General features: G+C 43.4%; 6 protein-coding genes and 3 long non-coding RNA genes across 12 annotated transcripts; 6 read left to right on the top strand and 3 right to left on the bottom strand.

The window, feature by feature from the left end:
- Positions 1 to 2,488: 2,488 nt before the first annotated feature.
- Positions 2,489 to 5,029, top strand: LOC112429909 (uncharacterized). The gene is made up of 8 exons (XM_024801154.2): positions 2,489 to 2,550; positions 3,264 to 3,289; positions 3,599 to 3,684; positions 3,833 to 3,865; positions 3,958 to 4,047; positions 4,459 to 4,530; positions 4,639 to 4,727; positions 4,840 to 5,029. Exons 2-8 carry the CDS (start codon positions 3,283 to 3,285, stop codon positions 5,027 to 5,029), a joined length of 567 nt encoding a protein of 188 aa, XP_024656922.2. The 5' UTR covers positions 2,489 to 2,550; positions 3,264 to 3,282.
- Positions 5,030 to 5,227: 198 nt separating this feature from the next.
- On the top strand, positions 5,228 to 7,492 carry LOC112432658 (uncharacterized). Its single transcript, XR_013098228.1, has 5 exons — positions 5,228 to 5,317; positions 5,397 to 5,449; positions 5,561 to 5,639; positions 6,605 to 6,798; positions 6,907 to 7,492. It is a non-coding gene; the product is annotated as an uncharacterized LOC112432658 (long non-coding RNA).
- A 1,167-nt stretch (positions 7,493 to 8,659) lies between these two features.
- LOC143418299 (uncharacterized) lies at positions 8,660 to 11,688 on the bottom strand. The gene is made up of 4 exons (XR_013098227.1): positions 11,378 to 11,688; positions 10,894 to 11,004; positions 10,279 to 10,445; positions 8,660 to 9,946 (listed from the first exon to the last, which is right to left on the bottom strand). It is a non-coding gene; the product is annotated as an uncharacterized LOC143418299 (long non-coding RNA).
- Positions 11,689 to 24,801: 13,113 nt separating this feature from the next.
- LOC143418464 (uncharacterized) lies at positions 24,802 to 26,808 on the bottom strand. The gene is made up of 3 exons (XR_013098457.1): positions 26,754 to 26,808; positions 24,995 to 25,384; positions 24,802 to 24,837 (listed from the first exon to the last, which is right to left on the bottom strand). It is a non-coding gene; the product is annotated as an uncharacterized LOC143418464 (long non-coding RNA).
- A 16,495-nt stretch (positions 26,809 to 43,303) lies between these two features.
- tac4 (tachykinin precursor 4) lies at positions 43,304 to 45,893 on the top strand. 2 transcript variants are annotated; one of them, XM_076883570.1, is made up of 5 exons: positions 43,304 to 43,562; positions 44,956 to 45,052; positions 45,169 to 45,201; positions 45,309 to 45,362; positions 45,551 to 45,893. In XM_076883570.1, exons 1-5 carry the CDS (start codon positions 43,437 to 43,439, stop codon positions 45,583 to 45,585), a joined length of 345 nt encoding a protein of 114 aa, XP_076739685.1. In that variant the 5' UTR covers positions 43,304 to 43,436; the 3' UTR covers positions 45,586 to 45,893. The 2 variants fall into 2 exon arrangements, with proteins under 2 accessions (XP_076739685.1, XP_076739684.1); XM_076883569.1 differs by having other exon boundaries at positions 44,953 to 45,052.
- Positions 45,894 to 48,266: 2,373 nt separating this feature from the next.
- LOC101470419 (histone acetyltransferase KAT7) lies at positions 48,267 to 66,891 on the bottom strand. Of its 3 annotated transcripts, none has more exons than XM_004576108.2 (15): positions 66,467 to 66,891; positions 64,766 to 64,910; positions 63,505 to 63,705; positions 60,648 to 60,932; positions 60,458 to 60,540; positions 60,214 to 60,300; positions 58,194 to 58,292; positions 58,017 to 58,106; positions 57,021 to 57,212; positions 55,463 to 55,552; positions 54,723 to 54,863; positions 54,338 to 54,431; positions 54,047 to 54,193; positions 52,398 to 52,504; positions 48,267 to 52,267 (listed from the first exon to the last, which is right to left on the bottom strand). In XM_004576108.2, exons 1-15 carry the CDS (start codon positions 66,479 to 66,481, stop codon positions 52,169 to 52,171), a joined length of 1,875 nt encoding a protein of 624 aa, XP_004576165.1. In that variant the 5' UTR covers positions 66,482 to 66,891; the 3' UTR covers positions 48,267 to 52,168. The 3 variants fall into 3 exon arrangements, with proteins under 3 accessions (XP_004576165.1, XP_004576164.1, XP_012771775.1); XM_004576107.2 differs by having other exon boundaries at positions 57,996 to 58,106; positions 66,467 to 66,888; XM_012916321.2 differs by having other exon boundaries at positions 57,996 to 58,106; positions 60,648 to 60,929; positions 66,467 to 66,883.
- Positions 66,892 to 67,899: 1,008 nt separating this feature from the next.
- Positions 67,900 to 80,312, top strand: aldh16a1 (aldehyde dehydrogenase 16 family, member A1). The gene is made up of 17 exons (XM_004576105.6): positions 67,900 to 68,195; positions 69,473 to 69,572; positions 69,701 to 69,827; positions 69,914 to 70,071; positions 70,157 to 70,234; positions 70,759 to 70,946; positions 71,509 to 71,667; positions 71,751 to 71,909; positions 72,081 to 72,237; positions 72,386 to 72,461; positions 72,712 to 72,817; positions 73,108 to 73,241; positions 73,336 to 73,509; positions 74,404 to 74,608; positions 74,711 to 74,896; positions 77,251 to 77,376; positions 77,515 to 80,312. The coding sequence occupies exons 1-17, from the start codon at positions 68,106 to 68,108 to the stop codon at positions 77,686 to 77,688; spliced, it is 2,397 nt and encodes a 798-aa protein (XP_004576162.1). The 5' UTR covers positions 67,900 to 68,105; the 3' UTR covers positions 77,689 to 80,312.
- A 4,427-nt stretch (positions 80,313 to 84,739) lies between these two features.
- Positions 84,740 to 86,424, top strand: LOC101473623 (ferritin, middle subunit). The gene is made up of 4 exons (XM_004576627.5): positions 84,740 to 85,047; positions 85,460 to 85,606; positions 85,784 to 85,909; positions 86,014 to 86,424. Exons 1-4 carry the CDS (start codon positions 84,946 to 84,948, stop codon positions 86,167 to 86,169), a joined length of 531 nt encoding a protein of 176 aa, XP_004576684.1. The 5' UTR covers positions 84,740 to 84,945; the 3' UTR covers positions 86,170 to 86,424.
- A 5,924-nt stretch (positions 86,425 to 92,348) lies between these two features.
- On the top strand, positions 92,349 to 94,033 carry LOC106674524 (ferritin, middle subunit). Its single transcript, XM_024800133.2, has 4 exons — positions 92,349 to 92,655; positions 93,068 to 93,214; positions 93,392 to 93,517; positions 93,622 to 94,033. Exons 1-4 carry the CDS (start codon positions 92,554 to 92,556, stop codon positions 93,775 to 93,777), a joined length of 531 nt encoding a protein of 176 aa, XP_024655901.1. The 5' UTR covers positions 92,349 to 92,553; the 3' UTR covers positions 93,778 to 94,033.
- The last annotated feature ends 36,490 nt before the right edge of the window (positions 94,034 to 130,523 follow it).

Here is a 130,523-nt window from a genome sequence, read left to right as displayed (position 1 = left end):
TAGCCAGCGGTCTAGAAAATGGCCGTTTAGCTCCAGACCCAAACGAGGCTGGGCCAGGCGAGGCTGAAGGCACGGAAGCCGGGGCCGCAGCGGGCGAAGATGCTGAAGACGCTGCTGCAGGCGATGATGCGGATGCTGAAGACGCTGCTGCAGGCGATGATGCGGATGCTGAAGACGCTGCTGCAGGCGATGGTGCGGATGCTGAAGACGCTGCTGCAGGCGATGATGCAGATGCTGAAGACGCTGCTGCAGGCGATGGTGCGGATGCTGAAGACGCTGCTGCAGGCGATGGTGCGGATGCTGAAGATGCTGCTGCAGGCGATGGTGCGGATGCTGAAGACGCTGCTGCAGGCGAAGATGCAGACACGAAGGCTGGACCAGACGAAGATGCAGACACGAGGGCTGGACCAGACGAAGATGCAGACACGAGGGCTGGACCAGACGAAGATGCAGACACGAAGGCTGGACCAGACGAAGATGCAGACACGAAGGCTGGACCAGACGAAGACGCAGACACGAAGGCTGGACCAGACGAGGACGCAGACACGAAGGCTGGACCAGACGAAGACGCAGACACGAAGGCTGGACCAGACGAAGACGCAGACACGAAGGCTGGACCAGACGAGGACGCAGACACGAAGGCTGGGCCAGGCGAGGCTGAAGGCACGGAAGCCGGGGCCGCAGCGGGTGAAGATGCTGAAGACGCTGCTGCAGGCGATGATTTAGTATTTAGTATTTATTTATTTATTGTCATTGTCAAGAACAATGAAATTGCGTTTGGGGCTTCCATACAACCCAAAAAAAAGAAGAAAATAATAAATACCCCTTAAAACCCAAGTGTACATATTTAACCCAGTGTGACTCCAATGCAATAAGACAATCCTTAGCAATAATGTTCGTAGAAATTCAGACAAAGACCTGAGAAACATGACAAAATACAACAATGCAACCCATTCAATATTATTGTACTGTGAGATACGATATCAGATATGATAGTTATCTATTTAAGAAAGGGGGGGGGGGCAGGAGGGGGAAGAGAATAAAGATATGATGCACCAATGCAGACCAGTTCATTGCTATTAAGAAGTTGGATATGGTTATTGTCCGTGAGAGGGGGGCAGAGAGTTCAGGAGCCTCACAGCCTGTGGATACAGGCTGTTGGCCAGTCTGGATGTTCTGGCCTGTATAGACCTGTACCTTCTCCCTGAGGGCAGCAGATGGAAAAGGTGGCGCGCAGGGTGATGTTGGTCCCGCAGGATACTGTGCACCCTCCTCAGACAGCGAGTGGGGAAGATATTACTGATCTCTGGCAGACTTGTTCCAATAATTCTGCCAGCTTCTTTCACCACCCGCTGGAGTGCTTGCTGATCGGCCTTGGTGCAGCTGGGGAACCACACTAGAAATCCATACGTCAGAACGCTGCTGATGGCACAGTTGTAGAAGTTCAACATCAGAGATCTGGGAATGTGTGCGCTCCGCAGTCTCCTCAGGTAGTAGAGGCGCTGTTGGGCCTTCCGTACAACTGAGGTGATATGGTTGCCCCAGGACAGGTCCTCGGTCACAGTTACCCCCAAGAATTTAAAACTGCTCACCCTCTCCACCGCCTCACTGCCAATGAAGAGAGGCAGATGGTTGTTATGACCCCTCTTCCGGAAATCTACAATGATCTCCTTGGTCTTTTTGGTGTTTAAGACCAAGTTATTGTCGTGGCACCATGACTCTAGTTGTTGCACCTCTGTCCTATAGTTTGTCTCATCATTGTTGGATATAAGTCCGAGCACTGTAGTGTCATCTGCAAACTTAACAATGAGATTGGACGCGCATGCTGATGCTGATGCTGAAGACGCTGAAGACGCTGCTGCAGGCGATGGTGCGGATGCTGAAGACGCTGCTGCAGGCGATGGTGCGGATGCTGAAGACGCTGCTGCAGGCGAAGATGCAGACACGAGGGCTGGACCAGACGAAGATGCAGACACGAAGGCTGGACCAGACGAAGATGCAGACATGAAGGCTGGACCAGACGAAGACGCAGACACGAAGGCTGGACCAGACGAGGACGCAGACACGAAGGCTGGACCAGACGAAGACGCAGACACGAAGGCTGGACCAGACGAAGACGCAGACACGAAGGCTGGACCAGACGAGGACGCAGACACGAAGGCTGGGCCAGGCGAGGCTGAAGCTGGGCCGGGCGAGGACGAAGCTGTAGCTGAAGCCGGGCCAGGCGAGGATGAAGCTGAAGCTGGACCAGGCGAGGATGAAGCTGGGCCAGGCGAGGATGAAGCTGGGCCAGGCGTGGATGAAACCGGGCCAGGCGTGGATGAAACCGGGCCAGGCGAGGATGAAGCCGGGCCAGGCGAGGCTGCATCCTCAGGGTGAGGCGTGGCAGTAGCAGGTGGTAGCGCTGCAGGTGGTGGTACTGCAGGAGGCGGCGCTGCAGCCACGGGTGGTGAAGCAGCCACAGGTGGAGAAGCAGCCACAGGTCACAGAAGTCAATTCGCCTGTCCGCCGAATTTGAAGTCAATTTAGGATACTTTCCTTTAATAAACGGTAAGCATTATACATATGTTCCTCACTTGGCTTGCTGTTTGTTTGCTAGCGATAGGCTACTTGACGACAGCATTAGCTAACCAGTGTTCTCTAGACCAGCGTTCCCCAACTTTTTGGGTGTTTCGTGGCCCGGGGGTTGGGTCAGGCAAAATTGCAGTAGCTTCCCTGATCATTTTACAAACATAAGTGAAGAGAATCTGGACTAAAAGGCCTAGACTTATGGTTGTGTGCTGAATCTATGAATCAAACTATCACCTGGAAACATAATTAACTGGTCCATAGCTGTGAAACTGGACATGAGTTCTTGATTCTATGGAGATTAACAGTAATCCAGAAATTTACAAATTTGTCCCAGGGGCATCGCGTAAATGTTGTCCCTGGGACATCGCGTAAATGTTGTCCCTGGGACATTGTGTAAATGTTGTCCCTGGGACATCGCGTAAATGTTGTCCCTGGGACATCATGTAGAAGTTGCCCTGGGACATCGTGTAGATGTTGTCCCTGGGACATCGTGTAAATGTTGTCCCAGGGACATCGTGTAGATGTTGTCCCAGGGACATCGTGTAAATGTTGTCCCTGGGACATCGTGTAGATGTTGTCCCTGGGACATCGTGTGATAGCTTGTAAATAATGGAATGAAAATTATTGATTGTTATTAACTTGTGAAAAAGAAGTGTAACAAATCCACATGTTATGTTCTTACACCCTTACAGAAACTGTGACTCCTTCACAATGTCAGGTAAATGTCAACTCATGTTGAATAATCAACTAATCAAGCCTTTTATTATCACATGCAATGTTACACGTACAACTGCAATGAAAATTTCACCCCCTTCTGACCATACATATATTGCTTAAACATCACATTGGGAAGACAGGTCGGAAACAGTTAGGAAGGTCAGAAAACAATTTAATTAATAGATGAGGGGAGAGGAGGAGAAAAAAGAACTACAACCAGACAAAGCTCCTAGAAGACTGAAATGGATGATGGTTGCAGCATGCAAAAAGAAAATGATATCTGTTGACTACAGCATATGCTTTCTCACAGATTACCTTGTGGGAGTAGCTGGACCAAACTCTATTGGTATTTCAAGTTTGAAATCCCTGTTTGACCAGACTAACATTTCAGATGAGGTACCTCTTGACATAAAAATCCTTTTATGTTGTCATAAAACTAATGTTAAATTCTGCTTTAAATACACTTTATTGTACAATTTACTTAATGAATCGTATTCCTTAGTTCTGTTTTTATTTATATGTATTTATTTATTTGTTTTATAAGGTAATAGATGGCCTAATCTATTTGCAGTGTGAGGTATGTTGAAAAGCTTGTTTGATCATAATGACATAGCATGTTTACGTTTTTTGTAATGTATTTGAAAACATGTATTTATGTTATTTTTATAGAATTTCCCTCACATTTATCCAATACCAAGCCAAATCACTGGAAAAATTTTGGATGGGTCCACAAGAGCACAAAGTGCATACTTTTTGAAGGTATGACTTGGACTGTGGTAACTATGTTCTTATCACAAAGGGTTTATAAGTTGCCACTATAAACAAACAGCATTTTCCAAAATTGAAGCCTTGTCAGAAGAACCTGAAAAATACCTTTCTGAAACCTTTTCTGTGTAAAGACTTGTTCAAAAGCAATGCACACAGATTAAAACATTTCTGTCTTGGCCAACTGATAAAGAACACCAAAAATTGAGTGGTGCGTGTTGAGTCTGTGGTCTTGATTTGTTTTGTACACACTATAGAAATTAATTAATGTAAACAAAAAATGACACTTTCTATATGTTTGTGTATCTGCAGAATTAATCACAAGTCTCACCTGACAAGCTTTCGCAGTTTTGCAGTGTCATTCTTGACAGAAAAACATACTTGTCACATTCTTTTTATTTCCAGAAAAACATCTTTCAGATGTATGAGAAATTGATTGGAGCCTGTCTGGAAAACGGCAGCCACTGGACCTTGTTTGTAAGTTGCACAGATTTTGCACTCTCTCTAGTGCATGATACTTTTCAATGTCCCTCATTAGGAAAGCTCAAGGCCCAAGCCTACCATATCCATCTTTTTACAAAACAGTTTTGTGACATACCCAAGAGGACCATAGTCTATATGAATTCATTTGGCGAGTCGGAGGTCAGAAAAAGTGCGGTGTTGAAAAACTGGAGGTAATTAATTAACATATTTAACATAACATATTTAATTTAATTGAAATCATTACCGAACGTGGTTATTGATTTCTCTATATGCTTTTTATTTGTAATAACTGCGATCTCTCAGCTCATTTGCTTCAGCAAGAGGCTGCGCTGGAGAGTGGACCTTGTCACATGTGAGCCACCCACATCAACAGGATGGGAACTCATGTGGAGTGCATGTCATAATGGTACTGAAAACTATAGCTTTTACCTATATAAGTAATGTTTACATTTTTGCCTATTCAGTTTTTAAAGCCTTAGAGGCAGGATGGTAAAATCTCAAATTTTTTTGTAGATTGAACCATTTCAGCAGTAATGCTTTGCTTTGGTTGCTGTTTTTTTTTTTTTTTTCCTCGGGGGGGGGGGGGGGGGGGGGGGGGGGTTAAAAACAAACAAACATTTCTTTGTTAATCTAATTCTTTTTGTTCTTTTTTTTTTTTTCTTCTTCGTCAATTATTAGTTTGCCCACTCTCTCATTGACGGTAAAACACAAGTGGAGGAGTACAACACTGAAATCACAAAGCTCAGGTCCCGACTTTGCCACTACTTATTTTCCTCAATAGGTACAGATAAAATTAGCTGCCTTCTTTTTCTCTAACATTGGAAAATGTAACTTGTACTTAAACAAATTATATTTTGCAGATCGAACTAGGAAGTGCAGTCAGTGCTGGTGTGTGATTGCAGCCAAAGACCGGGTACACTATGACATGTCCTTAGCCATATATATTGTTTATTTAATGGACTTTGTTCATTTGTTTTTTGTTTGTTTATTTCTTCTTCTTCTTTTTTTTTTTTTTAATTCACAGGTGCAGTGCCAGAAATGTGGTGCCTACAAGCACATGCGTTGTTCAAAGTCTGTTTGTGGCATCTGTATCTTCTGTGAGAGTAAGTCACAATATAACTAAACAATGTCCAAAAATGTTTAAAGTGAAATTTTTTTTCGTAATTTTGCCTTTGCACACCAGGACTGTGTAATTAAAGTGGACGTTTCAAGATCCAGTTTTTACACAAAACTATTTTAGACATAACTGTGTTGTATTGTGGGGATTTCTCTTCACAATTAAATTGATATAGTGCTGTTTATATCATTCTTCTTTATGTAACAGCACAGTGCAGCACAGCAGAGGGAAAGGAGTTGTGCAGCATAGTGAGTGGCTATACAGGAGGAGCAATAGAAGTAGCCAGTGAAGAATGTCATCAGGGAAAGCATCAGGCAGCGAATGACAAAGGAAAAGTTCCTAAGGGAGAGAACATCTGCAGCAAATCGACAAGTAACAGTGAGATAGGAAGACTGACAGTCAGAGATGAAGGTACACAGACTGAAAGAGATGAAGGTACACAGACTGAAAGAGATGAAGGTACACAGACTGAAAGAGATGAAGGTACACAGACTGAAGACAAAGAAAAAGAAGCAGAAGTATACGGCACAAGTCTCAGTACAGATAATGCTGCTGCTGATGATGTTGACAGGATCGATGCAGATGCAGAATTTCAAACTGATTCAGAAGGAACTAGTACAGTTTACAGAGTGCATGGTCGCTTATCTGTACCAAGCTCAAAAAAGAAAACCTACACAATAACAGAAGACGAGATCAAGCGCAGAATCAACGCAGAGAACATGTCAGTTCATGTTTTCAGAGGTTTGATTGGGGTAGGTATACATTTCGTGATTTTGATGTCACCTGAAATAAATCCGGGTTACTCGTATCAATGAAGTGACAATGTGGCTGGAAATTGTGCATTTGCTGCAACATATACACAATTACACCATGTAAACAAAAGCATTTAACTTTGTGCGCGTGTGTGTGTCTCTCTCTGCTCTTTTGGTGTTTGCACTTTTTCTTTTTTAGGGCCGTAAAGCCAAACTGCCCGCAATGATTCTTGACAGGCCTAAGAAGGCCAAAACTAAAGTAACGGTGTTTAGTGTTCTGAGTGAAGAGGAGGCTGGGGAGCTAGCCCTCGGGTTTGCCGGAAGATTGGCCTGCGATGTCACAACAGACATGGTCTGTAAAGGCATCGACCATTCAAGTGCTGATATGACAAAGTAAGTTAGTAAAACAATATGAAAGTTGTATCTTTTTTGGTATTATTTGTCACTTCCCCGTATTTGGGTTATTGGTGTAACATTGTTAATCTTACTTTCTAATAACAGACAGACTCTTCTCAAAATCCAACACAATCTTAAACATGAGCTGACTGATTCCTCAACCTTCAGTTTGCTGACACACACCTTTGGCCCCGCTGCACTGGATTCTGTCATTTCATTCCTGTGTGAAAAACTTGATCTTGTCTCTTAAATAATGAAACCTTTTGTGACTTTTGTTTGTTCTGTAAATCAGAATCTTGAAAATTGTTCATTGTTGTTCTAAGTTTGTGTTAACTATTTGGCAAAAATGATTGGTTCCTAATCCAAACAGCATAATGACTGTTCTAACACATATCTTAAAAATGCTACAAAGAAAGAAAATTATCACATATGTTTCAATATGAATGTAATTGTGTCACACTCGGTTTGTAGTAGCTTTCCTGTTTTATTTTGAGTTTTGGTATGTTTACACTGTTATTTTTATTTCCCGTGTGTTTGTCTTCCCTTATTAGTTTTACTGTATTTAATTAGTCTGATTTAATAACTTATAATTATTTACTTTCCAGTGTGTATATATGCTCCTCGTTTGGATTATTGTTTGTTTGAGTTCTGCCTGTCTTTTCTATTAAAGATTTGGACTTTTGGACTATTAGTGGACCTCGTAGGTTTTTATTCTGTTCAATTGGTAATTGACTGGGTTTAATTTAGTGGCCTGGAAAACAGGCCGGAGGGGTCTGGTCATTTTAACCCCCTAAGACCCGAAATCTTCCATGGCATGCATTTTTAATTTCTCTTTGATATTTGGGCCGATTGGAACCCGATGAATGTAAAAAGAAAGAATTACCAGGTTTTGTTTTTTTTACCTAATTTTTGTTTCTGAGAAAAATGAGAGCCACATATGAGGACATTAATTTGAAATTTCGATAGAACAGTTGCAGTATAATGTCCTCGTAACTGTATATCAGGCACTTGTTGATCAAGATTTAGTATTTTGGTCTAAATAACCCAAAATGTGATGTCCACATGTGTGGACGCCAGGCTGGAGTAAAGTGTTAGAGCTATTTATACCTATGTAAACTTTTATACACTGGTTTTTACCTGTCTTGTTTCAGAAAGGTTTAAAAGGGTAATGTCCACAGTTTATTTGTTTATTTATTTGTTTGAATTCAACATATTTTATTAAAGTAATTGAGCTTGAACACAGAAAAAACTGAATCAAATAATCATAAAATCAAATCACTTGCACTATACTGAAGTCTAATCTACTCTGAGCTAATGCCGGTTTCCAACACTAATGATCGGGTGAAGGAGAGAGATGAGGGTGTGCACGGCCACTGGTGCTCTTATCCCTGTTCTTTGTGATACAATCCAACAGGAAAGCAGTCAAACCCTTGGACATTAGCCAAGTTAACGTTCACAAATATATACACACAGAGGAACTCTGAGCCCCAATGTCAGCATTAGCACAAACATGCCACTTCATACCAAATCTCAGTGTAAGGTCAGGTGTTAGTCTCATTCCATTATTCTGGCTATATTTTCTTACTCATTACTATTAAACTTATACTTAAGACTAACTATTAACAAAATCACACCCCAATAACTCTGTTATTACACTTTGTATTTAATCATAAAAAGGCTGGATGTTGAAACCTTTTACTTCTATTTTGTATGAGCCAGGATTCTCAACAGCTGATACTCTATGTCCAAAAAGTGACAGGTATCGTTTTATGGAGCAAAAAACTTAAGAGCGCATATTTTATAAATAATACCAACAATTACAAATGCAGACCTTTAATAGTAATAAGTAATCCTTTATCTATAATGCATAGCAATATAAAAATAGTAACATATGAAAATATTACAATGGGCACAGATGAATTTGTATCAAAAACAGCAACCAAGCCAAAGTAATGAATAACACACATAAATAACAACTGCTTGAGAGAGCAAACAATTTCTTTTCATCTGTTCCTTGGCAGAAAGTTAAGACAGCTATTCAGCTTTAGGTTTCAATAAACAGAAGTAATGGATGCAGTCCCTTTGAAATGTCTACACAAAAGTCTACTTGTGCATATACTTAGCTTTAACTCTTCTCTTTTTTGTTTTGTATTCCAAAAGGTTTTCATTTTCTCCAGAGGATGTCTCTCTTTCAGTGGTTATCGACTGTTCACATTCATTTTCAGACTGTTGGAATGTCGATGCTGGCCGAACGTTTCTTGCTAGAATACAATGGCCTAATTTTGCGTGCATTATCTGTCGTCTTTATTTCGTACTGGAATATACTTTTGCCTACTTGTTTTGTTTTTAAGACATTTGTATGCAGTTCATCTATCATTGCAGTAATACCCTCTGGAATGAATGCCCACTGTTTAACTGTGTCTAAAACAGCATTTAGTTTTCCAACCGCATCTTCTGTGCATTTTTTGTCTGTGCTTTCAACTACAGGAGTGTCATTCAAAGTTGATAGAGGACTTTTCAGAGAGTTTTTCATTTGTTTAAAATGGCTACAAGCCACCTTCAGGCAAGCACATGTGTTATAGTGAGAGAACGTACAACAAGTGCACTGAAGTGTTTCAGCCGATGCAAAAAAAACACAGATTTCCAAACAAACTTGGCATTTTTATCACTTTCAAGTCCTCACAGTGTACAAAGTAATGCCTTTCTTTCACTGCAATTCTTGCCAAGGTAGAAATGTCTGTTTCCATGTTTGGATAGATGTCATTGTCAGCCTCTGCTAATTTTGCAAGTAACACTAGATGCTTGCAAAGAAGTCCTCGTAAGCCATATGTACAGTTGCAGTAGGACTCAACAGGGCAGACATCATACACCATGTCTTCTCTTGACTCAGATGGGACTTGATATGCATTAACTCCATGGCTGTTCTGGACTGTAATTTTAAGAGCCCAACCACTTTCCATCAGTCTTGAAGCAGAGTCTGAAACTTGAGACAAGGTGTCAGCAAACCTGTTTTTCATGCGGCCCACATCTTGCAGGGTTTTTATGACTGAGAAGTAGTCGTCGGCCTAGGAGCACTTCAATCAGATCATCCAGACGCCTATTCTTGTAGCCAGATAAAAACTGGTATTTCAGGCGGTGGAAAAATCTGAAAAACAGTTATTTGAAATGATTAGTAACTGTAATTGAAGGAATTTAAAGTTTTAATCAAGACTGTATTATTTTTTTAAAAATTGGAATACCTATTGCACACGTCTTTTATAAAGGAATGCTCTGTGCCGGTTTAGCTGATTTAGGCAAATCCACCTACTCTGTTTTTTGTTGTGATAACATAAAAAACGCTGCTAGAATTTAAAGGATTTGCCTAAAACCTGTTCTGGCAATGACATGACGAACCTACTCAGTTTAGCCTCTTGGATTAAAGCATAATATCTTTTTTTCAGCAATACAATTGAATGAGGTCAAAATAATAAATCATACCTTTCAATCACATTGTTTGTTTCAGAACGAGCGTGACTGAAGCGACGGCCGTAGTCACACCACATGTGGCCAATGCCTTCCCAGTGCTTCTGAAAATACTGGCACACCAAAGGGTATTGCTTAAATGTCTGGCAGAACTCTGCTGATGTGGCTTTAAAGTCGTCCTCCTAAGAGAATTGGATGCAACAGAATATATTTCAATCCATTTAACAGACCTATTGAAATCTTTAATATTATGTATTGAAGCCCTTTTCCTTTTATTGAATAACATTAAGAATTTTAAGTTATTAATAATATGTCGTGTTTTTGTATTAAGAAGCAATTATTTCTTCCCTTACAATGGCTAAGAAGGAACACTAAACCTATAAGCATATTTGGTTTCAGCATCTGTCTGTGAAAGAATCCCACTCACAAGTTCTACTGCACAGTGGGTGACACAATGATGTTCTGCACAGCTTAAGTACTTGTTTTGATAAGCAAGATAAGAAGCCAGTTTTAGAAATTGTTTCAAAAATCTATTTTGTATCTCTCTGTAACTTTTTTTAGCAACTGAAAGTTAATATGCTCTTAGTGTAATCAAGAAATCAAAATGTGAAATAGACAAATTACACTTACAGATGTGCAAGCTTTCAGCTTACAAAAGAAAGAAATGATTTCATTTCTCTTTTGGGTGTTAGAAAGCCCATGGACCCCGGACTCTGATTTTGAAAGCCATCGATTAACAGCCTGTGAATGTAAGAGAAAAAAAGTTAATCTGGAGAGAGAGACAGAGGAGCAGCTGTACAAAAAGCATAAAAGAAAGCTGACGTCCAAAAATAACTTTGTCACTCACTGGACAAGAGGACCTGTGCATTACAGAAATCAACCAGGCAAACATATTTTTAAATGTCAAAAAGAGCTTTGGGAAGCAGCCACCAGAAGATGAGTGCACTGTGGTCTTAAATGGATGGACATAGTCACTCAACATTTTATCCCTTTATATTCATTAACCTGAGTAGGTGAATATCACAATGAGGCAAATCATAACAACAGGACCCTGTTGTAAAAATGTGTTTCAGGTGCATCTTAGACAACGTGAAAAGAAAACAACGTGGTTTACCTGCAAGACATGGTACCAGCATAGAAGGATAGCTGACTCTGGAAAAACCTTCTGCAAAGCATTTATTTCCGCAAAGTCTTTGTCAACCATAAATGCTCTACAGAAAAAAACAAAACACTAAATGAGATTAAACAGTATGAAAATGTTTTTGCTATCTCAAAGCACCACTTCAATGCCAAATTAAACATTTCAACTCACAAGTAGATATATAAAATACTGCATACAGCCTATAGGAATAACTTTAACAACTGGAAAGGAAAGTTTTTTGCAGCCCATGCTGCAGCTATAGCATTAGATTCTGGCATGTTATAACTTTTTTGAACCGCTTGCCTTGGGGAGGCTAGCGGTTGAGCTACAGACTGGGAGGTTTGTGGCTGGACACAGAACTGAGCTGGAGAATGGCGATAAAGTCCTGGCTCAGAAGGGGCGGCAGAGAAACAGTCTCTTGGTTTTACAGAGGGTTTGTACACGCCCACTTGCGAAGGATCTGTTACCACGAAGGTGGGTAAGCGACCCGTACAGTCTCCCATCCCGCTCTGAATAGCCCCAGAAAACAAAGTCCTGTAGCCGCCTCTCTATAGCGCGCTGGGACTCCCCGCCCGGGTTTTCCAGCCACAGGTCGATGAGCTCCTGTGTGGCATCGATGAGATTCTCCCGTAGCTCCTTAGTCGGATTAAGCGCTGCTGGGTCCATTTCGTGGTCGCGTCGTACTGTCACGGTTCGGGGCAGCGGCCGTGTGAAGAGTGGAAGGAGGACTCAAATGCAGCACTTATTCAGACGTGAAGGGTGATTTATTAACAATACCAGACATAAAGTGGAGATGGCAAACAGAACTAAGGACGAACTAAACTGGGATAAACTACACAAAGGAGTGGCAAACCTGAACATGAAGGGAGAACAGCAGGGAGAGCACGCAGGGGATTTCACAAGGTATGAATACAGACGACGCGACGAGGAGCAGAGGAAAACACACACTATAAGTTCACAGAGACACTGGGAAATCACACACAGGTGGGAGACACAGCTGGACCTGGTTAACCTGACGAGACAGGGGAACACTGACACCAGGGACCAATAGAGGGAGCACAAACTCAGAACCCAGTACCTAAAATCCCAAAACACAAACCATCCCAAAACAGCCCATGAATAATAAAGAGAATAATAATAATAATAAAGAACACAAACACAAAGTCACCGAGTCATGGTCGCAGGACCATGACAGTTATGGTTTTTGGTCTTAGTACCTTTAGTGTTTTGTTTCTTAGTGTTTTGCCAGTTTGTTTTGGTTTCCTGGTCTTCCCTTGCCGTTATCATTAAAGGATCACTTTTCTGTTGAAACTTACTACTCCTCGTCCTCATCTGCTTTTGGGTCCCTTTTTCCATTACACAGCGGCGCACCCCGCCGTGACAGAACGACCCGACCAGTATGGACCCAGCGGATGTCTGCGAGGATTTTTTTGAGTTCAGCGCACGTGTGACCATCCTCCAGGGACAATGGAACATCTATTCTGTATGCAGACAGGAGAGTGAGGCGGAGTCAGTTAAAGTTCGGCTTCTCCAGATCCTGTCTGCTTACCCTGTCTACACGGCAGAATTGTCGGAGGATGTGCAGGATTTCGTTCGCACTGTTTTTTCACTTCAACAACATCAGGACTGTGAACAGGAATCGCTGCCGCTGCCTTGCGTGCCTGAGACAGTTCGTGTCGGCTCGCTGAGACTCGCTGCAGCGTCCCCACCTCACAGCTCACCAGTTTCCACGCCCTCGTCACAGTCTCGCCATGCTCTTGCCACGGTCCAGTGCGGGGAAGCACTGGACACCATAGACTTGGACCACGACGAGCGCCAGTTAATATTCTGCGCTCTATTGGAGGAGGAGCTCCGGTGGAAGCCATGGCTCATTCCGGAGCACAAGCCCTCTTTCCGGGGAACTCGACTGGCTCTCGGGGGACCTCGGAGTTACCAGGGACTTCCACCTATCGCTCCGCCGTCTTCCACTCCCAAGAAGAAACGGCGTGCGCGCCACCGACGCTCCGCACCACGAACGCAAGTGAGTGACTATGTTTTGTCTCCTCATGTTTTTTCTTCGGAGGTTATGGAAACTGACACTGCTTTTCCGGTTCATGAGCCCGGCTGTAAAGAGACTGTTTGCACAGGAAATGCTAGCCATCAGGCTCAGCTAAGCTGTTGTGGGACTGCTATCCAGGCCGTTTTGGAGCCGGGGACGGAGGTGCAGCTTGTGCAGCCTTTTTTAGTGTTAGCTGGAGGGCCCGAGGAGCCCGTCCGGCCTCACGTTTCGTCTGCTGGAGGTTCGGGAGAACCCAGCCAGCTTCATGTTTCGTCTGCTGCAGGTTCGGGAGAACCCTGCCAGCTTCATGCTTCGTCTGCTGGAGGTTCTTTATTCTCTTCCCCCTCCTGCCCCCCCCCCCCCCCCTCTTTCTTAAATAGATAACTATCATATCTGATATCATATCTCACAGTACAATAATATTGAATGGGTTGCATTGTTGTATTTTGTCATGTTTCTCAGGTCTTTGTCTGAATTTCTACGAACATTATTGCTAAGGATTGTCTTATTGCATTGGAGTCACACTGGGTTAAATATGTACACTTGGGTTTTAAGGGGTATTTATTATTTTCTTCTTTTTTTGGGTTGTATGGAAGCCCCAAACGCAATTTCATTGTTCTTGACAATGACAATAAATAAATAAATACTAATACTAAAATACTAAATACTAACCCAGCCAGCTTCATGTTTCATCAGCTGGAGGGCCCGAGGAGCCCGTCCAGCCTCATGCCTCGTCAGCTGGAGGGCCCGAGGAGCCCGTCCAGCTTCACGCCACGTCAGCTGGAGGGCCCGAGGAGTCCGTCCAGCTTCACGCCTCGTCTGCTGAAGGGCCCGAGGAGCCCGTTCAGTCTCACGCCACGTCAGCTGGAGGGCCTGAGGAGCCTGTCCAGTTTCACACCTCGTTAGCTGGTGGGCCCAAGGAACCCGTCCGGCCACCTTCTGCTTCACCACCTGCGGCTCCCGCGCCGCCGCCTGCAGGACCACCACCTGCTGCGCTACCGCTTGCTGCTTCTGCGCCTCAGCCTGAGGACGACACCTCGCCTGGTTCTGCCACACCTCAGTCTGAGAACTCATACAAACTCATTTCACCCACTATAGACTGTGTGTTGCTGCAACTTACACAGCCTCTTGCCACGTCAGCTGGGGGGCCCGAGGAGCCCGTCCAGCCACCACCTGTGGCTGCCTCACTGTCACCTGGTTCTGCCTCTGCTACGCCTGGTCCAGCCTCTGCCTCTGCTATGCCTGGTCCAGTTTCTGCTACGCCTGGTCCAGCCTCTGCTTCTGCTACGCCTGGTCCAGTTTCTGCTACGCCTGGTCCAGCTTCTGCTTCTGCTACGCCTGGTCCAGCTTCTGCTTCTGCTACGCCTGGTCCAGCCTCTGCCTCTGCTTCTGCTTCGCCTGGTCCAGCTTCTGCCTCTGCTTCGCCTGGTCCAGCTTCGGTTTCTGCTTCTGCTTCGCCTGGTCCAGCTTCAGCCTGTGCTTCGCCTGGTCCAGCTTCGGCTTCTGCTTCTGCTTTGCCTGGTCCAGCTTCGGCTTCTGCTTCGCCTGGTCCAGCCTCAGCATCAGCTCCTGCTTCGCCATCGTCAGGTCCAGCATCGGCCTCTGTTCCTGCTTCGCCTCTGCCTGGTCCAGCTTCGGCCTCAGCTTCTGCTTCGCCTGGTCCGGCTTCGGCCTCTGCTTCTGCCTCGTCTGGTCCAGCTTCTGCCTGTGCTTCGCCTGGTCCAGCTTCGGCCTGAGCTTCTGCTTCGCCTGGTCCGGCTTCGGCCTCAGCTCCTGCTTCGCCGTCGTCGGGTCCGGCTTCGGCCTCAGCTTCTGCTTCGCCTGGTCCGGGTTCGGCCTGAGCTTCTGCTTCGCCTGGTCCGGCCTCGGCCTCAGCTCCTGCTTCGCCGTCGTCGGGTCTGGCTTCGGCCTCTGTTCCTGCTTCGCCTCCGCCTGGTCCAGCTTCGGCCTCGGCTTCTGCTTCGCCATCGCCTGGCTCTATTAATAAAAATAGTGTACATGTACATACGTGTACATACCTTAATAAAAACAAGCAGGTGAGATGTTAGAATGCTTTTATTTTTATTTTAGTGGACACTCAATACAATAGACAGCTGCTGGGGTTTGGGGTTTGTTTAACCTGAGTAGCGAAAAGACCGCGGGGGGGTTGAAAACGATGTGCCGGGAGTCCGCTGTTCTCGCCGGCTCTAATAATCCTCGACCTCGCTGTCTGCTATGGAGCTGGCGGGTCACAGATGTCTCCGAGTCGGAGCGCGTTTGGAAATATATGATGTCTTGATAAATCGAGCAGATATTTGAAGTTTACACAGCTACATTCTCGCTTGAAAATAACTTAAAAGTTTCTTTTGTGACCCAGAAAGAGTAATATTTAAAAGTTTTCAGCCCCGCTCGTCCGCCATTGTGAAAGAAGTGTGAATTTGAGAAACTGAACCAGTTAAAAAGAGTATATTTCACTGAGGTTGTGAAATAAGTAAATGTAATTGATGTGAATGAGGAACCAGCTGAACAGTATATTGAAAGCTCATGTTTAGTGTTTATATAGCATTTATTTGTGTGAAATAAATCAGACAGACACGTTCTGGAGGAAAGCAGAGACGCATCGTGTCTTCCTTATTCTGCTCTTCACCTGCTTTTACAGGTAACATATTTGTCATCGTGGTCTTCATCCTTGGGACCCGTAACATTTTCACCCGTACCTACTCCTCAGGTGGGAGCAACTAGTGTCCAGCAGGTGCCTGTACCCATTCCTGTTTCCGGTGGAGGCTCAGGTGAGCCCATCCAGCAGTTTTCCTCGTGTTCTGGAGGCTCAGGGGTCCTAGTTCAGCTAACTGCTTATCCACTGCCACTACAACCTTCATTATAACAACCACCTCTACAAACTCTACTCCAGTCTCTAGCCCTGTTGTCAACTCTGTTACCTGTTCAGTCTTTAGCTCTGGCATCAGCTCTGTTTCCAGCTCAGTCAGTAGCTCAGCCACCTGTTCAGCCACTTCCATCCTCTGCTGGAAGCTCCAAGGAGCTCATTCAGCCAGCAGGGGACCGCATCTCGCTAATAAATCCTTGACAGACTGTTTGCCGTTGCAACCTGAGCCAGCTGTGTGCCTTGTGCAGCTACAGTTAGCTCCACCCATGCCAGAGGTCTCTGCACCCGCTGGCCCTGCCTTTGTTCCTGCTGGGGGTTCAGGAGAACCGCTCCAGCCTCATGCCATGTCGCCCAGCACCTCTCCGTTTCCTCTCCGTGCTGGAATCTACTGGGGTAGACAGTGACACTGCAGAGCCTGTGACGATTTTTGAGGTTAACAAACTAACTGGACTATTGAGACATTCTCAGGACATTTACAGACTCCCATGTTATAATGTGCCCAAAGGGGCCACAATATGGAGCTCCTTACATTAAGGAACAGTAATATTTGGGAATCTTTATGGGAGCATTAAGAGGCGACCTTGGAATTGAGTCTTTCCAGTACTTTCTAACAATATTTGCAGAACCCTGTGCCATGTCTAGTGAAACGTGCCTACCCAAAATGCAGACTTTGATATGAGTAAATGAACAAAAGCAAACTTTTGGTGAAGCAAAAGTCCAAAAGGCAGCAAACGACAAAATCCATACATTCTATCAGGCGGAGAACAATGGAAACTCACATGCAGACAAATGATACAAAACAGTACGACAAGACTGTGGAGCAGTTCTGAGTCACTGGCTGTGGATCATTGCAGGAATGCCCACGTGGGGGCGCGTAGAGAAAGCAAATCTGTTAAGGGGGACGGCTGGGTGGGCAGCAGTGGAGCAACTCAGCAGGGAGGCTGGGAGACCAGTGATGGAAATGGAGCTTAACTACTGCTGTTGGTGATGACAGGGGAACTGTTGCACTCCCAGTCTCCTCAGACTTGTGCCTTTTTCAACTGTGTAGCACCTAAATGTGCATCACGTTAGCAACACAGCATTTGTATGTGACACAAACACAACACAACAATGGAGGATGTGATGGTATACCTGCTGCTTATATGTGTATATAATATATATCTATAGCTTTTTGTCAGGTTTTTGTGCAGCTTTTTAAGCAGGTGCTTAAAAAGTACCAGAGAAAACCCTAAAAACTGAGTCGAATCAGGTCAAGCCGAGTAGGTTTTAGTGGAAAAGGCCTGATACGGTCAAAGTTTCAGCTGGCTCTAGAAGCTTTGCAGGTTCAGGGTCCTCTTGCTTGTTATGAGCTGGCTTCACCACATGAGGTACAGGAATAATAAAAGTGTCTGGGCTGGCACAGAGGCTGTATTATCTTGCTTCACCATCTCGTGGTACAAATCAGTATTACAAGAAAGAACAACCTGGCCCTCATTCAGCCTCTTCAAGAGATATTCAGATATAAAGTTACATCTGCTGTTTCTTCACATTTTGTTCATAGCTTTAGTTAATTATGGAAAACTATTTTCTAATTCACCAATAATGAATTAATTCAGCCCTTTAACAGGAAATCATTTAATTAATTCACAAATTCAAGTGATAAACATATTATAGACCAGTGTGAGCATCCTGAGAAGGCCACACTCACAACAAGATGTTAAACATGTTTCAGGTTGTGCCTCATAATAATTAGCACTAGCATCATACTCATATCCTGTCTGATATATAATCTGAATGTGAAGTTCTTCACAGTCACATATTTAACGGTGGATGTAAGAGCTGTGCTCCACCACTAGATGATGTTGTGGATCAAGGTTTGTAATGGAGCAGCTGGTCCACTGTGAATCACTGCACCTTTGTGTTTGTTTGTTTTATGAAGATTTGTGACTGAACAGAGATTTAAACACTGAAATAGTCACGACTCAGTCACGTTAATGTGCAAACATATTGATGCCTGTTAATTAGGGCAACTCTCTTAGGTGCTCAACTCACGTGAAACCCGGGGACACGATGCTTTAACACTGCATTGCAACATTATCACATTTTATTATAACAATACTTTTCTTAAGAGAGTATAGATAATTCTACTAATCCACTTAATATTAATGTAATTACTAATAACCTAATCCTCCATATATATTATTTCTAATAGCTGCATCGATATATTTTTATTGTCCTTATTTTGACTTTTTTAGCGCTGAATGCAAATAGTAATAACAGTCAAGTTACAATTATGTCCTGATAGATTTGTTGTAATTTTCTTTGCACAATATTGGCTCACTGCACTGGTACATAAAATGTTTGTCCTATCTACGGTAAACAAAATACTGTACAGTGCTGATGTAATTAGCAGATAATAAGTCATGCGTTATTCTAAATTTTGTTGTGTATACCAGCTCGTGCAAGTCCCTCCTCTTGAAAACATGTGCCCTCTCCACACTAAGAGGCTTTAAACAAAGACAGCAGTGAGACCAGTGTCAGCACTGGTCTTGTTTCCTGAACTGGAGCAGCTGTTAAAAGAGCTTCAGTGTTTGGCTCCCGTTTGTTGATGCTTGTGCTGATCTGATGATTCTGAAGGTCAGAACGTCCTTCAAAGGCCGCCGTGTTTAACACAAGAGACATGAGAAATATTGTCATTCATTCCCCGCCTTCCTCTCTTTTTGTTGACACAGCTGTGTCATTTTGAATTTACCCAAATTAAATATCACTTCCGTCCTTCTCCAGCATCTTTGTGATTGTGACCCAGTTAACGAAATAAAAGCAATGTCAAGCTCATTTTCAAATTCTTTATTAGCAATTTTAATGACATTATGCGGAGCAGATGTTTACCAAACCACCAGAGAGGAGTCTTATTAAGCTATTAGTTAGCAGAGGTTAACCCGGCAGTGGCAGGGCATGAATTCAAGAACCTTATCTGCATGTGTTGACCTTCACTCGAGGAAACATGGTTGTTTGTTTTGGACACCAGTGTAGAGCATTTCCTTATATATCATCCGCAGGCCTAGATGTCAAGAAAAGACATTCAGCTGACAGTCAGCGCCAAAATGTTTGTTATCACTTCTCTCCTAGTAAATAATGTGTATATTTCTCATTGTTCGCATAATTAAACTCCTGAGTACATACATTTCATTACAGTACACAAGCACATGCTAAAAACACACAAACAAGCAGATGTTAAAATACTATCCTACACTCAAACACTGCACGCAGGCGTGCTGTAACTCTCCCTCCCCCAAAGCAGGGCCAGCATCTCTGCAGCAAATGATTTAGCAATCTAATTATAAAGTGTGGGGAAACATCCTTTCATGTTTACTACCAGTATTCATTACCTGTAGAGGTGCAGCTCAGGGAGAAGCATTTCAGTGGAGACCCGTAAGATTTAGAGCAAGTTAATGTAATAGGAATTCAGCACTTCAGGGTGGAAAAAACACTGGAAGCTGTTTAGCTTTATAACTTTCAAGCTTTGCAGTAAATGTCTTCAAGTAAACGGCCATATTTTTGACTCTACTAAAATTATTGAAACATTTAGATACATTAAAAATATATGTAAAAATGTACAACTTAATGGTTGGTGGACATAACATATATTAATCTATTAGGGTAGCTTTGCTTGATTCACAGTTGAAATAATGTTTATTTGCTTTAAACCAGGCCGTGGTGTGCCTGAGGTGACCATATTCAGGATATCCCCTCTGTTCAACAACATTTGGATGTTCACAATAAGGACAAATGTATTACAAATCAACAGGGTTTGCCAAGTGCTGAGCCAAATAATGCTCAATAGCTCCAAACCTCCTCTGGAATTAACTTTAGCACCACAACTTTGCACAGAGAGCTTAGTGGCATGAGTTTCCACACCCAAGCAGCTCCTGTAGGTGTAAGATGGCCCAGCACTTTTGTCCATGTAAGGATGAAATGATCACATTATGTGTAACTTTGCCCAATTTTACTATGTGTATGCACCAATGGAAAAAACATTTCCCAGTTTCTTTTCAACAAAAAAGATCACATTGATTGTTTTTTTTTAAGTTAACTGCAATCGTTGAGTGTAATAATTCGATTACAGTAAATAACATTAAACAACCCCTAAGCACCTCCACAGAGGTCCAGGTGAGTCACAGCTATTTTGGCTGCAGTGGAGCCTGCGAGCAGGTATACAATGTATACCCTGTTGTACTCACAGAGATTTATAGTTTGCCTATAAATATTAAATAATAAATAATAAAAGGCTGCGGGATCTAAAGGAGCAGTTGCTCCTTTTTGACAGCACAGCTCCCTAAAATGTAATAAACCTGCAGACAGGAGCAAGGAGACAAGGGGCATCAAATCCATTTAGAATGATTTAGACTGAACCCTGCAGACATGTTTGAATGAATGAAATGGATTACAATGGATATGATCCTGGTCCTGTCCTTTCTCTCGTTGTTCTATAACCTGTGAGCATCATGGCAGGTATAAAATGAATTCACATTTAAAACGCCAGCTGATCAGGAGCACACATGTACAAATATAAAAATATGAATCAACATGATCATCAAATCTGGGGCTCAAAGTGGGTGTGCGAAGTTCCTCCAGTGGCTGCTTGAGTCTGACTCCTGTGGTAAAATGTCCTGCTTAACAACATTATAAAGCATGTTTACAGCCTGGTGCAAAGAATGGCTTGGACTAGTTAAATTTACCCTTTTTAATTTTTCATATTTATTTCCTATCTTATTCATAGCCTTTTCCTTTTTTGTTTTCTTTAGGTCACGAGCAGTTGTCCAAGCATTTCACTACATATCGTACTGTGTATGACTGTGTACGTGACAAATAAAATTTGAATTTGAATTTGAAATTTGACTTGTGTGGTTTCCTCCTCTGACACCAGACAATGGTTGATGTCATGGTGCTTTTATGCACCCGCAGATTTTAATTGAAGTAGTTGTCATGCTGACATCAGTATTTGCTCAAAGCACTTTTTCTTAAACATTAATTTAACTCAGCAGGGAGCAATAAGCTGCGTAAATGAATGAGTCCGTTCCATGAACAGCAGGTTTCCCATATCTGACAATCTTGTAGCAGGTGGGACTTGTTTGCTCTTCTCTGCTAAACTTAGATTTTCATGCTTGTTAATAAAACGCGCAGCTTTAAGTCCTGCCATATGTAAAAAACAAAAGACGGGCAGAAGGAAGAGCTTTCAGGCAAAAACCTGCTTCCCTGATATGTTCTGTATGTAATACGACGCTATCCAGTGTCGTGCTTTGATGCGATCTACACTGTGCCAATACTGCGCCTGTTAACGTGCTTGTGGCTGTGCTCCGGTCTCTGCAGCTTGCTCACTTGGGTTTGCATTTGCAATTTTTTTGCTTTTTAGCCTGACGAAGCGAAAGAGAGCATATGAGAGACATGAGAGATGAGAGCAGTCCGATCCAACAAATAAAAGCTGATTGGATCTGCAGCTGGCAGCATGACAGGAGGCTGCCTCTTTTCACCTCCAATTCTGGACCTCAGCATTCCTTCCAATTTTGACCAGCGATGGCTTATTTACAAGTTGGCCACACACAAATTTGTTTTTCTTTCTGCTATACACTTTGTGTTGTTTGAAATAAGTGGGAACATCTATAAAGTCACACAGTAATAGAAGCCGCGCAGCTGAAGTCACGACGCAGCCTAAATGAAGTGTGTCATAGTCCCAATAACTCTTATGTGCATAAATATAGTGGTGGACAACTTGTAATGTAAACCCAGACTGATTGTTACTAAAGGTATAAGTGAAGTTAGTGAGCATAACTGGGCCTGAATGTCAGCAATATCTTAGTTTTAAAGCCTGTTGTAATGTTAGTCTGTCTGCCTGGTCTTAAGACCATTTAACTGTTGAAGACAGCAGAGCTGATACCAGCATCAAACCATTCAGTTCATTTACATATTAATGTTAGTTAAATTAAACATTTGAACAATGTATTTCATCAGTTATTAACTTATGTTGCCAGCCTTTTGCTTTGACAATGTGTATGATTTAAATTTCATTTACTTAGTATTGGTAACCAAATTGTGCATTTTTAAAACGGTCCCTTAGATTTCATTTTTAAATGAAATTAGCTGGAATCACAGCAGTCGTTAGCTGTCACCATGTTTCAATCAAGCAACAATGTCCTCGGCTGAAAAATTAAGCCTGGTTGGAAATGACCAACACTGCAGTTCCAGGAATGACCACTAGAGGCTGGCTTCCAAAGATATTCAGTTCTTATACCATGTTTATACCCAGGTACAAAAAAATGCTTTAGTTTCTTCTGGATAGAGATCTAAGATGTAATTCCCTGACAGCGACATCAATCACCAAAGCCTTCTTCCTCTGGCATTTTTGCACAGCCTGAACCTGGTTTAAAGTTAGCCATTTAAACTGAGTGTGACAGACAGGGAGTTTTTCCTTCCCACTGTCGCTAAAGAGCTTGCTCATAGAGGTCATGTGGTTGTTGGGTTTTTCTCTGCATGTATTATTGTAGGGTCTATCCTACACTGAAAAAAAAAAGTTCTTTCAATTTACTTGATTTTATTGTGTACATCGGTCCCACATAATATGAATAAGTATGACTGACTTAATTTTCCACTTTCCCTCAAGTAATTAATGCTTGTCAGATCAAAGTATTTTATTTATATCAGATTACTTTAAAAAATCATGTTTGATGTACTAATATTAATCTATTATCATAATATCAATGTATTGCATAATGTCAATATATTTTAATGTTTAACACCAACTTATTTTTATTTGCCAGTGGTACGCAATGATATTATGTAATGTAAACACATTGCAATTATGTTCCTGCAACACAAATTATGGCTTTAAATCCTACTTAATTTTTTCAATTGAAATATTAACTGATTATTATTGACAAAAAAGGCAAAGACTGTGAGTGCTACTGAACAATTCACCTTTATTAAACTGTAACAGCAGTGAAAGCAGCAATTCTGCCATGAACAAGTCCAAAATCACATCCATGTAAACTTGTTAACACATTTTTAAAGATAGCCTGCAGAAATAACTAAAAGAAAAAGTTAGTTTGAGAATATATTTGCAAATATTTCACAAAAAACTGACCTTAGCAGCAAATAAAAGAAAGTGCTTATAGATGATCCTGTCATCTCTTACATATAAAACATTTGTATTAATTACACAATTGAAAATGTAAACTAAATTAAGACTACCTGAAAAAAAAGCAACAGGCTTTTATGAATAAACAGATTTACCCAAATATAACTTGTGTGTTATTTGACAACAGTTTCAGCTTCTGTACAAGTATTTACCTGTATAAGATTTCAACTAAGTTGAGCCTTAAATGACATTGTTACATAACTAATACCAAACACCTACATGAATTTTAATCTTCATTTTAAACATGTAAGCAGGACATTAAGGTTGACTTAGAACATACTGCTAAAAATCGTCAGTAAAAATTTCTTACAACATGATACCAAAAGGAAAAATTATCCTGCATTGCAGTCACATGAGGGGAAAGCAATAAAAACATAAGCAGTATAACGTTACTGAACACAAAATGAAAAACTGCAAAGAATTGCAGAAGTGCAGTCTTTGACTTCTCAATGAAACAGATGGTTTTTGAAAGCAAGAACTTTAGAGAGTTTAGCTCCATCCAGTTCCATGAAAACCTTCTGGAAAACGTCAAAGTTGTAGCAAAGGTCAGCAGGGTAGGCAAGGTTTAATGCATACATGAGTCCAAATAGCATTATCACAGCAAATGCTACATTATCCAAAGTCTTCGCCACCCTGATGCCTGCAAGGACAACTCTTGTTCATCTGCTGAAGCTTGCTCTTTAAGAAGATAAATTCAAACAGTGGTGTCTTCAACAGTCTCACTGATGGCACGTTGTTCCATGCCCTGTAAAAAAGAAGCCATGTTAGTCATTTCATGCCAAGTAAGTAATATGACACACTGTGGAAAGTCCAAAAAAAAAAAAAGACAAGTACATACCACATACTCATGGATAAGCATGCCAGGGTCTTCACCCATGTAGATACACACTCCCTTAACACACTCAGCATCAACATCTTCACACTGAAATGAAATGTATGTAATTAGCATCTTCATTCAGCTCTTGTCCTTCATTTAAGTTTTAATAGTGTACTTTACATGAATGTTTTTAAAGTAAAGGCACACAAATTAATAATAGGTTTACTGGCAATTAATAATAAGTTGACAAAGTGAAGGTTAAAAAAAACAAGCAGATGTAAAAATACAAAATGAGAGAATTTATCATGGGAAACATTTGAAATCTTCCACAATTATAAAATTTCATCCAAAGAGGATCATGTTAAGTGAATGTTGAGGCTTTATCACTTACATTATCCATTTATGCCACAATTCTTTTCAGTATTAGTCCAAGCTCTCCTCTTCTGTTGACCAACTTCACCAGGTTGTCCAAGTGGAGAGCCAGCCGAGCCAGGAACTTTGTTTGAGGGGGGATGGTGGCAATTCTCTTAAACTCAGCGTTGATCTGAAAACATGAGCACAGAGAAATGAGCTTCAAAGGTTTAATACCTGGAAGAAGGCCGCAATCACTCATGCTGAAGAAATGGGCTGTCAAATAACAACTGTGCCTTAACCATTTTAGGCTAATACCACAAGAACACCGTGTATGAGGCAAACCTTACCTCATGGAAATCAAATAGAGCAGGCCATCTTGCCATGAAAGCCTCCACCATTGGTGCATCACGAACAACTTCATGTCTTCTGTATGAAAAAGTCTTTTCCATCTTGAGTTTCACCAACTCTGTTACTCTTTTTTATGTCCATGTGGTGGGCTTTGACATGTCAATAGCTTTAAGAGTCCCCTTGTCTGCTACTTCTGAAACTGAGGTAAGGTTAAGAAACTCATTCCCAAACAAGGAATCCATAAACTGAAGCTGCCCTGAAGACAACACTGTCTCTTGACTTCAACGATGAGATCCTCAGTTGATTCAGGCGCTTCATTAGAGAGTGAGCCTTCGACAGGTTCCGTCAGCCAAAACAGTCTTTAGGACCATAGGACTCCCCATAGGACTCTGTAGGAAAAAAAGAATTAAATATCAGACATTCAGAAAGAATCCTTTCAGTTTAGTTTTCATAAAGCTATCCATACCCAATACTCAAAGTTATAAAGATCAGACATAAAAAAGTAGAATTTATCTAATGAAATACATGCGACTGAACCTATTACACTTATATGAACACCTTTTATTTCTATATGCCTTTTTAAAGTCACAATGTGGACTGATCCAATCTCATAGTCAACCAATGGATAAGTATCAAGGAGTTCACAGAGTGAAGCGAGAGTGAATATTCTTGTGGATACTGGGCGGAGCTCAAAAGCTCTGTCGTGCTCTCTGTACCAGCCACCAAGCTCTCTGACAATGTAGAATATGCTGTGGTACAATGCAGATATGGTTTTTCAGTATTCTGGCAATCCACCTGCTGCCCTTTGGGCCAGTACCATTCCATTTCTATAAGTTATACTCTTTATGTCACACACTGTGCAAGGTTGACCTCTAGAATGTCAGGGAATATGTACCTAATGACTTAAGCTATCTCCTCTTTAAGCAAATCCACTAGAAAGGCCGATACAGCTGAGCCCTCTAATTCAGACTTGCCAAGAGATGGGGAGTTTAGATGGTAAGCTATAATCATCTGATGTTTTGACTTCTGTAATCATAAAGGTAAAAATTCCACCATCACAAAAAACATTAATTTTAATTGAAAAAAGGTATTCCAGTCCAGAAGAGCATCAATGGTTTCTTTAAAGTACCAATCTTTCCCTCATTTATACATAATGTTTTGAGAAGCAGCTCACATACGTTCTACACAAACTAGAAAAAAAGAGGGGGGGAAAGGGTCCTAATTTGTTTTGGGCCGATTTTGGAAAATTCACTATACATCACTTAATAAGACATAGTCTGTTGAACAAACTTATCTCCTTGTAGATATCTGCTGTATTATTTGGGCATGGTGGCAGGATCCTTCTTATAACTTGAGTGCATGTCATCAGCAAGAATTAAGGTATGGCACTGTGGCCCTCCCAGCTTCTGAAACTCTGACGGTTACAGCCGGACTAATTAGCCAATGTAGCCATAGCTAGCACGAGTAACACAAACACTATTGCGCTCTCAGTGACGTTTTAACTTGCTAAGCCATCAAAAACGTCAGTGCTCTCTGTAACATGCATAAATTCCATATCTGACCCACAACAGCTGCTTTCTCCCAACTATGTGCAATTTGTTAATATTTTTCAGCTTTAGCCACAAAGCTAATACCAACTTTAGCTAGCACTGTAAAAACAACATGTAGATGCATTACAGATTACGTTTCATATAGCATGCACTACAACAATTCTGTGAAAACGTACCCAACTAAAACAAATGTATTTAAATTACTTACCTTCTCACTATGCCTGACTCAGTGCCAAAGGTTGCATGTGGCTGAACAGTCTTCCAGAATCTGGCGGTCAATTGCGCTCTCCTTAAATTATGTTGTTGTCTTATTGGATAAGACTCTAGGGGCCTGTTCTTCGTACCGCGCTAAGTGAGTTAGCTGGATTAGATTGTTGACGATTTCGCGTGATCCTGGATCGTTCGGTTCCCCGAAGCCCATCCGGGACTTGCTGTCATAGCAACAGAGCCGTAAGCGTAAACCTGCTGGGGAGCAGGTTTACTTTATGTAAACAGGATTAGATCGCGGCCACGCAGGTATGTCCGCGTCATTCATACGAAAGCAACAGCAATATTCCACCACTGTTTCACCATAAATAAATAACATCAATGTAACTAAAGATAATGCAGCACTTGATCCTTTTATTGATTTCACACAGATACATACAGGTCATTTCCTAAAAAAGGGAAATGTACTATTAACATTCTATTACATGTATGTGATTATTACAGATGTAATTCATATTTCAGAGTAGTAATTGTAAATTACTTCGTGTAATCAAGATGAGAGACCACGGCTATAAAAGCGAAGGTGGATTTGGGAAGTCTGTCGCAGCCATGTCCTGTCCGTATACGCGAGCCACCCATTGTGGAAGGTGCAAGATTGATAAGGAGCGTCCTCAGAATTCAGCGTATATTGCGGGACAGACAGGATCCTTTAGCTCAGCGCGACAGTGTGCTCATTGAGAGATATCGATATTTCCGTGAGGATATTATTTACTTAACCAACTTGTTGACGAGGGGGTGCAGGACCACCACCTGTCTTTTTTTTTGCTCTGCCCTTTTCTTGGTTGCTGTTATGAACAAACAAACAGATTATTTCAGGGTCTCTTTCCAAGAGACTAAAAGCAATATAAGTGATAAATATTACCATTCTGTAGAATATTCGTATATTTCACTTTTACTTGTTCCCATGTTCTAGTGGGTCCTGTTGTGGCTCTAATGTGAAAGGGGATATAATATAACATATTATAATATAATATAATGTAATATAATATTGGATAATATGGTGTGATATGATAAATCTACCCTACCGCCTACTGGTGTTGGCCAGAGGGGCCGATGGCGCGATATGGCAGCCTGGCTTCTGTCAGTCTGCCCCAGGGCAGCTGTGGCTACAACCGTAGCTGCCTCCACCAGTGTGTGAATGTGAGAGTGAATGAATAGTGGCATTGTAAAGCGCTTTGGGTGCCTTGAAAAGCGCTATATAAATCCACTCCATTATTATTGTTATTATTGAATTACTTACGAGTTTGATTTGTCAGCAACTTCCTGCCAGCCCTCTCTCCTTGCTTTTGCAGCCTTTGCAGTGTTCCCTTGCGTTTTAATTAAACTCTGAAACTCCTGAAATCCCTCACTCAAGAGTTCTTGCTCTGCTGCCGAAAAATACCGAGCGCGCTCCTTCGACATTTTCGCCGACCAATCAAAGGGTTGCCGATCAATGTTTCTACTATCGATGCGTAGCCCCTGTTGGGCCACCCAGTGATCTCACATTACTTCATCCAGCTATACTAATCGTCAACAACAGGTGTGTTCAGGGAACCGGAATAGCGAGCTCAGAGTTAGCGCGATGATTTGGTCTTGGATGTTTCATTTGATCTTGGATGTAGTAAGCGACGTACGAAGCACAGGGCCTAGGTCTTATTATCCAATCGCATTTAGTTGTTGTCTTTGAATATATTGCATCATTTCCGGTTGTGGTCAAACATGATTACAATGGTTTTAGTATTCTAATTTAGTCACTTTAAATCAATGCAAGAAAAATGAGTAGTCTCAGTATTGTTTATAATCAAGTAAATGGTACTTTATTTAATCATGTAAATAAGAGAAACATGAGAGGCTTGTGTAGCATTAACTAAATTCATTTGTGCAAATTCAAAAGCCTGCCAATTCCCATTTTTTCAGTGTACAATATAAAGCACCTGAGGCGACTGTTGTTGTAATTTGGCGCTCTATAAATAAAATTATATTGAATTGAAGGATGTGGTTATGGATTTAATAAGGAAATGGGCACTTTGTGGGACAGGTGGTATTCATTTAAGCTCTAGCTGTCTGCTAGGTATCCCTTACCTGCACCAGCCAGCCAGAATGAAATGTCAGCATTTTATTGATATGTCACAATAATTAGCAGGTACTGGTATCTGTGTGATATGCTTGCTAGCCGATGTTAGCTCTCTGTCCTCTTGTTTAAATATGGACACTTACTGAAAAACAAAAACAAGTAAAAATAGATGATGATGATGATGATGGCCTAATGGGAGTTTACAAACGACTGGGTGACAACACTGTGCTTTTTCCATCTTTTATCTATACTCTATACTTTATGTATATTCTAGATGTGCTTAATATAGCAAAGGGCTTTTTTAAAACAAGCACCAAAATGAAAATTGAGGAAAACAAAAGTAAACATCATCATTAATCATTCATTTCTATCATTTCTTACGTCGCTTTTGACATTTCGAGCTTCCAGCCACACTGGAAAACATTTCATATGACTAGTACACCCAATAATAGCAGCAATAATTTGAATTGATCCTTTCCTTTTCTCAGTATCTCACACCATTTTGGAGGAATTTTACTCTGGAATATTTTGGTATACAGAGGAGTTCACGGTCGACTCAATGCCAAAGCACTGAGGTCCTGTAGCTGCAAAACGAACCCTAATCATCACCTCTCTGCCACCATGTTTATCAGTTTTATATAAGCTACAGCTGTGCTGTGTTTGTTAGAGACAGCATCCCTTCCACACAGGCAACACTTGTTCAAGTTTTTGAACACTGCACAGTTTGACCTTGGGGTGAATTTGTTGGGATGTCCACTCTTGGGAAGACTGTGTGTTAACACCTGAATGTTTCAAAAACATCTGCTTTTCTAGAAGTGCTCACGCCTGCAGATGATTAATTAGTCATGTGAATTTGATGAGCAGCTGCTACCCTTAAATTCCTGTGGAAGTAGTTTTTCACAGGATTGTAGAACAAAACAGCTAAATAAATAATTTAAGGTTTGGACTGTCACAGTCTGGCAGAGGCAGACTGTAGGAATTTGACGTGGAGGACCCAAAATGCTCCACGTCAAACGAAGGAACTTGGACCAAAACTTGAATATTAACAAAAAGTGAGCCGTTTAATAAGGCTTTTAAAAAGGGTACAAACAAAGGGCAAGACAAACTGAAGTAAAACTAACATCAACCTAAACTGGGAGAACTAAATAAACAACAAGAAAAACCTGGACATGAAACTTGGAAACACGGCATGGAAAACGTGGCGTGAACAACAGGCGACCTGACAAAGAACGAACAGAAACACACAGACTAAATACACACAAGGGGGGTTAGGGGAAGTGGAAACACATGAGGAAACAGCTGACACTAGTCTGACATAACGAGACAAAGGAAGCAAAGCTGACTGCACTGACATAGGACACAGACCTTCAAAATAAAAGAGGAAACAAAAAATGCAGACATGACAATATGAACTTGACAACATAAGACACGCAGGATGAAACACAAAGGGTGAGGGAAACTTAAACACAGGGGAAGAAAACACAAGGAGTCTAATAACCAAACGAACTTCGCTAATCTAATGAACTCAAACATAAACAACATCCAAATAAACTAAAACTTAAAACGCTGCGTCAACACACCCAGGAACCTGACACTTGGCAACTCAAGGAGTGTTAGATTACATTTCCAGATAAATGGTAGAAAACGTCAGGTGGAAATTGTGCAGCAGTTTTATGTAAACTGCTTTACAACTATCTGGCAAAGGCATAAAAACGGGATTTTGTGGCATGTTTCAGTTGTTACTTTGAATTACTTTCCTGGGTCTTGTGCACCTTCCAAACTTCAGTGTTGTTAACACACAAGGAAGAAAAAGTAATTAGCAGTTAACCCTAAATAGGTTACAGAAAAAGTAGTGTGCTGTCTCTGCTTACCCCTGGAGAAAGTGGTGACAGACTGCGTCTCCCAGGAACTGCTCCTGTGGTTGTTTACAGGATTCAGGTTGAGCTTCATCTCTGTCCACAGACTGTACAAAGAAAAAGCTGTGAGACACTAAAGGAACGACTGAGAGAGAAAGGGGGGGGAAAGTATTTTTTTATTTTGAAAGAATTTTCTTTGCCTACAAGTCGATTATTGTGAGAGGAGCATAAGAAAAACGGTTTTGTCTTGTTGAAAACAGTTTGTCACAGCTGAGAGCTTTTTCGTTGGACTCTTCTGAGGTCCTGACTGTTAGCAGCTGCTAAACATCACCAACTTTCCTTCTCCTCTCTCACTCCTCACAATGTGCCGGTGAGTCGTCCAAAATCATATAATAAATATAATAGTAGAGCAGCGGGCCTCTTTAGTCCTTCATATTGTGTCACTGATGAAAATTAAACCTTATCCCACCAACATATTTACATATATACTTGATCAAAAAAAGAAAGTTCAATTCTAAGAGTAGGCTGTCATGATCTTCGGTAGCCGATTGAATGGACGGAGAGTGAGGACCTAAATGCAGACACTGCAGGCAGAAGTTAAACGAGAAGTTTCTTTTTTTCAAGCTGACTGTTGAAAGTAAACTAATCAGGAAAACTAAACTGGGAGAAACCTCAGAAACCTGGGACACAGGGATAAGTGTACAGGTGTTCTGACAAAGGACTGAGGGAAACAGCCACTGTATACAATGAGGGGCGATCAGGGAAGTGGAAACACAGCAGGAACAAATTAGACATAACAAGACAGGGGAAGCAAAACCGAACACAATGCTCATAAGACTATCAAAATAAGACAGGAAGCAGCACGAACACTGAGACCCAGACACACAAGCTTGACTCTAAGGCGGGAACACAGAAGAACATGGGAAAAGGTGAGGGAGACAAAGAGACAGACAGAGGAGACACGGGGATAAGTGAACATGGAGACATCGTCTTCCACAGGAAGACACTGAGGACAAAACACTGAGAAAGGGAAACGATAAGGGAATTTAACCTGAATCACAACAGACAAACATAATAATTAGGAAAGTTATAAGCACAAGAAAAGTAAACTAGGAAAGATAAGTCTAAGAACACAACAATAACGACTAAACACGATTCAAAAGTCCACAGACACAAAACACTGGGTCAAAGACCCAGAACCATGACATAGGATGTCTGTCCAAACTGGGAGCTGGACTGGTTTCTGATACCTGACAGCTCTGTCTACACAAGTAGAGCCTAGAGTAAGTATTTCATTAGGATACAATGTTACGGTATGGACCTATGCAGATGTAAGAAAGTGAAGTATTTGAGCCTGAAGTTAAAGTGAAGACACAAGATAAATGCACTGCCAAAACAGGAAATGATTAACAACCAATGCTAAAAACAAAAATAAGGATGAGACACCAGAAAATGCTGAGGGGACCAATGAACTTCACAAACACAGACAGTGATTTACCAAATACAGCCAGGACGAAAGAGAGAGGATCAAGCAATGAAGAACGATATTAAACTGAAAAAAGACTGAGAACCCTGAGAAAAGACCAGCGATCACGAGGAGCCCTGGTCTGCTGATCAGCTGAAGGCGTTTAGAGCAGCCTGACAACAGAGACGCGACAAATGGATGAACACGTTTTTCAGCATCTGTGTCAGATACGACGTTCCTAATTGGGACAATATGTGCAGATGAGATAAGACAGTCTTTACAGTTGTTTAATGTGAGGCAACAGCTTGATTAAAAGTGACTTTGATTTCTCACAATATTTTAGCCAAAGTAATGGCGTTCAGGGCCTGGTCAGAGATTTACTTTATGTAGCCAAATATCAAAATGTCCATTTTGTGCCCTTCTGTGATATGATTCTACTATGAGGTCTGTATGATGTGATAGTGCCTGCTCCGTATGTGAGGAGAAAGAATTTAAAGCACGCTAAACAGCATCAGCATCTTAGCACTGTCCCTGTGATCACGCTAGCATGTTAACAGCAGCTGTAAAATGCACAGACGCACAAAGCTGCCAGGTTAGCTGTCAGTTCATAAAGGTCGTCTTTTTCTTCTGGATCAGGCATGATGCTCACTTCCATTTATAATGGACACTGATTGAAAAGAGACTGATTGCACGATTGTACTTTTTTTAAAGAACACAAAACAATGAGAGATGCAGAAGCTTGTGCCACTGTCATTAGAGCAAAGACACCCCTCTATAAATGACTGATCAACTGGTCCAAGTGTAACACAGTTTGAAGGCAGCTGATTAAGGGTCAGCTCCGGCCTGGACTGGAGCGTGGATGAAGAAAACACAGTGATGGGGGCCATCGTGGTTTTTGCTCCCGTTGGGGAGAAGGTGCAATTTCTCCCAAATGAGCATCTGCACACACTGGCTTTATGATGTTTCTGGGAACAGGATGCATTTCTTTTTACAATTTGCTTTGACGGTGTTTGATGAGTATTCTTAGAACAGATGTATTTTTAGATGATGTGTTTCCATAAGCTGAAACACACATTACAACATTACAAAGAACATTTAAGACAGAAGAACCAGAGGCTCACTGAACACTTTAAATATCTGTTTATCTATTTATCGTACATGATGAACTAATAACCAGAAGATATGGTTTCAAAGAAAGGGAAAAAAGAAAAGAGTTTTTAGACACTCGTCTGACATGTGCGTACAGTTGTGTGCCTGTGTTTCAATCACCTGTTTGAGGATTACTTCTTCTTCTTCTTGTGTGTACTTCTTTGGAACCCCAGACTAATTTCCCAGCACTCCCAGCACAGCAGAAGGATGGGAGTCTTTTAATGAAGCTCAAAAAACCCTCCCTTGTGATCATGAAGGTTAAGAGTTAGTGAGGCTGATCCCTGCTCAGGCAACAGACGGAGTGTCAGCAAAAATGTCAAATACGGCAGTGAAACATAACCGAGTCCGTCCTCTGGGAGGAATGAGTGAAATAACAGGGAAATAATTTCTATGCAGTAACTGTTAATGGATGACATGGATCAATCAAAGCACACAAGGCTGAATAGAAATGTGACGTAAAGAGTGAATCCATCCATCTTCTTCACCACTTGTCCAGTCCAGGATCAGCAGTGATCAGGCCGTCACAGTAACAATGTCCCGTTCCTGAGTCTGGTTTTTGATGATCAGTATTCTTGGTTTCTGTTCGTTTCTGGTTCGACTTTATTGATTTTTAGATCTTGGGTTTTGCACCTCCCGTGTGTTCCACGTGTCACGTCGAGTCAGTTGTGCTTTCTTGTCTGTTCGTGTGCTCAATGTTCGCCTCCACTGTCAGCCGTGTCGCCTTTTCAAGTCTGCGTCTCCTGATTTCTGTTTCCTGTTTTACTTTGATAGTCTCGTATCCTGTTTTCAGTGTGCTGAGTTTTGCTTCCCCGTTGTCTCATTATGTCAGATTAGTCTTGCTGTGTTTCCCTCCTGTTTCCCATTCCCTCGTTACTCCCTCGTGTATTTAAGTCCTTTGTCTTCCTCTTTTTGTTGCTGGATCTTCTGCATTTTCTGTCCCTCATCTCTGATTTTCACGTTTTATGTTCTTACTTTCTTTATACTTGTTCGTAGTTTTCCCCAGTTTAGGTTTTTGTTAGTTTTTCGCAGTCTCCCGTCGCCTTTTGTTTTTGGTGTTTTTTTGCCGCCCAATATAAAGGCTCACTCTTTGTTAAACATCCACCTGCATCTCTGTGTCTGCGTTTCGGTCCACATTCGATTAGGCCTCCCAAAATGCATTGGACTCAAATGCAGCAGTCTGGAGAAAAGTTTCAGTTTATTTCCCAAACACAGCTCACATGGTGAAGGTAAAGGTGTCCAGTCAGTGAAGTCCAAGGCCCAGAAAGAACAAGAAAATCCACACCTTAGCTCCACAGAATCGAGACCTCTTTCTGTCTCTCTAAGATCTCAAAGGCCTTCTGCACAGAGACACACAAAGCAAGCAGCAAACACTGAGCGAGAAAGCCTGCTTCACTAACTGTGGTCAGTTCAATGATCCAGCAAAGCCTGAAGACGATCTTAAGTAGCTGCTGATTGCAAATGGGTGAGCTCATTACCTGCAGGTGAGAGGAACCGAAGGGTGTTAACCCAGGACACGTCCCGCTCCTGAAACACAACGCTGAGGTCAGCTCACTCACACAAAACAACAGAAGGATAGAAAATGGTGAGCCAGCACAGGAGGACTGAGGGACCATGGCAATTTTCTTTGATTCTGGAAGGTGCTACTTAATGGTTCCCTTGTATCCCCACATTCAATACCCTGCAGGTTATCATATGAGAAATGTGAGGAAGGGTTCAAATTAAGTGGACACACATCTCCAGGAAGAAAGCTGTTTCGCTTCTTTCTGTAGTTTTTCTCCTTTAGGATTATTTCCTTTTTACCCTCAGGGTGTTTAAAAAAAACCCTGTCAGACCTGCAGTTCTCTATAAAACAGAAAGTAATGCGGCTCTAGTCGCTACTTCGTGTCTAACCATCCCCATTTTATTCAGTTAATACAACATTACATAGATTTAAGTTCACGTGTGGCAGAAGACTAATGTAAGCGTTCTTCTGGCCTGTGATTTAAAAACAATGGTTCAGGTTGAGTAAATGTATTTATTTGAACACAAATGCACAAACGAACACAATCGCAGTAACATTAGACTCCATTAAGCTCCTGTTGGTCCTCTGACATCTCTGAAAGGCTTGACTGCCATCCAGAAGTCCACCAAACGCTCACTAAGGTTGACAAGTCAGGTAGATTCAAGGCCTGCACTCCGTCCTACTGTGGAGTCCCTGGAGAGGAGAATTTCTTTCTTTCTTTCTTTCTGCAAGTTTATTCATGCAGGGAATCCTATTTTTGCAATTCCAAGCAGGAAAACACTCTCCCAAAATATCATCCCAGGCCTACATGACAGAGAATGTGCATCTTCTCTTTTGTTTTCATATTTTAATTTATATTTGATTGTGTTGTGGTTTGCAGTGTTTTGTGTTGTTTCACTTAAATTTGTTTAAAAGGAAAAAGCTGAAAATTTAAATAGTTAAAAGTTGAAATGTAAATTGTTGGTTTTTGTATTTTAACATTTATTTATTACGTTTTATGTGGAGTGAATAAATAAAAGTATATTTACGGTGGCCCCTACAAAGCACGTAGTGCGTCGTTCACTTCAAAGAGCCATTTCGTTTGCGACCGACACATCACTATTACCAAGCCCAGCATGTCAGCTATGATTTGGAAGGGGATCCTTACAACACCTACTGAATAGCTGCCTTGACCAGATGCTGAAGGCGGTTCCAGAAAGTAGTAGGCAACGCCATGGCAAACTCCATCTTGGCCCAAAGACAAGACTCGCCCTTGTCAAAGCTGGAGAAGAGCCCTGTCGGTAGCAAAGAATAAGGTCAGGTCTCCTCTATACAGCCTCGGACTGGCAGCTGCAGGATGACCTAAGGATGCAGTTGATGTTCTCTCAGCACATCACTGAAACATCACTTCAACCAGACATGTTTATGTCTCAAAGGCAACAAAACAGCTTATTGTCCTCGATCTCGCCACGTCCTGGGAAGAGGAAGAGGGAAATGAAAGAAGTAAAGAAGTGCCGGGAAGGCGGCTTGAAGATGTACTATGAGCCAATAGAGGTGGGCTCTAAAGGCTTCGCATGATGCTCACTCCGCAAAGTCCTGAACCAACTGGGCCTAACAGGAGTGGCTAGGAAGAGGGTGAAACCGCAGAGAAGGCCCCAAGGTGGCTGTGGATGAAGAGGGCTGATCCGTGGGTGGCTGTCGCTGGGACGCAGGCTGGGGTCTGCTCAACCTTAGCTGGGTGCCTGGATGATAGTGTCTGATGTTGAAAGACCCGAAACACCAGATGACCCCATGTTACATCACTGAAAATGCGTCCCAGCGCATCCAAAGATGCATCGTGCACACTCCATTAATAATAATAATAATAAAATGAAACTGAATGTTTCCCAACTGAGGACACTTCATTTAAACAGATCCCATTCAATTTAAGATTTTAAGTACTTATGTAACAAAATTACATTATAAGATTTACATGTAATCAAACTACTTAAAGTCAGGAGTTTAGGGCATGAATTATACAAACCTCTCTTTCACTCTCTCTTTTGCTGCAGGCGTCTCTGAACTGCATTTCCTTATGCTTCCTTTCCTCTGTCTTTGTCTTTGTTTTAAAACTGCAAACTCTTTCATCAGTTCCATCAGAGGGTCCTTTCTGATTTCTGGATGCTCTCAGATTATTTATGCTTGATTTGGTGCTATGTAAAAATAAATAAATAAATTTAATTGAACACGCATGACTGGCTGGAAAGGAGACGTGAGAAGAAACAGGTATTAAAAACATTAAAATGTTTGGAGCTTTGGTATTTTCATTTGTTATTATAGAGAGCCATGGGCTTAGACTGAAACATTAAGACAACATGATTGTGCAACAGAACTATGAGAAGCAGAGACAAAAATTAAAAAAGTGAACATGCACAACAACTTTGAACATGAGCAATAACAGTAACCCTGCTGAAACACACAAGCTATTAAAGTTAAGTGGTTTATAAATTAAAACAAGTGAATTTATCACTCAGCTGAATAGTTGCTGCTTTCACACTTAAGCAGGTTATTTCCCAACACCCCCCCCCCCCCCCCCCCACACACACACACACACACAGAGGTGGAGCCCAAAGGAGTCGAGTGGAGTTTATAGCACTGCTCTGAATCCCTGTTGTAGTTTGCATTTATACTGGTGTGCTGTGCTGTTCAGTGCCGTATAAGGTTTGAGGAAGATAAATCCTACAGAATAACAGGGCTACATGTGAGGATTATGGGACTGTGGAAGGCTGGTGAGGTCAGGTGAAAACAGTTAACATCTGTAAAGACCATTAGAGCGATGCTGACAATGACAAAGACGGGCAAAAACTAAAATGGGAAGCAATCAAAAGACTAATACGAAAGACAGACAGTAAACAATTACAGACCAATATCTCTACTCCCACAGTTCTCAAAAATTTTAGAAAAGTTATTTGTTAATAGACTTGATAAATATATTGAGAAGCATTATCTCCTAAGTGATAACCAACATGGTAAAAAGGCCCACTTCAGTGGCAGTGATGGAACTTGTAGAAGGGATATCTACTGCAATAGATAATAAAGAATATACTGCTGGTGTTTTTATAGACTTAAAACAGGTGTTTGATACAAATGATCTATATTAATGAATAAACTAGAGAGATATGGTCTTAGAGGGATAGCAGACAAGTGGATGAAAAGTTACCTGGATGACAGAAACCAATAATGTAAAATCTAATCAGTTGAAGGTAGCTTGTGGTGTTCCTCAGGGCTCTGTGCTGGGCCCTAAATTATTCATGTTATATATAAATGACATATGTAGTGTTCCCAAACTGTTAAAATGTGTATTGTTCGCTGATGACACCACTCTGTGTTGCTCAGGTAAAAACCAGGAACAGCTTCTGACTACAGCGGAAAAGGAGTTAAATATATTTAAAACACTGGTTTGATGTAAATAAGTTATCATTAAATACAAACAGAATGTGGCAGGATGAATGTTATCCCTCGGTCCAACCCACTTTCAGCCTGGCCCATTAGGGGGCGCTGGTATAAATAGTGGCCATTTGAGTGTCTCTGGGTCGCTTGCCTGTGATCTCCTTTTTTGGTCACCTGACTTCCTCTCGGTGTGGTGGAGATCATTTGTGGGTTACTCCTCTGAAGTCTCCATCGCGGCTGGTCGTAGCTATAGAAGCCTCCTGAGCTATTCTACTTACGTTCTATGACACGGCTTATTTGGAAGTGTGGACCTTAGTTTTGCGCCAAGCTACGCGAACTGAAGTGCTGCTGTTTTGCCTTGCTGTGCTTTTATCGTCTGTTCCCGTTGTGAGAATTCTTTCCCTGCTGCTGTCAGCTTTTACAGTGGACGTCGGCGTGGACAACGGCCATATGCATGCCGGTTATCGGAGTCAGCTGGCGTGCATATTGATTGACTGTTAACTTATCGTCGTGTGGACGGCAAGTTGGAGCAGTACGGCGATTCCGTTTGCTCCAGATTTTAGAGTTTTATTCAGATTGTATGTTGTTTTATTGCTTTTTGATTTGTAGTTTGGATTTTCTGTTACACCACTGGTGGGAGGCCCTTTTTCTAGCTGTAGATCACCAGTGTGGTCCTGCAGTTGGGTTATCCCCCGGTGCTACACATTAGTTTGTTGTAATATATTAACATTTTCTTTGTTTCTTTTATTCAGATGCGGAGTGCCGACGTGGAGGAGACTAGGGTGCCTTGGTGGTGGGATCCCTTGAGTGTACACACCTGCCTTGTCTAGTTTATTAGTGTGAGTGTGTGATAGTGTGTTGCACTTGTGTTTTGGTGTGTTTTCTTTCTTTAGTTGTGTGTGGCATCCCTGCCCCTCCACTGGTAAGCCTCAGCTCTGAATACCTTTTTAAGCATATTTGTATTTGAATATTTATGATTGTGTTTTAAATAATTATTAATAAATTGTCAATTTGTTTATTATTGAACCTCGTCTCTGGATTGAGTATAGCGAACCTAAGTGCCTTTTTGGTGATTTAGTGTCATTTCCAGTATTCTCTGGGTGAAATTCCCAGGGTGGCGTTGTCGTTCTTTAAAACTGAAGAGTATTTACTTTATATCCCAACCTCGTCTCGCCACAAAAACAAAATGTATTAATTTTGGTACCAGACAAATGAAAGATTTATCTAAAATCAGGGTTGATGGAATTGAAATTGAAAGAATAAACCATGTGAAAACAAAAATGTCAAAAACCATTGATTTTCTCTACAAAACAAACATGTCCTGAACAAGAAATCATTACACACACACTATTGTTCTCTGTGCTTCCATATATGACTTACTGTCTATAGATACGGGCTAATGCATATAAAACAAATACTCTTCCCATTTTGGAGTTGCAAAAAAGAGCTATAAGAATTATAAACCAAACTATATAGAACCAACTAACATTTTGTTTATTAATCTGAATACCCTGAAATTTTATGATTTAGCTGAATATAAAATGGCACAGATAATTATAAAGCACAAAACAACTGGCTTTGCTGCAGTCAGAGAGAGTCAATATGACATAAGGGCAACAGATTTCTTTAAAAAGAACAAGATGAGGACGAACATAAAGCAGAGACGTGCTTCTGTTAGAGGAGGAAACCTGTGCAATAGTTATGACAGGGATTTAAAAAGGTGGAGTTCATTTCACTTGTTTACAAACATGTTTAAAAATAGATTATTAGAAAAATATATAAATCAAGAATGAAAAGAGCAAAAATAATAATACTGAAACTCTTGGTTGTTTTGCTTTGATTATTTTAATGAAATTTAATTTAATCGATTTACTTATCTAAGGTGGAAAGGTTTTTTATTTTGTTTTGTTTGTTTGCTTTGTTTTACTCTTTGCTTCGAGCCCTGTGTATATGAGCTGCATGCTAGAAGATCTTTTGTTAAAGCGTAATAAGCACATGATTCAGCCAATACCTTTTGATCAGCTTTGTCTCGTGCTTTCTCGCTTTGTGGTAGATCTTTATTCTGTATTCACTGAGATGCTAATCAATAAATCAATATTCAACTCAACATGGTGACGGAGACAAGGGATCACAGGAAGGCAAAAGAAATATCACTGAAACAAGACAGAGAGGGAGATGGTGAGGGTGGAAGAAATGATGAAACACGTGAAATCAAAGCAGGAACTAAAACTAACATAATGAATAAAGCAAAAAAACCAGGAATCCCAAAACATAACAAACTTCAAGAACAATAAAAGACAAACTCAAACACCAAGAACCCAAATCCTCGTTGGAAGTTGTTAAATCTGAAAGAATTCTTTTGAAGCACAGATTGAACAGGTTGAGTCCATGCACGAATGTCAGCTACAACAATGGGAAAAATGTTGACACTGGTAGAAAACAAGCTACTGCATTAAGACTAACAGCCAAGCTAGATATAGTTCAAGCCTGTTACAGATGGTGCACTAATCAACAGACAGACAGAAAAAACTCACAGCTGCTGAGCTCTGCATCACTTTGAACACATGCTGCAACATGCAGCTACATCTTGAGGAAGATGAAGGTCAAGTTACATCAATGCACACAGCATATTGAGCATCAGACAGACAAAGTATGTGGGTTTGTTAGTTGGTTGAGACCAGAATCGGAGCTCAAAGAGTGAATAAAACTGCACTAACGCTCCTCCAAAATGGCCAGAAAGGCTTTGGCTACTATGCTAATTGCTAATTCGTTGCAATCTTCACCTTTTCACAGCTTTTACCTGAAAGCTGCTCATAAGAACAGCAATCGCTACATCAGAAATCATCAAAGCTACACACAGCTTCCTGAGGCTGTAGAGCTGTATAGAGCAGCACCTGCTATTAGACGAACTGTTCATAAAAACTTATAGACTAATGCAGTGTTGAATGGTGGCCATAGCATCGGCTATGTGGTGTAGGATAAGCTGCAGATTTAAAGCAGTAGTGTTTCTTTGTGAATTTAGTTGCATAGGCATGTTGCTAATTTCCAAATTGAGCATCAGAATGGTAAAAAAATGCTTTAAGTAAGATAAGTAAGAGCTACACCAGCAGAAGACCACATCAGGGCTACACCTGTCAGCTAAAAACAGGAAGCAATTCACACTGGCTTACCAAAACGTGACCATGGAAGATTGGAAAACCATTACCTGCTCGGATGAGTCTCAATTTCTGCTGCAGCATTTTGGTGTCAGCATCAGAATTTGGTGTAAACAGCATGAAAACATGGCGCCATCCTGCCTTGTGCCAGTGGCTCTGCTGCAGGTGGTGTACTGGTGTGGGGAATGTTTTCTTGCTGCAATTTTTTGCCCTTTAGTACCAACTAAGCATCATTTAAACACTACAGTCTACCTCAGGATCGCTCCTGACCTTGTCCACCCTGTATGACCATACTGTACTCATCCTCTGATGGCTGTTTCAAGCAGGATATGTCAGGAGCATGTCACAAAGCTCAAATCATCTCACGCTGGTTTCACAAACATGGCAATGAGTTCACTGCACTCAAATAACCTCCACTCTCAGCAGATCTCAATCCAATAGAGCACCTTTGTGATGTGGCGAAGCAGGATATTCACATTATGGATGTGCAGCTAACAAATGTCAGAAACTGGGTGATGCTGTCATGTATGGACCAAAATCTCTTTTCAGCCCCTTATTGAATCAGGGAGTCCAACCCGGTACTAGTAAGGTGTACCTACTGACGTGGCTGACTGAATTTTGTGCTTTCTTTATAGTAAATAAAAACATTTCCTTCAAATGTTGATACAAATCGATGCATCAAAATTGACCAAAATTCAGGAAATGAAATGTCTGATACTCACAGGTTCCTGGGAGAAGTCTTTCAGATCCCTCACATGTAAACACTTCTGGTCATGTGTCTCAAGTATGAAATCTGCCCGGTGTGCTTAACTCCTGTCCCAAAAGAAAACTCCAATTTTGCTCCATCTTTCACTCTCCTCACTGAGTCTTGAATGAAGAGCTTGTGTAAAGCTATTTTCCCCAAAAGGAAGTGAGCGCTCCTTAACTGTTGCTGAGAGATGAATCAGTTATGCCACATAAATAAATAAATAAATAAATAAATAAATACATACATATGTGCAAAATTGTTTGCGTGGGTGTAGCTACTTGTGCCACTCATTAAAACACATAGAGGTGGAGACTGATTGATCAAATGGATACTAATAGCAGAATAATTTGTTGGTGTTAACAGCGTTTTTTCAAAGAGTTCTGGTGAGCTGAAGAATCCTGTATTGAAAATGAAAGAAAATTGAAGTCATAGGACATTCAGAGCAGAACCAGTTGAGTTTTACCCAGCGGGTGGGTCCAAACCCACATGTGGGGCTGATGCACAATTGTGTGTTTGTCACAGATCAAGTCAAAGGATGGATTCTCGTCAGAAGCTGCACTGATCATGATTATAAACCCATCATAATACTGTGGCACTCACCCGCAGAGTCACACAAACAAACCATGAATACATCTAGCCCCGAAAATCAAATTGCACTGGGACAAGGCGACACGAACCATAAAGAGGACACAAAACACGATTATGATCTGGTTCAGGGAAATATAACCGTGTCAGTTGGAGTTGTGATTTGGTTTGGCGTCTTGTGCTCAGCCTGTAAAATAAAGACACATCCTGTCTTTTCCTACGCTCGCACCATTTTTCTTCCTTTGGGTTCATCGAGCTGACATTTCAAAGGCACACTGTGTCATATATGGCTTTGCCACATTTTACCATAAACGTGTGGGGTAAATGAAACAGAAGCTAACCAATCAGCACACCCATCCTTCACAGTTTGGGTCAGTTGGTTTTAGATTAGATGAAGTTTACTCACAGTCAACAGCTCATGAGTCAGACAGAGGGGTGGGAAAAAATCTGGCCTGCAGGATGTGTTCGGTTTAATACGAGGCTGCTGGAGGAAGCGGGGAGGAGCGAGCACAGGGCGTTTATAAGAGCAAGCACGGACCTCGCCTCAAGACCAGAGCACAAAGTGCAGAAACATAACCACGCGTGGACGGGTTGAATTCTGTTGGCTCCTGTATGCGTCCGAATCAGGGAGACTCTTCTTGACTATTTGCAGCCACTTCTATATTTTATTATTGTTGTTATTACTTTGGCATCCTTAGGTAGCCATGGAGACGCTGAAGTTTGTAGTAGTGATGCTGGTGGTCGTGCTGGTGCAGGTTTGCAGCGCGCTGGGGACTCCGCTCTCCGGGGAAGAAAACGACGGAGAAATGTGGACGGTGGAGGACTGGCAGGTACAACCCCCACCCCGACCCCTCAAAGAAAAGAAAAGGGAGAGGAAGAGAGACGCAGATTTGAGGGTTGCATCCCCATATTACGGAGCTTTGTAGAGAAAAAGATATTTTCTTATCAGAATCAAGTCTAAATTTGTTTAAGCTGTATAAATATTACAAAACAAACTTCTCTCTCTTTCTCTTCTTCTGCAGTTTCTTTGACTAACTTGCTTTTCAGCACCACAGACAGAGACCGAAAGTCCAACAGAGGCTGGAGGATCATCGCCTTATTTGTTAGAGCCAATCATCTAAAATCATCAGCAGCCGATATTAAAAAATAGTTCTGGTAATAGTTCTCTGTCGAATGTGCCTGCAGCTACAAATCCTCAGAGAAATGTGAACATGACAACCGAGCGTGTCCGCCAAACTGGTAATTAGATGGTAAATGGGCTCGTTCACGCTTTTCCACTCTAACCGAGCAATTCAGTGCTTCACACACACACACACACACACACACACACACACACACACACACACACACACACACACACACACACACACACACACACACACACCTGGTCTATCTGACCTGGTCGATCTCCTCGTAAACATGCTAATTTCCTTTATTCATACATTTCACTTAAAGCCAAAAACTGAAGTACAGACAGTGAAGTGTGTTCAGTGACGTCAGACGCGTCACCGCTGGAATAGTTGAAAGCGAGGAGAACTCGTCCAGGGCAGAGACGTGTTCGTGCTGACCGCAAACTTTAGACTTTTGGAAATAAATTCACGCGTGATGCTGTGCTTTATATCTACGTGAGTGTGGCGAGCCTCAGTCTTCTGTTGTTGTGTGTGCAATTTTCTGGGACACATCTGCAGATCCGTTGAATCACATGCCTCCGAAATAAGAAAATCTGCGGTGGTTTATTTGCGATTTGACGCGTAGAAATGAAGGCCTAGCAGGCACAGATGGCGTGTTTATTACCATATTTAACAGCTGGAGTCTCAGCTAATGTCTGCTTCTGTGGCAAAGCATTTCAAAGCCATGTTCACGAGTAATTCTTACAGCTAAGATGTGTCATTCGGAAACATTTTAGAAGTCTGAGAAGTAGATGTGTTACAGGGTTATGAAGTCTCCACGACTACAAATAGTGTTTTGTGTGTTTGGTGTGGTATATCTATAGTATGTGGTGACCTTTAGTCCAGATGCTGGTGAAGAATTTTGTAACAGACTTTTATGAGACACAAAGAACGAGTGTATGCAGAGCTTAATACTCCCATTTCTGCTTATTTCCACAATCTGACTAGATCCTAGTATTTATATCAGCAATAACTTATTGTACTATATGTACGCGTGTGTGTGTGTGTGTGTGTGTGTGTGTGTGTGTGTGTGTGTGTGTGTGTGTGTAAGCAGGGTTACCCAGTGGAGAGAGGAATAACCATTCGTCTGGCAGATCTCATCAAGCGGTCCAAAGCGCAGCAGTTCCACGGTCTGATGGGAAGAAGCTCAGGTGAGCAAATAAACCAGCTCATAATTGTACTGCATGGTTTAGAGTTGATGATGTGCTCCACAGTCCTTTTTGCTTCCTGTAATACCCGAGACTTCTTTATCTCTTGCTTGTTTCAGGTGTATCCCACGCTGTGAGACTGGGCAGGAAAAGTGAGTAAGACAGATTAGAGTTCAACTTTTCTTTATTGTTTTATTTTGGTAGCGAGCCTAAAAATCTTTGTGTTCCTCTTTCTCTGTGTGTTGGTTTGTTTTTACAGGAAATAAAGGGGAGATGTTTGTTGGACTCATGGGCAGAAGGAGTTTAGGAGGAGGTAAATGTCCGGCTACAGCCACGTCTATTTGTATATAATGTTTGCTTTGCATAACTCTTTAGATAGAGAAGCGGCTCTGTTATCATGTTTGAATCTGCCATTTAAAAAGTGATTTTCAAGCTTGATTATAATCAAATCTAAATGTTCATTCTAATATTTGTTTTTGCTGTTTTCTTTCTGTTTTACAGACATGGAAGAAGAATTTAAATCGGACTCTTACTGAAGACAAAAAAAGAAAAGAAACCAAACTCCATTTCAGTTATAACGTCTTATTCAGCCATCCGTTGTTGACCAACAGGACACTGAGTATGATGCACTTTGACCGACACGGTCCAAACACCTGTTACAATGAGCTGAAATAAATGCTTTTAAAAATCGCTAACTTCACTCCCGTCGATCTGATGAACTGCACTGCTGTATGTTGTAGCTGATGATATCTTGCCACATTTAAACTTAATGCATATGTAAGTCTCGTGTCTTTTCAAAGGGTTCGCTCAGTTTGTGCCAGATTCATTAAAGATGATTTCATTAGCTAAGTGTGCTTTCTTTCTCTGTCATGCATTACTTGCAGAATATCATTCTCTCGTGTTCATGACCCCTACTGGTCCACTAATTCTTAATTTACGTTTTAATAATTAGAAATAAGCAAAAAAGATGTTTGGTGTTAATTGTTATTACCTATTGTTATTTAAACTCACTAAAATAAAAGTGGAATAGAAACCCTGAGTATACGAGGGCATTTTTAAGTGTATTTACAGGGAACCACACTAATATTCAGCTCTGCTTTAGGCTACATTTGCTTATCTAATAAGTAAATTAATTCATTAATTAATAAATATTTAGAATTTGCAACCGAAATAAACATTTGGTAACAGATGTTTTATTTAAAACACTGACAGGCACATTCTTTTCCCCTGCATCGGCCCTCTGTAAAGATATTACAATTAATAAATCACATGTTACATCTTTGCATCTAACTAACATGAAAGCGTGACCAGGAAAAAGAGCAGATCAAAGGTCTCCTATCATCTCCCTCATGTGTGGAATTAGCAAGTGTTACAACTCTGAGTCAGTTCTGCTCTTTAAACATTTTGAGGCACCACAGAGATCTGTTCTTGATCCAGTTATTTAATCTAATAATAATGACATTGTTATTCCAAACCAACACTTTATGTTCAACCTTCTTTTTAACTGATGATACAATAATATATGCTAGAAAGAGCCTGCAGGCCCTGATTTATCTTAATCCCCTCAATCTCTCTTTGGCAGCTCAAAATCAGCATAAATGCAGAAAGGATCTTAAAATAATCTTTTTGAAAACCTTTACATCCTGTGCAAATAAAATAAATGGATCTTATAAATATTTTTTTTAATAGCGTGTGAAAAACGTACATTTGAGATTCATGTTCAACGAGGGGCTCAAACACTGCACCGTACAGAAATGTTGTCTTTCATTTTCCAGCTGCAGTATTATTGTGCAGTCAGTCTCCATAACTGTCCTGGCCTATGAAGAGATTCATGCAGCCCAAACAACACTCCATCACTTAAACCCCGTATGTCATCATGCTTCTTTGAGCTCTGAAGGAAAAGCTTGGATGGATTCCCTTGAACAATTAACAGCCCTCGTGTGGTATTCCTTTGTAAAGCCTCCAAACCACACATCTCTCATTTAAGTGTTGTAACAACAATTAACAATAAATTGACATTTTAATTTCAGATGCTCTCCAATGAAACCACCTGTTGGGTAGAACTGGTTTCAGCAGCACTATTCAAACGGAATAAACTCAAACCACAGACCTACATTCTCTTTGTAGCTCTTTAAGTTTTATGATCCGATGTTTGTTGGAATTTTGCAATTTTTTTTAAATTAATTGTATTTTGTGCAGTTTTGTTATTTTTTTCTGCCAATTGTGTTCTTGTGGATGTGGGATATCTTGATTTTCAGTCTCCAGTGTGGACAAAACTCGATCATCTTCTTCAAAGCCGACATGACCGCAGTAGTGCCAGGATTTATTTAGTCAGATTAGACATGCAGTAGATACTTGCTATTGCTGAAATGCCCCTTTAAGCGATCAGTGGCATTGCATATTTAGTTATTTAAACAGGCACGACACTTAGAAATATTCTTTTGTCTATAAGTTCCTTATTAGCTGAGCAAACTGACCGAGCCTAAACAATCCTTAAACCTTTAAGGATGCTGTTCGGGACACAGTCAATACATGAGGCGAAATCTGTTTGTTTCACCATTTGTCTTTATTGAAGAGGAAGGCAAAGAGGAGAAGCAGGTACAAAAGCACAACTGAGCTACACAGCAATGTCACGCTACTTTTGTGTCACTTCTTTGTGTGAGTAGTTTAAATAGGTAGCACTACAACAACAGCTTTCTGGTGACCTATGAAAGGCAAAGGAATGCATCTTTGTTTCTCCAGGGAGTCGTGATAGCATATGGGTGCGTTAGTAACCAGCAAAATGCTCTAAAACTGTCCATCTATAGCTGCCATTGGCACCAGGGGGAGGAATGAAGAGGTGATTGGAAAATAGACACAAGCACAACAACGTCATGACAGGTTTCTTGAAAACAAGGACCCTACACACACGGGTAAATTTGATTTTTTTTCTAAAGTTCAAAACACTCCAGTTATTTACAGATTTAATGGGCTGTATTCAGCATTATAATTAGGTCAATTTTCTGCTCAGGTAAGAAGGAAAAGAGTACACCCTTAATGATGGGATTTCTTCTTGTAAGACTCTTAAATATCAGCATAATGGAGGCCTGAAAAAAGGAACCCATCCTCTATAATATTTTCTCTGATACCAAAGCCTTTTGCTTACCAGTCATCTCAGCCAAAAAAGACCTCGAGAGCACAAGTATCCCAATCATGTATGGAACACTGTAGCCAGGAGTGTTTGAGGATGCTTTTTATTCATTGGAGATTCATTTAAAGGCAAAAAAAAAGAGAGGAGAAAATGGTAAGTAAGCGCACTTTGCTGTTAATGCACATGAGTTAAAAAAAACAACAACAACCTACCAACAAGTAAATTCAGGCTGCAGCACATTTGTGAGTGATTTATTGAGAGCTCATGCTAAAAGGATAAATGGAGTGTCTGTTAGCACTGTTGCCCTGTGCTGTACGACCCAATGACAGTGCATTTAACCACATTAACCACCGGATAACACAAATATGTATTAATATGTCAAATGCAGATAACCCGTACACAGAAACGATCAGTATATAAAACAGGACAAAAAGACATTGATTTTTTTAAACTAATGAACTTTAAAGGCAACAGTTGTTTCAACACAAGAAGAAATGTAACTTTAAGCCGCAGTCGGGAAAAGAAAATGGCTCAAGTGTGACACAAAAGCTACAGGAAAAAATATAAAAATAAAAAAGATAATGGTTGATTCAATGTGACATTGTTGGCAACACACCTCTAATTTCACAGCCAGCTGCTGTCTAAACTTATGCACAATGTTTCTGACTCTTACCAAGTGTTAGACGGCACGATTGAAACCACCCCCGTGTCTGTTTGGTAAAAAACAAACAAAAAACTACTAGTAGTATTTTTACAACTGCTAGCTTGTTTCGCTTTTAGTGCCTGCAGCCACTCAGTGTTTAAATATGTATTTCCTTCAGTTACCTAAACTGAGGATTGTTAGGATGTATGTGAATCCTCTGTTGGACCAAGCAGATGTTTAGTCTGAACAAAAAGGGAATTTCCTGTTTTAAAGTCGGTTATTTGCTCGAGCCAGAATGGCTATTTCCCACTTTCCAGTCTAAGATAAGCGAACAGCTTCATAATTACCGAACAGACGCGAGAGAGATATCGATCACAGATCAATGTTCACAGATCCACATTTGATAATAACAGCCAGCTACTCCTTTACCAAAACATTAAATGCTGATTAAAATTCTTCAACATGTTGATCCAGATCAATAAATGTAGAGATTGTCAATAGAATTAAAATAATATTTTAATCAATCATATAGAACAAATTAAAAAAATTTAAAGTGCTGCCAACCATGCTTATTGAGCTTACACAACAAGGCTGCCCTTTTCTAACAGCTCACAGCATCAACTATGGTGGTAATAGGCAGTGACAATGTGCACAGTGACATGTTTTGACTCAATCACGTCACTTTTGATAACATGGAATAAATCTCTGAAATGTAAATGACTCATCGCCTTTGTTGGTGGGGAAATGCTCTGGATTGTTCTTCCTGTACTTCCCAGTTTGTAGACACATTCAAAAGCACGTACAATTTTTTTTTAGATTTTTTAAAATATTTGATTCACCAGGAAATCAGTTCCCTAGAAAGGAGAGATTCCTCTACGCTTGTTTACGCTCTATGTAGTTAATGTGGTTTTTTTAAGAATATAAATAGGCTATTTTAAAAAAAAAATCTATAAAAAACCCCAAAACACTTGCTGGGCAGTAACATCTACATTATTTTCACGTTAATACACACACAAAAACTAAAAAACAACAACAAAAAACCCCAAACACAACAAAACAAGAAGCTTAATGCGCCATTTTAGCTTTTTATACAGTGGTAAAACCTCAGAGGTAGAAAAAGTATGAAAATCATTGAGAACTTTAACAAAACCAAACAAAGCACACAAGAGCTCCCAAACTCTATAAACTGATAAAAAATGAAACTGCAGACACAACTGAGAGAAAAGTCTTAAAACATGAGTTACAAAAACAAACGGAAAACACACAAAAACACACATCGTGGGTAGGTTCCTCCTTGGTGACGGTACAAACGTGGCCCAGTGGCAGCTATAGCTTTTTGCTAACCAAGAGATGGATGAGACGGGGTTAAATGCTGGACACAATGTGAGGCTTTGTTGCATGAGAAGCTCTGTTACTGATCGGCTCTGGGTTCAAACAGCCACAAGGCCGTAAGGTAAAACACCTGACCTAAAACCATATTAGCTTTTCAATACTGCATCTAGTTGATAAAATGGATTAAGTTAAGTTAGATCAAATCACTTTTCACTACTTTTCACCTGTGTATGTGTCAAATATGTGAACACTAATTTACATAGTGTTGTTTGCTCACTGTGGTTTGATACTTTTGGACATTTTCTTTCTTTAGATTTCATCACTCGTCCCAGAGGAATGATCAACCTTATTTCTTCTCCAGTTTGTTTGAAAACTCTCCATTTAATCATGTGGATGGCAGTATTACATGCAAGCCCAGACATGGTCCTGTTTAATCACAACCAGCTGGTCTGTGTCTGCAAAAACACGTTTACACGAGTCAAAGTGTTGCCGACCTGCATTTTGTCTCAATGACAGACTGAAATGCACTGCAGATTTGATACCACATGCCACTGATTGGATTAGCAAGCGGGCCTGGTGCGCCGTGCTAATTAAGTGTCTGGGAGAAGGTGCGCTAACGATGCACGATTACCTTCACTTTGCAGAGAACAAATGAGGTCAAGAAGCTATCAGCGGCCATGCTACGTATACACACGTCAAAAGAACCTAAAGATGAATAGTGGCTGTGGTCAGTGTATAATAAAACCTGTCTGTTCTATTGTGTAAAATGTATAACTGCATTTGTGAAAATGTTAAAGAATTACATAAAACTCAAAGCCCATTTCATCAGAACAATCCAACATTCAATATTGTATTGAATAACATTCTCATGTTATCCTCCACTTTAAAAAATAATTTATAGCAAAAGCTAATCAAAAGCTAATTAGCTAAACTCAACATCAATAGTTTATAGCTAGCTAGTTAGCTTATAAAATACTGTTTAATCAAGAAATATTCATCAGTTTTATTGAATATCTGTGTTATTTTTGCCATTTTTCCCAAAATGCCCATTTTCAGGAAAGTCTTAACCAGCTAACTTTAGTAGTGGTTTTTGCTAGCTTATAAAATACTATACAGGGGAGTGTAGCTATTTTGGCTGCCATGAGATAAGGGTCGTTCTACATCCTGAACAGGGAAATAAATATTTAAAATTGTGACTGAATATCGTTCCTATTTTTCACCATATTATTTTTTAAATGCCCACTTTTGGCCCAAACAAACCAGCTAACTTTAAGCAGCTGTTGTTGCTAGCTTTAGCATAGCGCATGTAATACGCAAAAAATGAAAAGACAGCGACAACCCCGGTGTTGCTTTGTCGTAAAAATGTCTACCCCTATCAAAAGAGTAATAAAACAAGATTTGAATCATTAATTAATTATTTAATTTGTCAGCATCCCGCCACAAATAAAGCAAATTTATATTTCCTTTTTATAAATGTGTTAAGTACTGTATTGGATGTTGTATGTTAGGACCTGTTCTGTAATCTGTCTTTATTTCACTGCTTATTGCTCGAGATACATCTAAATGTAGTTTTCCCGCTCACAGAAATTAAACATTGCTTTTCATTAGCCCTCTTCCTTTACATATTTTATTTATGTAGCTTTCCTTTCAAAAGGACGTCGTTCCTGATCGCTTGCTATTAAACACCTGGCAACTCAGGGTTTTTACTAACACACAGTTAAGTGTCTGAGAAGTCATTCCCAGACTCATATGGATTTTCCTTATTTTTCTAATTCAAATTTTAGGGAAATCTCCAAACAATTCTTTTAACAGGAATCCTACCTGTGGACTAACGTTGTGGTTACTTGAACCCAGAGTAGCAACTGTCCATGTCTGTGACTGCGCTGTAGCTGCTGAAAGCGTTTCGTACAATAGTGAGTGAGGGTTTAGACTCAGCGTCTGTGAGCATGCCCGTGTACAGAGGAGGATCTGTGCGTGACTGTGTGTTTTTGGAGTGTGTGTATTGGTAGCTCCTCTACGTCCCTTTGGGTGGGGTCCATTTTAAGGCTGTGGGGTCAATGGTCTTGCTGTTACCACGTTTGGTCTCCTTGGCCTTCCAGTCATCAATAAGGTCCTTTAAAGGAAGAAGGAAACACCCCGCAAAGGAACCCTGGTTATTAGAATCATAAACAACAACCAGCTGCTAATTGGGAGAGAGTGGCTAATCTACTAAACAGAGACAACGGCATGGCTGTGTTTCATACCTGTCTCTTTAAAACCAGGTGCTTCCCCTTCCAATATTTAAGCATCTGGAGGGACTGCAGTGTGCTGACTATATCCACCGGGTTCACTGCAGTTTCCTGGCTGATCTCTGTGAACATAAAAGTGAGAGAAACTGAGGATGAATCATCAGCAGCTTTCAAATCATTTCCCTGCATTCATTACACCCATAAAAAACATCTTTAAAAAATTCATATTTAAAAGTTTTTTTTCATTAAAATATTCCCTTCAGGTCTTCAGAAAGCTCAGATGTAACTTTACTATCTGTGGCACAGGGACACACAGAGCAGCAGAGTGGGGTGACTGAGAAGAGTCACTGTCATCACTCTGTGCGAGCTGGAGACATTTTCCTAGATTCAAAATAACAAGAAGACATTCTGAGTTCAAAAGAAAAAATACAAATAAAAGAGGACAAAAAGATGCTCAGAAGTGAAGGAACAGAGTGTTATCACTGAACCATTCACTGTTTAGTCACATTCTTCTTTATTCTGCGTGTCAAACAGATTGCACTGAAGGACGCTCGCGGTGAAGTCGTCATTTATGAAAAGTAACTCCTATCAAATACTGGCGTGTCAGTGCTTCCAACCTCCAATTAGATACACCTATGGTAGCTAGCATTTTCAAGATCCTATGTCACGTCCTTCTCAACTTTTTGCATTGACAACAGTTTCATAAAAACTTGACCTCTGACCCCTGACCTTGAGGATGAGGTCACTGAGATTCAAAGCCGTCTGAGATTTTTAGGGATACACCTAAGATATCGAACATTGTTCTCGAGTTACTGCATTCACAAACTTGGGTGTCTGTGAATATAAAACCCCACCAGCCTGTTACAGCAGAGGGGTAACAACGAAACACAATATTGGATATTGAAGTGAAATTATTGAAAACTTTAGAATACACAACGTGATGATTATAGTGCTGTTAAATGATGATGTCAATCCCATCAAATGCAAAGGATGCATAAGCACCATGAAACAATACAAGTGTAAGCAAGTAAACAGAGGTGTGAATAACTTCAAATATTCCAAAATCCTCCATATAAAGAAGGAAATACAAGCAGCATGTGAGCTGGACTGCAACATGAAGACAAGGAAAATGAATGTGTCGTGTGTTTGAGGCCGGTGTCACTCAAAGCACTGCTGTGCCTTAATGCCTTACACAGATGTGAGCGTGTGGCTGCACTGTTTGTTTTTAATCACAGAAGCAGAAACGAGCAGCGCAAACAAACGCGATGCACCATGGGAGCAGGGCGTTCCTCGCTTCCTCCGAGTCACCGCTTCTTTGGCAGAAAACCACAGGGGAAGCCTCGCGTGCGCCCGCCTTCATTTATCACCAGTACATTGACTCGATATGGCTGCAGTGCTCTCTGACCCATTCACAAAAGTGGCCACGCTTGAATGTGTGCACACACACACACACACACACACACACACACACACACACACACACACACACACACACACACACACACACACACACACACACACACACACACACACACAGTCTCAGGAGCTGTTCTTGTGTCTTACACTGTATTTTATAAGCTTTTTGACCAGCAGCCATAGTCAAACAGAATCAACTAGAAGTCAGATATTTGTCTTTCTCCATCCAGCATTTTGAACTTTCTGACCTTTGATGGAAATCTCCTTGCCCTGAAAGTTGTTCAGGTAGCGCAGCAGCACCTCCTTCCAGTAACTTCGGTAGCTGATTAGTCCCAGGTCCGACAGGGGCCGCTCAGGTGAGCCCACCTTCTCTTCTACTTTGGACAACAGGTAACCTGGCAGGACAAACCGAGAGAGCAGTGCTTTGGATGGCTACACTTAGGAGCGACCTGAAGCTCCTACACCTGCTGTTACTGTGTAGCGCTGTGCAGAATCTCTGGCCAGTGTGTGAGCTCGTTTACATTTAAGTGGGTACTCACTGAAGTCTATGAGCATCTTGCCGTAACCCTGCCTCATGTACTGCGGCATGGTGAGGATGCAGGATACGTTGTAGTTCAGGAAGGAGTTTTTCTCCTATGGGAGGAGAATGAACGCATGAAGGTAACAGGCTGAATCAAAGCTCATAGCAGGACTATGGAGGCTGCAGCAGTATGAAAATGCATTATCTCTGATCTGATTGCTTTGGCCCAACATCACAGAGCAGCTGACATTACAACCTGTGTGAAACTTCATCAGAAACACGGTTTTAAATTCAGCTCGCACTTCTTAAGACATTTGTGATTTGTTGTAGTCATTCTCTGCAAACTCTGTTAACACTCCCTATTTTCAAGAAGAGTTCAGTCATGTAAAATACTCTGGAGTTACCTTGGAGAAGTATCCGACAAGGTGGCACCCTGTGTTGTCAGCTTCAGTCATAACATAGAAAAGGAACGGTTCCACATCATAATACAGAGTCTTGTGGTCCAGGAAGAGTTTCGCCAGCAGACACAGATTCTGACAGTAAATCTGCAGAAAGCACAACGTGAAGAAGTCGCACAGCAAAACCAATCGTGTGTGATGTTTTAGCCAGTCAAACAATCCTGCACTGACTTTCGTGACTTCACGTTACCCATCAGGTATAAATACATTAAGAGTCTTCCACACCTCAGCCACACAGCCTGCCTTCCTCCACAGGGAGGAAATACTTGTTAAGGCCTTTCTGTCACACCGGATGTGTAAATGTGCAAATGTTTGGTGTGTTAAAAAAATCTATCGCAGCCGTTCACCTCGACTGCGCTTTTTTGCAGGTAATTATTTGGATGGATTCATTGGATGAACCCAGAATCTCAGTTTCTTCCTTTGAATCATCAGGATTCGCTCATTAGACATTTTCTGTGTTACGAATTCTAAATTCTCACAGTGCACTCGGTGTGTAACGGCCTTTAGATTTGAAATATTAAGATCTTGTTAACAAATTTAGCCTAAAGTTCAAGTACATTAAATCGAAATGTAACTGCCATTATCACTGCCTGCAGACTTGCTGTGAGGTTTAGATAGAATATTTGGCAGAGCAAGTTTAGAGGTCAGTATTTGGTGGGAAAATCCTCCCACTGAGACTCTCTCACCTTATTCTTCTTTCCATCCACCTCAAAGACAGAGATGTTCCCCTTCCTGTAAATCTCGTCACCTGGAGGGTGTTTCCACACACACTTGGCCTTAACAAAAAAGACAAACGTGAAGAAATCGAGACAAAAAGTAACTTTTGTTCAGATCTTCAACTGGTGCAAAATTCTAAAAATACACTAAAAATAATAAATAAAAAATAATTTAAAAAAGTATTTTTTCAGTGTTTGCCAATTGTTTTTTTAATTTTATCTTTTGTGTTTATTTCAGTTGTAGCTGCTCTGTCCCCCCCCATATTCAGGCTTTAATATTTAATCACTAACACTGCCCTGCTGTGGCTGTGCAGTTCATCTGTCTGACAGTCAGGCTCCAAACACCTGACTTCAGCCAAGCACCCAGTTTGGAAAAATGTTCTCGTCAGCCTTGTCACTTAAATACAGAAAAAGTCTGAACGTCTCAGAAAGGCCAAAGTTACACACTTTATCTAAACGGTGTAGGAATAATATTATAGAGCACCTGAGGCACTGAGACAGTCTAAGACAATAGCCCAGGCTCACTTTGATACCTCTGTGTCACTGACTGGCACCTTATACTTTCTAATCAATCAGATACTTTGACTGAGATAAACTGAAGCTCAACACTTTGAGGAATCATTTGCATATTTCCCCCGTTTACTGATTACAGAATTAAAGCATAAAAACAACTTTAAGTATGACAGGAGAAGCCAAACTGCAGTGCACAAAAACAGCGGGACCTACAGCACCGTGCCAAATCTCAGACCACCTCATGTCTTTGTAATTTGCAGGAAAATTGGAAATGGGTGCAGGAATTTAAAGCAGTATCTGCCAACATACATGTGTACAGTATGCAAGACAAAATCAGAGTTTGTGCAGTTTTTACAAACTTGGCATTTTATTACTCGACTTTTCTTCACGTAGTCTTCAGCAATAGTTCTCCAGGCTTCTTAAAGGACATGCAAAAGTCCTCTTTAGATGTCGGCTGCCTTTTGTTCTGTTCTCTTGCTTCAGTAACACTGAAGTCCAGCCTCTGGACAGGACCAGCCCACGAGTGATCAGGTATGTTTTTACTGCTTTGGCAGTGTGTTTAAGAACATCTAAAGCTGTTGGCTGAGAAATGAAGACCTGGACTGAAAAGCAATGAAAAAGCAAAGACTGAACAATATTCTGAAAGCCCGGAGAATTACTGCTTAAAACCAGTTTTTAAAAAATGAGCCAATGTTTGTGATAACAAAGTCAGTGTATGAGCCAACAGCTCAGCCTGCTTCAAACACTAGCAGTGTTGAATGCGTAGTCCTAACATGGTCCATCTCAGTCATGCTGTTCTGCCTTTCAGCACAGAAGCCCCACCCACCTGCTGTTGAAACCTTGTGTTTGTGAGTGATAGCCAATCAGTGGAGAGTTGGGGGAGAAGTTATCAAGCTACTGTAGGCGACTCCAACAATGCTAATCTGGTAAGAGTCTGCTGCGATCTATCTTATCTTAATGTAATGATGATAATAATAATAACAATGATGATAATGATGATAGTGGTGAGCCTCACCATGTGCCTGCGTAGAATGGTCTGACTCTTCATGTACTTGAGGCAGAACTCGCACATGTAAAGCCTCCCCAGGCGGGCGTACTCCTCTGGGTATGGAGAGTGGTACCAGGTGTCCAGCTCGTAACGTCCAAACACAATGGTCTTTATCATGTTGCTGCCCTCCGACACCTGGCCAGCCAGACGGAGCTTCTCCTGCACAACCAGGACAGGAAGGGACAGGAAGACAAGGTACAGAGAGGACAAGAAGACAGGGCAGGCGTGCAGAGAAAGAGAGAAAAACAAATCTCAATTATTTGTCGAAGAGGATCGGGCGAATCAAAGGTCACGCTCAGGGAAACCTCAGTGGAGGAAAAACAAAAGAAAACGATGCAGGAAGAAAATTTAAAGGAAGAACTAAAAAGAAAAGAATTCGAATAAAAAAGGTATGAAGCAAATTCTTTAGAAAATACTTGAGTGTAAATGTTGTTCATGAGGAAGTGAATCAACAAACAAGCTACTGTTAATATAATATAAAAAACATAGTCAGCAAGAAAAATGATCAGATAACTGTTAAAGTTGCAAGCAAAGAGTAAAAACACGCATATGTGATGTCAATTCTAACTTAGATGCTTTCAAGATGACTTTGTTTTGAAATTGAAAAGCTAGTCATTCATTTACCTCTGTAAAGAAATGTATCGCCAGAGCAACGCAGTTAAAAGACCAAAATACTTCCAAAATCCTATGTGATAGTTCAAGTATGTCTGTTTGAGAATAACGATGCTTGAATGGGCCACAAAGTGACAGAACAGAAGGGGAAAAACCCAACACGGAATGACAGGAAGTGATTTCCCAAACTACCAAAAATATCTCAGACGCCTCCTGCAGCTGCAGGGGAGGGTCTGCAGACTGCAACAGAGAAGAAGAGCGATAAGGCCAAAAATAAAGGGAAGAAGACAAAGTGCAAGGGGGGAGATGAAGATGAGTTTTCTCTCTTACAAGGTCGTCCGAGGCACGTGCCTGCGCTTTCCTGAACAGCTCGAGGTCATAGTCACTGGTGATGTTCTCCAGCAGAGGCTCGCGGCTCGTTCCGTGGCTCTGACGGTGCTCCTGGTGGTGAGCGGGGACCAGAGAAGACGGTACAATCAAATGATATGTGATATATTACACACACTGACTCTTATCTAATCCACTTACCATGTACTTTTCCTTCTGCTCCTTATTGAGGCCAGTGTTCCTCTTCCTCCTCAGCTCTGTCACCTTCTCTTTGTAGCGCAGCTGACGCTCTGTAGGGGCCTGAGAGGACACAAAACACACTTATATATACACTCACACAAAGGTGATGCTCATAATAAACATGCCCCAACTTTTAAATAATAAACTCACAGAATGTCTATGAGTCAAAAGCTCAGAAGTCATCGATATAAAAAAGAATATTGTCCTCATAAATAAACACTGATTTGTGTGTAATTATGTCTTCTGACAAACTGATGCTTTCTCATGAACTTAAAATGAATCCCTTAAAAATACGCAGGAGCAGTGGTCGTGTTCATGGTCGACCACCATGTTGGCCCGCCCTTTTGAATGCAGCCAAAAACATAATCACACTTTCCCTCCGATAAACAGTTTGCTTATGGTATGAGAGTTTATTCACTGACATAATAACGAGATAATAAAATGTTATTTCCACAGACTAAAATGAGCTAACAGCAGCTAACAGAGGCAAAAACAACAGACAAAAATGTTTAGGATATCAACACCACCAGCTCATCGACTTGCTTTCATAAGGTTTACAGCCATGGACACCCGGCACACTGACTCGTGAAGCAAACAGCATTTAACATGTGGAGTAAAATGAACGGTGGGCAGGTCTTTGTCCTGCAGAGACCACCGTAGCTAGAACTATATACTAAAACTGGGAGGCGTAAGAAAACAGAATTCAGTTGACTGCAATCTGCAACCTCCTGACATCTGCTGGTGAGATTTTACACACTGTAACTTTAAAGGGCGAGAAGCTTAACTGCTTCTTTCAGATAATGAACTAAGTGGCTGCACCAAGGTGCAGCGTGAGACAAATAAGTGCTATTTGGAAATGTTAATCACGCACAGTTCCACTAGTAGACTCCATGAATATAATAAAAGGATTTAAATAACATAATAAGACCCTAAAATGGACACTTTATCGCTTTCTGAACACAAAACTTTCTAAAAATCTCATTTTTTTCTCATCTGCACTGACGTCCCACAGGATGTATAACCGACCTGGCATTATGCTGGCTGCATGTAACCCCGTTTGGCTGATCAGCCTTCAGCCAGGAGAAATAACGACATATTGTTAACCATGTGATCTAATATGCAAACAGTAGTTTAGCCCTTTAAAAACCCATTCATTGGGTCATATCTCAAGTTCAGTCTAAAGTACCAGATAAATGATTATAATTCATTCATTACATTAAATAAGTGTAATTAATCTGATGTGTAGTAACTAACTTCAAAAACAGCTCCTCAATATAAATGATCATTCAACACTTCACATATCATCCAAGCACAATCAATAATTATATTATAATTATCTAAAATTATAATTTTACAAATGTGTTCCAGAAACCAAACAGTTTTCACAGAGCAGAGACAAATACAAATAACCGGGAAGGTAAAACAAACGTATGTGCTTAAAGTATAAATCCTTAACCAAGTGTCTTTATTAATGCAGCGGTCATAAACATAACCAGGGAAATGTCATTTGGCCTTCCGTGCGTCCACAGAGAGGAGGTAACCAAGTGTAAGCGTAATCATTCGTTAGTGCATGTGACCTGGGTTTACTCAGGATCAGAGGGAAGCCAGTGCAGAGAATAAACAAGCGTAACAGATCAGTCACATTGCTGCTACTCTTACAGATACAGTCAGGCAGCGAGGGGTCCTACCAGTTACCAGCAGCAGCTCTTCATCACTTTGCCTCTGACCCTGCTATTCTGACAAATCGCAGCATGATGGGAGGTGTTGCTGCTTTAAGAGTGATGTTGTGCTGTCTTGTGGGTGGGTGAGGGGGGATTCCCTCCCATACACACAGACAGCATTGTGTAACAATCCACTGCATCTAAATTCTTAGGCTGAGTTCAGCTGACAAAGGGAATTACTTAACAGAAGCATGTGCACGAACTGGTGGACTTGTTTATGTTTTATTTGTTTACTTGCGTGCGTGCCGTCCACGCGTTACCTGGTTTCTCGTGGAGTGTCTGTTCTCGTCCTGACGGTGCGACAGCGTCCTTTCCTCGGCCTGTTTGTCGCGTGTCGATGCCTTGCCCTGACAAAACATCAACACCGTCTGCCACCAAAATCTCACAACTGACCCCGCAGCAGGAACATCACAGCACGTAGCATCATAGTTTCACACTCACTTCTTATCCTGAATTCCCCGTTGATGTATCGTCATGTTTATTTGTGTTTGTGTGTGCGTGTACCTTGCATTCATCGGCAGAAAGGTTGTGGTAGAGAGGGCATCCTGATATGGAGAAATGTCTCTCGTGCCTCCCTGTGAGATGACCTGAGAGAGACCGAAGGAAGAAGTGGAAGGGGTGGAATGGGAAGAGGATGAGGAGATGCTCTGAAGAGGAAGCGATGCTGTGAAGTATGTGTCAGTCTGTCACTCACCCAGCGAGTTGCAGCCAGGTGTGGGACACTTCATGTTGAAGTTGTAGCTCTCGTGGAAACGCCGTCGTTTGGGCCGGTGGGAAAGGTCGTGGGCGGCGGCCTCTTTGAGCGACAGCTCTTTGGCTAACCTCTCGTCTTCCTCTTGTGAAACTACAATGTCGTTGCTAGAAGACACGAGGTCATTGCTCGGGCTGGAAACTTCAATGTCCGACTCTGATGACGGGGCGTTGCCTGTTGGTGTGCGAGGAGGGGTCTCGTCACGATCCGCCCCTTGTTTGATGTCTACTGAATCAAATGTGACAACGAAGACATGTCAAATGTCAAACAGACATTCTTACAAAAGTCCCATCATTTTTGCGTGCCACCAACTTTCAACTGTCTTATATCTCATGGGAGGCCTCTGTTAACTTTTGTCACCACATACACAGCTAGCTAACACCCTGCGACGACGAAGAAAAATCTAATATCAAGGAACATATTAGTGCACCAGTGTCTGAGCTCACAGACCCCAGCGGCTCAATTGAAGCAGGCACATCAACACTTTTCTTTTTCTGTTTTTCACTCATGTAGGGCGAGTCAACATGTCAGTCCAACTCTGTGTCTACAGAGCGGACGCAGTAGAAGTAGCATGAAAGCACCAGCAGCAGCTCAAGTGATTTCTGTCCAGTGAGACGGCGAGACGGTGCTTAGGCAAAGGGTTAAATGATATGCTAGCTACATGTTGGAAACACTCAGAACTTAACACACAGTCACTACAGTAAATGGTAAATGGCCTGTATTTGTATAGCACTTTTACTAGTCCCAAAGCGCTTTACATATCCAGTCATCCACCCATTCACACACACATCCACACACTGGTGATGGCAGCTACATTGTAGCCACAGCCGCCCTGGGGCGCACTGACAGAGGCGAGGCTGCCGGACACTGGCGCCACCGGGCCCTCTGACCACCACCAGTAGGCAACGGGTGAAGTGTCTTGCCCAAGGACACAACGACCGAGACTGTCCAAGCTCGAACCGGCAACCTTCCGATTACAAGGCGAACTCCCAACTCTTGAGCCACGATTCTGTTTTCATGGATGCCTGGATGTTAAACTTAATTGTTACACCTGGTAAAGCAGCAACGCTGATCATTTTATTAAAGATGAAAGAATTTAGACAGTTTTTTACTCTCAGTGATGACGCAGAGTTTGTTTGTGGGACCTGAACAGACGGAGTTTAGGACCCAGACAACCGGTCACAGCAGATGGCCCCGCCCCTCCCTGAGCCTGGTTCTGTCGGAGGTTTCTTCCTGTTAAAAGGGAGTTTTTCCTTCCCACTGTCACCAAAGTGCTTGCTCATAGGGGGTCATATGATTGTTGAGCTTTTCTCTGTATGTATGAAGCGCCTTGAGGCGACTTTTGTTGTGATTTGGCGCTATATAAATAAAATTGAATTGAATTGAATAGATTACTCCACGAGGCTCCAGACTACGATAGCTGTAATTCTCCGACAATCCATCAAGCGGTGCGGCTTCGTACCTTACCAAAGTCGTACTAAAACATTTTTGACAGATGTTTGAGTGCCGTGTAGCACATGAAATCGGTTCATGGTCAGTAAGCACAATCAGAATTCATATATGAGGCGCACTGTCGATTTTTGGAGAAAATTAAAGGCTTTTAAGTGCACCGGAAAATACAATATACAGAAGAAACGAATGCATCACGATATATATAGTTAAAGCACAGGCTTCAAATTATACGGCGATATGGATTTTAGGCCATATCACCCAGCCCTAATTTCAGCATACTTTATTAATCCCTAAGGAAATTATGTGTTATAATTTACAATCATAGCATTATACAATCAAAATTTAAGCTCATATATCAAATAGCTTTTAATTTTTTATGCTTCACTGGTTTTTCTTCATCACAGTGAATCAGAATTTGTCATTTCAAACAGATACAAAAAATGTCCAGCCCTCCTGCAATGTCCCATATTTGAGCAAATATTAATAAAAACTTCAAGTTGCAAAAAACAATTTGTGATGATTTCTGTATAGTTCAGTTTTCTATGTAGCTCAGTTACACAATACTGTAAGATAAAGCATGTGGGATACGTTTTAACATAAAACTCCCTGATTTCATTCAACTTTCATGTTGGATTGAGCAAATACAACAAATTGTACCAGTAGAACAACGTGCTGGAGTTTCTAGATGGTGCTCTGATTATAACACAGAAAAAAAACGAGTTAAATATATCTATATTTTTTCATTTTTAAGACCTGGGTCACTAAATCATCCATTTTAAGAACATTTTCTGCTCCACCACCACTGATTTGCACGTTTGAATGTGCAGTATATAACAATTGATAAATGAAGCTAAAACGAACAGCCTAATAACCTTCTGCAAACCAAACCTTTCTACAGGTACAATAAAGTAACCCGAACCTGCAGATGATCATATCCTGCATCCGCTGAAGTTAGATAACAGTTCCTGGTGTCTATGAAGTAATTCATTCATCTCAGTGACAAAACACAAGCCCAGGATATCTACTGATAGCAGGAACACACCGTGATCACAGACAAGCCTCGTGACATCAGCTGAATGGCATCACGATGTCAGATGGACTCCGCTGCACATTCATGTTCTTCTTTCTTTTCTTTTGCCCTCTTGCTTTTCTAACACTCTCGTTCTCCACCTGTCCTGTTTCTTTCTCTCCCTGAACCCCTCCTTCCCGTTTTTTCCTCACTGCAAATTCATCCTCTAACTAAAGTGGAGCTTGGCAATGACCAAGCTCAACTTTTAATAAGAAAAAATGTTTAGAGCATGTTTAGAGCATTTGACAGTTCTGAATTCTAGTACTGTACCAATCTTACCGTGAGCCTCTGTGTCAGAGCCGGACGACCTGCTCTGCCGTAGTGGGTATTTTTTGGCTGTGGTGTTTGCCGCCCCCTGCTGGCTGCGTGTGACCCTGCGCCCAGAGGAGAAGACTGATGCTGCAACAGCTGTCGGCGCTGACTCTACGGCTGAGTCCAGAGCTTCATCAGAACCCACAGTTACAGGAGAGCTGCAGTTATCTACAGAAGAGAGGGGAAGTCAGTCAAACGTGTTTTATTTACTGCAGTAAAATAACTTAAGAGGCCTTTCAGGGGATTACTCAACCAACTCATTAATCAACAGAAGAGTAATCACCAGTTACTTTATAATGTACTTTTCAAGCATTAAAATGAAAGGTTCTGCCAAACCATGAAAAAATTATCAGCATATGAAATCTGCTGCTGTTGGAGCCCTGAGTGGACTCTGCTCCTCTTCCAAGAAGGAACTTGACTGAAATGCCCGATTTCGTTAACTGTGCAAGTAGTTTGTCAGTAACTGAATCCAAACGAAAAAGTTAAAAGAAAAGAAAAGATGCAAACGGCCTCAGTGGCTATGAAGAGACTGATCCCATCACAAAACAGAAGCAGTGAACCTTTGAATCCACTTTGTTTTTGCAGATAAATAGCCTCTTTGCTGTTTCTGTCTGTCTGTGTGTGTGTGTGTGTGTGTGTGTGTGTGTGTGTGTGTGTGTGTGTGTGTGTGTGTGTGTGTGTGTGTGTGTGTGTGTGGGTGTTTCCTTGACAAAAAGCAGAGGAAACAGTGTCAGTCTCTGTTTTAAATCTCCTCTGATAGCCAGAGCAAAACGAGGTCACCCAGGGGTGGGGGTGGGAGTGTGTGTGTGTGTGTGTGTGTGTGTGTGTGTGTGTGTGTGTGTGTGTGTGAGAGAGATGAGGGAGATCAGTCTGTCTAAAGCCATTCATCCTCTATGGCTGCCCATATACAATAGCTATGTCTAAACCAGTGTAGTGAGGAGGCTGGACTCTGAATGAATGCATCTTTAATTTATATTACTTATAGAGACAGAATTACACAGCATGTAGGCATGCTTGGATTCTTATGCTTCCAGAACACCCAAAAGCTACACAGTAACCTAAACAATGTGAAAAGGATAGATGTACACCTTTATGTCAACAAGTTATGTTTTTTCCATTTCATGCAATTTTTATTTTGGTCAGTTTTTTTGTGCAAACCTTTGGCTCAAAATTTGACTGACGTGATCTCTCTTCTAATTTGTATTTCTGTCCAAATGTGAATGTTTACCTTGTGAACTTCGGCTGAGTCGCAGAGACGCGCGAGTCAGGCGTGTGCTGCTGCGTCTGTGCACAATCTCAGCAGCTTCAGCATGCTCGACATCAGCGGAGAAGTCCGAGTCCTCCGTCCCGTCCGAGCTGCTGCCAGCGGTCCTCTGGGAAAGCAGCAGTTAGAAGTTAGAAGCAATCTGTTAGAAGCAACAACTATGGACGACCAACACAACCGCGTGTGACAAAGTTACTTTTTTTCCCTCTTTACCAGAGGATAATCCAACAAAGATCCCATTCTGGGGGGAGGAGCGTCACCCCCTTCAAATCTCCTCCGGCACTTCACCCCCTCTTCCCACCAAGGACTTGTAAATACTTCAGATAAGCCTAATACCAGTATCACCACGGGAGGTCCGGACAGCTAATCTATTGTACCAAGCACAACCTATAACAACTGGGTTTGTTTAGAAGTCCAGCACCTAACGATTCAGGATAATTTGTTCAAATCAGCACACCTCCAGGTTAGCTAATAAGCATAATGAATGTAATGTTGTTTTATTCTGACGATTCACACTAGACTAATTAAGCAGTGAGGGCTGTCAATCACTGCACAAACTGATCCCTGTCATCTCGGTCTAGCCTAAAAAACAAAACAAACACAAAAAGTATGAAAACAGGATCAAACAATGTGCACATTTCTCTGTTTAATTCATTACAAACATTATTATTGTCACAGTATTTATTTAGTTACTTTTCTAATCTGTCCTTACTTATGTTAAATGAAATGTAGAAACAGTGACTACTTTGTTACATTCACTTCCCATTCTTTTCTCATTGTTTTGCTAACTATTTATGAAAACAAATGAACAGTTACAGACTTTGATAAAAATGGAGAGGTAGATCCAGGCCAATGTGGTTATCCTGCTTTATGGACGTTAGCGTAACAGCAATAAAATAATAGTAATAACATGTTATTAGGCTAACTAATTGTCTTTTAATATTAATGTAAATTTATAACAATGTAAGTTACTTTTTAAAATCCACACAGCCAAAAAGAAACCCAAAGATCAAACACAACATCAGTACAGCACGGGCTATTACCGCAAACTATGTTTGACAACTTCATAACAAGATGCTGCGCGCACAATTTACATACGACCAATTAAATTAAAAAGGAGGCGGGCGTTAGAGAATGCGAACCAATGAACGCGACGCTTGTCAGGCGTCCGTCCAATCACAGCTGTTGTTTTGGTGCGGGCGCCCGTTCCTCCTCGCACCCCAAGAACTGCCTATTGCTTTTTCATCAGTAAGCTAAAGCTGCTGCTGTTACCTACGTTAAAGTGTGCTCGGGATTCCCACTGTACTAAGCAGCCGTTACAAATTTGAACAAAGTTACCAGCATGTTTAAAACTCTTATTTGGGTACTAGAAAGAAGCGACGGTTCAAAAACAACAACATATTCTTGCAACTCAGCAATATGAGCCTGAGCTAGCTTAGCCATATAGCAACCGCAGATCGACAGCTCACTTATGCGATTCTATAAGCACTGATATTCTATGAATGCTACAAGCCGTTCACTTTGTCTTGTAGGAACGTTTTTTAGCTTGCAGCCCCCTTAAGTTTGTTTCCCACACAGTTTGTTTGCTTTTACCTCTATGTCGGCTAACATTAGCTATGACGTTATGTTGTTGTTTATCTGCATTAACGGTTGAGTCTGCCTCACCTTTCTCCGGGGCATTTTTCAAAGATCTGCCGTAACGCCTCTGGCGGATTATTATCCCGTGCTGTGGCAATTTATGGCAGCCTTTTGAAACTGTAACAACGAAAAAATAACCACCAGCTGACATGAGCCAACCCAGCTGAAAAAAAGCGCATAAAATTCTCCGCACTTCCTAGTGAGGACAGCGCAAACTCGCTCTTTTTGGGCGGTACAGTGACAAAATGACTCCGGGGAGAAACATACACCGTCAAATCACGTTACTATGGTGCATTAAGATTTTTGCAGCCATATTTGAATGCGCTCAATTGGGTATTTGGGATTGCTTTTAACTGTACAGCATCGTAAAAAGTAATAGTCATAATAAAAGCAATAAATAAATAAATGTAAAACAATTAGCCGTTTAAAGTAATGGCTGCGCTAGTCACAACTAATAACGTTCTTATAGACGTGGACCACTAAACGCACCAAAACACGTTGCGTCTTTAAACCAAATTTGTATTGTTGCTATGAATCTTTTAACTGGAGGAAGTCTTCAAAACGGCAGACAACACAATTACACATGTACTTAAAAAAAGTGATTTAAGTTTAAAATTTAACACCATAACCTCCTAAGATGTGATGAGTCATTTTTAAAGCGAATTGCCCCTCATTTATTATCATTGATTTTCATTTTTTTAATCATTCAAAATCACTTTTTGTTTTAAAATTAAATTATTATTATTTTATTTAGCTACATGACAGACTGGACACGTGACCGAATGTTTCCGTGTGTGCGTGTGTGTGTTTTAAACTTTACGTACGTTGGTAAATAGACTTCGGTGAACAGGGTTTACACAGGGGTTAAATCTAAACTTTAAAATTTACATGTTTTTCAAGTATCTTTATAACTCTTTGATATTGTAACCAATCCGGTCCTTTTTGTCCACTTAAAATATGTTTACAGAACTATTGTGATATTGTTTGTAATATTTGCTGTCCTCTTGGGCAGATTAACCTTAAAAAACATTTTTAATGCAAACAAGATTTTCTTAACTGGATAAATAAAGGATATATAAAAGTCACTGCCAAAAACTGATTGCAGCTTCTGCCTTGTTACAATAATGTTGTTTGTGGCTCAAGATGACTTGATATCAGTCATGGCGGATACATTTGACATATGTTTCACATATTATAAACCAACAAGTTATATATCAGTTTTGGCAAATACCAAAAATCAGTTTTTGGCACAAACACCGGAAATTAGGCTTTATTTTGAAATTATGTCACACGTTTTATTACAATAATTTGTATGAGTTTGAAAAAACTAAAACTAAAAACTGGATTGATTGTGCTTTACGAAGTTAAAAAAAAAAGGTTATTTTCATTTTCTCAGTGTCCATACATCCTAGTACGGTCTATCTGTGTTCTGGTGAACTTAGCGCACACAATAGCGGAAGTCGGGAGGAGTGAATCCTCTCGCTCTCACGTATCGACCTGCGCGTTTCTGGCAGCTCAGGGAAGCTAGCACGTTTCTTTCAGAGTCGGAGTGACGCTCGAGTTCCCCTTCTGCCAGCTTTCTCTCTTCGTATTCTTCCTAACTCCATCCAAGAACGACCACGCACAGCGACGGCGAGATTTGCTCCCACAGTGGTTTCTTCTTATTATGGCTGTTAGCAGCACCAAGACAGTGTACGAGATTTTCCAAAGCATGGAGTACGGGCCAGCAGCAACTTCTAGCACTGCTACTGCACAGGTACAGGTTACGTTCAGATTCATATTCGGAGACTGCTTTGAAACTAAACTTACTCACAGCACGCTGTGCTGCGGAGTTAGCGGATACCTATATATAAGTTATTGGACTCGTGAAGTTGCTTAACCGTTAGCCCAGTGTACCTCACAAGACAAACATGTGACAGAACTAGACACATAATTACATTATAATGTGTCGAGGGATTACTGTTCATGTAGATTGTTTTTTTATGTCCGTATCCCACCGTAGTCCGTGAAAAACATTGTAGGGGTTTCCTCTTTTTACCTGAACTTGAAAAGAGTTTAACAGGAGCTTCTGCCAAATACCAAATGTAGAAGATGGGATCTCTCAATAAAGGTTTACCCCTCGTTCATGGTGCCAGGCCTGCTAAAACTAAGTAAAATCAGCTGGCTACTCCCATCTTCTGTGTACAGTCTATGATTGCTAATCTGCAAACAGCTGTGTAAAAACAGCTGTGTAAAAACAGCTGTGTAAAAACAGCTGTGTAAAAACAGCTGTGTAAAAACAGCTGTGTAAAAACAGCTGTGTAAAAACAGCTGTGTAAAGGTTTTTGTGGCTGTCAGGACATTGAAGGTTTACAAAGAGTGCTAAATTACTGGAGAAGCACTCAAACCACTAGCATGCTGTCATTTGACAGCCCACATCATGTAGCGCATGAGAGACCATAGTACCAGCACCACGGCTCAGTTAATACACACTGCTAAAAATTGCCGTTGGTGCTTTGCAGAGAGTTGAGCTCTGTACTTTGGTCTTCAGTCTGTAAATAGCTGACACTCTTCACTTTGCCTACCCGCCTTTATCAGTCACTGCCATGTATATTGGTCTCTTCAACCAGTAAAAAGGTTTTTTTGGTTTTGGGTGCTGCTCATCTGCAGGCCATAATTTCACGAGTGTGCTAATGACGATGTTAACATGTTGTGGATTTAAAATGTTGAGAGCACGATAGACTGTAGTTTTCTTTTCTTATTTTCAAAATAATGCACATCTCTTATATGCAAATGCTTAGATTTGCAAAAACATTAGAAGGGCCTCCTTTACCTGTAAGACTCCAGATAACAGCTTGTCTGAGATGTTCGGCATCCTCATCCTCTGTACTCATACAGGCACGGTTTGATAAAAGGGAAGCAAGACTTTTTTATTTTAATTCAAGGATTTTCATAAATCTGCAGTAACCTTTTAACAAAACTGAATCTGTGTGGGAGTGTTGGTCTCTCTGTTCTGGAGCTGATCCTTCCCCTGTTCCCTCTCTTCTTCATCAGGCCTGGCTGGAGCATCGTTCCCGTTCTCTGGGTCTCTTCATTGACGGTAAATTTGTCTGTTCAGCAGACGGGCGGAGCTGCTCCCTGGCTGATTCTAAAGGTGAGAGCAGCCCAAGCACACAGTTACACAGAAGTTAAAACCTCTTCATTACAAGTCAGTGTTTCAGACTTTTTACAAACATCCTAATGATAATGATGGTCTCAGTGTTTTGCCTGCCTGCTCTCCAGGAAGTATTGTATGCAGCACAGCATGCGCTGAAGGAGCTGATATTTCCCAGTGTGCCTCCTCTGCTGTTAACGGTTTCAAGTCCTGGAGCAGCCTGAGCTGCAACCAAAGGGCCAAAGTGCTCCTCAGGTCCAACAAACACACCTTCACACACCTCGCTGCTTTGTTTTTGAGCCACCAGTTTAACATAAAGATGAATTTCTGTCCTCTAACAGGTTGGTGAGTGTCCTCGGGCAGCACGGCCAGTGTCTCTCAGAGTTGTGTGAGCTCTGTGAGGCCTCCTGCGCCACTGCCGCCCTGGTCAGGCTGCTGCAGTTCTACAGCAGCTGGGCGCAGCTCAGAGACACACTCCTCACTGACTGGACACCTCTGGGTAAGTGAATTCAGCTATCTTTACAAAATGCTCTCAGTCTTTTTATTGTGGTGTTTCGTAATTTTTCTTATTTTTTATCTTCCAGGTGTGGTGGCAGTGGTGACCTCGAAAGACTGTCCTCTCTATTCTCTTCTGCTCAAAGTCCTGCCAGCACTGGCTATGGGTAAAACACACACTGATGTTTGTAGCTGAACCCTAATCTGACTCTAACATCAAATCTGAACATTTCAAAATCGTCTTAATACCTGAGTTTAAAAGTGAAATACTGAAATGTCTCAGTTTAAACATTTGGGATGAAATACTATTTTATAAGAGCTTCATTTGGTTCTTATTTACTTTCCTGCAGTGTCCCAACTTTTTCAGAATTGGTTTTTGTGGTCCGCTGTTAGATCTTAATTACTATCAAATGTATCCAGATCTTTGATATGGGAAAAACATCAACCACCACCAAAGAGCCCTGCAGCCTGTGGTTATATTCATCGATTCATGCTTTAGTTGATTAATAAATTTATTAAATACCAGAAAATTCATCCAAAGGCCAAAGATGTGTAGCTTAAGATTAGTCATGAGAGAGAAGCCAGTTATCTCTTTTTGTAATTTGTTATCATCTTAATCGTTTAGGTTTTCTATCTTTATTTGTGGTGTCAGAGGAGCTGTGAGGTATAAATGAATGCTTCTTCCTTCTAGGCAACTCTGTGGTGGTTGTCCCCGGTCAGAGCACGGCCCCCCCAGTACTACTACTGGCTCAGCTTTTTACAGGAGCAGGACTTCCTGCTGGGGCTCTTAATGTGCTAACAGGAAGTGACATAACACTGGGTGTCAAAGTGGCCCAGAACCACAGCATCAGTTACGTCAACTACTGCGGCAACAAGGAGGTGTGTTTGTGTGCCATGTTTGCATGTCTTTGTGGGGACCAGAAATGGGAATGTTACTATACTGGGACCAACAGCCCTTATGGCAGGGGTACGGAGCTGCAGGTGTCCTGCAGGTTTCAGATGTGTCCTTGAGCCAACACAGCTGATTTAAATGGATAAATGACCTCCTCAACATGTCCTGAAGTTCTCCAGAGGCCTGATAATGAACTCATCATGTGATTCAGGTGTGTTGACCCAGGGTGAGATCTAAACCCTGCAGGACACCGGCCCTCGAGGCCTGGAGTTGGACACCCCTGCCTTATGGGGACAAAATGCCTGCCCCTTCGAGTTTGAGGGCATTTTTGAGACTCTTAATGTGGTTTTGGTGTCAGGGTTACTGTTAGGCTTAGGCGAGGTTTGGATTAGGCATTGCTTTTTGATGATTAGGGTTAGGGAAAGCATTGTCAATTAGACGTCCCCACTAAGATATGAAAACACGACTGTGTGTGTTTTTGTGAGAGTGAGTGAAATGGAGTCCAAATGGTTGAGCTGTGTGTAAGAAAATGTTTCCCTGCTCTTCGAGGACGGAGTGATGCTGTGTAAGGCCACAGCAGGGATGGGAGTTCCTGTGGCGGTGTCACCGTGCGTAGGCTCCACCTGTCCCTTCATCATCTTTGAGTCGGCAGACATTAACAGTGCCGTGGATGAGGTGATGGAGGCCGCCTTCAGGAAGAAGAAAGAGGTACGCTCATAGAGCGACGAGGTAACTCCTATTCCAGCGACGCATCCCTGAGCCTGTTTGACGGGACTCCCCTCTGCCTGCAGGTCTTCTGGGTGTTGTGTGTGCAGGAGAGTGTGGTGGACAGTGTTGTTGCCCATCTCCGGTTGCGAATGGCCAAGATGAAATGTGTGACCCTGCCCAGTGAGGCAGACAGGGAACGGGTGGATGCTGCTGTGCAGGAGGCTCAGCAGCTGGGAGCCACGGTTAGTAAGAAGACTTTGAGACATCAGGGTTTAAAAATGTTAATGCCAGGAAAAGTTTCAACGAACTTGAAGGTTCCCTTAGACTCGTCTGCTGATGGTGTGCACCACTTTGTCTTCATTTCCTCTGAGTTTACTGCCCATAACTAGCAGTTTTAAATGATCTCTCCTCAGTTGGTTCAGTCCTGTGCTGATCCCACGTCAGGTGCCCAGTATCCTTCCACTGTGCTCTGTGGGGTGGCCCCCTCCTCACCATGTGTGCTCAACCCCTGTCCCGGACCACTGCTGCCCCTCATGACCTTCAGAAGCAACACAGAAGCCGTGACTCTTGGTAAGAAGCTTCATGTGAAAACGTCTCCTATAAGACACCAACGTGAATAAGGTTTGAGGGTTTTTTAAAGGGTTGCATTTGCATCGTAATCAGAGACCTGGGCCTGTGTCGAACAAGGCGCCGGAGTAACATTTTCTGCCCTGTGCAGGGAACCACAGTCCTCACGGTCAGGCAGCATCCATCTGGACCGAAGACCTCACCCTCGCTCTGGAGACAGCTCAGAGGTGCATCTGCATTCTCTGCTCTCTGTCCTTCTGTTCTGCTGTCTGTTTCCTCTTTCTCCTTCTCTTCGTTTCTTTGTTGACTTTTCTTTTTACTTTCATATACAGTCGTTTCGTCACAACCACCTGTGCTCGGTGTAAAGCGAATACATTGACTTTCATGGTCGGCTTCACATCTCGTGACCGTCCATTTAGTACTAACATTCATATTTATTTCCTTTAAAATGAATATTTCTTCTTCGTGTCCTGCCAGGTTGTCAGTTGGCTCTGTGTGGGTGAATTCCCACTCCATCTGTGACCCCTGTCTGCCCGTCTCCGGTCACAAAGACAGCGGGACCTGCACCGATGGAGGACAGGAGGTTTGTTGTTTTGACAGGCCGACAGAGCCTGGATCAGTAACACTGCTTGCACATGCTGCTGTAGTTCAATGTTTGAATTCAACGTCCCCTGGGTGTCGTCTCACCGTCCTTAGTTTAGTGTTTTCTGTTAGGCTCATATAGCCCCGCAGCACTAATAACCTCGGTCTTTAGATATGAGGTTCTTATTGGTCTCCAGCTCCGTAGACACCAGCTCCTGCAGTGCAAAACATCCCTACTAAACACGCCCACATAAATCACTCGATAGTTATATCCCCTCTTTATCCTGTCAGGGTCTGTACCAGTTTCTACGCCCCTCCTCTTCCTCCCCCCCTCTTCCTCGCTCCTCTCCCGTCTCCATGGACTACACGCAGTTCGGAACAGAAACGTCCCCACCTATCATTCCTGCTGAGTCGGACCCTGCCAGGTATGTTTGTGAAGCATTATAGCTGGTAAATGTTGCAGGAAAAATGTGTTGCACAGCACTAATCGCATCATTACATTTTCTTTCGTTTTTCTAGAGCCCCTCAGTCCCACCTGCAGTTTGTTGCTGGTAAAGCATGTAAGTCAGTGTCTGGCTGCAGTGTGGCTGTGCAGCCATCAGGTGGTAGTGGTGGTCTGTTGGCCTACTGCCCAGACGGGGGCCGGAAGGACGTTCGCAATGCTGTGGAGGCTGCTGTCAAAGTCCAGCCAGGGTGAGAGCGCAAACTACCTGTACGTGTTCACAAACACGTACAGGTCATTCAAAAAAACCACAAACACAACTGAGGTTTGTGTACTCGCACAACAGATGCTGTTGAGAGTTTATGAAACTGCACAGATTTTCCAAGATGTAGTCACTATATTAGTGGAAAAGCCATCAAGTAATGACGTAGGTACAAATCATCCCTGTAGTATTTCTGGATGGTTTCACAGGTTCTTTCAAGTCTTTTCTTAAAGTGGAGACGGGGTTCAGCTCCCACACCTGCACCTGCTTCCACAGAAGGGCTGAAAGCTGATTGTGCATTGAGACACTGCCGGTCTGAGAGCAGAGTGCTTTGTTGGTATACTACGGTAATATGAGGATTTTAAGATGTGATTATTTAAGACCTTGAAGGATTTAAAATGAAGTTCTGCGTCTACGACAGAGCCACTAAAGAAATGTTAATATTTTTAACTTGGAGTCAGACGAGGCTGTTCGACGAGTAGAGTCACAAAGCAGAAATCTGGAGAGTGAACTGAGCAGCGTAGATCCACTTTAATGTTGTTTGTTACATTTTACTCCATATACACAACATGTAGATGAGTCCTCTGAGCCTTCCATGTAGAACATTGTGTTCTTAATCTGCTCTTATCAGCTGGTTACTGTAGGGCCGGGCTGTGTGCGTTTGCCATCAGTCAATGTACAACTTGACTGTGGGAACAGATAAGAAGACAAAGTGCAGAGACGTGTGGCCATTACTCATCGGCAGTCTTTAACAGTTGATAGATTTTATCCACGTAATGAAGCTTAACCTGACGGACACATAAATCCCAACAAATGGCATCAGGCTTTTGTTTTATTTATATTATTATTGTTGTATTTCTTTGAATGCCTTTGTCTCTTACAGCTGGATGAAAAAGAGCCCGTCTGCACGTGCCCAGTCACTCTACTCTCTGGCCAAGGGCCTTGAGGCGAAGAGGCGGGACATAGCTGCAGCAATCAACACACAGACCGGCCTGTCAGTGGACGAGGCTGAGAAGGAGGTGGAGCTCAGCATTACCAGGCTCAGCGTTTGGGCCGCTTACTGTGACAAAGTCCAGGGAGGAGCGCTGGTGAGACCTTTCATGTTACTCAAAGCTGCTAAAGATGCTGAAACATGATAGAAAAGTATCAGCTGAGGCCGTCTGATCGCTCGTTGTTTCCCTCTCCTTCAGCCCATGCCAAACTCTGGCTCCGCTCTCTCCATCCCTGAAGCCCTGGGAGTCATGGGGGTCGTCCTACCTGACTACAATCCCCTCCTCTCCATGGTAACCGTGCTTGGGGCAACTATTGCCACAGGCAATGCTGTTATTATGGTCCCCAGTCAAAAGTATCCACTGCCTGTCTTGGCATTCATTAAGGTAAGTGTATAAATGTGCTGCGTGGCAAGTGGCAGGGAACCTTTAGAAAGAAGTTGCATGTTTCAGTCGGAACACAAAGTCAAACACGGTGGAACAAAAGTAACACGAACTGAAGCAATACGTCTTTGTTATTCAGAGGCAGCTGACCTGAATATCGTCTTAACTTGGGGGTCAAACTAGTGATTGTACAAGTGAATAGAAAAGTCTACACAAAAAGAAAAGTCTGCCCAGGTTTGTATGAATGTCAGTACACTGTGTGGGTCAGAAGCAGAGCTGCTGTCATTCTAGAGGAAAGGCTCGCCACCCTGCAGCCATTTTAAACATGCGCGGGCACCTGTGTGAGCATGTCGATTAACTTTAAATTCAGTCGTCAGCATGACATAATCATGCACGCGCAGAAACGCCAGTCAGACGTGATAAGAAGCGCCGTTAAGCAAAAATAGTAATAAAGGCTTTTGTCCATTTTGTGTCCACCGCCACGTTTGCTGGCGTTTCTCGTTTACTGCAGCAGTTTGCTCACATTGCTCAGGACTCTGCACTCTGTTTACACTCGAGGTGCACGTCCTGGGCAGGGAGTCATAGGCTACGTTCACACTGCAGGTCTTGATGCTCAATTCCGATTTTTTGATCAAATCCGAATTTTTTGTCTGCTCGTTCACACTACAGATAAAATGTGACAGCAAACGAGCTCTAGTGTGAACGCTCAAAGCGGCCGCATGTGCAAAAGAAGATGTCACACACAACGCGCTCAGTTTAGTCCCAGAACAAACTATTGTTTGACTGATGGCCTTAATATAAAGACTTCGGACTTCACGTTTCCCAATTTTTGCTTTAAGTTATTTTGTTATTTACATAATAATGTAAATAACCTAATAATGATCCTTATTGCTGTTTTAGAGGAGCGCTGCTTCAAAGGATAGCTGCAGATTTCTGTCAGAATCTACAGATTATACAGTACAAATAAAATGTTCACGTTTCTCCAACGTTGTCTTCCCAGCAGTTTCACCGGGTGGCCAGGAAGCGTTCGCGATGTCTTATCGGGCGCTTCTCCGGTGCTGATAATTGGCGTCAGTCTTGTGTCGGTGACGTAAAAGACGGATTTAATGCGACTTGACCATCAAACAGCAGTCGCTTTCTGAAACATCGGATATGTATCGGATTCAGGACCACATACGAAAGTGACCCAGGTCGGATTTGAAAATATCGGATTTGTGCCGTTCACACTGTCATACCATGATCGGATATGGGTCGCATAGGGTCAAAAAGATCGGATTTGATGCGCTTTTGCCTGCAGTGTGAACGTAGCCAAAGAGACCAATTACACGAAGAGTCTCTCAGTATGTCATTCTGCGCTGTGATTACAGCCGTTCACCAGCTCTGTGAACAGTCCTCGTAGCCATTGATCACCGGTCACGACAACGAGCATACTAACAACCATGAAGCTGAGCTTGTGGCTCAGCTAACATGTGACTCTAAAGTGGCTGTTGGTGTGATGGTAAATAGTGATCTGTCTAAGTGTTAGCCTCTTAATAATAATTTGAGGACAGGCTGTGCAGGCATAAGGGATGTGAGCCGAGGATAAAGGAGTCTTCATGCGTTGAACACATGAAATGAATTGAACTGAAATAAATCATCACCGGATGAGTGTTACATGTCTGCACCTAGCTGTTTGAGGGTAATCCCTAAATCTGCACAGCTCTGTGCGGCTGACCTTGTCAGGTCACGTCTAACATGCGTGCACGTGTTTTGCTTTACGTGTTGCAAAGAAGCTCTGAAGATGTTTTTAATCAGGTCAAACCTTGGAAAGAACAGCTGTTTACTCAAATGGAAATAATGTGCAAAGGTTTTAGAAAAGTCTGCTTATAGTGTCATGATTGTTTTAGTTATGTGCAGTTCCAGATCCTTTCAGTGTTGCATCTATTCTGGGTTCCCCCAGATGTTTGGTTGGCCTGCTATTGTAAGACATGGTGCCTAAATGTTTTTGTACAGCCTAAGCAAAAAAAAAGAAAGAAAAAGACGTAGGTGAGTGGACTGTTGGTTAGATAATGCTTCCTAATGGAGAGTTTGAAAGTCTTAAATTGTACCTTAATGTTGCGGGCCTGTTTCTAGCCTAGTCAGTTTTTCTAAGTTGGTCAGCATTAAAAGTGCTTGGTCAGCGCAGCTTAAGCTGCAGTCGATCACGAGGCTGTCAGTGTGAACTTGTGTGCAGATCTGTTTTCATTTAAGATGAAAACTTGACTGCAGAGTTGAAGCAAGTCTTCGGTTTCCTCAGCTTGACCTGCATTAAAAAGCACCGTGAATCATAAAAACCGGTTGTTATCTTTATTGCACCTTTTCCTTCTCCTCTTTCTCAGGTGCTCCAGTCCTCGGACTTGCCAGCAGGTCTGGTAAACGTTATTACAGGAAGTCGAGACCAGCTGACTGTGGCTCTGGCTAATCACAGTGTCATCAAGGCCATCTGGTACTGGGGCAGTGCTGAGGTGAGGCTAACTCTTTTAGCTAACTCATTTTGCATTAAACTGAGCTCCTGAGTGTAGGATTGACTTCCTTCTCCCAAATTAGGCCTGCCTCATATAATCGCCTACACTCACTTCACTGTTTCTGATTTCCTGCTGCAGGGCTGCCAGTACCTCCAGTACACCTGCACTAGTCCGCTAAAAACCCTGCGCCTGTGTGAGGACCAGGAAGGGAAAGACGGGGAGCTAGACTGGACTCTGTGCCGTCTGTCATTCCTGGAAGAAATGTGGAGAAGCGCTGTGCAGTGGAAGAGTGTGTGGATTCCTACAGCTTAAAACAGAACGGCAGGAAGAAGGAACAGAGTTACAGTTTGGATCATGGAGCGTTTGACTGTGACCTGAAAAAGCAGAAATCATCACAGGCCAGACGGCGACAGAAGGGGAGGAGGGCTTTTAAAAGCAAAAACATTCGATGTTAAATTACATTTTGAGATTATATTAGGAATGGCTGACACAAAGCACTTAATAGACAGACGAGGGATTCAATGCAGCTCACACGTTAACAGTGTTGCTGACTTATGAGCTGATTTTTGTTGCCAACATGGTTTAAAAATGATCCTAAAATGGAAAATGTGGCGAAAGGTTTTTCCCTTTTACGTCCCTGTGACGGTCAATGCAGAGACCCTAAAAACATTTCACTGTTTTCATTTAAATGTATGTCGGTTTACTGAAGATTATCGAGCAGAGCAGTAGCTGCCCGTCAGAAGAATCGATTCATTGTTGAGTTTGTCATTTTGGTTTTTAAATAAATAGCTAGCCAAAGTAACATCCGTTAGAACTACTGCAACGTTTTGCTTGATTAGTCAAAACAATAAACCTGCAGGTTTATTAACAACAGCTGCTCTTTAGTAATTCCTTTATTTTAGTCATAACAGGCTATCATGATAATAACCCTGCTGATTTTCTACCTCTGTTATGCGTTTTTTAATTAACCCTCACATGTCTGATCAGGTATCACAAGTTATTTCAAAGTAGGTCATGTTCACATTTCTTTCCACGTTAACGAATAATCCACGTGAACCGTGACAAACCTCAGGAGAACTTTGGCTCAGATTATTGCGCCTGTGTTGCAGGGTCAGTGCATATTAAATAGATAAAGTTGTGTTATGGGCTTGAGCGTGTTCTGTGGGGGCCATTCCACTTCCTGCTCAGAAGTTAAGACAGACAGAAATGAGGTGCAATTCAGAAAAGGTCACAGCAGGGGGCGCTCACAAGGTAGTTCTCAGTGATCAGGAGTGAATACAGATAAACGTGAACAATATATATATTTTTTATTTTGTTTTTGACAATACAGCAACACTTATGTACTTAAGTTTTTCTGAGAGAAAAGCCAAAAAAATACTTCCAATCTGGTGACGTATGCTGAGAGGTCCTCGAAAAAACCCTTTGTGGCTCCTGTTTCTAAACAGCAACTAAAACACACATTAGATGTGCGGTTTAACTACAACAGAACCTTACACGTATAGGAAGCAGCGGGTATCAGAGGCTTCAACACAGCTAGCCGTTGTTTGTGTTCGCTGGCTTGACAAAACCTAAAAGCCCAGTTGGAGATAACAGGAACCTCGACGCTGGTTCTCAGCTTCCTCCTGTCGTAGCTGCAAATCCAGCTACGTGCATAAGATTAGGCAGCAGATTTGAATGAAGTATAAAAACATTTGTTCATTTTTTTGCAGTTTGCACTTCTGTAACTTTACAGCTGGCCTTCATTCAGTCAGTTTAATAAAGTCTGGCTTAACAATCATGCAGGTACTTAAAACACGCTGTAAAGAACGGATCCAGAGAAAATGTTTTACTTCAGGATCTTTCTAAACCAAAGCACCGGGCTGTGTTCAGCATAAGTTACCATGGTGATTTAGTAGAAAGAGAGCAACTTTTGTGACACAGGAAACTCTTTAAGCTCAACATCGCTGACTGAGGATTTAATCGAGCTTCGCAGTGCACCACTCGGGCGGCTCCTGCACACTTCATGCCTGCAAATGTTCTGTGGAGCTATGATGTATTTCTTTACTTAGAGGGTTTACTACAAATCAAATGTGCAGAGCCCTTCGACTTAAAATCTAATGATATTTACCAAAGAAAAGTGTCCACCCAAAATGTAAAATTTTGGACTGCATCTCTGTCGTCCACTGTTCATTCAGAACGGTCTTGTGAGTGCCCCGTATAAAAACCCTGAACTCCAGAGAGTGTTTGTTGCTTTATTCTCAAGCTGCCAGAAGCAGCTGCAGTTTGTGTGATTTGCCCCGGTGTCAGAATAACAAGCATTTAGCTGAAGTTTGCACTCCTGGAGCTTCTAAAGAATTATGGTCTGCATCTTGGTGCTAATTATGCTGTTCGCATCTGAGCAATCAAATCACACCAAAGGGAGACCAGTTTAACTGCACTGAAAAGAGTTCTCCATTGAAATATCTCAGCTGGGGGGAACTATGCATACTCTGCAACTAGAAGCCGCGTCAGCCTTACAGATCTGTCAGTGACTCAGCAAAACAAAAAGCAGCAGTACATGGATCCAACTTCCTGTGTCATGTGTCTTTTGCTGTACATTAATACTGTAATTTGTAGCCATGAAAGGTCAAATCTGACTCTGTCGTGCAAAAACATTCCAAGTGACATTTCATTTGTTTCCAAATTCACATTGTGAAATAAAACAAACAAATGTCAAGTGTCTGTTTAAAAACGAATATTTAAAGAAAACGATTATCTGGAAATGTATATTTGTTTTATTTCTTTTCCCATTACTCACAAATACATTAGCTTTTCTAGCTTCTAATGTTTAAGCTATGTTTCTACAGCTGTCTGTGCTGTTGCAGAATTCTTCTGTAGATTCTTTGAAAGCTGTTTTTCTCTGCTACACGTATTGCATCAACACTTCTTAAATGAATAAATCCGGACTACTGATTTGATCAGCGTCTCAAATTATTTTATGCATGGAATAGGTTAAAGAAATATAAATGTGCTTCCTGCATTATCTATTTTTTATAAGAAAACAGCAGCGCCGCCACTGCACATTGTAAACCTACTGGCTCATATGTTTGATTGTGGCACTGTGACTGTGATCCTGGTTCTGCTGGAGGTCTCTTCCTGTTAAAAGGGAGTTCTTTCTTTCCACTGTATCCAAGTGCTTCTGATTGTTAGAGTTTTCTCTCTTATTGTAGCGTTTTTCCTTTGTAAAAGTGCCTCGAGGCAACCGTTGTGAGTTGGTGATATACACTCGGCCCCCTTTTGTCTCCAGAACATCTCTACTTCTTCAGATTCAACAAGGTGCAGGAAACAAGCCTCAGACACTTTGGCCCATGTGACACGATGGGTTTGTCAGCTGCACGTCCATGATGCTAGTCTCCCATTCCTCCACATCCTAAAGGTGCTCGACTGGATTGATATTGAGTGCAGTGAACTCACTGTCATGCTCAGGAAACCAGTTTGCGATGACCTGAGCTTTGTGAAATAGTTTATCCTGCTGGATGCATGCATCAAAAACTTTAGCTTCAGTTTCCTGTTATTAGCTGACAGGAGTGACACCTGGTGTGGTCTGCTGCTGCTGTAGCTCAAGGGTTGACATGCTGGGTGTTCGGAGATATTATTCTGCAAGTGATTATTTGAATTACTGTTGCTTTACTGTCAACTTCAAGCAGTTTGACTTTTCTCATCTGACCTCTGACACCAACATGGCATTTTAACCCAGAGAACTGCAGCTCACTGTATATCTTCTTTCCTTTAAGTAAACCTTGGTTGGAAACATCCCAGCAGGTCAGCAGCTTCAGGAATACTCGGACCAGCCAGTCTGACACCAACAGCCGTGCCACATTCAGAGTAAATCACATTTTCTGATCCTCGGTTTGAACATCAGCGAACCATCTTCACCACGTCTACATGCCTACATGAGTTGAACAAATGTACCTAACAAACATGAGAAAGTATGAATACAGTTCTTTTCGTTAATTACTACTAGTTCACACAGATAACTGGTCAAAAACAGTTTCGGTAACTCAAGTACACTTTTGGTTCCTTCGTTCACACTTTCTGTTCCTTGTTCGTTTTTCCAAACCGGTCCCATCCAGCAGAGCACTGAGGTAAACGTACAATGAGATGCGATCACGAGGTGTCCTCCCTCTCACAGCCCTGTGACAACAAAAGCAGAACAGAGAAAAAGGAAGACGGGTGCTGGCGGCTGCAGAATGCTGACTCACAGCGATGACATCGCACAACACTCAGCTGAACCTGATGGTACAACCCGGACTCATCGTCTTACACGAGAGTGCACAAAATAAAGATGGCAAAGCTGCTGTCTGAACTGCTCTGTCATCTTTGTTAAGCATGAGAGTGGAAAACAAAGCAAGTGTAGCCACTTGATGACGAGTGCTTATGTGTTGTTGCAGGTGTTGGTGAAGTACAGTCAACACAGGACAGCTTACAGTGCTTTTTAGTACAATGATAAGTGAGCAGTGACTGTGGATCTGTCTTTAGCTCGTCCTTCCTTCCTTTCAGCTCTGTGGTTCCTCCATTTTCACAGAACACTAACTTATGTGATTGTTGTCTCTATACTGTGAAAGCCTTTTATTAACAATCATTTTTACTGCAGGATGAAATTTAGTTATAAGACTTGAGTGACATAAAAGCCATGTGAACACAAAGCTATCTATTGGGCTGGCATTAAATACAACATGTATTTGATTTTTTTCATTTTATGGAACTTTTTATGTCTACTTCCTTATTTCTTAATATGACACAGGAACTGGTGTCTTTACTCAGGTCATTATTTATTTAACAGTTTTATAACTTTTCAGATTGCAGTTTTCTTACCCTTGCTCCGTACCAAAAACTACAAATTTCTCCACTGATTCTGAATACTCTGACAAAATTAACACCTTTATGTTTTTCTGAATCCATTTTCCTTTATCTTGAAATATATGTAGAGGTGTTTTAAGATTTTTTTTCTGAGGTCATGGAAAATGTCTCTTATTAGTACATGGTCCTGATTGGACAGCGCCGCTACTGACAAATCTTATAGAATATGATGATTGCTGTGCCCATTGGCAAATAAAACAGTTAAAACAGCTCCAACTTAAACGTCTACAGGTATAAATGCATCATATGTAACACCTGTAGCTCTGACGCTCTGGAAAAACAAGTGTTGCTTCTCTGACTGAGGAATGTGTTATGTAATGATGTCTCTAGCTCTTGCAACTATGCTAAAAATGTAATGTGGCTTTATTTTGAACATGTTAAAATTACACAACAGCAACTACAAAAAAAGCACAAACAAACAAAAGGAAACATAAGGAAAAAATAACAACAACATTTTCAAAACGAAGTAAGAAGAAGGAAACGCTTATTTAATCCCACGCATGTTTCCACAAGTCATAACTAATAATCATCAGTGTGATTAATGGTCTGTCCTACAATAAATCCGTCCTTAGAATTTGTTACATGCATTTGCTTTTATAATTCCAACATCGTGGCAGGAGAGTTATTTACAGATGTGCAAACACATATATACTGTGTAGATAGCGAGTAACAAAACTATCTCCTTCTTGTACCTTGAAAAAAAACCCATAATTTTGTACCACTATTTAAAATGTGTCAAACTAATAAGATGTAACCTTTGCAATATCATTGATGTGTTTGAGAGAGGTATTGTTTACTCTCGTACATTACGTGTCAGCTAAAATCACACACTACAGCAAATCATAAGGAGAACTAAACCTGTTCTGAGACATATTTTAGAGACAAGCGGTGTCGGCCTACGTGACTGCCACTGTGTGTGAAATGACACGTTCAGCCAAAAGGCTTACATATGTTCTCCTTAGTGTGCAGGAAGGTATCAATTACTCTAAGACAAGCAGACATGGTGGAAGTTATTCACTGGGAAAGAAAGAGTAGATCAGTAGGCTTTCTCTGTCATTTCAACTGCTTAAAAGCAAGTCTAGTGATGTTCTTTCATTCATTTTATTATTAGAAAATGAAGCTGAAAGGGTGCAGCAAAGAAAATGCAGGCTCCGTCCTCGTGCTGGGAACACGTGATTACCAGCACACCTGTTCAGACTGGCAGGTCTCTCGGGCACAGTGGAAAAGTACTGCTCACACCGCTGTAGGTGTTGTCTTGTAGTGCTTGACTTGATGTAAAGACAAAGTCAAGTTAAAGATAAACGTACAGAAGAGATATTTATGATTACATGAAGATGAATATTAAAGCTTACTGTATGTGTTTTGGGCTTTCTATTAAAAACATATCATGAGTGGATTTACTTCTACATGCACTTTACATAGAAAGGATTGAGTATGTGACGTTGTGTTACACTTATACCTCAGCTGCAGTGAGACTATTCAAGGACAAGTTTCATCTAACACGATACTCTTACATGAACAGACTAATACAAAAATGTGTATACATGTCTTAGTTTTCGTTTTGTGTTACCCAGCAGTAGTAATGTTTCCGCCTGGGAGGTTCTACTATTGCTGGTAATGTCTGCCAACAGTGCTGTGGTGTTGAGCAATGCAATGCAATAAGAAACTCTTTGGTTGTAAACACCATTATCAGCAGTTTTTGGATGTCACGTGTTAGATTTATGGCGTAACTCTGCCTCAGTTTATGCTGCTTTTATGTAACCATTAACTACAATAATATGCAAAAGTGTTCTTCTTTTGTACTTGTTGGTTAGAACAAATGCCCGTCTAAACAGGTTGTTTTTGGAATTTTTCACTGATTCAACAAAAGAAGTGGAAACACAGTATGTGTTTTATTGACAGGCTGCAAGTAACAAAGCGCCTAAAGATGCAATTTAAAAAGTTTTCTGTTATATATCGACACAATTGGGTCAACCTTTGGGTTTTGTGCCTTTTTGGCTTGAATGTTTCAAAGATCAGTCTTAAGTCCCTTTATTAAACAAGCAAAAAACATTTGTTTAAAAAAACTTGTCCAGATAAAAACTTCAAACGCCCTTCAGAACTGGGAATTATTGAGGTCTGGCTACTTGAAAAAGAAATATCAGCTTTGGCTCAAGACTTTTGCACAGCATTGTACGTATTAAACAAAGAAGCGATTTTACGCGTTTTGAGATTTATCGTTAAATATCTTATATATGTTGCTTGTTACCTGTTGAACTACGGAAAATGCTTTGTCATTGCACGTGACTATCTCCCAGCAGGTCACATTAAACATTAAAGTGGATGATGAGATTTCTACGAATCAGGAGGAGAAAAAAATGCAACTTCATCCTGTGAGTCACAGCTGGTACAGACGCCCCGGCTCAGTGATTGGTGGAAACATACGTCACATCTTGCACGAGCACTTCCGGTGGAGTATAAATACAGGGACCCGCGAGTGTGCCGTTTCACACCAGGGGAGAAATCTTTGAGGAGTTCTTGCTTCAACAGTGTTTGAACGGAACTTCTTGACTTCGTCCCGCTTTGTATTTCAGCTACTCTGCACTTCGGAAGAAAAACCCTTTTCTACTTGAACACTACACATAAAGTCGACGTGAAGCTTTATTTTTGCACCGTTTTTGTTAATAAAAAGCACAAGAAACGCCAGCCGAAATGGAGTCCCAAGTGCGCCAGAACTACCACCGCGACTGCGAGGCCGCCATCAACCGGATGGTGAACATGGAGCTGTTTGCGTCTTACACCTACACTTCTATGGTGAGAACACGTCATGTGATGCTGATGTCTGTAATAACCTTAGTCTCAAGCTATATTAGCTTAATGCTAGACAAAGAGAACGGAGTAGTCGTTAAATGTAAAGTCCGGTATGTTGTTGCTAATTTCAGTAATGCATGATTTCAGTCGCAGCTCGTTTGTTGGTTGTTTATCACAGTTGGGCAGGTTGCCAGATGCGGAGTGTATTTTCACCCCAAACACATCACCGAAAAACCCAAATGCTGCGTCGTGCTTCGTTTGGCTTTTCTTTAGTCTCGAGTTCAGCAGTTACCTCGGTCTAAACCAGCTGAACTGTCCATCATGAATCATGTCTGTCTCCATAACTGTTTGTCACGATGCTGTATTTGCAGAATAATTGGTGCTGTGTACTAATAACCTGTGTCTGATTTGTCAGGCCTTCTACTTTGACCGTGATGATGTGGCCCTGCCAGGCTTCTCCCACTTCTTCAAGGAGAACAGCCATGAGGAGAGGGAGCACGCTGACAAGCTGCTGTCCTTCCAGAACAAGAGAGGAGGTCGCGTCTTACTCCAGGACATCAAGGTGTGTACAAACTGAACCAGTCCTGCTGTGACATACCTGACTGTGTCTCTAACACAGAAACTGGGATTAATGAGCAGTGTTATGACACTTGTTCTCTTGTTGTTAGCGTTAGTGTGTAATGTGTACACAGAGCTTAAAACAAGTGTTCAGTCTCTAACAGAATTGTTTGTTGTGCAGAAACCAGAGCGTGATGAGTGGGGCAGCGGGCTGGAGGCCATGCAGTGTGCTCTGCAGCTGGAGAAGAATGTCAACCAGGCTCTGCTGGACCTGCACAAGCTGGCTTCTCAGCATAATGACCCTCATGTAAGTGGGAGTTGGAGGGAAGAGTTTGGGGTTAAAGACTGAACTAGTTGATGCTGTGTATGTTTGACAAATCATCAAATGTTAACTGTAGTTTGTTTTCCCAGCTGTGTGACTTCCTGGAGAGCCACTACCTGGATGAGCAGGTGAAGTCCATCAAGAAGCTGGGTGACCACATCACTAACCTCACCCGCATGGATGCCCACAACAACAAGATGGCAGAGTACCTGTTTGACAAGCACACTCTGGGTGACAAGAGCTAAATGCTGAGACGTAGAAGTGAGCCTGGAGTCAGCATGTTAACAACACAGGCTTTGAAGTAAACTCACTTCTGCTCCAGCTGATTTCTTTCCTGATTTCCTCACTTTAAAGCTGGCATCAGTTCTTGTATGTTGTGGTGTTTGTGTGAAATGTCACATGGAGCGATGGATGTTATCAGGGTATGGCTCTGCTTCTAAGCTGTCTGACATTTGGAAATGTTTCTGATCTGTTCATCTGAATAAACCTTTTGAGCTGGATCTTTGGTCTCTCTGCATCAGTCACTTATCATGACTCATTTTATTATAGTTTAGATCAACTGCTCTGTCAGATGTATGCCTATTCAACAGACAATGCATTTAAGTATAGTGTTTCAGTTCAAATGGCTTCAGAAGGAGTTTGGTGTCAGATAGGCTGGTCCAACTATTTCAGAAACTGTTACAGGATTTCTCTACCCTGCCAGGAAGTGTAAGAGGAAAAATCCTGTGAGGTTGTTGAACCAAAATGCCTCTTTCATAACACCCAGATTGCTTCAGGTTCTTATGGAAGCCTGTTTCCGCCACAAAAAAAAGCTAGTATCCATAACTCGAAATTAGTTATTTTCTCGAAATTTCGAGAAATATAACTCGAAATTTCGAGTTAGCTCTGCCAATCAAAAATCTACGTGAATGGAAATGACGTCATTCACGTAGATTACTGATTGGCAGCACTAACTCGAAATTTCGAGTTGCTTTTCTCAAAATTTTGAGTTAATATGTCGAAATTTCGAGAAAATAACTCAATGTTGAGTTATTGATCCTTTTTTTTTTTTTTTTTTTTTTTTTTTTTTTTTTAGTGGCGGAAACGGTCTTCCATAGGTTCTTGAGTCCCTTGTGGGAAATTATAATTTAATTGTAGCTTCAACATTGACAAGAACCACACATGTGAAACGATGTTAATTACTAATAAAGTTAAAGTGAAAAAGGCACATATTCCATACAGCCATTATTTCAGAGTCTTGATGACATTAAAGCTTAACTCTTAACTTTTTCAGATTTAATGACTAGAAAACTGAGGTGAATGTTTTTGGTTTTTGACCTCCAACGTGTATTTAGATACCTTGGCCCAGTATAATAAGCCAACTGTCACAAACCTGGGGCTGAAAGTGGACTCTGAACGTGACAGATTAAGGCAGTTGTAAAATCAAGCTTCTTGCAGCTCAGGCAGCTGTCACAGCAGCACTTTGAGACAGTGATCCACGTCTATGTTAGCACTCAGCTGGATTACTGTAATGCACTTTATATAGGGATCAGTGATTCATACATTACTCGTTTACAGAGGGTGCAAAATGCTGCAGCTCGTCTTTTATCTGGCACTTGAACGTTTGAATACATTTGCCCTATTTTAGCTTCACTTCACTGGCTGCCCATTCATTTTAGGATTCATTTAAAAATTCTTTTATTTGCTTTTAAAGCCCTCCATGGCCTAGCCCCATCTTATCTCTCTTAGCTGCTACAGCCTTATACACTCACCTGCTCTCTCAAGTCAGCTGATCAGCTGCTCCTGAATGTACCCAGGACTGAGCGTAAACCTCGAGGAGATCGTGCTTTTCCTGTAGCAGATCCAAAACTGTGAACGATCTGCCTTTAGAGATAAGACTCGTGATGGCAGCTACGTTGTAGCCACAGCTGCCCTGGGGCGCACTGACAGAGGCGAGGCTGCCGGACACTGGCGCCACCGGGCCCTCTGACCACCACCAGTAGGCAAACACGGGGTTAGTATCTTGCCCAAGGATATTTGGCATGCAGCCAGGAGGCAGCCTGGGATCAAACCACCGACCTTCTGGTTAGTGGCTGACCTGCTCTGCCACCTGAGCTACAGCCACCCCAGAAAGTGCTTTATAAATAAAGATGGATTGGATTGGACATCTTATAGTTTTTAGGTCAGTGTTGACAGGAAACTGACTCTGGATCTGTCTTTAGCTCGTCTTTCTTATCTTGACCTCTGTGATGTCCTTTCACAGAATACTAAGCTATGAGATTGTTGTCTATACTGTGATAACGTTTTACTAACATTCACAAATCCTCATGCAGGATGATAACATGTAGTTATAAGACCTAAGTGAAAAAAAGCTGTCTCATATGGAAACAGAGGTTTCTGCTGGGTTGGCAGTGTTGGAACATACAATGGAAAAAAAAGCAGAAACAGAAAAACCCATCATGAAAACAAGGCAATAATTTTGAGTACATTAATGGTTTATTTATAATTAATCACTGAGGAAATGTGCGGAAAGTTCATACCCAGCACAAATGTTCGCATCAGGTCAAATTTCATTTGACCTGATGCGAACATTTTACAAATTTACTTATGAATTAAATTACATTGAAAACTGACATGTAATTAAGTTTACTGTTAGTGTACTTATGTATCTTTTCCAAACATGGAAGCACGTGTACTTAATTTTTTTATTTAATTTATAGTACTTTATACTTCTACTTAAGTACATTATAGTACTGTATTTAGTTAACTCTTTTACTATTTTCTTACCCCTGCTGTCTAATGAAAACCACATTTTTCTACTTGTGATGATTTAAAATTTTCTGATGAAATTACTTGATTTGTGTTTTTCTTTATAGAATGAACATTTCCCTTTTCTTAAAACATATAAAGATTTTTAAAGTTTTTTCTGAGCTCATGGAAAACGCCTCTTATGGTTATCCGATCCTGACTGGACAGTAGTGCTACAAACTGGATGAATATGATGACTATGATGTATCGCTGTTGGTCAAACTGCCCGTTATTAAATAAAATAGTTAAAAACACTTTTAAAAGAAGGTCCACTTAAGACATAAAATGCAACATACACATAATGCAGCAGTAATAATATCTCAGAAACATCACATCATACTTATAGCTCTGACACTTTCAGTTCATTCTGTGATATTTTTAGTACAACTGATTTCTATGGAAAACAAGTGCTGCTTCCTTGATTGAGGAATGTGTTACATAGTGATATTATCTGGTTTCAAACTCTTGCAGCTATGCTAAAAAATTGTTGGAATACCTTTGGTGTGTTTTAGAACGAACCTGTTCTGAGACATATTTTAAAGATGAGCCTTGTTGGTCTGCATGACTCCCTTTACTTAGACTTGGTTCCTCCTGCGCCAGATGGCGCATTGGGCGGCAAGGGATCATCAACGAGCTCGATTTGCAGCCACATCTTCAGCCTCGTCCCATGAAAGATCGACCACTTTCAGGTCCTCAATGAATGACCGTCTCCACGTCTGTTTTGTCGTCCGCAGACATGAAGACGGTCATTCATTGTGGACCTGAAAGCATGACTCCCACTGTGTGTGAAATGCCATGTTAAGCCAAAAGGCTTACATACTGATGCGCATAAAGATAATAAATAGTCTAAGATGAGTATGCCTTCTTGAGTGAGATGGTGATTGGCTGGTACAGAAACAAGAGGAAAAAAGAACTCAAATAAGAAGTTCTTGGGTTCCTGGTACAGATCAACTAAAGTAAGTAAATCCAGGGGTAGGGCAGCACGGTGTCACGATGGCTGCCTCAAAGCAACAAGGTCCTGAGTTCAATTCTGACATCAGGCCAGGGTCTTTCTGTGTGGAGTTTGCATGTTCTCCGTGTGTTTGCGTGGGTTCTGTCCGGGTACTCCGGCTTCCTCCCACAGTCCAAAGACATGTAGTTAGCGGGGATAGGTTCGTTCGAAACTCTAAATTGAATGCGAGTGTGAATGGTTGTCTGTGTCTATGTGTTAGCCCTGCGACAGAGTAGCGACCTGTCCAGGGTGTAGCCTGCCTCTTGGGACACCTGGGATAGGCTCTGAAAAAGCCCGTCCTAGGCAACCATGAAAAAGGATAAGCAGAAGAGAATGGATGAATTAAGTATGTGAGACTGCAGCACACTGAATAATCTTCAAATGTGTGTTACATACCTCTGCTGCGATGATATTCTTGAAGGTTTCATTGAAAAAGCTACTTTTACATAAATAGGCTGATATAAAAGTATATAAAAATACATTTCTTAGGTTGTTTTCACTCAGCAGTAGTAATGCTTTAGCCTGAGAAATTCCTGTCAACAGCACTGTGGTGTTGAGCAATGCAATAAAAAACAGTTTGGTTGTAAGCACCATTATCAGCAGTTTTTGGATGTCATGTGTTACATCAGCTGAATCAGCTTCAGTTTGTGCAGGTTTTATGTACTAGGCCAGCGTTAACTCAAATAATCTAACTTTTATACAGCACAGTAAAGTCCTGAATATACCGTCCTGAAGCACCTGTCCTTTATATTTTGCCACAAAAAAGGACGTTCAAAGATGTACTGGAACATCTGCATACATACATGAAAATCTAGTTTTCACATTTTTACCGAGCTTTAAAGTCAATACTTTGGTATGAAAACCTTCATCCTACATATTCTATATACCACAGGCTGAACTCTCGTAGATAGCATTCTTGTCATTTCTCTATGCAGTTTTTAGGAATAGTTCTCCAGGCTTCTTCTTAAAGAACGTGCAAAGCTCTTCTTTGTTGGCCTCTTTTTGTTCTGTACTCTTACACTGCTTCAGTAATGTTAAGGTCGAGCTTTGGGGAGGTCAGTCCATGGCTAAGAGGGATCATAATTCTATCACTTTGGCAAGCTCTCCAAAACCACTGGGTGAGGGACTCAGGGTCTCAGTTCCCTAGATGTTCACTGGTGTTGGTGTGGTGGGTCTGCCCCTGTGGAAATTCACCACCAGCTCCTGGTTTTCCCGTGTTGAACTGGAGATGGTTCTGCTGGCACTAGTCCACAAACTCCTGAGTCCACTGTCTTTATTCTGAGTCATCCTCACTTTTAATAAGGCCAACTATGGCAGAGTCATCAGGAAACTCTTGCAGATGACAGTCTAGGTTGGTAACTGTCTGCAGTGTAGAGAGTGAACGGGAATAGTGCTAGCACAGTTCTTTATAGGGCCCTGTACTGAAGACCAGCCTGTCAGAAACACAGCCTTGCATCCTCACATACTGTGGGTAGCCAGTGCGATAGTCCAATATCTATTGGGACAGGTAGTAGTCCACCCCTGACTGCTTGTCCCTCACAAGTCCAGGTTGGATGGGGTTAGCACTGGAGAAACTAGAGAAAGAACATTAGCCTAACTGTGCTTCCAGGCTTCTTCAGGTAGCACGATCTCGGTGCAGGAGGTAGATGATGACATCATCCACCCCAATGCTAGACTGATAGGCTTTTGCAGTTGATTCAATGGAGACCTAACCGGGGCTGAAGATGCTTCAGTACTAGCCTGTCGAGGGTCTTCTTCAGATGTGAGGTCAGTGCTACTAGCTTGTAGTTGCTGAGGTCTTTTGGACGTGTGATCTGTGGTAATGGTACCACACAGGTACTGAGTAAGAGCCGCTTAAATAGGCAGCCTAGTAACGTAGTACCGGAAGATAGATGTTGATGGGGGAGAAAATGTCTGTTTATGTCTGTTAATCTGTGTTATCTTCAGGACTGGTGGTAGATTCAACTAAAGAAATTGAAATAAATTATGTCCTTTGTTATACACAGCTAGTAACAAAGTGCCAAAAGCTATAATTTAAAATAGGTTCTTTGCTAAGTTCTCTGTTAGGAGTAGACACGACTGATTCATCACTTGAGTTTTGTTCCTTTTTTTTATGCATGAATCATTGCAGGAATGAAAATGAGTAAAAAAGCCACCAATCTCCATATTAAAACTTAGAGCTTAAAAGCCCTTGAAAAGGCTAGGAAAGTACTGCTATTTAAAAATTAGCGGACGGTCTGGCACATTGGAAGCAAGGTTTGGAATAAACGTTTTAAACAGTATTTTTAAACAGTATTAAACAAATACATTCATACCATGTGCGTGTGCATATCGGCTCTCATGTCCATCAGGACGTCTACATGTTTTTTGAGAAAATCTTTATATATTTTACCCATGTTGCTTGTTACCTGTTGAACTACGGAAAATGCTTTGTCATTGCACGTGACTATCTCCCAGCAGGTCACATTAAACATTAAAGTGGATGATGAGATTTCTACGAATCAGGAGGAGAAAAAAATGCAACTTCATCCTGTGAGTCACAGCTGGTACAGACGCCCCGGCTCAGTGATTGGTGGAAACATACGTCACATCTTGCACGAGCACTTCCGGTGGAGTATAAATACAGGGACCCGCGAGTGTGCCGTTTCACACCAGGGGAGAAATCTTTGAGGAGTTCTTGCTTCAACAGTGTTTGAACGGAACTTCTTGACTTCGTCCCGCTTTGTATTTCAGCTACTCTGCACTTCGGAAGAAAAACCCTTTTCTACTTGAACACTACACATAAAGTCGACGTGAAGCTTTATTTTTGCACCGTTTTTGTTAATAAAAAGCACAAGAAACGCCAGCCGAAATGGAGTCCCAAGTGCGCCAGAACTACCACCGCGACTGCGAGGCCGCCATCAACCGGATGGTGAACATGGAGCTGTTTGCGTCTTACACCTACACTTCTATGGTGAGAACACGTCATGTGATGCTGATGTCTGTAATAACCTTAGTCTCAAGCTATATTAGCTTAATGCTAGACAAAGAGAACGGAGTAGTCGTTAAATGTAAAGTCCGGTATGTTGTTGCTAATTTCAGTAATGCATGATTTCAGTCGCAGCTCGTTTGTTGGTTGTTTATCACAGTTGGGCAGGTTGCCAGATGCGGAGTGTATTTTCACCCCAAACACATCACCGAAAAACCCAAATGCTGCGTCGTGCTTCGTTTGGCTTTTCTTTAGTCTCGAGTTCAGCAGTTACCTCGGTCTAAACCAGCTGAACTGTCCATCATGAATCATGTCTGTCTCCATAACTGTTTGTCACGATGCTGTATTTGCAGAATAATTGGTGCTGTGTACTAATAACCTGTGTCTGATTTGTCAGGCCTTCTACTTTGACCGTGATGATGTGGCCCTGCCAGGCTTCTCCCACTTCTTCAAGGAGAACAGCCATGAGGAGAGGGAGCACGCTGACAAGCTGCTGTCCTTCCAGAACAAGAGAGGAGGTCGCGTCTTACTCCAGGACATCAAGGTGTGTACAAACTGAACCAGTCCTGCTGTGACATACCTGACTGTGTCTCTAACACAGAAACTGGGATTAATGAGCAGTGTTATGACACTTGTTCTCTTGTTGTTAGCGTTAGTGTGTAATGTGTACACAGAGCTTAAAACAAGTGTTCAGTCTCTAACAGAATTGTTTGTTGTGCAGAAACCAGAGCGTGATGAGTGGGGCAGCGGGCTGGAGGCCATGCAGTGTGCTCTGCAGCTGGAGAAGAATGTCAACCAGGCTCTGCTGGACCTGCACAAGCTGGCTTCTCAGCATAATGACCCTCATGTAAGTGGGAGTTGGAGGGAAGAGTTTGGGGTTAAAGACTGAACTAGTTGATGCTGTGTATGTTTGACAAATCATCAAATGTTAACTGTAGTTTGTTTTCCCAGCTGTGTGACTTCCTGGAGAGCCACTACCTGGATGAGCAGGTGAAGTCCATCAAGAAGCTGGGTGACCACATCACTAACCTCACCCGCATGGATGCCCACAACAACAAGATGGCAGAGTACCTGTTTGACAAGCACACTCTGGGTGACAAGAGCTAAATGCTGAGACGTAGAAGTGAGCCTGGAGTCAGCATGTTAACAACACAGGCTTTGAAGTAAACTCACTTCTGCTCCAGCTGATTCTTTCCTGATTTCCTGGCTTTAAAGCTGGCATCAGTTCTTGTATGTTGTGGTGTTTTTGTGCGAAATGTCACATGGAGCGATGGATGTTATCAGGGTATGGCTCTGCTTCTAAGCTGTCTGACATTTGGAAATGTTTCTGATCTGTTCATCTTAATAAACATTTTGAGCTGGATCTTTGGTCTGTCTGCATCTGTGACTCATTTTACTGATTAGTTCAAGCAGTCCAAAAACTAAATCACAACTTCATTACTGACTTTGTCAGATTAAAGATGATCTCAGGTCTTTCAGTTAATATTTCTACTTATTGGCACCAAATACAAACGAGGTCATATCAGATGTAAATATTACTGGACTTGCAGGACATCGCTATGGCAGCTTCAACAAGCCCCACACATCCGAAATGGCAAAAGTATATTACTTCATGTTAAGATCTAAATATAACAGCCAATAACTAACATGAAAATATGGAATAAAGTGGACATGTGATCTAATGTTTTACTATGATGAATCTTTGGTGGGTGTTCCTTTTTGGTACAAATCTTTGTTTGCCTTGTTATGGATATTACTGTAATGCACCATCGCCATCTACTGGAGATATTCGGTTTCTGTTAACATCTTTAAAGCAGGTAAAATTAAAAAAAGAACTAAAGGTGTTTTACATTACAGCCTGCATTTTTTTTTTTTTTTTACCTTATGCCTTTCAAGTTCAAGTTCAACTTTATTGTCACTTCAACCATATACAGTTTAAAAATACAGTGAGGCGAAACAACGTTCCTCCAGGAACCAAGGTGCTACAAGACAAGTTAGTGCAAAAAAAATAATATATAATATATCTAGTAATAATATTGTGCAAAAGAGCATTTACAGGTTGGTGTGTGCGATGGTTTGGTGGTGTAGGTCAGTGTGTTTGCGCTTTGTGTTGGTTAGTCAGTCCAGTCTCAATGTTTTGAGGTATTTGAGTTAAGCTGAGTGATAATGTTAGTGTATGTGTGTGTGTGCGTGTTTATCAGTCAGTCCCTTTTTGCTGAGGAGACGGATGGCTTGTGGAAAAAAGCTGTTGCACAGTCTGGATGTGCGTGCCCGAATGCTTCGGTACCTTTTTCCAGATGGCAGGAGTGTAAAGAGTGTGTGAGAGGGGTGTGTCCGATCAGCCACAATGCTGGTGGCTTTGCGAATGCAGCGTGTGGTGTAGATGTCCTCAATAGAGGGTAGAGAGACCCCGATGATCTTCTCTGCTGTTCCCACTATCCGCTGTAGGGTCTTGCGGTCTGATATGGCACAGCTCCCAAACCAGACAGTGATGCAGCCGCTCAGGATGCTCTCAATAGTTCCTCTATAGAAGGTGGTCAGGATCGGTGGTGGAAGCCGGGCCTTTCTCAGTCTTCTCAGAAAGAAGAGACGCTGTTGGGCTTTCTTGTGCAGGGAGCTGGTGTTGAGGGACCAGCCGAGGTCCTTCTCCAGGTGTACGCCCAGGAATTTGGTGCTGTCAACGATCTCCACAGAGGAGCCGTTGATGCTCAGCGGTGAGTGGTCGCCTCGTGTCCTCCTAAAGTCAACAACCATCTCTTTTGTCTTGTCAACATTCAGAGACAGGTTGTTGTCCTTACACCAGTCCGTTAGTCTCTGCACTTCCTCTCTGTACGCTGACTCGTCGTTCTTGCTAATGAGACCCACCACGGTCGTGTCATCAGCGAATTTAATGATGTGATTTGAACTGTGTGTTGCTACACAGTCATGAGTCAGCAGTGTGAACAGCAGAGGACTGAGCACACAGCCTTGTGGGGCCCCAGTGCTCAGTGTGGTGGTGCTGGAGGTGCAGTTCCCGATCCGTACTGACTGAGGCCTTCCGGTCAGAAAGTCCAGGATCCAGTTGCAGAGGGAGGTGTTCAGGCCCAACAGGCTCAGCTTTCCGATCAGTTGTTGGGGGATGATCGTGTTAAATGCTGAGCTGAAATCTATGTACAGCATTCGGACGTGTGAGTCCTTCTTGTCCAAGTGTGTCAGGGCAAGATGGAGTGCAGTGGAGATGGCGTCGTCCGTTGAGCGGTTATGGCGGTATGCAAATTGCATTGGGTCCAGTGAGGGGGGCAGCAGGGTCTTGATGTGTCTCATGACGAGCCGTTCGAAGCACTTCATGATGGTGGGTGTAAGTGCGATAGGGCGGTAGTCATTGAGACAGGACACAGAAGACTTCTTGGGCACGGGGACGATGGTGGTGGCCTTGTGTATTGTACTTATTCAGTACAATACACAATACAAAACACTAGCCAAGTTTACTTCCAAATATAGAACAACTGAAATGAGTTGTGCAAATTCTGATTCAGTGTTGGGAAGGTTACTTTTAAAATGTATTCCACTACAGATTACAGAATACATGCCCAAAATGTATTTTGTAACATTCTGTTATGTTACTCAATGAGAGTAACGTATTCTGAATACTTTGGATCGGGGTGGCTTACTGGGCTTAAGCTGGGGTTGTTTTTTCAGAAGCCCGGGGTCTTTTGGAGTGTAATTTTTTCATAGTTAGATGCCTGGCTGACAACTGTATACAACAAAAACTACACACAATATTCGAAGCACATAGTGCACACTGTTGGAATTTCCCCCCTAATCCGATTGTTCAGTCTGACGTCGTGTCTGGGCCTAAACTCCGCTGCAGGTCCATATATCAAACGATCACTGTGGCATTACTGAGAGTTGAAAAACTATCTAAAGTCTTTCATCTTTAATAAAATGATCAGCGTTCTGCTCTACCAGGTGTAACAATTGAGTTTAACATCCAGGCATCCATGAAAACGGAATTTATGACATTTAACGGAGTTAGAAGTTAGCAGGAAGTTAGCTCGCTAGCTTCTATCTAAAATTTAGATTTTTTTCGATACCCATCCGGTTTTCGATACCCATCCCTAGTTATAATGTAACCTAAAATATTGTGTGAAAACTCTGGTTTGCTGGGTTATCAAGATTGCCAACATTCATTAAAGGAACAACCTCTAGAACTCAAAAATCATATTTTTATAGACTTTATTCTTCATTAAAAACTGATTCTTGTGTTTTGGGTCATACTGGCTGCCAGTCCTGTCACAAAGAAACAGTTGAGCACCATTTGGCTTTGAAGCTAGCCTTTAAAGTATTTTAGTCTGAATACAGTTAATCAAGCAAAGCTGATTGATCTAACGGACGGAAAACAGAACAGTCATGGTCAAAAAGCCAGGTATAAATAAGAAAATAATAAAAAATAATAAAAAGTTTAGACCTCTATTAATAGTTTACACCTTCATTAAAAGTCATCCACCTGTCCAGTTATGTTAGGGACATGTCAGCACTGATGTGTAGGGATGGGTATCGAAACCCGGTTCTTGTTGAGAACCGGTTCCCACTGTTTCAATTCCTTGGAATTGTTTGCCATTTTTGCAAACGATTCCCTTATCGATTCCAGTCGCCCCAAATGATGTCACCACGTCACCACCCAATAATGGGGGTGATTTTCAACATGAACCACAATGAAGCAGGTACTAAAAATTTGGGGGGGAAATGGCGAATCATGCTATTGGAAAAGGCTGTCTAACCGAAAGGCTACCATCAAAGTCATGCTGAGTAGTGCTGTGTAGGGAAAACCCCTATAACGGTATTATAAGAAAAGGCTAAATTAACTGTGAATGCTGTTGTCATGGAAAAGGACACGTCAAACTTAAAATTCAGCTACAAACAGTTTAGGTCTTGACAAACTTCACGGATGGTTCAAATTTTCAGAAACTTTAAGTGTGTTGATTCAACAGTCTGTATTTAAACTTCTAGTTTACTATATTTATGTATGTTTTATTTCCAGGTGAATGCAGAGTTCGCGCAGATCACTACAAAACCCCTGCAGGCCACTTTTTCATTAATTTCATACATTGTTTTAGTAAGTATCCAAAACATACAAGTTTCATTATATAATTTTTCAAGGGATCTTATATCTGTTTTCACTCTTATATGCTTTTCATACAAGTTTCACACAAGACAGATACAAACTTTATAAGATTTATATATATCTTTTCCATATGGGTTGGCTCAGCTGGACAACTTAACAGACAAGCTGATGCAAATTTTTGAGGGCAGCAAAGGAGCAAAGGGCCAAAAGATCAAGGATATCATGGCAATCAGTAGTTTGGTCAGTACTAATGATAAACCCATCAATTAAATGCAATCAACCAATTACATTTTTTTCACCCGTTTTTTTTCACCCTTGCATTAGTGCGATGACATCGACTGGTACGCTTTATTTTCTAGCTTCAATTTGAGTTAGGTTCATCGCACACAACATCCTTATATATTCAAATAAGACAATATTATTGTGAAATATGTATTATTCTTAATAGTCATTGTTGAAACGTGTACTGGAGAGCACTTTTTAAGGGGACAGATTCAGCAAAAATTCAATTTTTCATTCCTTTGGTGCTGCCATGTAGGTATCTACTGCCTCTATAAAGACGGTAAATGTGAAGAAAACATTCATCAATTTTCTGTCAGTGTTTCAATTCAGTTTATTTATATAGCGGTATATCACAACAACAGTCATCTCAAGGCACTTCATAAAGTAAACACTTTTAAAGTAAACAGTAAGTAAACACAGCATTTTACAGTGGCTTGCAAAAGTATTCAGCCCCCTTGAACTTTCCCACATTTTGTCACATTACGGCCACAAACATGAATCAATTTTATTGGAATTCCAGGTGAAAGACCAACACAAAGTGGTGCACACGTGAGAAGTGGAACGAAAATCAGACATGATTCCAAACATTTTTTACAAATAACTGCAAAGTGGGGTGTGTGTAATTATTCAGCCCCCTTTGGTCTGAGTGCAGTCAGTTGCACATAGACGTTGCCTGATGAGTGCTAATGACTAAACAGAGTGCACCTGTGTGTAATCTAATGTCAGTACAGATACAGCTGCTCTGTGACGGCCTCAGAGGTTGTCTAAGAGAATATTGGGAGCAACAACACCATGAAGTCCAAAGACCACACCAGACAGGTCAGGGATAAAGTTATTGAGAAATTTAAAGCAGGCTTAGGCTACACAAAGATTTCCCAAGCCTTGAACATCCCACTGTTCAAGCCATCATCCAGAAATGGAAGGAGTATGGCACAACTGTAAACCTACCAAGACAAGGCCGTCCACCTAAACTCAGGCCGAACAAGGAGAGCGCTGATCAGAAATGCAGCCAAGAGGCCCATGGTGACTCTGGACGAGCTGCAGAGATCTACAGCTCAGGTGGGGGAATCTGTCCATAGGACAACTATTAGTCATGCACTGCACAAAGTTGGCCTTTATGGAAGAGTGGCAAGAAGAAAGCCATTGTTAACAGGAAACCAGAAGAAGTCCCGTTTGCAGTTTGCCACAAGCCATGTGGGGGACACAGCAAACATGTGGAAGAAGCTGCTCTGCTCAGATGAGACCAACATGGAACTTTTTGGCCAAAATGCAAAACGCTGCACATCACTCTGAACACACCATCCCCACTGTCAGATATGGTGGTGGCAGCATCATGCTCTGGGGGGGCTTCTCTTCAGCAGGGACAGGGAAGCTGGTCAGAGTTGATGGGAAGATGGATGGAGCCAAATACAGAGCAAGCTTGGAAGAAAACCTCTTGGAGTCTGCAAAAGACTTGAGACTGGGGCGGAGCTTCACCTTCCAGCAGGACAACGACCCTGAACATAAAGCCAGGGCAACAATGGGATGGTTTAAAACAAAACATATCCATGTGTTAGAATGGCCCAGTCAAAGTCCAGATCTAAATCCAATCCAGAATCTGTGGCAAGATCTGAAAACTGCTGTTCACAAACGCTGTCCATCTAATCTGACTGAGCTGGAGCTGTTTCAAAGAAGAATGGGCAAAGATTTCAGTCTGTAGATGTGCAAAGCTGGTAGAGACAGACCCTAAAAGACTGGCAGCTGGAACTGCAGCAAAAGCTGGTTCTACAAAGTGTTGACTCAGGGGGCTGAATAATTACGCACACCTAGGGATGGGTATCGAAACCTGGTTCTTGTTGAGAACCGGTTCCCACTGTTTCAATTCCTTGGAATTGTTTGCCATTTTTGCAAACGATTCCCTTATTGATTCCAGTCGCCCCGAATGACGTCACCACGTTGCGGAGCGTCATTTACCTGGCAGGAAACACGGCGCCAGCGGCTCAAATGCTCAAAAGCTTGGTTATACTTTACGAGAACGGATGACAACAGGGCAACTTGCAATACTTGCAAAGTAGATATTTCATTTAAGGGAGGAAACACTATGAATATGCAAAAGCATTTGCTCACAAAACACGCGATGACCTTAAATGAATGTCGTGTTTTTAATTCCGCTCCGGACTCGTGAATCTCAACCCAGCAGCAGCGGTAACGTTTGCACGTCCTCGCCCGTTAATGCGGCAGGTAAATAATCAACTAACAGTGCATATTATGTTAGCGCGATCTGCCTTATTACAAAACCTGCCATTACTGTGCATTTAGGTGACCGTGATGAGACAGACAGACAGAGTCTGGCTCAGATGCTGCCAGTTCTCGCTGCAGTCTACCGGTAGCGTCTCCTTTCAGGCCAGGATAGACGAATGTCACCGAGCAGTGACTAAGTTTGTGGTCAAAGGCTTGCACCCATTTGCCACAGCAGATGCCCCCGATTTCACTTTGGTAAGTGCATGTGTTTAATTGTAGGCAGGGACATTACTGGATATTCTTGTGTAATTGCTACAGAATAATTTATGTTACACTTTGTTATTGCTACAGAAGAATATTTATTTTATTATTTTACATTTACATTTTTTTTCCTGGGGACCCTGTGACACCCCATTGAAGAGCCGTAGGCTGGATCTCTTAAGATCTCACTGTTGGGTTTGTAAGGCCATGTTACTCCTAGATTTCTATCTTGTTCAAAGAGAAGATAAAAAACAAAGTTCTAAGCTAATCGACCTTAGTGTTCTCCTTTTTAAAAATAAGAATCGATAAAGAATCGAATCGTTAAACAGAATCGAAAATGGAATCGGAATCGTGAAAATCTTATCAATACCCATCCCTAGTCAGATATAAACCAAGTTTAGGTGGAGTTTATTTTCGTTGTGCTGACTTTTTACCGTCAGTTGCAATAACTCGTACTGCGTTCTAGCCAGCTTGACGGAGTTTTTAGGTGGGTGGGTGCTATGATGTTACTGATAGTGAACTTTATTTTATTCATAAGGTTAGTAGAGTTGCCAACGGCTCCTTAAAAAAATGGAATGGTCCCTCAATCAGAGAAAATATTACACGTTTCGTATTGAGCTGAGAAGAGATGCAGTTTGTCCCGAACTTTAGCTAGAATGGAAAAAGACACAAAGCTGGAGTTATTCTGTCGTTACGCTGCACAGCTGCCTCTTCTTCTCTCATCCTCTCCCCCTCCCTCTCCTGTTGCTACTTCAATCATGAAACTGATCAATGATCAGCTGATCGGCTTTTCTCTCTCATTTATTTATCGCCCACTTTGTGCCAGAAAGAGGAAACCAGCGGATGTCGCGCTAAACAACAGCAGCACGTTTAAGCTTGATCAGCTGTTGTTAGAATTTATTTAATATTAATTTCTAGTATCAGCTGATGTTTGCTGGAGCCACAGCTGTAAAGCTGCTGGTCATGATGTCGGTTTGGATATGTGGTGAGAGGGAAACATGAAGATGAAACCAGGAGATGTCCTTACTGAATCATCAGAGCTGTGATGAAGAAACAGGTTTACCTTTTAGGTGACATGAATGAGTTGAAGTTATGAACTGTTTCTGAGAGACCGATAACCCCAGGATCCTTTTTTATGTAGCTGACAGCTGGGCCGCACGCGCTTACAAAACACTGATATCATGTTATTCTTTGTGATCTTTGCTTCAATTATGTCTTTAAGGTTAGTTTAAATAGTGGCAGTTAATTAAACGACATTTATTAAAATATTAAATACCTGAGTCAGAACGTTACACGCGGATCACCTTAAGAGTCTGGGAAACTTTGTAGCTGCCTAACTTTTTTTTTTTTTTTTTTTGAATGTTCTAGCTCCGTTGATTTGACACATTGGAATGTGTCAAAAAAGGGGGGAAGGTTGAGCTTTAACATCAAACCAGGATTATTTGAACATTTTATAACTTCATTTGTGTCTTTAATAATTTAGGAATGGTAAAGCTTAAGCTAATAGCGGTCCGGGAAGACGGACCTTTTAGAGAATCAGTGAAAAAGCATAAACTATCACTTTCATGTTTAATCATTACTCATTGAAATGAACTGAATAGCGCTTAGAAGATTTGTTAATTTCTTTGTCTTTTGTTAAAAAGAGGGGTTTCAATAATTTTCAGACACACCTTGCAAATGTGCTTATAACGAGTTGGCACTCGGTCTTTTGAAGGTCAGAAGCTTCGTTCGGCGTGACTGTCCGGACTGATATATTGGGGACACCTTCCTGTTCCTTTTCTGGAGAATACACAGATCGTTGTTTGAAACCGGGGCAGAATAATCCCCTGATCTGTGCCACGACTGAAGGGTTGTCTAACCCCTAAGGTTGAAGAATGAAGAGCAGAGGATCACCCAACTGGACGACACTGGTAGCTGCAGCAATAGAATAAAGGCTGAAAGCTGTGGGAGACAAGGAGAGTGTCATCTGTACCTGCTACTGTTGGAATCATAGTTTTTCTTGCATCTGAATTGCGCAAACATAGAGGTCATCCCACATATGGTTCGCCCCTCAGGGGGACAAAGGACCTCAGGAGTGAGAAGAGATGAACCCGGCCACGCTGAATTGAAGGGTGTTTGTGAGGTCATCATTCTAATGACCTCATCAGGGGGAATTGTTGGATTGTAGTGTTAGTTTATGCCATGTTAATGAATTAAAGATTGTGAATTATTATGTAGTTTTAGTTTGCATTATTCTCCTGAATTAGAAGAAGCTGATAACTATTACATTAGTTTAACTGATTCGCATTACATTAAACTGTTAATTTATTGTGAATGAATGATACTGTTTTATGATGCATTATACTACTGAGTTATAAGAAATACTGTTTGCAGAAAGTCATCGCCTTATTTGTCTGATTAGAAGAGAACAGAACATACTGGAGTTTTCTGCCCCATCTCAGCAGGAGCAGATAACCGGGGAGCCAAGGTCGTAGCTTAGGCGCTGTGTGAGGGAAAGCATGTGAATGTTTAGGCTTTTTGTGATAAGGTGGAGACACCAGAGGCTATAAGAGTTTGAGCAATGCTCCACCATTTTGAGATTTTGAGGCTGGCTACATTTGCCAGCCGACCTGGCTACACTATCCAGCCGACCTGGCTACACTATCCAGCCGACCTGGCTACACTTGCCAGCCGACCTGGCTACATTTTCCAGCCGACCTGGCTACATTTGCCAGCCGACCTGGCTACATTTTCCAGCCGACCTGGCTACATTTGCCAGCCGACCTGGCTACATTTTCCAGCCGACCTGGCTACACTTGCCAGCCGACCTGGCTACATTTTCCAGCCGACCTGGCTACACTTGCCAGCCGACCTGGCTACATTTTCCAGCCGACCTGGCTACATATTCCAGCCGACCTGGCTACACTTTCCAGCCGACCTGGCTACATTTTCCAGCCGACCTGGCTACATTTTCCAGCCGACCTGGCTACACTATCCAGCCGACCTGGCTACATTTTCCAGCCGACCTGGCTACACTTTCCAGCCGACCTGGCTACACTATCCAGCCGACCTGGCTACATTTTCCAGCCGACCTGGCTACACTATCCAGCCGACCTGGCTACACTTGCCAGCCGACCTGGCTACACTTTCCAGCCGACCTGGCTACACTATCCAGCCGACCTGGCTACATTTTCCAGCCGACCTGGCTACACTATCCAGCCGACCTGGCTACACTTGCCAGCCGACCTGGCTACATTTTCCAGCCGACCTGGCTACACTTTCCAGCCGACCTGGCTACACTTTCCAGCCGACCTGGCTACACTTGCCAGCCGACCTGGCTACACTTTCCAGCCGACCTGGCTACATTATCCAGCCGACCTGGCTACATTTGCCAGCCGACCTGGCAACACTATCCAGCCGACCTGGCTACATTTTCCAGCCGACCTGGCTACAATTTCCAGCCGACCTGGCTACATTTTTCCAGCCGACCTGGCTACATTTTTCCAGCCGACCTGGCTACACTTTCCAGCCGACCTGGCTACATTTTCCAGCCGACCTGGCTACACTTTCCAGCCGACCTGGCTACACTATCCAGCCGACCTGGCTACACTTTCCAGCCAACCTGGCTACACTTTCCAGCCGACCTGGCTACATTTTCCAGCCGACCTGGCTACACTTGCCAGCCGACCTGGCTACACTATCCAGCCGACCTGGCTACACTTTCCAGCCGACCTGGCTACACTATCCAGCCGACCTGGCTACATTTTCCAGCCGACCTGGCTACACTATCCAGCCGACCTGGCTACATTTGCCAGCCGACCTGGTGTTAAGGTTCAAAATATTGGGGATGGAGACAAGAGAAAAAACCACAATAACAACACTGGTCCGGCCGGGTTGAGTCAAACGATGATTTTAATGAACACACGCGTGGGAGATGGACACTGATGCAGACAGCCTCAAAATCTCAAAATGGTGGAGCATTGCTCAAACTTTTATAGCCTCTGGTGTCTCCACCTTATCATAAAAAGCCTAAACATTCACATGCTTTCCCTCACACAGCGCCTAAGCTACGACCTTGGCTCCCCGGTTATCTGCTCCTGCTGAGATGGGGCAGAAAACTCCAGTATGTTCTGTTCTCTTCTAATCAGACAAATAAGGCGATGACTTTCTGCAAACAGTATTTCTTATAACTCAGCAGTATAATGCATCATAAAACAATATCATTCATTCACAATAAATTAACAGTTTAATGTAATGCAAATCAGTTTAACTAATGTAATAGTTATCAGCTTCATTCATTAACATGGCATAAACTAACACTACAATCCAACACTGGCTACACTATCCAGCCGACCTGGCTACACTTTCCAGCCGACCTGGCTACACTTGCCAGCCGACCTGGCTACACTTTCCAGCCGACCTGGCTACACTTTCCAGCCGACCTGGCTACATATTCCAGCCGACCTGGCTACACTTTCCAGCCGACCTGGTTACATTTTCCAGCCGACCTGGCTACACTTTCCAGCCGACCTGGTTACACTTGCCAGCCGACCTGGATACACTTTCCAGCCGACCTGGCTACACTATCCAGCCGACCTGGCTACACTATCCAGCCGACCTGGCTACACTTGCCAGCCGACCTGGCTACACTATCCAGCCGACCTGGCTACACTTACCAGCCGACCTGGCTACTCAGCAGTATAATGCATCATAAAAAAGTATCATTCATTCACAATAAATAAACAGTTTAATGTAATGCAAATCAGTTTAACTAATGTAATAGTTATCAGCTTCTTCTAATTCAGGAGAATAATGCAAACTAAAACTACATAATAATTCACAATCTTTAATTCATTAACATGGCATAAACTAACACTACAATCCAACACTGGCTACACTATCCAGCCGACCTGGCTACACTTGCCAGCCGACCTGGCTACATTTTCCAGCCGACCTGGCTACATTATCCAGCCGACCTGGCTACATTTTCCAGCCGACCTGGCTACACTTTCCAGCCGACCTGGCTACACTACCCAGCCGACCTGGCTACATTTTCCAGCCAACCTGGTGTTAAGGTTCAAAATATTGGGGATATTGGTCCGGCCGGGTTGAGTCAAACGATGATTTTAATGAACACACGCGTGGGAGATGGACACTGATGCAGACAGCCTCAAAATCTCAAAATGGTGGAGCATTGCTCAAACTTTTATAGCCTCTGGTGTCTCCACCTTATCATAAAAAGCCTAAACATTCACATGCTTTCCCTCACACAGCGCCTGGCTATCCAGCCGAAAGTGTAGCCAGGTCGGCTGGAAAATGTAGCCAGGTCGGCTGGAAAGTGTAGCCAGGTCGGCTGGAAAGTGTAGCCAGGTCGGCTGGAAAGTGTAGCCAGGTCGGCTGGAAAATGTAGCCAGGTCGGCTGGAAAGTGTAGCCAGGTCGGCTGGCAAGTGCAGCCAGGTCGGCTGGCAAGTGCAGCCAGGTCGGCTGGCAAGTGTAGCCAGGTCGGCTGGAAAATGTAGCCAGGTCGGCTGGATAGTGTAGCCAGGTCGGCTGGAAAATGTAGCCAGGTCGGCTGGAAATTGTAGCCAGGTCGGCTGGATAGTGTAGCCAGGTCGGCTGGCAAATGTAGCCAGGTCGGCTGGAAAGTGTAGCCAGGTCGGCTGGCAAGTGTAGCCAGGTCGGCTGGCAAGTGTAGCCAGGTCGGCTGGCAAGTGTAGCCAGGTCGGCTGGAAAGTGTAGCCAGGTCGGCTGGATAGTGTAGCCAGTGTTGGATTGTAGTGTTAGTTTATGCCATGTTAATGAATTAAAGATTGTGAATTATTATGTAGTTTTAGTTTGCATTATTCTCCTGAATTAGAAGAAGCTGATAACTATTACATTAGTTTAACTGATTCGCATTACATTAAACTGTTAATTTATTGTGAATGAATGATACTGTTTTATGATGCATTATACTGCTGAGTTATAAGAAATACTGTTTGCAGAAAGTCATCGCCTTATTTGTCTGATTAGAAGAGAACAGAACATACTGGAGTTTTCTGCCCCATCTCAGCAGGAGCAGATAAAGAGGGAGCCAAGGTCGTAGCTTAGGCGCTGTGTGAGGGAAAGCATGTGAATGTTTAGGCTTTTTATGATAAGGTGGAGACACCAGAGGCTATAAAAGTTTGAGCAATGCTCCACCATTTTGAGATTTTGAGGCTGTCTGCATCAGTGTCCATCTCCCACGCGTGTGTTCATTAAAATCATCGTTTGACTCAACCCGGCCGGACCAGTGTTGTTATTGTGGTTTTTTCTCTTGTCTCCATCCCCAATATTTTGAACCTTAACACCAGGTCGGCTGGAAAATGTAGCCAGGTCGGCTGGATAGTGTAGCCAGGTTGGCTGGAAAATGTAGCCAGGTCGGCTGGCAAGTGTAGCCAGGTCGGCTGGATAGTGTAGCCAGGTCGGCTGGCAAATGTAGCCAGGTCGGCTGGATAGTGTAGCCAGGTTGGCTGGAAAATGTAGCCAGGTCGGCTGGTAAGTGTAGCCAGGTCGGCTGGATAGTGTAGCCAGGTCGGCTGGCAAGTGTAGCCAGGTCGGCTGGATAGTGTAGCCAGGTCGGCTGGATAGTGTAGCCAGGTCGGCTGGAAAATGTAGCCAGGTCGGCTGGCAATTGTAGCCAGGTCGGCTGGTAAGTGTAGCCAGGTCGGCTGGATAGTGTAGCCAGGTCGGCTGGAAAGTGTAGCCAGGTCGGCTGGAAAGTGTAGCCAGGTCGGCTGGATAGTGTAGCCAGGTCGGCTGGCAAGTGTAGCCAGGTCGGCTGGATAGTGTAGCCAGGTCGGCTGGAAAGTGTAGCCAGGTCGGCTGAAAAGTGTAGCCAGGTCGGCTGAAAAGTGTAGCCAGGTCGGCTGGAAAGTGTAGCCAGGTCGGCTGGCAAGTGTAGCCAGGTCGGCTGGCAAGTGTAGCCAGGTCGGCTGGAAAATGTAGCCAGGTCGGCTGGAAAATGTAGCCAGGTCGGCTGGAAAAATGTAGCCAGGTCGGCTGGAAAGTGTAGCCAGGTCGGCTGGAAAGTGTAGCCAGGTCGGCTGGAAAATGTAGCCAGGTCGGCTGGAAAATGTAGCCAGGTCGGCTGGAAAGTGTAGCCAGGTCGGCTGGATAGTGTAGCCAGGTCGGCTGGCAAATGTAGCCAGGTCGGCTGGAAAATAAAGCCAGGTCGGCTGGAAAGTGTAGCCAGGTCGGCTGGCAAATGTAGCCAGGTCGGCTGGAAAATAAAGCCAGGTCGGCTGGATAGTGTAGCCAGGTCGGCTGGATAGTGTAGCCAGGTCGGCTGGAAAGTGTAGCCAGGTCGGCTGGATAGTGTAGCCAGGTCGGCTGGAAAGTGTAGCCAGGTCGGCTGGAAAGTGTAGCCAGGTCGGCTGGATAGTGTAGCCAGGTCGGCTGGCAAGTGTAGCCAGGTCGGCTGGAAAATGTAGCCAGGTCGGCTGGAAAATGTAGCCAGGTCGGCTGGAAAAATGTAGCCAGGTCGGCTGGAAAATGTAGCCAGGTCGGCTGGAAAGTGTAGCCAGGTCGGCTGGAAAGTGTAGCCAGGTCGGCTGGAAAGTGTAGCCAGGTCGGCTGGATAGTGTAGCCAGGTCGGCTGGCAAATGTAGCCAGGTCGGCTGGAAAGTGTAGCCAGGTCGGCTGGAAAGTGTAGCCAGGTCGGCTGGATAGTGTAGCCAGGTCGGCTGGAAAATGTAGCCAGGTCGGCTGGAAAGTGTATCCAGGTCGGCTGGAAAGTGTAGCCAGGTCGGCTGAAAAATGTAGCCAGGTCGGCTGGCAAATGTAGCCAGGTCGGCTGGATAGTGTAGCCAGGTCGGCTGGAAAGTGTAGCCAGGTCGGCTGGAAAGTGTAGCCAGGTCGGCTGGATAGTGTAGCCAGGTCTGCTGGAAAATGTAGCCAGGTCGGCTGGAAAGTGTAGCCAGGTTGGCTGGATAGTGTAGCCAGGTCTGCTGGAAAGTGTAGCCAGGTCGGCTGGAAAATGTAGCCAGGTCGGCTGGAAAATGTAGCCAGGTCGGCTGGAAAATGTAGCCAGGTCGGCTGGATAGTGTAGCCAGGTCGGCTGGCAAATGTAGCCAGTTTGGCTGGATAATGTAGCCAGGTCGGCCGGCAAGTGTAGCCAGGTCGGCTGGCAAATGTAGCCAGGTCGGCTGGATAATGTAGCCAGGTGAGTAAGTGACGGAAGTGACGGACAAGGTAAGCGACTCATGTTGTAACTGACGTCAGACGCCGGAGATTTTGGCCGAAAATTAAAGCAAATGGTAGTTTAGATTTGAACAAATTCATTTAAGCTTCAGCATTACCAAATACACTTATCAATTGTCTTATAACTAACACTATTTGTCTAAATAATCTCCAACACCCTGGAGAACAACGAGGAGAGTTTAGAGACTCTCCAAGATTATATTGATCAGTGCTTTCAGGATCTCGTGATGAAGAAGACCCCGTGTGCAGCTCAGCCAAACCTGAGACGCCGTCGTCGAAAAGACAACGCCAGGCAGATTCCCCCGGCTCAACATCGCCAGCCGGCAAAGATATTGCCGACATATTGGAGTCAATCGACAAGCGATTGTCCAGTTTCGACGCAAGGGTGTCCTTGGTGGAGATTCTTCACCGAGAATTTAAATGCTTGCGAGAATCCCTGGAGTACAGCCAGCAGCAGGTGGAAACGCTTGCTGCTGAAAATGCCACGCTAAGGGAGTCGGTGAAATGTCTCACAGATAATGTTACCCAGCTCAATAGAGAAAACAAAAAAATCCGACGCGGCTTCATCCAGAAGGGCTCCCGCGCTGTCATCGCTGTGGACCGGCTGTACGTGGACGGACAGCTCCACCGCGACCCCAACATCACTCCGTGGCTCCATCGCTAGCGGTAAGCGTAAAGGAGGTGGGCTTGCTGTTTTAGTTAACAACCGGTGGTGTAACCCTGCCAACATAACAATCAAAGAAAGGATTTGTTGCCCGGACACTGAACTGTGTGCTGTTGGACTCAGGCCGTATTATTTACCCAGGGAATTCTCTCACGTCATCTTGGTGGCTGTTTATGTTCCCCCCTCTGCTAACCCCACAGCTGCATGTGACACTATCCACTCTGCCATAGCTCGGCTACAGACTCAGCACCCGAGTGCCTTTATTGTGATCTCGGGTGACTTCAACCATGTATCACTGGACAATACACTACCAACATTCAAACAATATGTGGACTGTCCCACCAGGGGAGAGAAAACTTTAGACTTACTGTATGCTAACGTCAAGGATGCATACAGCTCCTCCTCCCTCCCCCCACTTGGTAGGTCAGATCATAACCTGATTCACCTCACCCCCCGCTATGTGCCAATTGTGAGGAGGGAACCTGTGACCACCAGGACTGTTAGGAGGTGGTCAGAGGAGGCAATAGCGGAACTACAGGGCTGTTTCGAGGTGACCGACTGGGAAACACTCTGTGAGCCTCACGCCGAGGACATCAATGGGCTTACTGAGTGTATCACAGACTACATAACTTTCTGCACCGACTCCATTGTTCCAGCTCAGACTGTTCATTGTTACCCAAATAACAAGCCGTGGGTGACTAAGGACATCAAAGCCCTCCTCAACAACAAGAAGAGGGCTTTCAGAGGGGGCAACAAAGAGGAGGTGAGGAAGGTCCAGGTGTTACTAAAGGACAAGATCAGAGAGGCTAAGGACAATTACAGGAGGAAGCTGGAGTGGAAACTCCAGCAGAACAGCATGAGAGAGGTGTGGAGGGGCATGAAGACCATCACTGAATTCAGGCCAACCAACAGCAGGGGAGCTGAGAATAGAGCCGACGAGTTGAATCTGTTTTTCAATAGATTCGACACCACAGTGTCTGCTCCCACCCCCACAACCTCACCTGCAGTCAGCCTGGAATCCAGAGCCACACCACTGTGCCAGCCTCTCTCTTCACATGTTGCCTCCTGTGAGATTCCTGACACCCCTCCCCCACCCATCACCTTCACTCAATACCAGGTTGAGATGCAAATGAGGAGACTTCACTCAGGCAAGTCTGCTGGACCAGACGGAGTGAGTCCCCTTGTCCTCAAGGCCTGTGCCCCCCAGCTGTGTGGAGTCTTTCATAAACTGTTTATGCTGAGTCTGAGTCTGCAGAGGGTCCCGGTGATGTGGAAGACATCATGCCTCGTCCCTGTACCAAAGACGCCTCGTCCCAGTGGCCCCCAGGATTACAGGCCCGTGGCACTGACCTCCCACATCATGAAGACCCTGGAAAGGCTCATCCTGGACCAGCTGCGACCCATAGTAAGACCACATCTGGATCCCCTTCAGTTCGCTTATCAGCCTCGTCTCGGAATAGAGGACGCCATCATCTACCTGCTCAATCGTGTCTACACCCATCTGGACCAGCCGGCGAGCACTGTGAGGGTCATGTTTTTTGACTTTTCCAGTGCTTTCAACACCATCAGGCCGACCCTCCTGGGTGATAAGTTAGCAGCGATGCAGGTGGATGCTTCTCTGGTGTCCTGGATTGTTGATTACCTGACAGGAAGACCACAATATGTACGTCTCCCACAGTGTGTGTCTGACAAGGTGATTAGCAACACAGGGGCACCACAGGGGACTGTCCTCTCCCCCTTCCTCTTCACCCTCTACACCACAGACTTCAGCCACTGCACAGAGACCTCCATCTTCAGAAGTTTTCTGATGACTCTGCGGTGGTTGGATGCATCAGCAGGGATGATGAGACAGAGTACCGGGCTGTGGTCGACTCCTTTGTCACGTGGTGTGAGCAGAATCATCTGCAGCTCAACGTGGCAAAGACCAAGGAACTGATCGTGGACTTCAGGAAGACCAGGAAACACTTGACCCCTGTTTCAATCCAGGGGGTCAGTGTTGACATTGTGGAGGACTATAAATACCTTGGAGTACACATTGACAATAAACTGGACTGGGCTAAAAACACCACAGCACTTTACAGGAAGGGCCAGAGTCGTCTCTATTTTTTGAGGCGACTGAGGTCCTTCAACATCTGCCAGAAAATGCTGAGGATTTTCTATGAGTCTGTGGTGGCCAGTGCGATCCTCTATGCTGTTGCATGCTGGGGGAGCAGGCTGAGGGTCGCAGATGCCAACAGACTTAATAAACTGATCCGTAAGGCCAGCAATGTTGTGGGGATGGAGCTGGACTCCCTCAAGGTGGTGTCGGAGAGGCGGATGCTGTCCAAGATAAAGACAATGTTGGATAACACCTCCCACCCACTCCATGACATGTTGGTCAGTCACAGGAGCTCGTTCAGTGAGAGACTGAGATTACCGAAAAGCACCACTGAACGACACAGGAAATCATTCCTGCCTGTGGCCATCTCCCTGTACAACGCATCCACTTAACACACTGTTTGCTGCTACAACTACACATGTTTCTTTTCCAAATATTTATTTATAAGTGACTTATGTACAGTGGGGCAAAAAAGTATTTAGTCAGCCACCGATTGTGCAAGTTCCCCCACTTAAAATGATGACAGAGGTCAGTAATTTGCACCAGAGGTACACTTCAACTGTGAGAGACAGAATGTGAAAAAAAAATCCATGAATCCACATGGTAGGATTTGTAAAGAATTTATTGGTAAATCAGGGTGGAAAATAAGTATTTGGTCAATAACAAAAATACAACTCAATACTTTGTAACATAACCTTTGTTGGCAATAACAGAGGTCAAACGTTTACTATAGGTCTTTACCAGGTTTGCACACACAGTAGCTGGTATTTTGGCCCATTCCTCCATGCAGATCTTCTCGAGAGCAGTGATGTTTTGGGGCTGTCGCCGAGCAACACGGACTTTCAACTCCCGCCACAGATTTTCTATGGGGTTGAGGTCTGGAGACTGGCTAGGCCACTCCAGGACTTTCAAATGCTTCTTACGGAGCCACTCCTTTGTTGCCCGGGCGGTGTGTTTTGGATCATTGTCATGTTGGAAGACCCAGCCTCGTTTCATCTTCAAAGTTCTCACTGATGGAAGGAGGTTTTGGCTCAAAATCTCACGATACATGGCCCCATTCATTCTGTCCTTAACACGGATCAGTCGTCCTGTCCCCTTGGCAGAAAAACAGCCCCATAGCATGATGTTTCCACCCCCATGCTTCACAGTAGGTATGGTGTTCTTGGGATGCAACTCAGTATTCTTCTTCCTCCAAACACGACGAGTTGAGTTTATACCAAAAAGTTCTACTTTGGTTTCATCTGACCACATGACATTCTCCCAATCCTCTGCTGTATCATCCATGTGCTCTCTGGCAAACTTCAGACGGGCCTGGACATGCACTGGCTTCAGCAGCGGAACACGTCTGGCACTGCGGGATTTGATTCCCTGCCGTTGTAGTGTGTTACTGATGGTGACCTTTGTTACTTTGGTCCCAGCTCTCTGCAGGTCATTCACCAGGTCCCCCCGTGTGGTTCTGGGATCTTTGCTCACCGTTCTCATGATCATTTTGACCCCACGGGATGAGATCTTGCGTGGAGCCCCAGATCGAGGGAGATTATCAGTGGTCTTGTATGTCTTCCATTTTCTGATGATTGCTCCCACAGTTGATTTTTTCACACCAAGCTGCTTGCCTATTGTAGATTCACTCTTCCCAGTCTGGTGCAGGTCTACAATACTTTTCCTGGTGTCCTTCGAAAGCTCTTTGGTCTTGGCCAAGGCGGAGTTTGGAGTCTGACTGTTTGAGGCTGTGGACAGGTGTCTTTTATACAGATGATGAGTTCAAACAGGTGCCATTCATACAGGTAACGAGTGGGGGACAGAAAAGCTTCTTACAGAAGACGTTACAGGTCTGTGAGAGCCAGAGATTTTCCTTGTTTGAGGTGACCAAATACTTATTTTCCACCCTGATTTACGAATAAATTCTTTACAAATCCTACCATGTGGATTCATGGATTTTTTTTTCACATTCTGTCTCTCACAGTTGAAGTGTACCTCTGGTGCAAATTACTGACCTCTGTCATCATTTTAAGTGGGGGAACTTGCACAATCGGTGGCTGACTAAATACTTTTTTGCCCCACTGTATGTATGTATGTATATATATGTATATATTGTACTATTCTTAGTTAGCGTATTGTCTGTCTTGTCTTAATGTTGGTTTAAAATGGAGCACTGTAACAAAAAATAATTTCCCCCAGGGATCAATAAAGTATTCTGATTCTGATTCTGATTATTAACCTCACACCAGATAAGAATCAGCTGCACCATTTCCCTATCCACTCACACTAACTTGCATTAACATCTGTTTAACTTACCAGTATCAAATCGCATCTTAAAGTGTGATTTCATAGCAGAATTAACACCGTCACTCTCCGTCAGTGATTTAATTGGAATGTTTACGTTTTGTTTCTGTTTTTTTTCTTCTCGTTTTTTTTCCCTCTCTTTTCCCCCTCTTGGTTTTATGCTGCTCACCCCTGTCCTTGGTTTCTTTCTTTATTCCTTTCACTGCCTCGATCACCTGCTTCGACACTCATCCACAAACATCCTTTATTTCGACACATACGCACCATGCGCTCAACGGCAGCACATTTACATCAGTCAGACAGCGCACACAGTCATATAAGATACACACACACTTAAGCCAAGCCTACTCATATTAGTAACTATGCATACACAAAGTCAGACTCAGGGAGCATCTCGCCACACATTTTTTCTCTCTCTCCTTCTCTTTATTTATGAACAAGTGACGTATTCTCTCCACCTGGCTAAGCGACGCACACAGCATACTATGAGGTGCCGTAAGGGACATTATTACTGAAACGCTCTCACACACACTACTGAAATTTTAGCTCTCACACACACTACTGAAACGCTCTCACACACACTACTGAAACGCTCTCACACACACTACTGAAATTTTAGCTCTCACACACACGACTGAAACGCTCTCACACACACTACTGAAACGCTCTCACACACACTACTGAAATTTTAGCTCTCACACACACGACTGAAACGCTCTCACACACACTACTGAAATTTTAGCTCTCACACACACTACTGAAACGCTCTCACACACACTACTGAAACGCTCTCACACACAATACTGAAATTTTAGCTCTCACACACACGACTGAAACGCTCTCACACACACTACTGAAACGCTCTCACACACACTACTGAAATTTTAGCTCTCACACACACTACTGAAACGCTCTCACACACACTACTGAAACGCTCTCACACACACTACTGAAATGCTCTCACACACACTACTGAAATTTTAGCTCTCACACACACTACTGAAATTTTAGCTCTCTCACACACAACTGAAACGCTCTCACACACACTACTGAAAAACCAAGGCATTTCAGTTGAACAGGAAGTTAATTCTTGACAAGGAAACTGAAGGAAAAAGTGTTAGATTTCAAACAAACCACCACACAGATGTCTACTCAGCAACCTGTTAGTTAGGGGTGGGTTTTTATAATCGATTTATTGATTAAAATCGATTCTGGCTTGGATAACATGAAATCGATTCATTAAAATCCTGAATCTATTTTTTAATATAAATTTATTTTACCCGAAATGCCAGAATCTCTGGTGAAACCTCACAAAATTTCAACAACCACCAAACAGCTAAGACAGTAAATGAGAGCAGGTACATGGCTTCTGCACAAAGACGTAAACACACAGCGCGGACCCGCGGATCAGAATCAGTGAGATGTCGCCTTTCTCACCCGACAGCACGGACACGGTCGGGGCTGAAAGCCGACAGCTCGCTGACTCTGATCTGTCGGCGGGTCCGCGCTTTGTTTTCACGCCGTTTTTGCGCCGATTCTAAAGCTGTTAGTTTGATCTCTCTCCAAACAATATTGACTGAACCAGCAGCAAAAGAAGATCCAAACTGCGCTTCACATAAACATCGTCATGAATTCCCTCACTGTTTTGCTTCCACCACGATAAAATCGCACGTCATGCACAGCCCTCTCTTTCTCTCTCTCTGTACTTCAAGAACAGTTTCCGGTCTAAAAATCTGTTTTCTGTATTATTCGCTTGCTTGTTATGCACAAGTCTACTGTTGTTTACAGCGCAGTCGGCCGCTGTTTTTTTTTGTTTCATTTTACATACTTCCGAAAAGAAAACCTAATTTCTGCCGTTCAATACTGAATAAATTTAAACTTTTTAAAATTATGCAAAATGCAAAACGTTAGCCGTGTCTCTAATAAAACCGCTGTAACGTCAGAGGTAACGTTCATATGTTAATGGTTTTCTTTCGTTTTTGATGTACTGCAGAATATTTTTTATAAAATCCCAGGCCAGGAAAACCACCTTCATGTTTTTATGTGTTTTATCTTCAGCTACTTTGACACAAAGGCATCTGCTGTGATGCTCACACCTTTGATAAAGTCTTGCGTGTGTCAGCTTCCTTTTTATAGATACAAAAATATGTAAATGTACTGATCTGAATTATAATATTTCTGACTGTCAAAATTCCCCATAATCAAATCGAATTGAATTGAATCGAATCGTGGAACAAATCGATTCTGGACCTTAGTGAGACAGCTGCATTACTTAACAATATATTAGCCTCAGCATAAGTCAAAATTTAGAATAGCGGGAGACGTGCATTATCCTGGTTATTTTTTTGGCATATGTGCTTTTTGTCTTTTTTTTTAGCAAAGAAAAATATCTTAAAATCATCAAAAAAACCAGGGAGAGAAGGCTTAGCGTTCCTCCATTTAGCACAATGGATATGATATTTACTCAAAAGTATTGTTAAGATATTCATTGTGTGTACTCATGTTGTACAGTGTTTAACTGCATTATGGTTACTGTGGTTTAACAGAGACAGTATTTTAGTTGCCACCACAAGGAGGCACTGTTTCATTGTAAGAGCACGGATGCTGCGTCATCACGCCCCTAAGAAAAAAAAAAAGTATACCACAACGAAAATGGCACCCATGAGAAAAGTTTTGCCGCATGTTGATGAGGAATAAAGTTCCCAAAAATATTAAGGACATTTTTGCCTCCGTCGTCATTTTCCTTTGAGTTGATTGCTGTCGATGCTGCAATACTCAACAAGTATGATGATGTTAATAATGTCTGAGACATCCAATGCTAGATGATCCATATAAAAAAAATTATGATGTAATTCAAACAGTGGCACATCATTAATATTTAGGGAAATCCAATTTTTTAAGTTGCACCAAATACATTGTGTGATAGGGCATAGGAAAAAAAAAGATGTTCTAGGGTTTCATTTTCATCAGTACAAAAAGAACACTGATCCACCTCAAAGCCAAATCTCTTTTTTTAGAAATTCTGCCACAGTATTAGTTTTGTTTAAAGTGTGTTTCTTTAACTTTAGGTAGAATAGGCTATTTCATAAATTTTTAGTATGCTTTATCCAGTGTATATGAAATAACTAAATTAGAACCATGCCATGTAACCATTCTGTTGTAACTATGAAATATTTTGTCTTTGAAGAAACTACTAACAAATTTCTTATTGCATTTTTATCAAACAGCTGACATTGCCCTAGCAATAAATTTGGGAGCACTGATGAGAAATTATTGTATATCATAAAAATTTTAATCAAATGAAGCAGAGGCAGTGGGACCAGTTCACAAAATTTGTTATATTCTCTTTGAGAACAGTTTAGACAATATTTTTCTGAAAAGTCTGTGTAACTTAGAATGACACCGTTATCATCCAACAAATCTGTTATGAATATAATATTTTTGTTCAAACCAGTCACTCTTGAAAATTGATTTTTGATTAAGTGTTATTACCCTATTATTCCATAAGGTTGAATTATGGGGAGAAGTTGTGGGTAAATCTCATTTTCCCAAAAATGCAACGTCTGTTTTGGAAAGTTTGATATCTTTATGGGGATTTTATTTGCCGCAAAATCACATTTCAAAATAAAGTCTAATCCTGTATACTATTTTATTAAACAAGAATCATGGGATGTGGAGCTAAGTAGAGCGTTTCAGTAGTGTGTGTGAGAGCGTTTCAGTAGTGTGTGTGAGAGCGTTTCAGTAGTGTGTGTGAGAGCTAAAATTTCAGTAGTGTGTGTGAGAGCGTTTCAGTAGTGTGCGTGAGAGCTAAAATTTCAGTAGTGTGTGTGAGAGCGTTTCAGTAGTGTGTGTGAGAGCGTTTCAGTAGTGTGCGTGAGAGCTAAAATTTCAGTAGTGTGTGTGAGAGCGTTTCAGTAGTGTGCGTGAGAGCTAAAATTTCAGTAGTGTGCGTGAGAGCTAAAATTTCAGTAGTGTGCGTGAGAGCTAAAATTTCAGTAGTGTGTGTGAGAGCGTTTCAGTAGTGTGTGTGAGAGCGTTTCAGTAGTGTGCGTGAGAGCTAAAATTTCAGTAGTGTGTGTGAGAGCGTTTCAGTAGTGTGCGTGAGAGCTAAAATTTCAGTAGTGTGTGTGAGAGCTAAAATTTCAGTAGTGTGCGTGAGAGCTAAAATTTCAGTAGTGTGCGTGAGAGCTAAAATTTCAGTAGTGTGTGTGAGAGCTAAAATTTCAGTAGTGTGTGTGAGAGCTAAAATTTCAGTAGTGTGTGTGAGAGCTAAAATTTCAGTAGTGTGTGTGAGAGCGTTTCAGTAGTGTGTGTGAGAGCGTTTCAGTAGTGTGTGTGAGAGCTAAAATTTCAGTAGTGTGTGTGAGAGCGTTTCAGTAGTGTGTGTGAGAGCGTTTCAGTAGTGTGCGTGAGAGCTAAAATTTCAGTAGTGTGTGTGAGAGCTAAAATTTCAGTAGTGTGTGTGAGAGCGTTTCAGTAGTGTGTGTGAGAGCGTTTCAGTAGTGTGCGTGAGAGCTAAAATTTCAGTAGTGTGTGTGAGAGCGTTTCAGTAGTGTGTGTGAGAGCTAAAATTTCAGTAGTGTGTGTGAGAGCTAAAATTTCAGTAGTGTGTGTGAGAGCGTTTCAGTAGTGTGTGTGAGAGCGTTTCAGTAGTGTGTGTGAGAGCTAAAATTTCAGTAGTGTGTGTGAGAGTGTTTCAGTAGTGTGTGTGAGAGCGTTTCAGTAGTGTGTGTGAGAGCGTTTCAGTAGTGTGTGTGAGAGCTAAAATTTCAGTTGTGTGTGTGAGAGCGTTTCAGTAGTGTGTGTGAGAGCTAAAATTTCAGTAGTGTGTGTGAGAGCGTTTCAGTAGTGTGTGTGAGAGTGTTTCAGTAGTGTGTGTGAGAGTGTTTCAGTAGTGTGTGTGAGAGTGTTTCAGTAGTGTGTGTGAGAGCTAAAATTTCAGTAGTGTGTGTGAGAGCGTTTCAGTAGTGTGTGTGAGAGCTAAAATTTCAGTAGTGTGTGTGAGAGCGTTTCAGTAGTGTGTGTGAGAGCGTTTCAGTAGTGTGTGTGAGAGCTAAAATTTCAGTAGTGTGTGTGAGAGTGTTTCAGTAGTGTGTGTGAGAGCTAAAATTTCAGTAGTGTGTGTGAGAGCGTTTCAGTAGTGTGTGTGAGAGCGTTTCAGTAGTGTGTGTGAGAGCGTTTCAGTAGTGTGTGTGAGAGCGTTTCAGTAGTGTGTGTGAGAGCTAAAATTTCAGTAGTGTGTGTGAGAGCGTTTCAGTAGTGTGTGTGAGAGCTAAAATTTCAGTAGTGTGTGTGAGAGCGTTTCAGTAGTGTGTGTGAGAGCTAAAATTTCAGTAGTGTGTGTGAGAGCGTTTCAGTAGTGTGTGTGAGAGTGTTTCAGTAGTGTGTGTGAGAGATAAAATTTCAGTAGTGTGTGTGAGAGCGTTTCAGTAGTGTGTGTGAGAGCGTTTCAGTAGTGTGTGTGAGAGCTAAAATTTCAGTAGTGTGTGTGAGAGCTAAAATTTCAGTAGTGTGTGTGAGAGCGTTTCAGTAGTGTGTGTGAGAGCTAAAATTTCAGTAGTGTGTGTGAGAGCATTTCAGTAGTGTGTGTGAGAGCGTTTCAGTTGTGTGTGTGAGAGCGTTTCAGTAATAATGTCCCTTACGGCACCTCATACCATACATCCCTAGTTATACACAAACATCTATGGGTACACTGAGGTTCATTACATGGAATATAAATGGAGCTGGCTCCAGAGAAAAGAGGTTAAAAATTTTTAACCAACTCAAAAAACTACAGGCGGATGTTGTCCTATTACAAGAGACCCACAGACCTCTTAGAGGTTCGAATGAACTTAAAACACCTGAGTTTCCCAATGTGTTCTCAGCTTGTTATAATTCTAGACAAAGGGGAGCAGCAATTTTAATACATAAAAATATTAATTTCACAGTACTCGATACAGTTATAGATCCAGAGGGCAGATTCTTAATCATTAAAATATCTATACTTGATAAAAAGCTATGTATTGCAAGTGTATATGGTCCAAATGTTGATGATCCCTCATTCTTTCACGGTTTTTTCAGTGCACTCTCTGAACACTTAGATGGCACACTTGTTCTTGGAGGTGACCTCAACCTTGGACTAAATGAAGACATGGATAGGCTCAATACAGCGGGAACTCAGCGTAATTGGCAGTCCACAAATATAATCAAACAGTATATGAGCGACTTTGGTCTTTGCGATGCATGGCGCTCCCTTCACCCCACCAGTAAGGAATATACTTTTTTCTCACATGTCCATCACTCTTACTCTCGTCTGGATTATTTTTTGGTCAGCAGCTCACTGCTGAACGACATTTCAGACACTGAGATTCATCCTATAGCTGTCAGCGATCATGCTCCTGTATCTTTAACACTAATGCACAAGAATAATACTACGCCAAGAAAAAACTGGAGATTTAATATATCACTACTTAAAGATGAAGACTTTATTAAATATTTTAAAAAAGAGTGGACTTCATATTTGGACTATAATGACATTCCCGAAACATCAGCTTCTGTTCTATGGGAAGCAGGGAAAGCTGTGATGAGAGGTAAAATAATTTCTTTTTCATCACATAAAAAGAAAAAAGAAAACAAAAATATTCAGGAATTAGAAAAAAACATCAAATCACTAGAAGAAGCCTACGCGTCCCACCAAGATCAGGAAACATTGAACAAAATACGTAAACAAAACTAGAATTAAATGAGATAATTGATAAAAAAACCAAAATTCTTAGTACAAAGACTACGCCTACAAAATTACGAACATGGTAATAAATCCGGTCAATTTCTAGCAAACCAGCTAAAAATAAATAAAGAAAAAACAACTATATGTGCTGTTCAAGATTCATCTGGGAACACAATATATGAACCGATACAAATAAACAACATTTTCAGGGATTTCTATAAAACGTTGTATTCACCACAAATAAACCCATCTAAAAAAGAAATTGATCAGTTTTTGGACAACATAACTCTTCCAAAATTATTGGACACTCAAGCAATGGCACTGGATTCACCACTGACACCAGGTGAACTCCAGGAAGCCCTGATAAGTATGCCCAATAATAAGGCTCCAGGTCCAGACGGCTTTCCTGCAGAATTCTACAAAGAATTCTGGACGATTCTAGCACCAGTTTTCTACAGAACGTTGTTGGAAATTAAAGAAAAGGGCAGACTTCCATCAAATATGAATTCTGCAAACATTAATCTCCTGCTAAAACCAGGCAAAGACCCTATATATCCCTCAAGCTATCGTCCAATATCCCTTATAAATGTAGACCTTAAAATAATCTGCAAAGCTCTCTCAAAGAGACTGGAGAAAATAACCCCCATCTTAATTCATCCTGACCAAACTGGTTTCATAAAAGGTAGGCACTCATCAACTTAATTTGATAGACTACTCATACAGTAAAAACCTAGAAACTACAATATTCTCTTTAGATGCAGAAAAAGCATTTGACAGAGTTAACTGGAAATTTCTATTTGCAACTTTACACAAATTTGGTTTTGGATCCTCTTTCATAAACTGGTTAAAAATATTATATAATTCCCCAACAGCTTGTGTTAGTGGTGCGTTGGTGGTTCTTTGTGTCCGGGGATGGGCGTCCAGGTACACACCGGCTCACTCCTTGGCGGCCGCTTATCGGGGCCTGGAGCCTGGGGCTCGCTCGGGCCACTTCGGAGGTCGGCTGGCAAGTGTAGCCAGGTCGGCTGGAAAGTGTAGCCAGGTCGGCTGAAAAATGTAGCCAGGTCGGCTGGATAGTGTAGCCAGGTCGGCTGGAAAGTGTAGCCAGGTCGGCTGGCAAGTGTAGCCAGGTCGGCTGGAAAGTGTAGCCAGGTCGGCTGAAAAATGTAGCCAGGTCGGCTGGCAAGTGTAGCCAGGTCGGCTGAAAAGTGTAGCCAGGTCGGCTGGAAAGTGTAGCCAGGTCGGCTGGCAAGTGTAGCCAGGTCGGCTGGCAAGTGTAGCCAGGTCTGCTGGATAGTGTAGCCAGGTCGGCTGGATAGTGTAGCCAGGTCGGCTGGATAGTGTAGCCAGGTCGGCTGGCAAATGTAGCCAGGTCGGCCGGATAGTGTAGCCAGGTCGGCCGGATAGTGTAGCCAGGTCGGCCGGAAAGTGTAGCCAGGTCGGCTGGATAATGTAGCCAGGTCGGCTGGCAAATGTAGCCAGGTCGGCCGGATATTGTAGCCAGGTCGGCTGGAAAATGTAGCCAAGTCGGCTGGCAAGTGTAGCCAGGTCGGCTGGAAAGTGTAGCCAGGTCGGCTGGCAAGTGTAGCCAGGTCGGCTGAAAAGTGTAGCCAGGTCGGCTGGAAAGTGTAGCCAGGTCGGCTGGATAGTGTAGCCAGGTCGGCTGGCAAGTGTATCCAGGTCGGCTGGATAGTGTAGCCAGGTCGGCTCTCAAATGTAGCCAGGTCGGCTGGATAGTGTAGCCAGGTCGGCTGGCAAGTGTATCCAGGTCGGCTGGAAAGTGTAGCCAGGTCGGCTGAAAAATGTAGCCAGGTCGGCTGGCAAGTGTAGCCAGGTCGGCTGGCAAGTGTAGCCAGGTCGGCTGGAAAGTGTAGCCAGGTCGGCTGGAAAGTGTAGCCAGGTCGGCTGGATAGTGTAGCCAGGTCGGCTGAAAAGTGTAGCCAGGTCGGCTGGATAGTGTAGCCAGGTCGGCTGGAAAGTGTAGCCAGGTCGGCTGGAAAGTGTAGCCAGGTCGGCTGGATAGTGTAGCCAGGTCGGCTGGAAAGTGTAGCCAGGTCGGCTGGCAAGTGTAGCCAGGTCGGCTGGAAAGTGTAGCCAGGTCGGCTGGAAAATGTAGCCAGGTCGGCTGGATAGTGTAGCCAGGTCGGCTGGATAGTGTAGCCAGGTCGGCTGGAAAGTGTAGCCAGGTCGGCTGGATAGTGTAGCCAGGTCGGCTGGAAAGTATATCCAGGTCGGCTGGAAAGTGTAGCCAGGTCGGCTGGCAAATGTAGCCAGGTCGGCTGGCAAGTGTAGCCAGGTCGGCTGGATAGTGTAGCCAGGTCGGCTGGAAAATGTAGCCAGGTCGGCTGGAAAGTGTAGCCAGGTCGGCTGGCAAGTGTAGCCAGGTCGGCTGGATAGTGTAGCCAGGTCGGCTGGCAAATGTAGCCAGGTCGGCTGGAAAGTGTAGCCAGGTCGGCTGGAAAGTGTAGCCAGGTCGGCTGGCAAGTGTAGCCAGGTCGGCTGGATAGTGTAGCCAGGTCGGCTGAAAAATGTAGCCAGGTCGGCTGGCAAATATAGCCAGGTCGGCTGGCAAGTGTAGCCAGGTCGGCTGGATAGTGTAGCCAGGTCGGCTGGAAAGTGTAGCCAGGTCGGCTGGAAAGTGTAGCCAGGTCGGCTGAAAAATGTAGCCAGGTCGGCTGGCAAGTGTAGCCAGGTCGGCTGAAAAGTGTAGCCAGGTCGGCTGGAAAGTGTAGCCAGGTCGGCTGGAAAATGTAGCCAGGTCGGCTGGAAAGTGTAGCCAGGTCGGCTGGATAGTGTAGCCAGGTCGGCTGGATAGTGTAGCCAGGTCGGCTCTCAAATGTAGCCAGGTCGGCTGGATAGTGTAGCCAGGTCGGCTGGCAAGTGTATCCAGGTCGGCTGGAAAGTGTAGCCAGGTCGGCTGGATAGTGTAGCCAGGTCGGCTCTCAAATGTAGCCAGGTCGGCTGGATAGTGTAGCCAGGTCGGCTGGCAAGTGTATCCAGGTCGGCTGGAAAGTGTAGCCAGGTCGGCTGAAAAATGTAGCCAGGTCGGCTGGCAAATGTAGCCAGGTCGGCTGGCAAGTGTAGCCAGGTCGGCTGGAAAGTGTAGCCAGGTCGGCTGGAAAGTGTAGCCAGGTCGGCTGGCAAGTGTAGCCAGGTCGGCTGGATAGTGTAGCCAGGTCGGCTGGATAGTGTAGCCAGGTCGGCTGGAAAGTGTATCCAGGTCGGCTGGATAGTGTAGCCAGGTCGGCTGGAAAGTGTAGCCAGGTCGGCTGAAAAATGTAGCCAGGTCGGCTGGCAAGTGTATCCAGGTCGGCTGGAAAATGTAACCAGGTCGGCTGGAAAGTGTAGCCAGGTCGGCTGGATAGTGTAGCCAGGTCGGCTGGCAAGTGTAGCCAGGTCGGCTGGCAAGTGTAGCCAGGTCGGCTGGAAAGTGTAGCCAGGTCGGCTGGCAAGTGTAGCCAGGTCGGCTGGATAGTGGATAGTGTAGCCAGGTCGGCTGGAAAATGTAGCCAGGTCGGCTGGCAAGTGTAGCCAGGTCGGCTGGATAGTGTAGCCAGGTCGGCTGGAAAATGTAACCAGGTCGGCTGGAAAGTGTAGCCAGGTCGGCTGGATAGTGTAGCCAGGTCGGCTGGAAAGTGTAGCCAGGTCGGCTGGATAGTGTAGCCAGGTCGGCTGGAATATGTTGCCAGGTCGGCTGGAAAATGTATCCAGGTCGGCTGGAAAGTGTAGCCAGGTCGGCTGAAAAATGTAGCCAGGTCGGCTGGCAAATGTAGCCAGGTCGGCTGGCAAGTGTAGCCAGGTCGGCTGGAAAGTGTAGCCAGGTCGGCTGGAAAGTGTAGCCAGGTCGGCTGGCAAGTGTAGCCAGGTCGGCTGGATAGTGTAGCCAGGTCGGCTGGATAGTGTAGCCAGGTCGGCTGGAAAGTGTATCCAGGTCGGCTGGAAAGTGTAGCCAGGTCGGCTGAAAAATGTAGCCAGGTCGGCTGGCAAGTGTAGCCAGGTCGGCTGGATAGTGTAGCCAGGTCGGCTGGAAAGTGTAGCCAGGTCGGCTGGAAAGTGTAGCCAGGTCGGCTGAAAAATGTAGCCAGGTCGGCTGGCAAGTGTAGCCAGGTCGGCTGAAAAGTGTAGCCAGGTCGGCTGGATAGTGTAGCCAGGTCGGCTGGAAAGTGTATCCAGGTCGGCTGGAAAGTGTAGCCAGGTCGGCTGGCAAGTGTAGCCAGGTCGGCTGGCAAGTGTAGCCAGGTTGGCTGAAAAATGTAGCCAGGTCGGCTGGCAAGTGTATCCAGGTCGGCTGGAAAATGTAACCAGGTCGGCTGGAAAGTGTAGCCAGGTCGGCTGGATAGTGTAGCCAGGTCGGCTGGCAAGTGTAGCCAGGTCGGCTGGGAAGTGTAGCCAGGTCGGCTGGCAAGTGTAGCCAGGTCGGCTGGATAGTGTAGCCAGGTCGGCTGGAAAATGTAGCCAGGTCGGCTGGCAAGTGTAGCCAGGTCGGCTGGATAGTGTAGCCAGGTCGGCTGGAAAGTGTAGCCAGGTCGGCTGGATAGTGTAGCCAGGTCGGCTGGAAAGTGTATCCAGGTCGGCTGGAAAGTGTAGCCAGGTCGGCTGGCAAATGTAGCCAGGTCGGCTGGCAAGTGTAGCCAGGTCGGCTGGCAAGTGTAGCCAGGTCGGCTGGATAGTGTAGCCAGGTCGGCTGGAAAATGTAGCCAGGTCGGCTGGAAAGTGTAGCCAGGTCGGCTGGAATATGTTGCCAGGTCGGCTGGAAAATGTATCCAGGTCGGCTGGAAAGTGTAGCCAGGTCGGCTGGCAAGTGTAGCCAGGTCGGCTGGAAAGTGTAGCCAGGTCGGCTGGCAAGTGTAGCCAGGTCGGCTGAAAAGTGTAGCCAGGTCGGCTGGAAAGTGTAGCCAGGTCGGCTGGAAAATGTAGCCAGGTCGGCTGGAAAGTGTATCCAGGTCGGCTGGAAAGTGTAGCCAGGTCGGCTGGCAAATGTAGCCAGGTCGGCTGGCAAGTGTAGCCAGGTCGGCTGGATAGTGTAGCCAGGTCGGCTGGAAAATGTAGCCAGGTCGGCTGGAAAGTGTAGCCAGGTCGGCTGGAGATGTAGCCAGGTCGGCTGGATAGTGTAGCCAGGTCGGCTGGATAGTGTAGCCAGGTCGGCTGGAAAATGTAGCCAGGTCGGCTGGAAAATGTAGCCAGGTCGGCTGGAAAGTGTAGCCAGGTCGGCTGTAAAATGTAGCCAGGTCGGCTGGATAGTGTAGCCAGGTCGGCTGGATAGTGTAGCCAGGTCGGCTGGAAAGTGTAGCCAGGTCGGCTGAAAAATGTAGCCAGGTCGGCTGGCAAGTGTAGCCAGGTCGGCTGAAAAGTGTAGCCAGGTCGGCTGGAAAGTGTAGCCAGGTCGGCTGGAAAATGTAGCCAGGTCGGCTGGAAAGTGTATCCAGGTTGGCTGGAAAGTGTAGCCAGGTCGGCTGGCAAATGTAGCCAGGTCGGCTGGCAAGTGTAGCCAGGTCGGCTGGATAGTGTAGCCAGGTCGGCTGGAAAATGTAGCCAGGTCGGCTGGAAAGTGTAGCCAGGTCGGCTGGCAAGTGTAGCCAGGTCGGCTGGATAGTGTAGCCAGGTCGGCTGGAAAGTGTAGCCAGGTCGGCTGGCAAGTGTAGCCAGGTCGGCTGGATAGTGTAGCCAGGTCGGCTGGAAAATGTAGCCAGGTCGGCTGGAAAGTGTAGCCAGGTCGGCTGGCAAGTGTAGCCAGGTCGGCTGGATAGTGTAGCCAGGTCGGCTGGATAGTGTAGCCAGGTCGGCTGGAAAGTGTAGCCAGGTCGGCTGGCAAGTGTAGCCAGGTCGGCTGGAAAGTGTAGCCAGGTCGGCTGGAAAATGTAGCCAGGTCGGCTGGATAGTGTAGCCAGGTCGGCTGGATAGTGTAGCCAGGTCGGCTGGAAAGTGTATCCAGGTCGGCTGGATAGTGTAGCCAGGTCGGCTGAAAAATGTAGCCAGGTCGGCTGGCAAATGTAGCCAGGTCGGCTGGCAAGTGTAGCCAGGTCGGCTGGATAGTGTAGCCAGGTCGGCTGGAAAGTGTAGCCAGGTCGGCTGGATAATGTAGCCAGGTCGGCTGGCAAGTGTAGCCAGGTCGGCTGAAAAGTGTAGCCAGGTCGGCTGGAAAGTGTAGCCAGGTCGGCTGGCAAGTGTAGCCAGGTCGGCTGGCAAGTGTAGCCAGGTCGGCTGGATAGTGTAGCCAGGTCGGCTGGCAAGTGTAGCCAGGTCGGCTGGATAGTGTAGAGTGTATCCAGGTCGGCTGGAAAGTGTAGCCAGGTCGGCTGGAAAATGTAGCCAGGTTGGCTGGAAAGTGTATCCAGGTCGGCTGGAAAGTGTAGCCAGGTCGGCTGGCAAATGTAGCCAGGTCGGCTGGCAAGTGTAGCCAGGTCGGCTGGATAGTGTAGCCAGGTCGGCTGGAAAATGTAGCCAGGTCGGCTGGAAAGTGTAGCCAGGTCGGCTGGCAAGTGTAGCCAGGTCGGCTGGATAGTGTAGCCAGGTTGGCTGGATAGTGTAGCCAGGTCGGCTGGAAAGTGTAGCCAGGTCGGCTGGCAAGTGTAGCCAGGTCGGCTGGATAGTGTAGCCAGGTCGGCTGGATAGTGTAGCCAGGTCGGCTGGAAAATGTAGCCAGGTCGGCTGGAAAGTGTAGCCAGGTCGGCTGGAAAATGTAGCCAGGTCGGCTGGATAGTGTAGCCAGATCGGCTGGATAGTGTAGCCAGGTCGGCTGGAAAGTGTATCCAGGTCGGCTGGATAGTGTAGCCAGGTCGGCTGAAAAATGTAGCCAGGTCGGCTGGCAAATGTAGCCAGGTCGGCTGGCAAGTGTAGCCAGGTCGGCTGGAAAATGTAGCCAGGTCGGCTGGAAAGTGTAGCCAGGTCGGCTGGATAATGTAGCCAGGTCGGCTGGCAAGTGTAGCCAGGTCGGCTGAAAAGTGTAGCCAGGTCGGCTGGAAAGTGTAGCCAGGTCGGCTGGCAAGTGTAGCCAGGTCGGCTGGATAGTGTAGCCAGGTCGGCTGGCAAGTGTAGCCAGGTCGGCTGGATAGTGTAGAGTGTATCCAGGTCGGCTGGAAAGTGTAGCCAGGTCGGCTGGAATATGTTGCCAGGTCGGCTGGAAAATGTATCCAGATCGGCTGGAAAGTGTAGCCAGGTCGGCTGAAAAATGTAGCCAGGTCGGCTGGCAAGTGTAGCCAGGTCGGCTGGAAAGTGTAGCCAGGTCGGCTGGAAAGTGTAGCCAGATCGGCTGGCAAGTGTAGCCAGATCGGCTGGATAGTGTAGCCAGGTCGGCTGGCAAGTGTAGCCAGGTCGGCTGGCAAGTGTAGCCAGGTCGGCTGGATAGTGTAGCCAGGTCGGCTGGAAAGTGTAGCCAGGTCGGCTGGATAATGTAGCCAGGTCGGCTGGCAAGTGTAGCCAGGTCGGCTGAAAAGTGTAGCCAGGTCGGCTGGAAAGTGTAGCCAGGTCGGCTGGCAAGTGTAGCCAGGTCGGCTGGCAAGTGTAGCCAGGTCGGCTGGATAGTGTAGCCAGGTCGGCTGGATAGTGTAGCCAGGTCGGCTGGAAAATGTAGCCAGGTCGGCTGGAAAATGTAGCCAGGTCGGCCGGATAGTGTAGCCAGGTCGGCTGGCAAATGTAGCCAGGTCGGCCGGATAGTGTAGCCAGGTCGGCTGGCAAATGTAGCCAGGTCGGCCGGATATTGTAGCCAGTTCGGCTGGAAAATGTAGCCAGGTCGGCCGGATAATGTAGCCAGGTCGGCTGGCAAATGTAGCCAGGTCGGCCGGATAATGTAGCCAGGTCGGCTGGCAAATGTAGCCAGGTCGGCCGGATAGTGTAGCCAGGTCGGCTGGCAAATGTAGCCAGGTCGGCCGGATAGTGTAGCCAGGTCGGCTGGCAAATGTAGCCAGGTCGGCCGGATAGTGTAGCCAGGTCGGCTGGAAAGTGTAGCCAGGTCGGCTGGATAATGTAGCCAGGTCGGCTGGCAAATGTAGCCAGGTCGGCCGGATATTGTAGCCAGTTCGGCTGGAAAATGTAACCAGGTCGGCTGGCAAGTGTAGCCAGGTCGGCTGGCAAGTGTAGCCAGGTCGGCTGGCAAGTGTAGCCAGGTCGGCTGGATAGTGTAGCCAGGTCGGCTGGAAAATGTAGCCAGGTCGGCTGGCAAGTGTAGCCAGGTCGGCTGGATAGTGTAGCCAGGTCGGCTGGAAAGTGTAGCCAGGTCAGGTCGGCTGGCAAGTGTAGCCAGGTCGGCTGGAAAGTGTAGCCAGGTCGGCTGGAAAGTGTAGCCAGGTCGGCTGGCAAGTGTAGCCAGGTCGGCTGAAAAGTGTAGCCAGGTCGGCTGGAAAGTGTAGCCAGGTCGGCTGGAAAATGTAGCCAGGTCGGCTGGAAAATGTAGCCACGTCGGCTGGATAGTGTAGCCAGGTCGGCTGGATAGTGTAGCCAGGTCGGCTGGCAAGTGTAGCCAGGTCGGCTGGATAGTGTAGCCAGGTCGGCTGGAAAGTGTAGCCACGTCGGCTGGATAGTGTAGCCAGGTCGGCTGGAAAGTGTAGCCAGGTCGGCTGGCAAATGTAGCCAGGTCGGCCGGATATTGTAGCCAGTTCGGCTGGAAAATGTAACCAGGTCGGCTGGCAAGTGTAGCCAGGTCGGCTGGCAAGTGTAGCCAGGTCGGCTGGCAAGTGTAGCCAGGTCGGCTGGATAGTGTAGCCAGGTCGGCTGGAAAATGTAGCCAGGTCGGCTGGCAAGTGTAGCCAGGTCGGCTGGATAGTGTAGCCAGGTCGGCTGGAAAGTGTAGCCAGGTCAGGTCGGCTGGCAAGTGTAGCCAGGTCGGCTGGAAAGTGTAGCCAGGTCGGCTGGAAAGTGTAGCCAGGTCGGCTGGCAAGTGTAGCCAGGTCGGCTGAAAAGTGTAGCCAGGTCGGCTGGAAAGTGTAGCCAGGTCGGCTGGAAAATGTAGCCAGGTCGGCTGGAAAATGTAGCCACGTCGGCTGGATAGTGTAGCCAGGTCGGCTGGATAGTGTAGCCAGGTCGGCTGGCAAGTGTAGCCAGGTCGGCTGGATAGTGTAGCCAGGTCGGCTGGAAAGTGTAGCCACGTCGGCTGGATAGTGTAGCCAGGTCGGCTGGAAAGTGTAGCCAGGTCGGCTGGATAGTGTAGCCAGGTCGGCTGGAAAGTGTAGCCAGGTCGGCTGGATAGTGTAGCCAGGTCGGCTGGAAAGTGTAGCCAGGTCGGCTGGATAATGTAGCCAGGTCGGCTGGCAAGTTTAGCCAGGTCGGCTGAAAAGTGTAGCCAGGTCGGCTGGATAGTGTAGCCAGGTCGGCTGGATAGTGTAGCCAGGTCGGCTGGAAAATGTAGCCAGGTCGGCTGGAAAGTGTAGCCAGGTCGGCTGGAAAATGTAGCCAGGTCGGCTGGATAGTGTAGCCAGGTCGGCTGGATAGTGTAGCCAGGTCGGCTGGAAAGTGTATCCAGGTCGGCTGGATAGTGTAGCCAGGTCGGCTGGAAAGTGTATCCAGGTCGGCTGGATAGTGTAGCCAGGTCGGCTGAAAAATGTAGCCAGGTCGGCTGGCAAATGTAGCCAGGTCGGCTGGCAAGTGTAGCCAGGTCGGCTGGATAGTGTAGCCAGGTCGGCTGGAAAGTGTAGCCAGGTCGGCTGGATAATGTAGCCAGGTCGGCTGGCAAGTGTAGCCAGGTCGGCTGGAAAGTGTAGCCAGGTCGGCTGGCAAGTGTAGCCAGGTCGGCTGGCAAGTGTAGCCAGGTCGGCTGGATAGTGTAGCCAGGTCGGCTGGCAAGTGTAGCCAGGTCGGCTGGATAGTGTAGAGTGTATCCAGGTCGGCTGGAAAGTGTAGCCAGGTCGGCTGGAATATGTATCCAGGTCGGCTGGAAAGTGTAGCCAGGTCGGCTGGAATATGTATCCAGGTCGGCTGGAAAGTGTAGCCAGGTCGGCTGGATAGTGTAGAGTGTATCCAGGTCGGCTGGATAGTGTAGCCAGGTCGGCTGGAAAATGTATCCAGGTCGGCTGGAAAGTGTAGCCAGGTCGGCTGAAAAATGTA

This window comes from Maylandia zebra, linkage group LG4, assembly GCF_041146795.1.
Source record: "Maylandia zebra isolate NMK-2024a linkage group LG4, Mzebra_GT3a, whole genome shotgun sequence".
Taxonomy (NCBI): domain Eukaryota; kingdom Metazoa; phylum Chordata; class Actinopteri; order Cichliformes; family Cichlidae; genus Maylandia; species Maylandia zebra.
Note: the sequence above shows the minus strand (reverse complement) of the source record. Positions and strands in the feature narration are given on the sequence as shown.

Bases quoted from the DNA above. Each gene is read 5' to 3' on its own strand.
- LOC101470419 (XM_004576107.2), bottom strand. The intron at 60,301-60,457 runs GTACACGCACAC...ATGTTTTGTCAG, and splicing joins TTTCTGCCGATGAATGCAAG to GGCAAGGCATCGACACGCGA. The intron at 54,432-54,722 runs GTAACTCCAGAG...CTCCTCCCATAG, and splicing joins TTGTCGGATACTTCTCCAAG to GAGAAAAACTCCTTCCTGAA.
- LOC112429909 (XM_024801154.2), top strand. The intron at 4,531-4,638 runs GTAAGTTGCACA...TTTACAAAACAG, and splicing joins GCAGCCACTGGACCTTGTTT to TTTTGTGACATACCCAAGAG. The intron at 4,728-4,839 runs GTAATTAATTAA...GCGATCTCTCAG, and splicing joins GCGGTGTTGAAAAACTGGAG to CTCATTTGCTTCAGCAAGAG.
- LOC106674524 (XM_024800133.2), top strand. From the start codon at position 92,554: ATGGAGTCCCAAGTGCGCCAGAACTACCACCGCGACTGCGAGGCCGCC. The intron at 92,656-93,067 runs GTGAGAACACGT...CTGATTTGTCAG, and splicing joins CTTACACCTACACTTCTATG to GCCTTCTACTTTGACCGTGA. The intron at 93,215-93,391 runs GTGTGTACAAAC...TTTGTTGTGCAG, and splicing joins TCTTACTCCAGGACATCAAG to AAACCAGAGCGTGATGAGTG.
- aldh16a1 (XM_004576105.6), top strand. From the start codon at position 68,106: ATGGCTGTTAGCAGCACCAAGACAGTGTACGAGATTTTCCAAAGCATG. The intron at 73,242-73,335 runs GTATGTTTGTGA...TCGTTTTTCTAG, and splicing joins GCTGAGTCGGACCCTGCCAG to AGCCCCTCAGTCCCACCTGC. The intron at 77,377-77,514 runs GTGAGGCTAACT...TTCCTGCTGCAG, and splicing joins GGTACTGGGGCAGTGCTGAG to GGCTGCCAGTACCTCCAGTA.
- LOC101473623 (XM_004576627.5), top strand. From the start codon at position 84,946: ATGGAGTCCCAAGTGCGCCAGAACTACCACCGCGACTGCGAGGCCGCC. The intron at 85,048-85,459 runs GTGAGAACACGT...CTGATTTGTCAG, and splicing joins CTTACACCTACACTTCTATG to GCCTTCTACTTTGACCGTGA. The intron at 85,910-86,013 runs GTAAGTGGGAGT...TTGTTTTCCCAG, and splicing joins CTCAGCATAATGACCCTCAT to CTGTGTGACTTCCTGGAGAG.
- tac4 (XM_076883569.1), top strand. From the start codon at position 43,437: ATGGAGACGCTGAAGTTTGTAGTAGTGATGCTGGTGGTCGTGCTGGTG. The intron at 45,202-45,308 runs GTGAGTAAGACA...TTGTTTTTACAG, and splicing joins TGTGAGACTGGGCAGGAAAA to GAAATAAAGGGGAGATGTTT. The intron at 45,363-45,550 runs GTAAATGTCCGG...TCTGTTTTACAG, and splicing joins CAGAAGGAGTTTAGGAGGAG to ACATGGAAGAAGAATTTAAA.